The sequence below is a fragment of the Staurois parvus genome, unplaced genomic scaffold (genome assembly GCF_062004578.1).
Source record: "Staurois parvus isolate SC_StPar_1 unplaced genomic scaffold, SC_StPar_1.0 ptg000177l, whole genome shotgun sequence".
Classification (NCBI taxonomy): Eukaryota; Metazoa; Chordata; class Amphibia; order Anura; family Ranidae; genus Staurois; species Staurois parvus.
The window spans coordinates 1,825,149-1,945,000 of NW_028317973.1; the positions used below are offsets into that span (position 1 = coordinate 1,825,149).

Here is a 119,852-nt window from a genome sequence, read left to right on the forward strand (position 1 = left end):
CATCCTAAATACTCTGTGTTTGGTATCCCTGGACAAGAAATATAATGATGAACAATAATCTACCAGTTTCCATAACGCAACCTATACATAGCGGAAGATATTAATATTAGTATAAAACTGTGTGTAAGAGAGGGCTACGATACAATCATAAAATGTTGCGACCTCCCAGCCATGACCCCCCTTAAATCGGGTAATTGGTCAGATGCTCTCTGTCAACACCCCTTTGATATTACAGAAAAAGTAAGTGTCAGGACCCTCTGACAGCTCTTGTTTTAACATCAACCATGGAATGCCTAACCAGACTTGAAAGGGCCACTGCAACATTTTGCTTGGACAATTGGACTCTGCTAAAACCAAGGACTTTGCACATGTTCTTCTGTTTCAATTCATTTCTAATTCTCTGTTGCTTTATGGTTTCTTTATTTCTTTGTAACACCTTTTTTTCTGTAAATATTTTATTTGCACCATTTTGACCTTTTTATTAGTAAACCATATTTTGAAAAGTGTTAAAACTGTCTCTTAGGCTTTTAATGCAAACTAAAAGAATCCCTGTCTCTTAAAGAGTGCTACTGTATAATATTATTATTATTATTATTATTATGGGGGGCACAGTCTCTGATGGGGGTGCTGCTTATGATGGAGTGCGGCTTTGAATGAGTGCAGAGCAGTTAAACACAGCAGTTGAACTAAAGCAGGAGAACTTAAGCAGCAGGAAGACACAACAACAGCAAGAAACTCTACTGCATGCTGGACAGACTGCAAGGAAACAGCCTGGGAAACATCTCTTACATACCTGAGTCCCACTCCGTGTACCTTTTTATATAATACACCCCTCTTCTGCTCTTCATATTACTAGCCTCTGTTCCCAAATCTCATTTCTTTACCCCTCTGCTCCACCCCAAAACTTGTACATCTACCCCTCATTGCTATCATCTCCCTACTATTGCTTTCATCACCTCCCCAAAATGCCTCTTCCACTCCTCCTTCTCATTTTCCTCTCCTCTGTTCCCAAAATCCATTCACTATATCCCTCTACTCCTCCCAAACATTTGTATATTGTGCCCTCACTGCTTCCTTCACCCCTCTATGGCACCTACCACCTCCTCCTATTACTCCACTCTCCCACTGACCCCAACACCTCCACTAGTAGTTTCTCACGCTCCTGCACATCCCGCTCCCATGCCACCTTTCTCACCCTTCTCCTCCTCATAACCGCGGGGGACATCTCCCCGAATCCTGGCCCTCCACCACCTCCCTCACCCGCACAAAACCCTCCCGCCTCCACGTCCTGCCGCAACCCCCGCAACTTAGTATCTGTCCCCCTGCTCCCTAAAATCTCCCCCCCGTTTTCATGTGCACTCCTGAACGCCCGATCGGTGTGCAACAAGCTTACCGCCATCCACGACCTCTTTGTTTCCCGCTCCCTCAACCTCCTGGCGATTACGGAAACCTGGATCCAGCCCACTGACTCTACCTCCCCTGCTGCACTCTCCTACGGCGGTCTCACCTGGACCCACTCACCCAGGCCCAACGGTCGTAAAGGTGGTGGGGTTGGCCTGCTCCTGTCACCGCTGAGCACCTTCCGAATCCTCCCAAACCCCCCCTCCCTATCCTTCTCCTCCTTCGAGGCCCACTGCGTCCGACTATTCTCCCCAACCCCCCTGAAGATTGCTGTGATATACCGGCCTCCTGGATCCATACCCCGCTTCCTGGAAGACTTCTCCTCCTGGCTACCCTTCTTCCTCTCCTCTGAGCTACCCACTATCATCCTTGGGGATTTCAACATCCCTGTCAACCTCGTCAACCCGGACACAGCCCGTCTCCTCCACTTAACCTCCTCCTTTGCACTTGCACAGTGCATACAATCCACCACCCACTCCGACGGTAATATCCTTGATCTTGTCTTCTCCAACCGCTGCGCTCCCCACAACCTCACTAACACCCCCTTCCCTCTCTCTGACCACAACCTGATTACCTTCTCTATCTCCTCATCCTCCAACGCCTACCCCTCCAAATGTCACACTACTACCAGCCGTAACCTCCGCAACCTTAACCCTGCCTCCCTCCATTCCGCAGTTGATCAACTCCATGACCGCATCCTCCCCCTGTCCTGCCCCGACTTGGCTATGACCGCCTACAACAATGCGCTGTCAACAGCCCTTGACTCACTAGCGCCTTTAACCACACGCAACATCAGACCCCGACCGCTCCAGCCCTGGCAGACTGATCACACCAAAACCCTCAAACGACACAGTCGTGCCCTGGAGCGACTATGGCGCAAAACCAAATCCCAACAAGCCTTCACCCGATACAAATCTGCCTTCCACACCTACACCTCCTCCCTCCATACTGCCAAACAAGCCTACTTCCTGACCCTCATCAAGGCCCTCTCCTCCAATCCTCGCCGACTCTTCTCCACCTTCAACTCTCTACTCTCACCACCCCCACCTCCACCCAGCACCTCACTCACTGCCCTTGAGATTGCCAATCACTTCAAAAACAAGATTGACACAATTCGCAAGGACATTACCGCAACTCGCACGCCTTCTCAACCCGTCCCCTCTCACACAGCTACCCCCTCATCCCCCCTCCCCCTCGACATAACCCACAGGGACTTCGTCGCTGCTCAAACTCCCTCCAACCCCCTTCCCCCTCACTCAGCTACCCCCTCTACACCCCTCTCCCACGGCCCCACCACTGCTCTGACCTCCTCTCCCACCCCACCCTACATTCCTCATACTGAAGCTCCCCCAACACTCCGCACCTTTGACCTTACTACCATCGAAGAAGTCTCCAAAATCCTCTCTGATGCCCGCCTCACCACCTGCCCCCTTGACCCTATCCCCTCACAACTCCTACAACCTCCCTCCCCCTCCATCCTACGCTCCCTCACCCACATCTTCAATCTCTCCCTCTCCTCCGGCACTTTCCCTTCCCCTCTGAAACATGCACACATCACCCCCATACTTAAAAAGCCCTCCCTGGACCCCAATGACCCGAACAACCTCAGACCCATCTCCCTACTCCCATTTACATCTAAACTCCTCGAGCGCCTAGTCTACGCCCGCCTATGCTCTCACCTCAACGACAACAACCTCCTCGATCCCCTACAGTCCGGCTTCCGTCCCCTACACTCCACCGAAACTGCCTTACTCAAACTCTCCAACGACCTGCTAACCGCCAAAGCTAATGGCCACTATTCAGTGCTCCTACTCCTTGACCTCTCTGCGGCCTTCGACACAGTCGACCACCCCCTCCTCCTCAAAAAACTACACTCCCTCGGCCTCAGAGATTCTGCTCTCTCCTGGCTCTCATCCTACCTGTCACAACGCTCTTTCAGCGTTACCTATAATGCCACCACCTCCCTCTCACTCCCCCTCTCTGTTGGGGTCCCTCAAGGCTCTGTCCTCGGGCCCCTTCTCTTCTCCATCTACACCTCCTCCCTTGGCCAACTCATACACTCTCACGGCTTCAACTACCACCTCTATGCCGACGACACACAAATCTATCTCTCAACCCCCCACCTCACCCCCTCGGTCTCCGCCCGAATCACACACCTGTTGAGCGACATATCAGACTGGATGTCGCTCCACTTCCTTAAATTGAACCTCTCCAAAACCGAGTTTCTTGTCTTCCCTCCAGCCCGGACACCACCCCCCATTGACTTCTCCATCATGTCCAACAACGCCACCATCAAACCCGCCCCGCAGGCCAGAGTACTTGGTGTCATTTTGGACTCCAACCTATCCTTCCAGCCCCAAGTCCACTCTTTAACAAACTCGTGCAGACTCCACCTCCGCAACATCGCCAAAATCCGCACGTTCCTAACTCCAGAAACCACTAAACAGCTCATCCACTCCCTCATCATATCACGACTCGACTACTGCAACTCCCTCCTCACTGGCCTGCCTCGCCGCTGGCTATCCCCGCTTCAGTCCATCCTGAATACGGCTGCCAGACTCATTCACCTTTCCAACCGCTCCGTTTCCGCCACCCCCCTCTGCCAATCCCTCCACTGGCTTCCGATTGCGCAACGGATCAAATTCAAAATCCTAACGCTGACGTACAAAGCTGTCCACCATACTGCCCCGAACTACATCACTGACCTAATATCCAAGTACCGCCCAGCACGCACACTCCGCTCCTCACAAGACCTCCTTCTCTCTAGTTCCCTGGTCTCCTCCTCCCATGCCCGCCTCCAGGACTTCTCCAGGGTGTCACCCATCCTCTGGAACTCCCTGCCCCAACCCATCAGATTATCACCTACTCTCCTCTCCTTTAGGCGCACCCTGAAAACCCATCTCTTCAGGGAAGCCTACCCCGCCCCCTGCTAACTTGCCGACCTCCTCCACTCTTCCTACCACTCCATCCCCCACAGCTATCTCCTCCTGTGCCACCATCCCCTCCCTCCTAGATTGTAAGCTTGAAAGAGCAGGGCCCTCGATCCCCTCATGTTTTGCATTGTATTGGTATTGTTCTGTCACATGTTCTGTCCCCCTTTGTAATGTACAGCGCTGAGCGAACTATTGGCGCTTTATAAATACTGTATAATAATAATAATAATAATTATTATTATACAGTGTTTATATAGCGCCAAAAGGTTTGCTCAGTGCTGTACATTAAAGTGGGGGGACAGAACATGAGATAATACAGTAACAATACAATACACGAGGGGTTCGAGGGCCCTGCTCTTTCGAGCTTACAATCTAGGAGGGAGGGGGTAGAGGTACAGGAGGAAGTGGCTGTGGGGGATGGCATGGTGGAGAAGTGGAGGAGAACGGCAGTTAGGTGAGGGTGGGGTAGGCTTCCCTGAAGAGATGGGTGAGGAGGGTAGGTGACAGTCTGATGGATTGGGGTAGGGAGTTCCAGAGGATTGGAGAAGTCCTGAAGAAGTCCTGCAGTCGGGCGTGGGAGGAGGAGACCAGGGAACTAGAGAGTACGAGGTCTTGTGAGGAGCGAAGAGCACAGGTAGGGTGGTATTTGGGTATCAGGTCAGTGAGGTAGTTTGGGGCAGCGTTATGAATGGCTTTGTATGTCACAGTTAGTCATTTGAATTTAATGTGTTGGGCAATCGGGAGCCAGTGAAGGGATTGGCAGAGGGGGGTGGCAGAAGTGGAGAGGTTTGTGAGGTGGATGAGTCTAGCCGCTGAGTTCAGGATAGACTGGAGCGGGGATAGCATGTGTTGGGGTAGGCCGGTGAGCAGGGAGTTGCAGTAGTCTAGGCGTGAGATAATAAGGGAGTGTACGAGTTGTTTAGTGGTCTCTGGGGTGAGGAACATACGTAATCTTGGAGATGTTGCGGAGGTGGAGCCTGCATGAATTTGATAGTGATTGGACACGAAGTTGGAAGGAAAGGTTGAGTCCAGGGTAACACCTAGGACTTTGGCGTGTGGGGTGAGATTGATGGTGGCGTTGTTAGTCGTGATGGAGAGGATGGGGGGGGGGCGCGGACTGGGGGGAAAACTGGGAGCTCGGTTTTGGAAAGGTTTAACTTGAGGAAATGGAGCGACATCCAGTCTGATATGTCGTTTAGGAGGTGGGTGATGCGGGTGGAGAGTGAGGGGGTGAGGTGAGGGGTGGAGAGGTAAATTTGTGTGTCATCGGCATAGAGGTGATAGTTGAAGCTGTGGGAGTGTATCAGTTTGCCTAGGGATATGACAAATCTCTGAATATACCTGTCTGTGGTGACAGTGTGTGTACAGACGTTTATTGTTCACATTTGTTCTTGCTATTATTGTGAAGGGTTGATAAGCTCAAAGCTATCTGGTGGCAGTTTGAAGTTTAAAGGGTTAATGGGTTAGGTAACAATCCAGTGACAATCGCTCTCAGTCTGTTGGCACTTAATATGTGGTTCTGCAAGCTGGAAAATCTGTGTGCAGGGTGCGGTTGAGAGTGGCATTGTTACACAAGTGACAGCACGGTGTGAGATTGGCTGGTCCTTTGTCATAAGTTGGTGAGAAGGGCAGTGGTTGGGCACTGCGTTTTTCACAGCATTAAGTTTCCGATAGTCCACACAGAACTGCAACCCACCAACTTTCTTGACACACTAGTACAACAGGGGTAGCCCAAGTGTGTCCAAGGGCTGAAACTCTCCCGGATCACTCCCCCTTTGCAAAATGCTGCAGAGCAAGTCCTTGACCTCTTGACATAGAACTAGGGAATATGGTACCGTTTTCAGATGGACGGTGTATCTCTGGTGTGAATTGGGTAGTCAGTGGCCTCAGTGAACCAGTAATCTTCCACACTAGAGGAAACACCTGGAGATGTTTCTCCAGTAGTTGGTGGAGTAGTCTGTTGGGGTAGGGGAAAATCTTTTAATGGGATGTCCAGTTGTTCTAGCAGTGACTTGTATTGGGCTTCGTCACAAGATGCCATAGTTGCCTGTAGGTAAGCACACATGGCCTCCACCCCATTTGGGCCTCAGAAATGCAGTACTGGGGGACTGCGTATAAATCAGCGAGGATGGCGTGCCTGGGTAATGTGATGGGCGTATCACCCAAGTTAATGAGCTGCACTAAGACTCATCCCCAGTGGGCCATGGATAAGGTTTGGCCTACCAGCTACTTTCGCCAGCATAGTTGAATCCTTGCAGGGTGCAACCATGCTGTGGCTCCCTGCAGTTTCCAGTGAGCTCCGATAGGGAAGGACCGCACTACCTCTTGTATGGTTGCTAGCAATAACTTCTGTTTAGGGGGTGTGCGTACCACCCCTACCTGTTTCCATTGTTTCGTTGCTGCCTTCCGTTGGGCCTCAGAATCCTGGAGCACTCTTAGCCACACTCTTTGTTTCTGTCAAAGGGACAAATTCCTCAATCAGTATGTAGGCATGTTCCACCATCAGAATGCAATGTCCCAACAGTTGGATTCATCCATCCACCTCATTTTTGGTCATGGAGGAATTTATGCACAATTTCAGGGCACACCAGTCAACAATGCAAAATAAATGTAAATGTTACTGAACATCAATGGAAGACCTGAGCCTGGAACGATACACACAACCACTCTATTCTGGTAGGAATGGATGAAGAAAGGCACTGAGCTCCTGGTCCACAGACCTAAGTTACTGCCAGTACTTACTCTTATTTATTTATTTTTTATTTCAGGTACTTATATAGCACCATCAATTTATGCAGCACTTTACATATATATTGTACATTCACATCAGTTTTACACTTGCTCTTGATGTAGGTTAGGCTTGAAAAGCTCAGGTCACACAAATATGTTAGAGTACAATATCTCCAGCATCAGTGTCAGTGGATGCAATTATAGTCACCAGCAATGGTGTCAATGGACGCAATAATAATCCCTAGCATTGGTGTCAGTAGACAAAATAATAACCCTCAGCATTGGTGTAAGGAGATACAATAATAACCCCCAGCATTGGTGCCAGTGGACACAATAATAACCCTCAGCATTGGTGTAAGGGGATACAATAATAACCCCCAGTATTGGTGCCAGTGGGCACAATAATAATCCTCAGCATTTGTGTCAGTGAATGCAAAGAGAACCTCCAGCAACGGTGTCAGTGGACACAGCAGTAACCTCCAGCATTGCTGTCAGTACTATTAACCTCCTCCACCCCGACATCGGACAGTGGCAGTGAAATTTAACACTCTCTCCCAGCCCCCCCCCCACATTGTCAGTCAGTCAGTATTAGTTATGTAGTCAGTCAGTCTCAGTCAGACAGTCAGTTAGCATCAGTCAGTGAGGTGACTGGCATTATTGTGGTGGTGACCTCACTTGCTGAACATCCAATTGACCTGCCCAGGCTTTGTGTGTAAAATTAAAAGAGAGACCTTCCGCTGTGGCTTCCTCTTGACCTCCTTCCTTCTTTTTTTGTGCCCAGATGCCATGCACCACCACTCCTCTTTACTGGTGCACAGTGCAGAGCCACATCATTTCAATCTGCCTCAAGCGGGGCGCACAACCCTGACCCCCTGCTGGCACTAAGAACTCAGCAATGGGATGTGTGGCCTGACTTACTGTATTCTTCCACACAGCCAAAAATAGTCCCTTTCCTGAAATCTCCCACAATCTTTCTATTACAGGTAAATTATTGAAAAAAAAATAAAGGCTTCCTCTATCTGCCCGCCTTAGTTGGGGCAGTTTTAATTGCTTTCGTCATGACAGCCCCAAGGACTCTCTGAGGCACCGTGGTTGAGAAAGGCTGCTTTACACTAACAGTGTATAGGCAGCTTAAGTATGAAAAGTTTACTCTACTAGCCATGTGGCATTTAACAGCTCCTGATTGAATAATCAAAAATTAGTACCCCCATCACATCGAAGTGTAAATTTTTCATTATCTTTATGGGGCCAGGCACAAGCTGAGGTGGCACAGGCTGGTGTTGGTGCTGGTATATGCCTTCATATCTAAGTACCATTCACTAACAAGGGCACTTTAGCACTGTACTTTAGACAAGGCACAAAAATAAAATCAGCAATATACAACTCTTCATTACACCAAGTAGACTGCAGATGACCCCGATGGTGGTACAATAGTGGAACAGGTGTGCGCTGGGGGTACAGTGGTAGAACAGGTGTGCAATGGGGTACAGTGGTGGAACAGGTGTGCAATGGGGGTACACTAGTGGAACAGGTATGAAGTGGGGGTACAGTGGTGGAAGAGATGTGAGTACAGTGGTGGAACAGATGTGAGATGGGGGTACAGTGGTGGAACAGGTGTGCAATGGGATACAGTGGTGGAACAGGTGTGCAATGGGGGTACACTAGTGGAACAAGTGTGAAGTGGGGGTACAGTGGTGGAACAGATGTGAGATGGGGGTACAGTGGTGGAGCAAATGTGTGGTGGGGGTGTAGTGGTGGAATGTATATGCAGAGGGGGCAGTCGTGGGAAAACATGTATGGGGGCTACAGTGGTGGAAGAGTTGCACTGGGGGTACAGTACTGGAAGGAATGTGTTAGAGTTGGATTGGTAGAACTGGGGTTTGGGAAGGTCAGAAATGAGCAGTGGCGGATGCGGAATGGAGATATGACCCAAGGCCAGGGGGTGCAGAGGTGACACTCTTCCAGCATGGCACTTCTGAAGTATACTTCTGAAACGTGGTTGCTGTGAGTAGAATCATTACTTGCGCATTTTAGGCCAAATTCATATTTGTGTGGGTGGTTGCCGCTATGGGACCCACACATATTCACACAGCGGCAACCACCCACAAAGTGAAACGCAGGGCATGTGGACGGGTGCATTAATTCTAATGGCACACCATCCGCACTGGAAAGCCACACCTTACTCGTGGTTCCCGTGCGGGCTGTAATTTCAGAAGGAGTGCGGGACTTCTTTCCTGCGCTCCATGAGGCACGGCAGCCCATTCAAATACATGCAAAACTGCCAACATCCTAATACATCAGTTTGAAAACAGAGAAAAGTGACCATGGGACTTTTTTCGCAGAATCAAGTGTACAACTGTATAAAAACATATCAATCTTTATTCCAACAAGTAATAAAAAACCTTCCCCAGTATAATATACACCCCTGGCCAGTCTGTACTTATTTTTTGAATATGTTTGATTGATACGATTGATGCTTTTATTGTACACTTGTTTCTCTGGAAAAGTCCTGTGGCAGTCACCTTTCTCTGTTTTCAAAATGGATGAATAGGATATAAGAGTATATAAGAGAGGTACATTGATGAATAGGATGCTTTATAAGAGAGGTACATACAGTCAGGTCCATAAATATTGGGACATCGACACAATTCTAACATTTTTGGCTCTATACACCACCACAATGGATTTGAAATGAAACGAACAAGATGTGCTTTAACTGCAGACTGTCAGCTTTAATTTGAGGGTATTTACATCCAAATCAGGTGAACGGTGTAGGAATTACAACAGTTTGCATATGTGCCTCCCACTTGTTAAGGGACCAAAAGTAATGGGACAGAATAATAATCATAAATCAAACTTTCACTTTTTAATACTTGGTTGCAAATCCTTTGCAGTCAATTACAGCCTGAAGTCTGGAACGCATAGACATCACCAGACACTGGGTTTCATCCATGGTGATGCTCTGCCAGGCCTCTACTGCAACTGTCTTCAGTTCCTGCTTGTTCTTGGGGCATTTTCCCTTCAGTTTTGTCTTCAGCAAGTGAAATGCATGCTCAATCGGATTCAGGTCAGGTGATTGACTTGGCCATTGCATAACATTCGACTTCTTTCCCTTAAAAAACTCTTTGGTTGCTTTTGCAGTATGCTTTGGGTCATTGTCCATCTGCACTGTGCAGCGGCATCCAATGAGTTCTGAAGCATCTGGCTGAATATGAGCAGATAATATTCCCGAAACACTTCAGAATTCATCCTGCTGCTTTTGTCAGCAGTCACATCATCAATAAATACAAGACAACCAGTTCCATTGGCAGCCATACATGCCCACGCCATGACACTACCACCACCATGCTTCACTGATGAGGTGGTATGCGACGGATCATGAGCAGTTCCTTTCCTTCTCCATACTCTTCTCTTCCCATCACTCTGGTACAAGTTGATCTTGGTCTCATCTGTCCATAGGATGTTGTTCCAGAACTGTGAAGGCTTTTTTAGATGTCGTTTGGCAAACTCTAATCTGGCCTTCCTGTTTTTGAGGCTCACCAATGGTTTACATCTTGTGGTGAACCCTCTGTATTCACTCTGGTGAAGTCTTCTCTTGATTGTTGACTTTGACACACATACACCTACCTCCTGGAGAGTGTTCTTGATCTGGCCAACTGTTGTGAAGGGTGTTTTCTTCACCAGGGAAAGAGTTCTTCGGTCATCCACCACAGTTGTTTTCCGTGGTCTTCCGGGTCTTTTGGTGTTGCTGAGCTCACCGGTGCATTCCTTCTTTTTAAGAATGTTCCAAACAGTTGTTTTGGCCACGCCTAATGTTTTTGCTATCTCTCTGATGGGTTTGTTTTGTTTTTTCAGCCTAATGATGGCTTGCTTCACTGATAGTGACAGCTCTTTGGATCTCATCTTGAGAATTGACAGCAACAGATTCCAAATGCAAATAGCACACTTGAAATGAACTCTGGACCTTTTATCTGCTCATTGTAATTGGGATAATGAGGGAATAACACACACCTGGCTATGGAACAGCTGAGAAGCCAATTGTCCCATTACTTTTGGTCCCTTAACAAGTGGGAGGCACATATGCAAACTGTTGTAATTCCTACACCGTTCACCTAATTTGGATGTAAATACCCTCAAATTAAAGCTGACAGTCTGCAGTTAAAGCACATCTTGTTCGTTTCATTTCAAATCCAATGTGGTGGTGTATAGAGCCAAAAATGTTAGAATTGTGTCGGTGTCCCAATATTTATGGACCTGACTGTAGATACAGTTCCTTAATGCCATAGATCTGAAAGTAGATAAATAATTGTATAATGTCAAATTGCAGAATTACATCTGCCCTTGTGAGTTACAAGCTACCTTGTTTCCCGTACAGAAATTCTGAAGATTTTACCGTTCTTCTGACTACATTGCACAAGTGAAACACCCCTCGCCAATCCTGTTAATTGTTTTCCTGTGCCCATCAGTGCTGCCACCTGTACCCATCAGTGCCACCCACCTGTGACCATCAGTGCCACCCACCTGTGCCCTGCAATGCAACCCACCTGTGCCTAGAAGTGCCACCCACCTGTGCCCAGCAGTGCCCCCATCAGTGCCACCCATCAGTGCTTCCCATCATTGCCGCCAAGCAGTGCCATTAATCATTGCCACCCATCAGTGCCCCTCAGTGCTGCCCACCAGTGCTGCCTATTAGTGCAAATCAGTGCCACCCATCAGTGCCACCCATCAATGCTGCCCATCAGTGCCGCCTATCAGTGCAGCATCAGTGCCAGCTCATCAGTGCCGCCTATCAATGCTGCCTATCAGTGCCTCCTATCAGTGCCCATCAGTGCAGTCTATCCATGACACCCCATCAGTGCCACCCACCTGTGCCCTGCAATGCCACCCACCTGGGCCCAGCAGTGCCTAGAAGTGCCACCCACCTGTGCCCAGCACTGCCCCCCAACAGTGCTGCCCATTAGTATCCAGCAGTGTCGAATCCAGTCAGTGCCATCAGTCAGTGCAACCCATCAGTGCCCATCAGTGCTGCCCATCAGTGCCACCCATCAGTGCTGCCCATCAGTGTCCATCAGTGCCTCCTATCAGTGCAGCATCATCAGTGCCCATCAGTGCTGTCTATCCATGCCACCTTATCAGTGCTCATTAGTGCCGCCTATCTGTGCCACCTCATCAGTGCCCATCAGTGCTGCCTATCAGTGCCCATCAGTGCTGCCAATCAGTGCAACATCATCAACGCACATCAGTGAAGCAGAAAAATTACCTGTTTGCAATATTTTGTAATGGAAATAAAGAAAAACTTTTTTTTTTTTGCCTTTTTTTTGTTTATAGCGCAAAATATGAAACACCCGGCGCTGATTAAATACAACCAAAAGAAAGCTCTATTTGTGTGAAAAAAATGATAAAAATTTCATATGGGTACAGTGTTGCATGACCGCGCTGAAAGCTGAAAATTGGCCTGGGCAAGAAGGGGGTGAAGTGCCCGGTAGGCAAGTGGTTAAGGATAAGTTCACCTTTTTACAAAAAATAATAAATGCACATTTTTTTCAGGTAAAAAAATATGCATTTATTATTTTTGTTTCTGGAGCCTCTAAAGATCGCTGATGCCATGCGGGTCTCCTGTACATCTGCTTGCCCATACGGGATGTATGCGCAAGCAGATATACTGACAGGAATACTCAGTGAACTACCATGGCGCTCCACAGTGCCGTGATATTTCATTGAGAACACCTAAGCATATGAAATCACCCCCTAAAAAATGTTTGAGGCCCCTCACCCCCACATATATGCGTGTGCAAACATAAATGTACATGTTAGGGGTGCCTATGCATGCAGATGTTGACTGCGATGCACGTTACATACTGTATGGCCTTGTATGCCAGAGTGATAATAATATAGCACTAGACCTCCTCGATAAGGTAAACCAATGGGGGGCTTATAAAGTGTCCCCTATAGAAAATATAGGGTATTGAAGTTTGTCGTCATTCCACGAGCACATGAAAATTTAAGGTTTGACATGTTGGGTATCTGTTTACTCGGTGCAAACTCGTCTTTTATATTTTACCAAAACTGGGTAGTTTATTTGTGTGTATTAATTGGGATTACCACTATTACACTATTATATTCTCAAGGGTGTCTGCTTTCAGAAGATAAATAATGTTTTGGGGGTTTATGGAATCTTGATACCTAAAATTTTTTAAACATGTGTGCAAAAACCCGCAAAAACAGCTCTGGCAGCAAAAGGGTTAAAACACCCATGTTTTAAATATGGTCTATTCACACCACATTGCTGGTCTGTCGCATGGTAAAATGCAGGCATGATGCATCCTAGTTGCACCCTGAGCCTTCAGTGCACCGTGTTGCTGTGCAGAAACCTGAATGGAGTGTACTCTTTCTACATTTAAAGTAAAACAAAATCAAGTTAAACAAAAAAAAAATGATACAGTGTGATTTGCTGAACTGAGAGCAAACGATCAGCACCCTGTATGCCACTATACACTTTACAATCTGTTCATACAATCTTTGCACGATCACCTTTAGATTAACCAAAATATGAAGAACTACCTAATCTGTCTAGATCTAAAAGGGTAGATCTAAAGGGGATTGTACAATCAGATTGTAATGTGGGAGGTGAGCCTAAATAATCCTTTCAAGTAGTATCCAATCAGGCAGGTCCTTGCACTACATAGTTGATTGGAAATCTTAGAGAGATTGTACAGTCAGATTGTATAGTGTATGGCCATCTTAAAACAAAGCTTTTAAGCATGTGGGTAGTGAACGAGCCCAACAATTAATCTGAGTGTATTTTTACTGAACATATAGATTTAAAAACAGTTGTGCTCATATTGTGTGACAAAAAAATTGAAATTACCATGATTATAATCTGCTTTCAGAAAATAACGTTTAGGCCTCATGCGCACTGGACGTTTTTGACGCTGCTCTTAGGGGTGTCTGGCAATTTTTTGTCTGCCTCTAAACACCCCTGCATGTTAGCCTATGGGTTTATGCACACAGGCATTTAGAAGTAGGGGTGTTTAGAGGCAGAAAAAACCCCACTGCCAGGGTGTCCAGGAGCAGCGGCAGCAGAAAATATGCGCGTTCGGCACTTAGGCATTTTTTTATTTTTCATTTCATTGGCTAGAATAAATTATTATTGTGGCCTACGAAATGAATGAATGCCCAAGTGTTTGATGTGCCAAAACATATTTCACGCGTTTACAAGCGTCAAGCGTTTTTTCTACCAAAACACTTTAGCCAAGAGGAAAGGCATCTAGGAGAGATAGTAAAAACATCCAGTGTGCAGGAGGCCTTAGACTTGGTTCACACTAGCCCACAGGCTACAGGCTGGTTGTGGGAGCAGGAATGGCACCTGTTCCCGCACCCGCAGCCAAATTGTGCTGCTCTTGCGAGACGCACAGGGCTGCCATTCTTTCTGAATGGCACCCCCACGCATCTCTGCCCATAGCGCGATCGCGAGTGTGCGAACTTCAGGGAAACTGAGGGGTCAAAAAGACCATGTGGTTTCCATACGGATGTGTTTTGGAAAAGATATGCACTGTTTTGTTTGTGTGAAATGAGGGCACAGCAGCCCATTCAAATGAAGAGTGAACCTAGCCTTAAAGTGACGCTACAGGTTTTTTTTTTTAAAATAAAAAAGAGGTTAATACTTACCTGCTCTGTGCAATGATATAGCACAGAGTGGTCTTTCACCTCTTCTTTAGCGGTCCCCAACAGGAGCTGTCCACTCTGCCTCTTTTTTCGTGGTCTCCTGCTAGGACTGTCCTCTCCTTCTCCCTGCTAGTGCCCTTTTAGCAGGCTATGGGGGGAACACAGGAGAGCACGCTCCTGAGCCGGGCTGTGTGCATCCACAGTGATGTCGCTAAGTTTCCCTCATCATGCAGGAATTTATCCCCAGCCCCCGGTTCACATATATGCGGCTGCGCGGGCCACGTTTTGCACGGGCACGAGAGTCCATTCATTTGAATGGACGCACGTGCCCGTGACACGCAGGGGAGAAGTCCCTACACTTCTTTTGAACACACAGCCCACACAGGAACCTCGGTTCCCAGTACGGTTGCGTTTTCCAGTGCGGGCAGCATGCCATTAGAACTAATGGCACCGGCCCGCGGGTCCGCATTTCTCTGTACGGGTGGTGCGGCTGCACGGATTTCTGTGCGGATCCACAGCAGCACCACCCGCACAGATGTGAACCTAGGGTGAGGCTAAATTACTGTCCCTGACAAGCGTGATTGCTCTCCCTAACCTATCCACTCACAGAACGGGCAGCACAATGGCTAAATGGTTAGCATTTACACCTGGCAGTATTAGGGTCGTTGGTTCAAATCCCAACCATGGCACCACCTGCCTGGAGTTTGCATGTTCTCCCTGTGCCTGCATGGGTTTCCTCCGGGTACTCCGGTTTCCTCCCACACTCCAAAGACATGCTGGTAGGTAAATTGGATCCTGTCTAAATTGGCCCTAGTATGTATGAATGAATGTAAATTAGGGACCTTAGATTGTACACCCCTTGAGGGTTAGGGACTGATGTGAATGTGCAATATATATGTAAAACGCTGCGCAAATTGATGGTGCTATATAAGTAACTGAAATAAATAAATAATAATGCTTGCCAACCTCAGCAGGACATTAGCATTTATTAGCACCGGCCATACTGTAGATGGCCACAGAGGTCTTTCAGGGCAGCGGTGTCCAGTCGGACCACAGCTCCTATTATGACACCTTTGGAGTCTGCAGAGGAACTACAGTCCTCCCAACCTCCACTCCCGCCTGCCCAGGCGCACAACTGACAGCATAGAGAATATACTACGAAAACATGGCAAACTCTGTACTCCTGCGCTTTGGGGTGGACTTGGCTAGGGTTATGGTACCATCACAGATGGTGGCTCTGAGGAAGAGGTTGAGACCTCAAAACGCGTTAGCATGTTGGAAGTCCAGGGTTCCATTTTTTGGACTTATATACTATGAGGACTGGACACCGCTGTTTAGTATTATGTGCCTTTGACCTGTTTGCCTATTGTGAGTACAATACTTACTTTTTATCCTTCCAATAACATTTTGTTACGATAATGCACTAGGCCGGTGCACCCTCTGTTTGTTTTTCCGTGTATCCAGGATATACTGCACCTGCCTACAAATGTTTAGACTTTAGAACCTCTTAAGGGCTTATTTACACTAGTGGTGCTTTCTGAAGAGTAATCCCCTTTTGGATCACTCCTCAGAGAGCATTTGAAAGGAGGTGTTTTATTGTCTCCATACTGCCTGTTTCACCCCATGAATGTTGGACTACTGTGCCACCACCATGTGCATTGCATGTCTGTGGGGTGGTTGGAGCATGCCCTGTTCACTTGAACGGGCCATTTTCAGAAGTCAGTAATCTAGCCCTATGTTATCTACTCTGTAAAGGAAATGTGTGTACACTTACCTATAGTCTTCTGAAGGTATTCCAGTCTGGTTACATGATTCCCCCAGAAGCTGGCTTTATTGTAGAGGAGAGATCACCAACAATGGCTGCAGAGCCTGCGCGATGACTTCACCTATAGGTTTACTATGGGGCATCTGTTGTCGGCTGTCCCTCCTCTACACTGAAGCCAGCGCTCGGAGCCAATCATGTCACTGGACTAGAGGTCAAAGCGCCCTCAGGATAGGTAAGTATACACATCTTTCTTTTACAGGGTAATTAGAATAGATTTAGAATGGGGTGGGAGCAGGTTAAAGTTTAGAAAGTATTCGACTGGATTTCTACTTTAATGGCTTCCCATCCTCCCTATAGCAGAAATACTGCTACAGGGTGGCACGGGTGCGCAAAATCATGTATATAGATCACGGCGGAGCAATCAGGAAAGTAAAAGTTATTCCTGTCCCCTAGACAGAAAGAAGCAGTTCAACTTTGCAGTGTGGATACAAGCCCACTGCAAGGAAGGAGTTTTCCTTTCTTAGGAGTTGGGCTTTAACTGCTTCCCAACCCTCCCTATAGCAGATATACTGCTACAGGGCAGCACGGGTGCGCAAAATCACATATATATATGTGATTTTGCATCTCCGGGTAGGGGGCGCACGTCCTACCCACGCCGCCATTTGCGGCCGCGGCTGTCAATTACCAGGTCCTGGCCAGTAATTACTCGCTGGCAACCGGTGATTTCTGACGGGGAAGAGGACTGTTTTGTTTACTAACAATCCTCCTCCCTGTCATCTCGGGCACACGGCTCTGGATGGCTGTGCACAGCACAGCCATTCAGAGCAGTGTGATTACAGTGAAGCACACTGACACTCCCTGCACACAGTTAACCCTTTGATCACCCCTCATGTTAACCACATCCTCCCCAGTGCCCTTAATACAGTGTCAGTGGGTTTTTTTTAGCACTGATCACTGTATTGGTGTCACTGGGGATGTCAGTGACATCAAATCAGTTCCCCCCAATGTCAGAATGCCCGCCGCAGTCCTGCAGTCCCACTATAAGTCGCTGATAGCGACCATTACTAGTAAAAATAAAAAAATAAAAAATTCCCGTATCTATACCTGCATTTGTAAATGCTATAACTTTCAAGTAAACCAATTAATTTACACATATTGGGATTTTGTTTTAGCAAAGACCTGTAGCAGGATACATTTTGGCCTAAATTTATGAAGAAATTTGATCTTTTTAATTTTTTTGCCGGACATGTTTAAGAGCAAAAAGTCAAAAATATAGTTTTTTTTTGTTTTTTGATTGTTGCAAAAAATAAAAAAACGCACAGGCAATCAAATACCACCCAAAGAAAGCTCTATTTGTGGTAAAAAAGGACGTAAATTTATTTTGGGTGCAGCGTTGCATGACCGCGCAATTGTCAAAGTAACGCAGTGCTGTAACGCACAAAATGGCCTGGTAAGGAAGAGGGGGGGGGGGTAAGTCCTCAGGAGGGCAAGTGGTTAGAGTAGAACTAAACCCTCCTATCCCTTACAGCCAAGGAAGCTGCCATCTTGGCCGCTGTTTGATCTGAAGTTGTCATGGTGCTGCCCTATGTGATCAGCTATGATATCAGCCATATATGGATTGAGGCTGGGTTCACACTGATGCAGTGCGGAATTCACAGCATTTTCTGTGCAAATTCCACACCGCATCAGAATCACACCCCGCTCATGCAAACCACTGCGGATGTGTATGTTAAGTTAAGTTGGCCCGAAAACATGGAGCGATGTGCAGAATCGGATCGCATAGGTGTGAATACCCATGCGATCCAATTCTACTGCGGTCCTGCACCTTTTTAGTGCAGGTGCAGTGCGATTTCAACTATACATAATATATGGCTCCAATAGCAAAGCACACAAATGGCATGTGATTTGCACAGAAATACGGTGCGGTTCCTGTGCGATTCACATGCGATGTACCGCACCACATGAGTATGAACCTAGCCTGAAAGTTCAATTCAGAACACGAGCAACTGTGGCAGTTAAAATTCATGGCATGCCTTTAATGTAACCATTTTGGGAAACAATGAAATTGATGGGTTTAGTTCCTCTTTGAAGCAGGAAAAAAAATCCCCTATTATTTCTGGGGGGCGTGGGAGATTTCCATCATAATGTACCAGTATGTACAGTGTTCATTATGGCACCCTTACATCATGGACACTGATATCTTCTACCAGTCTTCTTTCAGGTTCTCTTTGACAACTTGATTGGCTGGGCCACAATTACGTCCCTCCTGAACAGGGGCGGACTGACAACTCATGGGGCCCCTGGGCGATAGGGTATCATGGGGCCCCCGTGTCCTTACCGAAACTCGAAAAAGCCTATGAAAAAGGTACCAGGGGCATCTCATGGGGCCCCCTACTGACCCCGGGCCCTCGGACAGTGCCCGAGTTTCCAAATGGTCAGTCCACCCCTGTTCCTGAACATGGGAGTCACATCAGCATAAGTAATGCCATCAATGTACCCAGAGCTGCGTATGCACTGCCCTGTGTACATACATGTTGCCAGACAAGGAGAAGAGTTTATGACAAAAGAGACCAATAGAATCTGTCATAAAAATCCTACCTGACAGTGTTTTTTTTTTATAGGTTTACTTCCATTTCCTGCATAATCTGAGATCTGTGTACTTACCTGTTTTATAATCCAGTCTGGTCGCATGATCCCACAGCTCTGGCTCCAATGTGTCAGTGAGTGGCTGCTGCAGGGGAGAGGAGAGAGCACCTATGGACAACGTCATGGCTCCCAGAACTCAGAGCCATAGTTGACAGAGGGGAGCAGGAGAATCACATGACCAAACCGGATTAAAAAAAGGTCTAATGTTTTTTATATTTAGGCCAGGGGTAGGCAACCGTAAAGAGGTGGAGATCTACCTGAACAACCTGGGAGAAGTCAAAGATCACCGGGCACAGTGTTGCCTCCTCACACCTGATTTAAACCTTTAATTGCCGTACTACTGTGTTACAATCACATGCATTGCACGCCAATTGTGGGTTTAAATCAGGTGATGAGGGGGCAATATATCGCCTCCTCACCACCTGTCAAACGCACTTGGATCGCTTTGCAGAGGAGCAGCAGTGCCTTCTGCACTTGTGAATGAGCCCTTAGTTGTAATTGGCAACGGCACCCTAAGGGCTTGTTCACATGTAAAGTTGGGGGGGGGGGTAAAACCCTGCAGTTGAATCACAGTTTTACCACCCTCAAATCCCTACCCCCTTTAGCTGCTGAGGCAGCAGCCAAAGGAGTACACATGCCGCAGCAGGAATAACACCCCGTTGCTTTTTGTGGGTGCTACCGCCTGTCATCCGAGACGCATTCAAGTAAATGGGGCCACTCTGCAAGTGTCCTGCAACTGCATGCTTCTGCAAGTGCTACACCCACCAACCATGACAGGGCGTAGGAGCCAAGACTACAGAGGAGACCTCGGATTATGCAGCTCTTGCTCCCTACTACAGCTCCAACTTTACAAGTAGTCCCTCTGCATTGCCTTCTGATGCTCTGGGATGGTGGGTCAGCAAGCCCTGACCGTGATCTACCAGTCACCTGGCTGAGATCTACTGGTAGGTCACAATCTACTGGTTGCTGACCCCCGATTCAGGCTATGCTGGATAAGTAGGAGGAGGGGGGGGGCATTGAGAATAGTTACATGTGATCTTTACAACGGCTCTAAGGCCCCATTCACAAGGGCGTTCCTTTTTTTTCATCAGTTCAGTCACGTTTTTCCCAAGAAAAAACAGATCAGTTCACATCAGTTTTTCATCAGCTTACATCTGTTTTTTCATCCGTTTACATATGGTTTTTGTCCATTTACATCCGTTTTTCATCCGTTTTCTTGTCCGTTTACATCTTTTTTTGTCCGTTTTTGTCCGTTTACATCCATTTTTTGTCCATTTACATCCATTTTTCATCAGTTTACATCCATTTTTTGTCCGTTCCGTTTTTTTAACAGAAGAAAATTTGGGTTTTCTTCCGTTCAAAAAAAAATGTATGTTGACAGATACGGACATTAACGGATGTAAACAGGTGATTATCTGTTTACATTCGCTAGTCCGTAGAAATATATGAGTGTCCGTTTTTCATCAGTAAACGGGCAGATAAAAAATGGACTTATGGAACGCCCGTGTGAAAGGGGCCTAAGGCTAGATTCACGCCTGTGTGTTTTTTTTAATGTATTTTCAGAAGTGCAGGAATGCATGACAATCAATTGAACATGTTTAAATGGTTCACATCTATGCCATTTCTTGCAGTGGGTTTTTGGAAGAGACGCAGGGACTTTTTTACATGCAGAATGGTGCATTTTTGGGTCCATAGACTTCAAAGGAAGCACATCAAAACCCTACAAACGACACATGTACATGCGTTTTTGGTATGGTTTTGTGTTTAACAACCAGTTTCCTCCTACAAAAAAAAATTGGCAGGAGTCATCAAAATGCATCAAAGAGGCTCTGCAATAATGCACCAAAAAACGCATCAGAAACACATGCACGAGTGTGATCCTAGCATAAAGCCTGATTCGCACATCTGCAGAGGGCCATCCACCATCAGGAATCAGCATGCTTATGTGTCCGGGACTGACAGGTGTATGTGCCAGGAACCCGTATATAATTCATAAATAACAAGAAGCTGATGGATGCTGACGCTGTACGCATGTAACCACGCATCTGAGCGTTTACCTGTAATTAGGGACCACAGACAGTTTGACCACAAACACCTGCGAATCCTGGCCACACGTATACACTAGCAGTGTACAGCCCTCTGAATGAGGGTCGGTTCACAGCAAGCCCACATCTGAATCACAATGCGTTCCTGTGTGATTCAAACCATGTGCAAAACACACTACATTTGCGATCTGCAGCGGGTGTCAATAAAACGTTAACGCCCAAAACGCAGGTCATAAATGCAGTGCCCGCACTTTTGTACCATGCGAACCGGGTGCAGTGTGTCTTAAAACGTAGTGCATGCACTAACTTTGGTGCGGTGCAGTGCGATTTCAGCCCATTCAAAATGAAAACGCATGTGAATCGCACAGGAACGCACAGCACGATTCAGATGCAGGCATGGTGTAAACCAGCCCTAAGGCCTAAAAACATGTTGCTAAAGGAGCATGTTTTTGTTTTGTTTTGTGCCCCTGGTGCCAGTATAGGGTTAGGCTACGTTCACACTAGCTTTGTCAGCAGGCGTCAGACATGCCTTTGGCGCTTCTCAAACACCTATGAAAATTCTGCACATGGCAGCACACAGTGCTGTTCACACTGAAGCGTTAGAGTTGCGTCGTGACAAAACTGACACCTCATGTCAAGTCAGGAACAGGTGAAGCCTCCCATTCAAGTCTATGGTGCCACTCCTCAAACGCCTGGCAGGCATTTGCGACGCATTTCCAACGTAGTTGCGGAGCGGTAATACCATTTAACTTCATTATATGCGTCTGTGGTGCGGAAAACGCCTATCAACATCTCAAAACCGCGCATAGGGCGTTTGTGGAGCATTAAAAACACTTCCCAAACACCTAATGCCTGTCAAACGCTATAGGGGCATTTGGCAAGAGTTAGAAATAAAGTCAAGTGTGAATGAGCCCTTAATATCTTCACGTATTCCTTTTAGGGCCAGTTCACACTACATGCGTTTCAGTTGCTTTTTTTCTGTATCCAAGAAATGCACAGAAAGAAATGTTGCATGAATGTCGCATGAAAGTCGCAAGCAGGTTGCACTAGAATTCACATGAGAATGGGGTTTCAGCAATGTGAACTGAGGTTTATGCTGAACTCCTGGAAAAGCAACTACTGGGGTTATTTACTAAAACTGCATGGTGCAAAATCTGGTGCAGCTCTGCATAGAATGGCTAAAGTGGGCACAAACCTTTGGGAACACTTTCTTGGGATTGCAGCCACCCCGTCAGTTAGGGCCAGTTCACACTACTTGCGTTTTAGTATGCTTTTTTCTGCATTGAAAATGCACAGAAAGTAGGTTATATTTATTTCAGGTACTTATATAGCGCCATCAATTTACACAGCGCTTTCCATATATTGTACATTCACATCACTCCCTAACCCTCAAAGGGTGTACAATATAATGTCCCTAACTTACATTCATATACTAGGGCCAATTTAGACAGGGAACCAATTAACCTACCAGCATGTCTTTGGTGTGGGAGGAAACCCATGCAGGCACAGGGAGAACATGCAAACTCCAGGCAGGTGGTGCCATGGCTGGGATTTAAACCAACGACCCTAGCACTGCCAGGCAAAATGGCTAATCATTTAGCCACTGTGCAGGTTATATGGTTGTCACTGTCATAGTTCACATCAGTGCTTGAAGTTCCAGTGCGTTCCGGTTGCAGAAAAAAAACAGAACAGGCTGCATTTTTTTCTGCACAGTACTGTACTGGTAAAACGCATCAAATGCATCAAAACGGTAAAACGCATAAAAAACGCACCAAAACCGCACTGGAACGCACATGTCCCTATTTAAATTGTAGAAACAGAGAGGGGAGAAAATTAACTGTGTTGCATAAAAAACGCACATGTGGAAACGCATCTGAACTGCGTTTCTATAGTGGTTATATGGTTGTCACTGTCATAGTTCACATCAGTGCTTGAAGTTCCAGTGCGTTCCGGTTGCAGGAAAAAAAAGAACAGGCTGCATTTTTTTCTGCACAGTACTGTACTGGTAAAACGCATCAAATACATCAAAACGGTAAAACGCATAAAAAAACGCACCAAAACCGCACTGGAACGCACATGTCCCTATTTAAATTGTAGAAAAAGAGAGGGGAGAAAATGAACTGTGTTGCATAAAAAACGCACATACGGAAACGCATCTGGACTGTGTTTCTATAGTGTAAACCGACCCTTAGGTTCCCCGCTCGGCCTACGTTTGTGCGGCTCATGTATCCGGCTGTGTACACACGCTGCATAGCATGTCACTGTCCTCGGCATATATAAACACACAGAAAAGAGGAAGCAACTTTCCTCCTACATAAAAAAAAAAAGCACGCAAAAGCTAAAAACGTTCACTTTTATCGGTTTCCAAACGTTCGGTTTCAGGCGTGGCGACATCAAAAAACTTTTGTGCGTCTAAGTGATCTTTCCCCGTCTATGGCCTGTATGCCTTTAAGGCCAAACTTTGTGCTTTCCTGGCCTACACCAGCACAAGGCTGCTGCTCTCCCAGCCGCTGAAAACCCCACCTAGGGGTGGTGATAGATTTGAATGTGTACTGGGAGCAGGGCCCTCTCCCCGCCTCCCTCCCTCCATCCCTTCTCTCTCTTCTGTGCCCTGTGTCCCACCTCCTGGTTTTACTATCAGCTTTCAGAGCTTCCATTTACACACTGGAAGGGGGGAGGGAAGAAAATAAAATAATACAAAAGGAATCCAAAAGACAAAACAATAACAATAGGAACAATAAAAAAAAGAAGAGGCCAGCCTTCTCCAACTTGCATCCTGGCATCTCCGGGAAGGAACAGACAGGAGGGATAGGAGTAGTCTATAGAGGAAGGTAAGCCTGGTGTGCAGATCTCTTTCAATGAATGGCTGCTGCTGCTGCTCTGCAAATTAATAGGCACAAACAGCGAGGATCAAACAGAAAAATAAAATGCATTTAAAGGGGAACCACCCCCCCACCCTTCCCCTTATCCTAGCTGTGCGATGACTGTGATTAGAAATGACCCCGGTGTGGATTATGATTTAGACCCAGGAAAAAATCAGCACCCAGCGCCGAAGGGGAGGAGACACAAATATAGACTTGTCACCCCCCTTCTCGCCATGCAAGATATTTCCACTTTAATATCCCTTTATTAGGCTCCATCTCTTGTCTTGTTTACATGTGCCTGGGGTAAGAGGATGAAATCTAGCCGTCACATCATTCCTCTGAAGATCGCACGCCAAATTTGACGGCGAAAGAATTCAACGCAGGGATCACTTATTGTTACCCACGTCCCCCACTTCCTGGGCCTGCGTACCGTAGCTGTGCCTGCCAATCGTTCAATTATTTAAAATGTTTTTTTTTCCTTTTTCGGTTAATGCATTTTTATTACTATGTTTTATTATTTCCGTTGCATCTGTTTTTTCATGCTTTTATTTTCTTAAGGTCTTGCTATCAATTTATGTATTTTTTTTTTTATGTTTTGTTTTTACCTATTTTATTCCCCGGCATTTCTCTGGAAGTAACAATAAATGCAATCTGCTAAGAATGGATGAGAGCACCTAGGTAACCCTTCCTGCTCTTTTCATTCCAGCTGTCATTTTAATTCCTAGACGCCGGTTTGTTTTCAGATTCTGAGGATCAGTCTGGTCCTTCAGCTTCGCTGCCCCCCCCCCCCTCTTCCCCTGAGGGCTAATTTCCCCCCCCCCCCCCCAGGGAAAAGATTCTTGCTCTAAGTGTTCCTCATCTTGCTTACCTTTCTGTTTATGTTTGAATTACATATTATTTGTCTCTAAGCATTTGTGCCTTTTTTGTTTTTTGTTGTTTTTATTTTTGGACAGGATTTCTGATCTAACAATTGCAAAACGCCCTTTGCCTTAAACCGTAAAGAAGGTGTTGTTGTATGTGGATTTCTTGTCATATTTTTGCGGATAATCCGGATCTCCAGGCTTTGCTGCCTGTGGTTTTACAACTAGGCCTCTTAAAGAGGCAGACACCGAGCGTTGGGAGTCTTGGAGGAGCAATCCCACATTCTTCCTCCATTTACAGACGCTTTTCTGGCTCCATTTTCCTGCAGCAACAAGACATGTTCCGTGAGGTTTACCCGGTCAGACGGGCGGTCTGTGTGTGCAAACGCTGGGCCGCCTCCATTCATTGTATGCAGCTTGGCTGCAGATGCGATAAAGTGAAAGTTCTGACATCACCTTGGCGTGAAGGATTTATTCCACCTTGTCAGGGATGTTTTGTTACTGTAACAAAGCGCGTACTTCAGCTCTTCAATAAATCCCATTATGCTGCGTCTTTGAACTAATCCTCGCCACTTCAGCTGTCTTCATCATTTCTCCTCATCACATAAAAATAAACCGATTTGATTGGAAGACAGATTTATGCCGCAGACGTTAAATGAAATGATTATTAGAAATATTTGATATATGCCCATCATATAATATATTTGGTGTTTTACAATAAGTGTGATGTATAAATTGGGGGTCTGGACATAAATTCATTCATTATTTTCAGGTTTGTTTTTTTTTTTGTGAGCTATAAATACATTTAGTAATATTTTTTTTTTCTGTGAAATAAACCCGCGCCTGAACCTAACCAGATAATAATTAGTGCTGCTGTTCATCGATGAAAAACATCAAACCTTAAAACCAATATAAACACAGCACAAAAATTAATATGAATAAAAAATAGTATCAATTAAAAATTAATAAAAATGTTAAATCATCAGTGAAAAATTGATAAAATAAAATCATCTGTTTTTTTTCTGTATACACACAGATGAGCGGATCTCAGTACAGGGCATTGTGTACAGCACCTTAACCAATAGCTACCAATCAAAACTGATCTGACATCATTAAACCAGCTCCTATTCTGTGCTCTGTCCAGTCACAAAACCTTTCACTTAAATATATCCGTCAATAACCACATTTATATAAATTGACATTGTGTGCAACAAATACCTTTGCAAACTCAGATATTACCTTGTAAAAGTAGCAGTGACATCATCGCAGTGCTATACAAAGCCTGTTTAGAGAATAGAGATGTAGGAGGGGCCCAGTAGGCTCCAACCACTACAGGCTACCTGCAGAAAACTATAGGGGGGTGGCGATAAGACCAGTCGCCCTGCACAAGGAGAGAGAACAGCAGGGACTGGTCTTTATTACAGGAAGAGGCAAGTAGTTGTTTCATGCTAGATTACTGCACATATATGAAGGAAATACACAAAGGACACCATGATTTAAAGTGAAGTCCTGCCCCCCCTCCCAAAAATTAAAAGTCAGCAGCTACAAATACTGTAGCTGCTATTTTATTATTAGGGCACTTACCTGTCCAGGGATCCAGCGGTGGCTTAACCCCGAGCCGATTCTTCAATTGGCTATCGGATGCTGGCGCTGCCATCTTGACTAAGGGAAACCGGCAGTGAAGCCTTGCGGCTTCACAGACGGTCTTTTATTGCACATGCGCTATGGGCCACAGTCTTCTGGGACCTGTGAAGTGTCCCAGAGGACAGCATGGGGGTGGGGGCAAACTTCAGAGTCGTTAGTGGGAGCGGGGACCTGTCAAAATCAGGTACCTGTCCCCCCCCTATAAAAAAAAAACAGTGGCAAGGGGTGGGGGAGAGGCCTTTTGTATTGAGACAGTGGGGGAGAGTCACCCTAGGTTCACACCCAAGCGTTTTCTGCAGCGTTTTGCAGAAATGCAGTACAGTCCATTTATCATGATTTCCTACGAGGCACGTTCACATCTCTACGTTTTCACCCGGTGCGTTTTTTGGAAGGGGTTAGGGACGACTTTTTTTGAATGCAAAAAAGTTGCATTTTTGATTCTATAGACTTCAAAGGAAATGCTGCAGAAAAGCATGTACTGCGTTTTTTGCTGGGTTTTTGCAGCATTTTTGATGCGTTTTGCATTTTAAATCTGCCTAGCAACAAGAAAAATAAAAAAAACGCAGGTGTAAAAACGCAACGCAGAAACAGCTTAAATCAAACTGCAAAGGTGTGAACCTAGCCTTACTAAAACTGGTGCACTCTGGTGCAGAATGCATGGTAGCCAATCAGCGTGTTCAATTAATTTCAGCTTGTTCAGTAAAACCTGGAAGCTGATTGGTTGGGGCTGAAGTACCCCCCGCCACCATATTCCCCAAACACAACCAATTAAAGAAAGACCATTAAGAAAAATGCAGCAAGAAATGGCTGCGGCACTTTATTGGTGTTAAACAATAAATCAATATCAATAAATGCGTTTTCAACATGCAATATAACAGATGGTGTTTTCTGGCTCAATTATTAGAACTCGAGCCATCTTAGACCTCATATGACACCCCCCCCCCCTGACTCCAGGGTGACAGCACCACACAAAGTGCATGTGACGGGAGGGAGACTGCAGACTGGCCACTGCGATTCCAGAGAGTCCAGGTGCCCTTTATCCCAGCTGATGCTGCAGACTTTTCCATGAATCCTGATTGGATCCTTTCCATCCTTTTTTGTATAATTAAGGGATCAAACATAACAACTTCATACCTAAATATACTTGAGGGCCGGTTCCCACTATAGAAATGCTGTCCAGATGTGTGCCTGATGCGTTTCCGCATGCGTGTTTTTTGCATGTTTTGATGTGTTCCAGTTCATTTTTCCCCTTCTCTTCTTCTTCAATTCAAATAGGGACATGTGTGCTCCAGTGCATTTTTGGTGCATTCCAGTGCATTTTTTATGCATTCCAGTTAATTTTTTCCCCTCTTTTTTTCTTTAATTTAAATGGGGACATGTGCGTTTTTGATGCATTGTACCACATTCCAGTACAGTTCTATGCAGGAAAAATGCAGCCTGTTCTTTTTTTTTGCATCCAGAACGCACTGGAACTGCAAGCACTGATGTGAACTATGACATTGACAACCATATAACCTACTTTCTGTGCATTTTGAAAGCAGAAAAAAAACATACTAAATGCATGTAGTGTGAACTGGCCCTAACTATGACAGGGGGTGGCTGCAATCCCAAGAAAGTGTTCCCAAAAGTTTGTGTCCACTTTAGCCAGATTTTGCACCATGCAGTTTTAGTAAATAGCCCCCAATATTTTTTTTTCCTGGAGTTCAGCCTAAACCTCGGTTCGCATTGCTGCAACCCCATTGTCATGTGAATTCTATTGCAACTTGCTTGCGACATTCATGCAACATTAGAGTCTACGGGACCCTAAGTCGCCTCAAATTTGTGCAGGAACCTTTTTAAAAGTCGCAGCAACTTGAGTCACATTGGTTGAAATGGCCGCCATTGAAATAAAAGTATTTTCTCTTGTCTTGGGACTTTATGGGGTTTATTTACTAAAGCTGGAGAGTCCAAAATCAGACTCCCTTCTGCATAGAAACCAATCAGCTTCTAACCTCAGCTTGTTCAATGAAGCTTTGGCAATGAAACCTGGAAGCTGATTGGTTTCTATGCAGAAGGGAGTCTGATTTTGCACTCTCCAGTTTTAGTAAATAAACCCCTATGTGTCTCATATTGCATGGTCGCAGCATTGTGAACAGGGGCTTATGGTAAACGTAGGTTTACAAATATACAGCATATTCTTTTCAAGGATACATTCTGAGGATCCATGCACACTAGCGTTTTTTTAACGCTGCTAGAAGCCAAATGGTGTTTTCCTATGTGTCTGCTACTTTAGGCTATTGGCATTTTTTGAGTTTCAGCATCTTGTAGCAGAAAAAAAATTGTTTTTGTAGAGCAGCAGGGAAAAACGCTAAACGCTCCAAATAGCTTTTTTCTAGCTTTTTAATTTTTTTTTCCCTCTACACGTACTGTAAAAACACTAATAAAATGCTAACACTCCTAAACACTTCTAAAACGCTATTACCAGCATTTTTTATGCAGCGTTTTTTTTTAGCTTGAAAAGCTAGTGTGCATGGAGCCTTAAAGTGGTTCTAAAGGTTATTTTTTGTCACAGTTACCTGATCTGTGTAATGGTTTTGCACAGAGCAGCACAGATCCTCCTCTTCTTTGGTCCTCCGCTGGCGCTTGTGGCCCGTCCCCCTTATCAAATGCCCCCAGCGCAAGCTACTTGCACTGGGGGCACTCGTGCATGCTTGCTCCCGAGCCACCTCTCTGTGTTTGTAGGACACGCAGAGCGTGGCTCAGTACTGCCCCCGCTCCCTCCACACTGGCTGTGATTGACAGCAGCAGGAATCAATGGCTTCTGCTGCTGTGTCTCAGGCAATGAGGAGAGAGAGACCCAGGAGAGCTGAGACTCCCATGCACAGCGCTGGATTGGGCTTGGGCTCAGTTACGTAATAGGGGGGCTGAGGGGGGAGCTGCACACTGAAGGTTTTTTACCTTCATGCAAAGAATGATTTCCTATTAGGCTCCATGCACACTAGCGTTTTTTAAGTCTACATGCAATAAGAATTTGACCAATCGTATAGGCCTGTTTTTTCTGGCACAACATTTCTGCAATGATGATCAATAAAATGCTTGTGTCTAGATGTGTGCAAATGCCTAAACTTCTGTTTCTATATCCTCTTATTTTCAATCCCAGAATACACTCTTTGCCTTTATGATATGTGTATACATGCCTTTACATGTGTATGCACATAGGATGCATGTCCTCCGATGCAGCTTTTTGGATGTGTGGTTACGGATGTGAATGTAGTACATATTTACGCACCTTTGCGCATGTCTCCATTGAAAGCAATACACCTGCATTCAGATCTGTAAACAAAAAACCCTTTGAATTGTATTTTTTTTTTTTTACAGCCATGTTCATATACCATAAAACTGTGTCAGCTGTCAAGCTACTAGACCCAATAATAGAAAATATAGTATGACTTTTATCCACAGCTAACACAATTTCCTTTCCTGTGTTGTTTTTAAGAGGCCCCTTGTGCATACTTCCTAGTTAGATATGAGAGCAGCCTGACTGTTAAGGATTTAACCTGTTAGTGACCACTTTTCTATAAAGATCATTTATTGCAAGAATAATATATTAAAACAAACTGTGGCCATACATGCTTCAATGAATAATAGATTTCTTCTCTGATCGACCTTTTCCATTAGGTATAATCGATCTGTAGTCGACAATCCATTCAGTCGATTTGCCACACGCAGGGAAGTGGATTTGGATTGATAGCTAAAATACGATCATAACCTTTGATGGTAAATTACCGTGCACATCTGTATTTCCACCATGTAATCTCATAATCTGATTGATCAAAACACAATCGTATTCTTGAACAATGTATCACAGTGCTACTGCATAATGCAACATGGTCGCTAAGATTCTGCCATAGCCGATTGACCCTGTACAGGTTTACCCCAGATGCAGTTGGTTTTTTCAGCCGATTGACCCTATACAGGTTTACCCAAGATGCAGTTGGTTTTTTTAGCTGATTGACCCTATACAGGTTTACCCAAGATGCAGTAGGTTTTTTTTAGCCGATTGACCCTATACAGGTTTACCCAAGACGCAGTTGTTCTTTTATTTTTTTTTAAATGCACCCTGAACGCACGCACGTGAAGCCTGCCATAGATGAATCAAATCTCCGCCAGTTCAGCAGGGACCGGACAAGATTCAGTCCGTCTATCGGCAGGCTGCTTTTACTGAAGTTGATCCATCAATGAACTTCAGTACAACCAACGTTTTGGATTTTTTGCATGTGATCACTGCTGGCGGCTTTAACCTCCAGATGTGATTTATTTATTTATTACAGGTACTTATTTAGCGCCATCAATTTACACAGTGCTTTACAAATATAGTACATTCACATCAGCCCCTGCCCTCAAGGAGTTTACAATCTGAGGTCACTAACTCACATCCATACACATACTAGGGCTAGTTTACCTACCAGCATGTCTTTGAAGTGATCATTGTGTTCTGTGGGCAGGGAAGGCTCCCTGCTGGCAGAACACAGTAGCACAGCAGGAGGGATTCCCCCATCAACACTGACTGTGTTGATAGGGGAATTGATTGATTATCTTTTTCTTCTACCCATGGTGTTGATAGGGGAATTGATTGATTATCTTTTTCTTCTACCCATGGTGGAAGCAAAGAAAATTGCATAATCTATGGCTTGCCTAAGGGCTGGCTTACATCAGATGCAGTCCAATGCATTTTCAATGGCCCTAGTTCACACCATTTCAACCAATAAAAGTAGATTGTGCTGCATTATTTCTGTATGGAACACAGCAAATGCATGCAAACGCATCGAAAACACAGCAGAACAGAAATTGTACAAAGATTTTTTTAAGGGATAAAAAAATAAATAAATAGAAAAAAAATAAAAGAAGGTAAAAGATACTCAAAACAAAAGTGTGTAAATGCATCAGGAATGCAGGAATTGTGGTGTGAACAGCCCTAAAATCAATAGTTTCTAATCATCCTATTTCACACTATTGCCTTCAGTTCCAGTGCCTCAAAAAAAAGAAAAGAGCAGCATGAATTTTTTTTTTGCATGGGAACAACAAATGCAAATAGACCAGGCAGATCCTAAAATGCAGGTTTTAGTAGTGACGAAAAATAAATTATGCCAAAAAATGCGCTGTATGCCACACTGTACACAGAACACAGAGATTGGGGTGTAAATGAGACCTAACAGTGGCCATACACACTTCCATTTTATTATCCAATCAATGTGTGATTCGTTCAAAACGATCAAATTGGCAAAGAATTGAAAGCCATAATTTCCCTACAATCAATGAAAGCTCAATTTAGACCGGACTCGATCAAACTGTATCAATCATCCAGGGCAGAAAATTATTGATTGTTTTGCATTGAAAGGCAAACAAGGTTAAAATACTTTATTCTTGAATACAGTCCTATTTGGAACGATCAGATTATGAGATTACACGGTGGAAACAAAGATCTGGTCGAATTTGGGATTTTAACTTATAATCGTATTTTATCCATAAGGCCTCTTTCACATTGATGGTCCAATCGGGTTCGCTTGTCAGTTTGTCAGGCAGACCCGATCGGACCTTCTATAGACCTTTATGGAGTGGTGGGTGTCAGCGGACATGTATCTGCTGACACTCGCCGGCATCCGATCCTGTACGCTAAAAAGAGACAGATGGGGATCCATTCCCCATCCGTCCGACAGTCGGGTGGAAACTGACAGGCAGTCCAGGCGGAACAGCGGGCTGTGTCTGTACCGCTCTGCAGCAGACCTGTCATCCACTTGCTCAGCGGGGATCAGTGGAGAGATCCCCTGCTGAGCAAGTGGATCCACCGACGGGTCTTCCCCATCTGAAAGGGGCCTTAATCAAAACCCACTTTGTCATACAGTATATGGCACATTGATCAAATAGGTAGTGGGCTATATATATTATTATTATACAGGATTTATATGGCGCCAACAGTTTGCTCAGCACTTTACAATATAACGGGAGACAATACAAGCGGGTTAGGAGGGCCCTACTCCTTGGAGCTTATATATTGATTATACCTAATGGAAGAAATCGAATCCAAAGGAAATTGATTGTTTATCAATATACGTATAGCCAGTATAAGACTCTTCTTTTTTAACCGATGCAATACACTCAGTGTTATATTATATATTTCTGGTACTTGTATAGCACAGTCAATTTACGCAGTGCTTTACATATGTATTGTACATTCACATCAGTCCATAATCCTCAAGGGGCGTACAATCTAGGGTCCCTAATTTACATTCATACATACACATACTAGGGCCAATTTAGACAGGAGCCAATTAACCTACCAGCATGTCTTTGGAGTGTAGGAGGAAACCAGAGTACCCAGAGGAAACCCACGCAGGCACAAGAACATGCAAACTCCAGGCAGGAGGTGCCGTGGTTGGGACTCGAACCAGCGACCCTAGTACTGCCAGGTGGAAATGCTAACCACTGATGCATTGTGCTGCCCATTTAGCCACTGTGCTACCCATTTAGCCACTGTGCTGCCCTTTTAGCCACTGTGCTGCCCTTTTAGCCACTGTGCTGCTCTGTCCGCTCTGTTATAAGCTATACGTTATTCCATCTGATTGTACAATTTCTGTACAATTTGTACAATTTCTGTACAATCCTGTTTAGCTTTACCAAAGCTATGCAATATGAAGACAAACCTAAACAATCCATTCGTATAAAATAATTACTACACAGTAGATGGTGGATTTAAAGGAGATTGCACTATCATATTGTATAGTGTATGATCAGCCTTAGCCTGGGTTCACACATGTGTGGTGTGGTTTATCGCATGTGATTCGCACAGGAACGGCACTGCATTCCTGTGCAAATCACATGCGAATCCTGTGCGGTGCACCACATCCGCACCAAAAAGTGCAGGATCCTTTTTTTGGTCCGCACTAGAATCAGATCGCATGAGTATTCACACCTATGTGATCCGATTCTGCACATCGCACTGCGTTTTGCGGACCGATTTTGGGGTATTGTTAACTTATAGACACCCGCAGCGCTTCGCATGAACGCGGTGTGATTGTGATGCGGTGTGGAATTCGCACAGAAACCGCTGCGAATTCCGCACCCTATCAGTGTGAACCAGGGCTGAAACTAAAGAAATTTAGTCATGTCAATTGGAAATATTTTGCACATTGGTGTCGAGAGTTGAAGCACTTTTTGAAAGGAGCTTCAAATTACTGTGAGTGAATGGGGGCTAATAAAGCTAGACTGTTCCCAGACTGTTGTGACTTTTGATGCCCCCCACCCCCATCCCACAATGTATGTGTAGGTTAAAGTGTTTATAAATGTTTGAGTTTCCTTTTGTATATGAAAAGCATTAAAAAATAAGGATACATAAGAATCACAAATGTCAGTTGTAAATATTTCCCAGTATGCTGGCAATACTTCTGGAGTTTTTTGTTTCAATAAGTTTCACAGTATATATACGGAATATAGCAACTGCTGTGACAGATGTGGTAAAAAAAAAAAGAATCAGCATCTGTGTAACATAAATTGAAGTAAGGTGGCCATTTTGATTTGGATCAGTCTTGGACAGGGGTGGACTGATAACTCATGGGGCCCCTGGGAAATAGGGGATCATGGGACCCCTGTGTCCTTGCCCACACTCAAAGCACACCCAAAAAAGCCTATAAAAAGGTACCAGGGGCATTTCATGGGGCCCCCTACTGACCCGGGCCTTCGGCAGTGCCCGAGTGCTCGAATGGTCAGTCCGCCCCTGGTCTTGGATAATTCAGTCTTGAAGAGATGCAAAGCACTTTTACTATATGCAAGGTATCATAGTACACAGAAACCAGATTTCATGTTATTGTTGTGAAATGAAGAAACTATTGGATGCTGTAGATCAGATTACATCATTAAACTGAATTTACATTATAGGGTTATAAAAACACGTGTTTAATGTGTATTTTCCTGGAATTTAATACACTTTGGTGTCCATTTTACTGTAATTTTGGTGTGTTGTTCATTTTTTTTGTCACTTGAACAATACACAAAAACACAGTAAACTGCAGCAATATTATTATATTTATTTATTTCAGGTACTTCTATAGCACTATCAAATTACGCAGCGCTTTACATATATTGTATATTCACATCAGTCCCTAACCCACAAGGGGAGTACAGTCTTAGATCCCTAACTCACATTCATACATACACATACTAGGGACAATTTAGACAGGATCCAGTTAACCTACTAGCATGTCTTTGGAGTGTGGAAGGAAACCGGAGTACCTGGAGGAAACCCATGCAGGCACAGGGAGAATATGCAAACTCCAGGCAGCTGGTGCATATGGTCCAATGTGCATTTAAAAATGCATGCTATAACAGATTGTTTTTATAACATTATAATGTAAATACAGCATTGGGCCCCTTTCATATGGGTGGACCAATCCACCTGTCCATTTTTCAGGCAGACCCTATTGGACCATCCATTGCCCTCTTTGGAGCTGCAGATATAATCAAATATGTGACCATTTATACCTGCCTGCATGCAATCCGCTGAAAACAGACTGATGGCGGTCAGATGTAAACGGACAGGCGGTCCATTTACATCCGACTGCCCATAGAGGAGTGCGGGTTGAATCTGTGTCGGGTCTGAATGAGCAGAGCAGACACGGACCTGTCATCCGCCTGCTCAGCGGGGATCAGCGGAAAGATCCACTGGCGTTGTTTGCCCATGTAAAAGGGGCCGTAGTGCCTAGTCATTTCTATTTGCTCATTCGTGCCTTTAGTTTTTACATTCTCTTGTCTGCAGGGGGGAAAGTGCTGCAAGTATGATGTGTGGGCAAATAGAGATGAAAATACCTGCAGCAGCCTCCCAAACCTCCTTGTCATGGTCAAATCCCAGACTATTATGACAGGCAAAACTTCTGGATACTGTCTGCACTTGCCACTTAGCCCCAGCTTCAGGCATTCATGTTGGTCTGTCACTATGATAGGCAGTGGAAACATTCAGGGGGTAGGATAAGGTGTGTAGATGTATACCAAATACATAACAGATTGTTAAAGTCAGGCCTCCCCCAAGTGATTGGGATACATCAGAGTTGCAATCGCCCCTCCATATTACTCTAAGCTTCAGAATCCTGCAAGAGCTTTCTAAAATGTTCTAATGTAGGAAAGTTGGTAACCCAGGCCTTATCTATGGCTCACTATTACACAGTTTAACATGGGGAACTCCTTGACTCAAGAGTCCTCTATGTTCCCAGTAGCTCCAACACTGTTTGAGGGGTCCACACCGCACCAGGCCGCTGAGATGCTGCAGCCCCAAATGCTCAGTCCACTTTAACAGTGGTAAGTGGTTAGAACTTCCGCCTGGCAGTACTAGGATCATTGGTTGGAATCCCAACCATGACACCATCTGCCTGGAGCTTGCATGTTCTCCCTGTGCCTGTGTGGGTTTCCTCCGGGTACTCTGGTTTCCTTACACACTCCAAAGACATGCTGGTAAGTTAACTGTATCATATCTAAATTGTATGTGTATGTATGAATGTGAGTTAGGGACCTTACATTGTACGCCCCTTGAGGGTTAGGGACTGATGTGAATACACAATATATGTAGAGCACTGCATAAATTGGGCGCACTATATAAGTATCTGTAATAGTAATAATAATAACAAATAGACTCAAGAGCTTTACTGCATCCCAACCTCCCTTGTACAGTCTAACTAATCCTTCCCTGCGAGCTCATTAGCAGTTTCACTCAATCTTCTTCCCAGCACAATAATGTCCAGGGGGTTTGGATTGTATTTTAACAGTATTATTTTATCATAATTTGTCAGCAAACAATCTTGTTGTCATAAGGAGGCATTTCCAACATGGTGGCCTAAGGCAAATCTCAATAAAATAAACATCCGCCATAACTTTAGTTCTAGGTGCTCACAGTGAAATAGGTACCGTAGTATTATTATTATACAGTATTTATATAGCGCTCAGCGCTGTACAATAGCAAGGGGGACAGAACATGAGACAAGACAGAAACAATACAATACACAAGGGGTTCGAGGGCCCTGCTCTTTCGAGCTTACAGTCTAGGAGGGAGGGTACTCAGTTAGTCTCTTAAAAGTTGAAAATCCCAAACTCTGCCAGGATGGATGTTCACAGAGCCTTGTAGTTCTATTCTGGTTCACTTAGGGGTTCTCCAGCCTCCCTCAAAAGGGAAAGCCCTCATGTAAAATGCATCTGCGTGTCATATGATTGCAGCCTGGTCTCACTCTACTTCTTTGAAGGATCCTTGCTTCATTGAGAAGCAACCCTGCTCTGTAGAAGAGGCAGCCATGTGGACCAAGCTCACAGTTGCACATGATGGTGGCTGTCCTCTGTGCTTTCCATCAAGGACCACCCTGTTATGCTGTAAGTGATATTTATAATATTTATAAATCTGATCACCAAAAATGGCCACCACATTTTGATGGAATCCTGTCTCTTTAAACATGGCTTCTCCAAGATGGTTGTCTGGAGCCCACTACAGAGGACAAGTCAGTCCTCTACTGGGTTCTTTCTAGAGCACAGAACACTGCAGTAGTCATGTGATCTCTCAAATCTCCACACTCCAGGTGATCACAGGGACACAATCCTGCCTGATGTCACTCTACAGAAACATGAAAGGGTGCACCCAACCCTCCCTTCCAAATACCGCTACAGGCGGATGAGCTTTTGACAGGAAGTGCAGACATTTTGCCTGTCAATGCATCCTGAGATTTAACCATGACAAGAAGGTTTGGGTACCTTCTGCGGGTATGTGCATCTCTAGGTCCTTGTGCTTTATGACCAAAGAAGTGCCCCTTGGTGACAGAGTCACTATAAAAAAAAAAAAAGTGTTTTCTTAGTATATATGGAGTATAAGTAACCAATACCAATTTCCTAAAACTCTTATGGGCAGCACAGTGGCTAAATGGTTAGCCCTTCTGCTTGTCAATACTAGGGTTGTTGGTTTGAATCCCAGCCAGGGCACCACCTGCCTGGAGTTTGCATGTTCTCCCTGTGCCTGCATGGACTTCCTTTGGGTACTCGGGCTTTCTCTGGGTACTCCGGTTTCCTCCCACACTCCAAAGACATGCTGGTAGGTTAATTGGATCCTGTCTAAATTGGCCCTAGTATGTGTATGTATGAATGTAAGTTAGGGACCTTAGATTGTACACTCCTTGAGGGTTAGGGACTGATGTAAATATACAATATATATGTAAAGCGCTGTGTAAATTGACGGCGCTATATATATGTTTCTGGCGTTTACACAGACTGAATTTAGATATTCAAGTTATTAAATGATATCCTAGGAAGACTCCATAAGGCCCTATTCACACTTGCGAATGGGGCTGTTGGCAGTTACACATGAGAGACCACGTGGTGGTTCCTCGTGATTAGTTGTAGGTGGAAGCCCCATTGAAATAAATGGGAGGCTGACAGCTCCCGCAGTTAAATGCAGAAACTCGCATTAATTGATGAGTGTGCGTACAGGGCCAATCGTACGCAGGAAATCGCTGCTTGGGCCTAGGTCATTTATTCTGTAATATCAATAAAGCCATGTGCCATACTATCTTTATATATTGGGTATCTAATGGCCCAGGCTCTCAGTAATTGGAGAGAATTATATGAAATGTAGAAATGAACTATAAAGGGCTTCCTTGTACCAGTTCTCTACAACACCAGCAGACCTGGGAACAAGCTCATCTTCAAAACCAGTTGCACGAACAAATCTGGTGGATGAATAGTGGAGTGAATGTACAAAGATTATGACATTGCCTTTATCATAAATCACATTTTTACATCATTCTCCAACACTATCTAAATGGGTAGAAGGTCAGGGGCAGTCGAGACCAAGTGCTAGTAGTTGACAAATTAGGTCTTTAGTAGCAATGAAAAAGATTGATGGAAAGGAAGAGAGAAACAAATAGAATTAAATAGATAATAAACTCATAGGATGTCATAAATCCGCCATTTTGTTTGTTGCCTGGACCAATAAGCTAGGCATAGCAATAAGCAGCCATAGTTTGTAAGGTTTTCTCTTATTAGACTCTGCAGCCGTTATGGTGACATTTTGGTGAAAGAGTTAGACAGCAGTCAACCTTGTAGAGGTTAAAGTTAGCCTGCAATGAACAGCACAGTACTTAAAAGTGTACATGTACTAGTTAGCATACTCAGCAGCTATTATTGTCACCGTCACCAAGTCTCTGCCCACTGGTTCCCCACAGGCCCAAAGTACCCATGTGTTAACCCCAGATCATGCACACATAATTGTAAATATTATTTTGCATATAATTTTTTTTAATTTTTTTTTTTGTAGAGTTTGCATATTCAGGTGAATCATGCTCAATGCCACCATAATATACTATGTATTCAATTGTAACATTTTAAAATCCTTCTATTTTATGTAGTCCAGAGCGCTTAAGTGCCAGTTCTCACTGATGCAGTGCAAAATTTGCACAGGTTTCTGTGTGATTCCCACACCGCATCAAAATCGCACCTCGTTCATGCGATGTGATTTACAGAATCGGATTGCGTGGGTGATCAGGTGCAGAAAAAAAAAGGGTCCTGAACGATTTTGGTGCGAAATAAACCTATTGATGGTCATATGTGGACATAAATGATCAATCTGTTTTCTGACTGATCTTTTCCAATTGGAATAATCAATTTACAGTCAACAACCCATTTGACTGATATGCTACACACAGGGAGGTGGATTTTGATTAATTGTTAAAATGCAATCGTAATTTATGCTTGTAAATTATCTATCACGTATCAGCTGCCACCATGCAGTTTCATAATCTGATTAATCGAAATGCAATCATATTCACATATTTCAGTACCGTTGATCAATACAAAATCATTGATAATTTTCCATCCTGGATAATTAACTCAGTTTGATTTAATCTGATTTAGTTGGGCAGCTCAGTGGCTAACTGGTTTGCACTTTTGCAACCAGCACTGTGGTTGTTGGTTCAAATCTCAACCATGGCACTACCTGCATAGAGTTTTCATGTTCTCCAGTACCTATGTGGGATTCCACAGACATGCTAGTAGGTGAATTGGCCCTAGTATGTGTATGAATGTGAGTAAGGCAACTTAGATTTGCAAGCTCCTTGAAGGCCAGGACTCATGCAGACGTACAATGTATACAGTCATGGCCGAAATTGTTGGCACCCTTGATATTTCTCCAGGAAATCATGTATTTCTCACGAAACGTATTGCATTAACACATGTTTTGCTATACACATGTTTATTCCCTTTGTGTGTATTGGGACAAAACAAAAAAAGGGAGGAAAGAAAGCAAATTCGACATAATGTCACACAAACCTCCAAAAATGGGCTGGACAAAAGTATTGGCACCCTTTCACAACTGCGGATAAATAAGAATGTTACAAGCATGTGATGCTCCTGTAAACTCACCTGGGGCAAGTAACAGGTGTGGGCAATATAGAAATCACACCTGAAAGCAGATAAAAAAGAGAGACGTTCACTTAACCTTTGCATTGTGTGTCTGTCTGTGCCACACTAAGCATGGACAACAGAAAGAGGAGACGAGAACTGTCTGAGGACCTGAGAACCAAAATTGTGGCAAAATATCAACAATCTCAAGGTTACAAGTCCATCTCCAGAGAACTAGATTTGCCTTTGTCCACAGTGCGCAACATTATCAAGAAGTTTGCAACCCATGGCACTGTAGCTAATCTCCCTGGTCGTGGACGGATGAGGAAAATTGATGAAAGATTGCAACGCAGAATAGTCCGGATGGTGGATAAGCAGCCCCAAACATGTTCCAAAGACATTCAAGCTGTCCTGCAGGCTCAGGGAGCATCAGTGTCAGCGCGAACTATCCGTCGACATTTAAATGAAATGAAACGCTATGGCAGGAGACCCAGGAGGACCCCACTGCTGACACAGAGACATAAAAAAGCAAGACTTCAGTTTGCCAAAATGTACTTGAGTAAGCCAAAAGCCTTCTGGGAAAACGTCTTGTGGACAGATGAGACCAAGATAGAGCTTTTCGGTAAAGCACATCATTCTACTGTTTACCGAAAACGGAATGAGGCCTACAAAGAACAAAACACAGTACCTACGGTAAAATATGGTGGAGGTTCAATGATGTTTTGGGGTTGTTTTGCTGCCTCTGGCACTGGGTGCCTTGACTGTGTGCAAGGCATCATGAAATCTGAGGATTACCAAAGGATTTTGGGTCGCACTGTAGGGCCCAGTGTCAGAAAGCTGGGTTTGCGTCCAAGATCCTGGGTCTTCCAGCAGGACAATGACCCCAAACATACGTCAAAAAGCACTCAGAAATGGATGGCAAAGAAGCGCTGGAGAGTTCTGAAGTGGCCAGCAATGAGCCCAGATCTAAATCCCATTGAACACCTGTGGAGAGATCTTAAAATTGCTGTTGGGAAAAGGTGTCCTTCCAATAAGAGAGACCTGGAGCTGTTTGCAAAGGAAGAGTGGTCCAAAATTCCGGGTGAGAGGTGTCAGAAGCTTATTGATGGTTATAGGAAGCGACTGATTTCAGTTATGTTTTCCAAAGGGTGTGCAACCAAATATTAAGTTAAGGGTGCCAATACTTTTGTCCAGCCCATTTTTGGGGTTTTGTGTGACATTATGTCATATTTGCTTTTCTGCCTCTGTTTTATATTTGTTCCAATACATACAAAGGGAATAAACATGTGTATAGCAAAACATGTGTTAATGCAATACCTTTTTTGTGTGAAATACTTGATTTTCAGGAAAAATATCAAGGGTGCCAACAATTTCGGCCATGACTGTATATGTAAATTGGCAGTGACAGGACTGTCTTTAATAGCATTGGCCCCTGGGCAAAATAATCCCCCAGGGACCCTACCAGCCTGCCCCAATTGACACACCTACTTTCAAGAATGAAAGTATAAATAGCTGATAAAATTAAACTTATATTTTCTAGTACTCTCAATAAAATTAATTTTAAACAATAAGAAGACATGCAATAAATGAAAGACTAATCAACACAAAGGGCACAGTACATAGGGGGAGGCAGAAGGACTCAGTAATTAGAGGGCCCAGATCAGGAGGGAACAATATTGGTTATGCGACGCTACCTGGGCCATCCCTGTAAAAAGTGTGACTGTCCCAGAAAATCCGGGACAGTTGGCAAATATGATGTAATGCAAGATTATCATCAGTGCCCAGGGGTGCCCATGCATTAAAATGGCCCTGGGCAGTGATATATAAGTACCTGTAATAAATAAATAATTGATACTAAACCAAAGGGAAGGTATGTCTATTTGATTGTTTGGGAATTGATCAGTTCTATTTTTCATTTCCAAGAACAGAAAATCCACAGAACTGTCGCTAAAAATGTGGATAAACCAGCAGCTACAAAGACTTCACCCATTCAGATGTGCTGGTGGAAGATTTCTTCTGCTTACTCCCTGTGCAATGAAAGTGTAGGAGAACCCTTTCTCTTAAGCCGGCCATACATTATACAATTTTCTTGTACAATTTTCCTTTAGATTTACCAAAACCATATATTGTGAGGTCAAACCTAAACACTTTCAACTTGTAAGCAGTCAGGCAGGCCCTTGCAGTACATTGTTGAAGGTAAATCTAATGGAAATTGAATGCGAAAACTGTATAATGTATGGCCAGCTTTAGATTTGTTCGAACATTCCAAGAAAAATTGTTCAGAGCATTCTGTCTTGCTATCGTTCAAAAATCTTAAAATTTTCATCCAGACCTTGTATTTGAACTTCCCAGACATATATAACGGGTTTCAATACAATATTTTTCCTAGATGAAAACCACATTCACAGTTCGAAACTTGTAACTGTTCGAGAACTGTTTGAGAAGCCATTTTCCACCCTTGCTCCTTTTAATTTTCTCACTGTATGTAATGAATTTTCATTCATTGCTGAAACTGAAAATCAATTTAATCCCACTAACCTTTGGAGGAAATTGAGTGGTTGAAAACTTATGAACAAAATCCGATAGAGCATGGCCAGATTTAGTGCCAGTCCTGCAGAGCATGAAATATGTGTTGACCTCATTATCTATAACTCAGCAGGAGAACATTAGGACTATAAGAATTGGTATAATTTGATTATATGCGTAGCGCTACCCCTTCAGGGGCCACTAAATTTAATAGTCCCTTCCCAAACAGTGCAAAGGTCCCCAGTCACACAAGCAACAATCCATTCACTCTGACTTCAATAAACAATCTCGGGTTTGTCTTTTTTTGTAATTTATTGCTAGTAGAACTGGAAACGGTAGGAATTGGGATATGGGATACCCCAAAATGCTCAGTACTTTAAGCAGAGGACACTCTTCTTTCCCTAAAGGTAGCACAGTGTAGCTTTCACAGCCGGAAACCATGAGCTTGCTTCAGAATAGTTTATAGTCTCACAGCTGGGGACCATGAGGTTAATCCCTGTGCTATCTCAAGGTAGTAAGTTGGGTTAAGGGTGCTGTACTGTTGTGGTGCATCAGTCAAAAATTTCGACTCACAAGTCCCAAACCAACTGTGTCACCATACTGTCCCCTGGTAGAGAGGTCCAACACAGTTCAATAGTGCCTCAGGAGCAGGCAGTCCCCTGAAGCTCACAGATCATCCCTGACGGGGAAAAGACAGTCTTCTCAAGGCTATTTACCACCTCCCAGACCACCTTTGGGGCACACCTTCCCAGGGATTGGTCAGTGCACAATAAATATTCAGGACAGTTATTTGAATTTCCTATCCTAACCTCTGAAAGTTTCTTCTAGGGGAAACTATCAAACTCCATCCCTGCCTGTGAAACCCTGAGAAGAGAAAAACAAATATAGTAAATTTATCTTGCATTCTATACTAGGAGGGTGCTACATCTGTTTGTATAGACAAGTGTGTGTAAATATATTTACAGTTCCCATGCTTCTATAAAATGATCATATAGCAGGTCCAGGGATTTGAACGAAAAAAATCTATGTGTATGGCCATCTTAAAGCGGAATTAAACCTTTGCATAAAAACAAAATAAAAAATGTCCTCCTGGAGTTTTATGCCATAATGTACTAGCATGCACAGTTTATTAGCACATTATGGAAGACTCGCCTAGGAAGCGATCCCCTCCAGTGGTGCAGTGTTGGCTCTCTCAGCTGTCACAGGTACTTCCATCTTTTCCCGGTCTTCCTGCCAGGTTTGGCTGCTTGATTGGTCACACCATGGTGACATGCATGCACACGAGAGTCACATTGTCATTGTACAGTGCTGTATCATAACTGTATGCCAAGCTGCACATGTGCAGTTCCGTGTACACAAATACTGACATGCAGGGAGAAAGTTTCAAATCCTACATGTCAACATTTTAAAATAATTTTTTTAAATTTAATCCCACCTAATGGCTGAATGTGATTGAAACGTTCAAGTTAGTTTAAATAAATAGTAGAGCATTAGGACATTAAGGATGTCGCCTTCTACAATCCTCCTCTGCCCGACCCACATCTCTTAAAAGTGGGCCCTAAAGTCGACCATCATCGCTGGGCAAGCTGGTTATACTGAAGTGGATCTATCGATGAACTTCAGTACAACCAGCCTGTGGGGTTTTTGTCACATGGTCAGTGACAGCAGCTGTAGCCAGCGATCACTGTATTCTGACAGCCGCTGTCAAATACTGCAACGGCAGAGATTCCCCCATCGACACTGATTGTGTTGATGAGGGAATGGCTTGATTGAAGGAAAGAAAAATTGCATGATCTATGGCCAGCCTAAATCTCAGAGGGTCCCTGTAACATAAATAGCATGGACTCATTAGCCTATATTTATTTATTTCAGGTACTTATACAGCACCATCAATTTCCGCAGCACTTTGCGTACATATTGTACATTAACATCAGTCCCTAAACCTCAAGGGGCGTACAATCTAAGGTCGCTAACTTACAATTATACATACACATACTAGGGCCAATTTAGACAGGAGCCAATTAACCTCCTTGGCGGTATGATTCTTTCCGATTTTTGGTGCTGAAAGCGGTACCATTTTTTTGCATGGAAATATGTAGTTTTTTTATTGTAGGCCTGTAATTCTTAGGTATAACTCACTGAAATCTGTCCGAACAAGAGTCTAGTAAACATTCCGGATATGATAAAATTTGAAACACGTAATCATAAATTATAATTTAATAAATAAACATAAAAAATAATATAATAATAATACATTTAATTCAATAATATAATCAAACCAAAAACACTGAAATGTGAAATATAGCGCCAAGTTAGCACATTGCTGAGCAAAGTCGCAAAATCGTTTTCAGTGTCTGATGACGAATTTCCCCACGAATCATTATCACTCAATTCTGTAAGTGGTTCTGATTTACTATCGCTGTTCTCCTAGCTGATCTAAACCGCTTTTGACCTAAAGGGACACTTTTTGGATGCCATGGACATTTCTCAGTTTCCAGGCAGAAAGAACAGACAAAATGCAGGCAGGGCGCAGGACAAAGCATTAGGGACAAGATGTATGTGAAATTGGTTGAGACAGCAATGTTTTACTATGTAAAATGTAAAAAAAAAAAAAGACATTTTTTAAAATTTTTAAATTTCCCGCCGCCAGCGGCGCCCGTACGTCCCGACGTCACAGGGACAGGACACAGAAGCCGGATGCCCGTAGAGATGGCCGGGGATGCTGCAGGGGACACATCGCGGGAGCGCAGGGTAAGGTAAGTGAAGAACAAATGCCGAAGCAGTGCCACATGGTATTCCCAAGTGTAGCTCGGGGTTACCGTTTGTGGTGCTGAAATTTTACCCCGAGCTACACTCAGGAATACCACCAGGTTAACCTACTAGCATGTCTTTGGAGTGTGGAAGGAAACCTGAGTACCTGAAGGAAACCCACGCAGGGACGGGGAGAACATGCAAACTCCAGGCAGGTAATGCCGTGGGTGGGATTTGAACCAACAACCCTAGTACTGCCAAGTGGAAGTGCTAACCATTTAGCCACTGTGCTGCCATCTTCATCCATTCAATATACAATATATATATATATATATACACACACACACACACATACATTATATATATATATATATACAGGTGAAACTAGAAAAATTTGAATATTGTGCAAAAGTTCATTTATTTCAGTAATGCAACTTAAAAGGTGAAACTAATATATGAGATAGACTCATTACATGCAAAGCAAGATAGTTCAAGCCGTGATTTGTCATAATTGTGATGATTATGGCTTACAGCTCATGAAAACCCCAAATCCACAAACTCAGAAAATTAGAATATTGTGAAAAGGTGCAATATTCTCGGCTCAAAGTGTCCCACTCTAATCAGGTAATTAAGCCATAACACCTGCAAAGGGTTCCTGAGCCTTTAAATGGTCTCTCAGTCTGGTTCAGTAGGAATCACAATCATGGGAAAGACTGCTGACCTGACAGTTGTGCAGAAAACCATCATTGACACCCTCCATGAGGAGGGAAAGGCTCAAAAGGTAATTGCAAAAAGAAGTTGGATGTTCCCAGAGTGCTGTATCAAAGCACATTAATAGAAAGTTATGTGGAAGGGAAAAGTGTGGAAGAAAAAGGTGCACAAGCAGGAGGGATGACCGCAGCCTGGAGAGGATTGTCAGGAATAGGCCATTCAAAAGTGTTGGGGACTTTCACAAGGAGTGGACTGAGGCTGGAGTCAGTGCATCAAGAGCCACCACACACAGACGGATCCTGGACATGGGCTTCAAATGTTGTATTCCTCTTGTCAAGCCGCTCCTGAACAACAAACAACGTCAGAAGCGTCTTACCTGGGCTAAAGAAAAACAGACCTGGTCTGTTGCTCAGTGGTCCAAAGTCCTCTTTTCTGATGAGAGCAACTTTTGCATCTCATTTGGAAACCAAGGACCCAGAGTATGGAGGAAGAATGGAGAGGCACACACTGCAAGATGCTTGAAGTCCAGTGTGAAGTTTCCACAGTCTGTGTTGATTTGGGGAGCCATGTCATCTGCTGGTGTTGGTCCAATGTGCTTCATTAAGTCCAGGGTCAACGCAGCCATCTACCAGGAGATTTTGGAGCACTTCATGCTTCCTTCCGCAGACGAGCTTTATGGGGATGCTGACTTCATTTTCCAGCAGGACGTAGCACCTGCCCACACTGCCAAAAGCACCAAAACCTGGTTCAATGACCGTGGGACTACTGTGCTTGATTGGCCAGCAAACTCACCTGACCTGAACCCCATAGAGAATCTATGGGGCATTGCCAAGAGAAAGATGAGACATGAGACCGAACAATGCAGAAGAGCTGAAGGCCGCTATTGAAGCATCCTGGTCTTCCATAACACCACAGCAGTGCCACAGGCTGATAGCTTCCATGCCATGCCGCATTGAGGCAGTAATTGCTGCAAAAGGGGCCCAAACCAAGTACTGAGTACATATGCATGCTTATACTTTTCAGAGGTCCGATATTGTTCTATGTACAATCCTTGTTTTATTGATTGCATGTAATATTCTAATTTTCTGAGATTGTGCATTTGGGGTTTTCATGAGCTGTAAGCCATAATCATCACAATTATGACAAATCACGGCTTGAACTATCTTGCTTTGCATGTAATGAGTCTATCTCATATATTAGTTTCACCTTTTAAGTTGCATTACTGAAATAAATGAACTTTTGCACAATATTCAAATTTTTCAAGTTTCACCTGTATGTATGTGTATATATATATATTATATATATATATATATCTTCATCCATTCAATATTATACAATAGATACACAAATCCTTCATCCATTCAAAATATATACAGATCCTTCATCCATTCAAGTGCTGCCTATCACTGACCTCTTATGTGGTGATCTTTATATAATGATACCCAGTGGGAGGAGGTGACAGATTTCTATTCTATAGCACAATGAAGACATATTTTTTGTTCTTTCTTTTTTTCTTTTTTTTTTCTTCCCCATACACCCCGGTACATAACCATTATACACAGAGCACAATTCCGGTTCCGTAGATCTTACTGCAGTATATCTAGCAGGCATGCTCAGCTGGAAGAGGGATTATATATAAGTGGCATGTATAAACCATGACAATCAAGAGTCCTCCCGGGTGCACGTGTGAAAGGATTCATATCCCCAGTGTGTTAAGGGTTGTTGATTCAGCGGCGGTTGTTACAGAATTATTTTGCATCCATCTGTGTTTTGTCTTCAGATCTGAAACCATATTATGTTCGACAAGAGTTTTCAATGTCAAGCTATTTGCTCTAGTTTCCCTACCGCTAAATCCCAGATTTATTTGTGTTAATATTTATTATGCTGTGTTTGTCTTCGCACCCCCTAATGCTCCAATCCAGACTGCCTAGGTCTGTGACAACAAAGCCTGTTCAGTTATGTGCGCACAGAGGAGGGCTGATCATATACAAGCCAAAAGGCTCTCCGTTCAATCCTATGGAGACTTCTTCCTGAGCATGGATTATATACTGTCTGTAGGATGAGAACTGCAGACAGGGCTCTGAGGTCGTGTCAGATTTACAGACGAACATTCTGACCAAAACTCATTGTGTATTTGACAGCTGGGCGAATATTGTTTTGTTTGTACAACATTCAGCCCTCATGCACACTGACTGTTTTTACAGTGGCTGTTTTTGGCGTTTGATTTTTTTTTCTACAGTCAATAAACTCCCCAGCATGTTTTCCTATGTAATCAATGGTTTTTGTCAGGAAAAAAAAAACAAAACTGGGTTTCTAGAAGAGTTTTTTAGCTGAAAAAAGCGGTAAAACGCCGCAAACTGGCATTTTTTGACTTTTTTTTGCGCCTCAAATTTTTTTGGGGGTAAAAAAAAATCGTGAAAATACAATGAAAATCGCAAACTTGAGAAAATGCTGCTAATCGCAGCAAAACGCTAAAAAAAGCTGAAAAACTCACATTATTAATGTGACTTTACACCACTAACATTACCAGCGTTATGAAACGTCCAGTGCTCATGAGGGCTTTGTTTGCTTTTAACATTTGATTTTGGAATGGATGTCATTTCCCAAATGCAAACCACATATACTGTTAGAAATTTGTTCGTTTGACAAAAAATTTCCATCCTGCTCTTTCAAATTTTCTCTTCACTGTGGTCAGCGAACATTAATTTGACCTAATGATTAACAATTTGAACAAGTGTTTTAACCACATGCCACCCAGCCACTGTAGAAATACGGTGGCAGGGCGGCACGGCTGGGCAAAACTACATTTTAAAACGTGTGTTTTTAAAACAGGTAGGGGGCGCGCGCGAGGCGCGCCGCCGCCCTACCTGTCCCGCCGATCACGGCCGCGGATGTGAGTCGCCGGGTCACAGCCGGTCGTTACCGGCTATGTCCCGGCGATTAGCGGCAATCAGTGACAGAGAGCACAGCTGCAGTAGCTGTGCTTTCTGTCAGTTCCCTGACAGCTCCTGACACGCTGATCGGGACAGAAGAGTTTATCTGTCCCGATCAGCAGTGTTCCCTGCAGTACACACCCCCGCCCCCTAGTAAAACACTCCCCTCACACAGTTAACCCTTTCACTGAATAATAAAGTTAACCCCTTCCTCCCCAGTGCCATTAGTACAGTGTCAGTGTTTTTTTTTTTTGCACTGATCACTGTATTGGTGTCACTGGGGATGTCAGTGACCCCAAGTCAGTTCCCCCCAGTGTCAGAATGTCCGCCGCAGTCCCGCCATAAGTCGCTAATTGCCGCCATAAGTCGCTGATTGCCGCCATTATTAGTATAAAAAAAAATTTAAAATCCCAGTATCTTTCCCGCCATTTGTAAATGCTATAGCTTTCACGTAAACCAATTAATTTACACGTATTGGGTTTTTTGTAGCAAAGACATGTCGCAGAATGCATTTTGTCAGAAATTTATAACTAACTTTGAGTTTACTATATATGTTTTATAGCTGAAAGTAAAAAATATCGTTTTTCTTCAAAATTTGTGGTCTTTTTGTGTTTATAAATAAAAAGCGCACAGGTGATCAAATACCACCGAAAGAAAGCTCTATTTGTGTGAAAAAAAGAACGTAAATTTCGTTTGGGTGCAGCATTGCATGACCGCGCAATTATCAGTTGAATTAGTGCAGCGCCGAGTAGCAAAAAGAGGCCTGGTCATTAAGGGGGGTAAATCCTCAGGAGAGCAGGTGGTTAACGTGTTACTAAACCCAGAACAGTAAAATCTGTCTGTATATATGCAGTAAAGCATGCTTGTTATACTCACTGTAGAACCTAAGGGGTTAATCCTCTGCATTGTGTAAAAAGGCTGTTTGATCTGGTTTTCTCTGCCCCTCCTTTTGTTCAAATGTCCACCTGATAAGACAGACTGAACTCGTAGCCACATGCACATGCTCAGTTTAGTGTGTATTGCTAGAGAGGTTTTTTTTTCTTGGGAAAGTGCGTGTGATCAGCACAAGGCCAATCAGCACTATTCAGACAGAGGTCAGGGGTTTTGCATCCTCCTAGAAAGAAAACTCCTCCTACAAGCTTTAACCAGTGCTCTGCTGGACACTGATAGTAGTCACAAGACTTCTCTAACTGCTGATGAGAAAAGGTATTTAGCAGTTTATATTTACTAAAATTATTATTATTATTATTATTATTATTATACAGTATTTATATATATATAAATAATTGCATTTCCATGTGTGTACTGTGGGAGACCAGACATAGTGAATGCAAGGTCCTGGGTTTAAAACAAAACATTTGGAACACATTTTTACTAGTCTATGAAAAGCTTTAGTCATGTAATAGTTTGCGCCAATATTTGTGACTGTAAATTACTACAAGCTGAAATCATGAAGCTACAACACGTGTGTCATTGGCAGAACAGACATAATTTACAGCCATGTCACTGCTATTTGCAGGTCCCAGTGCCCTGATTGCAGAAAATAGCTGTCGTTGTGTGAAATAACTAACATTAGAGCTTTGTGAATTGATCCTAAAGTGAAGCAGTGTGGCAGCTCAAGACAGCCAGCCCAAATTCAGCTTCCAAACCAATAATCAGATTTTTATTCTCAATCTGCACGTCATGTCCGCGGAAAAACAAACTAAGGGCCAGTTCACACCAGAACATGGTTCTGCGTGTTTTCTACTCCGAATTCAAAACGCACTGCACCTGCCATCTGCAGCAGATATCAGTGTTAACTTAATGACTCCCCAAACACAGGTCGCAAACATAGTGCGTTTGCCTGTTCCGGATCGCATGGTACAGTAGTACCATTTGCTGTGCATTTTTTAAAGTACCGCATGCACTACTTTTTGTGTGGTTTGGAGCGATTTCAGCTCGCTGAAATGAACAGGCTGGAATCGCACTGCACCCGGATCGCATGAGAATTTCAAAGGAACATACAGTGCGATTCATGGTGTGAAGTGAAAACAAACAAGAAGCGCACCAACCTTGCGCATTACCTCAGTAGACCAAAATTTTATTGAATACAGAATAATACAAACAACAAAGTATTTCAAGCATGTAAGTCCTCTTAGGAACTATGGAATAGTAAAGTCTGCGCGAGTCCCATCATAGGGGTGGACACTCAGGGTACAGCTGACGCGTTTCGAAGGGCGTCCCTTCTTCATCAGACTAAAATTTTGGTCTACTGAGGTAATGCGCATGGTTGGTGCGCTTCTTGTTTGTTTTTGCTTCACAGTATTGGTCGGGCTTCCCCTGCCTTGTTTGGAGCTGCACAACCCCATATGCACTGGTGGTCGAATTTTTCAAGTTCTGGTTTCATTTATCCACCCCTGTTGGGTCTCAGAGCGCAGGAGAGGTTGTTTCTAATTAGATTCATGGTGTGAACCAGCTCTTACAGGATATCTTCTAACCTCCTTAATAAAGAATCATTTTCATTATGTGCTGTGGGCCTCATTATGTGTTTTCCAGCAAAAAAATACCTGCGCCAAGGGGTAGATGTGTTTGTTTTGGTCATGTATGCACATTGGGGTGCCATTGAAAATCAATGGCAATACACATAGACTGATGTGCAGTTAAACATAAGTTTAGCTAAAACATTTTTTGTAATCGGTATAAAGAAAGATACTTACATTTTAAGGCTCCATGTACACTGCAACTGATAAACTCACGTTTTAGGAGCTTTTCTGCGTTTTTTTCAGCAGCCCCTGAACTCTCCCTAATGTTTTCCTATGTGTCCATGTACACTATGTCGTTTACAGGCAGTTGGGTTTACAGTCGTTTTTTTTTAACGCACCAAACTTGCGTTCAGGAGTAGATTTTATCAGGGTTTCAAACGCCAAACCCTTGTAAACGCGACTAACCGTGCTTATAAGCGTTTGCGTTTGGAAACATTTTTTAACTGTCCCATTTCCAGATGCTGTCCAGAGCCTTTTTTCATATTGAAAAATGCATGCAAAGTGTTTTCCCGGTACTCAAATGGACCTGGTACACCATACTTTGAGGTTTCGCATGAAAGAAAATATGTTAGACACTGCTGCAATAATTTCTGCACAGAAATGAGCTGGAACACATCTAAACACCACAAAAAAAAAGACAGCTAATCTCCACAAATACTGCTCTCTCTGCTTCTGCTCTCTCTATTTCTCTCAAAATGTCTGAAATAGTCAACTTTTTTTACTGTTTTTCAGTGCATTCTGGGCATTTTGAAAGGTCTCCTGAGGTTATCTTTAAAAAATGCTACTAAACGCAAATGCTCATAAATGCAGTATGCAAACGCGGCTAAACAGAAGTTTTTTAACCTACGTTTTCCAGCAGTCAGTTTCCATCGTTCAGAAGTGTCCCGTGTACATGGAGCCTAATGCAAAGTGTCCCTTGTGCTGGTACCAGCCTTCATAGTGGAAACCCAACATCCCCTGCCCTACTCCCATACCCCACAGTGGTAATCTTTCAGTGCTGGGGGGGATTAATACCAGTGCTTGACCTGTGACAGGTATTCATCAAGACTGGTGACTATGCCCACCCTTTTCACACCCCTGTTTCATTCATAAAAGCCTTACTATAGCTTTATAAATTAAAATCTATCTATGAATGGAGGACAGGCAAATGAATGAAAAGATCCACCTCCTTCAATCGTAGATCACTTTTCATTCATAGAAGCTATAGTATGGCTTTTATGAATGGAGGAGGGCTTTTTGTTTCTGCATCCAGAACGCCCTGGAACTGCAAGCACTGATGTGAACTATGATGCTGACAACCAGGGGCGGACTGACAACTCATGGGGCCCCTGGGCAGTAGGGGATCATGGGGCCCCTGTGTCCTTGCCCACACTCCAAACCACACCCAAAAAAGCCTATGAAAGGTACCAGGGGCATCTCATGGGGCCCCCTTCTGACCTCGGGCCCTCGGGCAGTGCCCGAGTTCCTAAATGGTCAGTCCACCCTTGGTGACAACTATATAACCTACTTTCTGTGCATTTTGAATGCAGAAAAAAAGCAACTGAAACGCATGCAGTGTGAACGGGCCCTAAAGGTAAACAGTGTTCCTTCTGCTGTTTGTTTCATTTTTTTAACCCCCACCTAGGCATTAATGCACACAAAAACGAATGTGGCCTTATACATTATTGATTTCCTCGTATGATTTGATTAATTACACCACAATAATAGTCCTGAAGTGAGAAGGAGAGAGAAAATCTTGCAAAGATCACCGCACAGCTTTTCTTCTGAGTGATGTTAATTGTCTGTGAGACGTCTGTGGAGGAGAATCGTTAGACCTGTGTAGAATCACAAAAAATAGATGCCAGAGTTTAGAGATAAAAGCTGAGTTTTCTGCACATGTAGCTTCAGAAGTTTTCTTTTTATATGTCAGGAAACTCCAAAGGTGAAGCAATAATAAAGACATTTACTTCTTCCAATCTTTATAAATAGGTCCCAAAGGCTTTCAATAATGAAATACCAATTTAATATGAAGAATTCATGATCTCACAATTATGAATTATTTATATAGATAAATTCATTGTTTTGATGAGAAAAATATAGGGAGATATAATTATAAAGAGATAAAAAAAATACATGTACAGTTTAGCAAATTAACCCTTAGGCTTTATTCACATGGACACTGAAGCCCGTAAGTTGTGAATGGGCTGTTAATATGGCTTGATGCTGAGGGGGGTAAGTGGGTGTATGCAGCTTGGTGCAATGTTGGTCAGGGGTCATGTGGATGCTCTGCATGCGGCTTGGCACAGTGTTGGTCCAGGGTCACGTGGATAGTCTGCATGCGGCTCGGTGCAGTGTTGGTCCAGTGTCACGTGCGTTGCCTGCATGCGGCTTGGTGCAGTGTTGGTCCAGTGTCACGTGGGTTGCCTGCATGCGGCTTGGTGCAGTGTTGGTCCAGTGTCACGTGCGTTGCCTGCATGCGGCTTGGTGCAGTGTTGGTCCAGTGTCACGTGGGTTGTCTGCATGCGACTTGGTGCAGTGTTGGTCCAGTGTCACGTGGGTTGTCTGCATGCGACTTGGTGCAGTGTTGGTCCAGTGTCACGTGGGTTGCCTGCATGTGGCTCGGTGCAGTGTTGGTCCAGTGTCACGTGGGTTGCCTGCATGCGACTTGGTGCAGTGTTGGTCTTGGGTCACATGGGTAGCCTGCATGCCGCTTGGTGCAGTGTTGGTCGGAGGATCACATGGATAGTCTGCATGCGGCTAGGTGCTGTGCAGTGTTGGTCAGAGGGTCACATGGGTTGCCTGCATGCGGCTTGGCGCAGTGTTGGTCGGAGGATCACATGGATAGTCTGCATGCGGCTAGGTGCTGTGCAGTGTTGGTCAGAGGGTCACGTGGGTTGCCTGCATGCGGCTTGGCGCAGTGTTGGTCAGAGGGTCACGTGGGTTGCCTGCATGCGGCTTGGCGCAGTGTTGGTCGGAGGGTCACGTGGGTTGCCTGCATGCGGCTTGGCGCAGTGTTGGTCTGAGGATCACATGGGTAGCCTGCATGCAGCTTGGTGCAGTGTTGGTCCAGTGTCAGGTGGGTTGCCTGCATGCGGCTCGGTGCAGTGTTGGTCCAGTGTAACGTGGGTTGTCTGCATGCGGCTTGTCGCAGTGTTGGTCCAGGGTCACATGGGTAGCCTGCATGCGGCTTGGTGCAGTGTTGGTCAGAGGATCACATGGATAGTCTGCATGCGGCTAGGTGCTGTGCAGTGTTGGTCAGAGGGTCATGTGGGTTGCCTGCATGCGGCTTGGTGCAGTCTTGGTCGGAGGGTCACGTGGGTTGCCTGCATGCGGCTTGGTGCAGTGTTGGTCGGTGGATCACATGGATAGTCTGCATGCGGCTTAGCGCAGTGTTGGTCGGAGGGTCACGTGGGTTGCCTGCATGCGGCTTGGTGTTGCATGCAGACAACCCCTATAATTGTATAACATTGACTGTGTGTGTTCAGGGCTGCTCACCCGCACTTGCACACCAGTCAAATTAGGACGAATGGCTGTGTCTATGCAGCTGTTGTGTCCTGATACACTTGCATTGATTGCCATGCACTCAGATCTTATAAACACATGGCCCATTCATGGTCAATGGCCCTCAGCACCTGTGTGAATGAGGCCTAACTCTCTCATACAGGTTCTCTGCAAGTTTTGCGTTGTCTCCTTCACTTTTGTTTTCATTTACCTCCTATTAATCACTTCCCGCCAGCCGTGCACATGTATACGGCCTCTCAGTGGGTGGGCCCTAATGCTGTATATGTGGCCCTGGTAAACAACTTACCTGCACGCTCCCAGCATGGTATCTGGCGGGATCAGTAAGCTTCCGATGCGTACTTGCAATCCTTGTACTTTGCACTACTTTTCTGAATAAATCCAATCATGTTTGATTTGCTTTGATTGAAAAATCAGTTAAACTTTACCTATACATGATGCTACTTTTCTAAGTAGAGAATATGAATCAAAAAATCAGAACACCTTCCAAAAAACAAAAGATAAAATTTGCCAGCTTTTGCTGGAATATTCACCTTCAATCTAGGCATTTCCCCTGCAGTACATTTATCTGCTGCTAGATGACCTCAGTCTGATGGCCAGGATCATTTCAGCCACTTCCTCTGAGCTCAGGTCATCCTGGACCTGCCCCAGATTGTGTCTGGATAGGGAAAGGAGAAGAAGCACAGTGATGAACTAATCTCTGTCACTCTGTCTCCCCTCCACTTGAAACCCAAATACTGATGTATCCATTTTACTTCAGTGCTGAAAAACCAGGATATCTGCTGGTTAATGAAGTAGACCTTTGGCTGCAATGAAATGGATGAGAAACCTATTAGAACAATATGCTATGTCCAGTCCGATTCAGGCATAATTTTTCTTCCAGTGACACAACATATGCAGGGACATATTTTCCTACCAGTGACACCACAGACACAAGGCCAATGTTCCTTCCAGTGACACCACTGATGCAGGGACACCACAGACACAAGGACAATGTTCCTTCCAGTGACACCACTGATGCAGGGACATTTATTTTCTTCCAGTGACATTACCAAGGCAGGAACATTTTACCTTCCAGTTACACTACTGATGCTGAGACATACAGTATTTCACAATACTGTTGTCCCCATATTTCTGCATCGATTTTAAACTCTTTCATTTCAGCATGGTGGGGGGGGGGGGGGGGTCGGCCACAGCTTGTCATCTTCACACTGGATAACCTTGTCTCAGCACTGAATATAGTATGGCAATTTTTTTTTTGTTGATTGATATTTATTTAGTAAATACTCATTGTCTCTGTTGGATTAAGGTGACAACATTTACACCAAGTGCCCAACGCTTTGGTAGAATTGTCACCCTCTCCTACATGGTCATGTTCTGGAACTACATAATACTGTGTGAACCCACAGCATGCCTACAATGTCCCACTGTTGGGTCCTAACTGCACAGGCAGCCCAGACTGCCCCACAATGCTTAACTAAGGCTACGTTCACACTAGCCTTGTTTGTTAGCGGCAGAAAAGCGTTTTGGGAAGCGTTTTTACCGCTTCCCAAACGTCTCCAACAATTCTGCCCATTGCAGCACATGGTGCTGTTCTAATGGGAACGGTAGCGTCACGGCACGGCGCGGCAAAACGGACGCCTCTGGTCGAGTCAGGAGGCGTTGAAGCCTCCTACTCTAGTCTATGGTGCCGCTCCGCAAATGCCTGGCCGGCGTTTGCAGTGTGGTTGCGGGGCGTTTGCAGAGTGGTAACAACATTCAAACGCTGGACCAACGCTTGCCAAACGCTATAGGGACGTTTGGCAAGCGTTGGTAAAACAGTCAAGTGTGAACGAGCCCTTACAGCAGCTCATGTAGGAAGGCTCGCGTAAACACTTTTTAATGCAGCTGACTGGCCTGGTGTTTGAGCCGTGGGAAATCCTGCAAGGGTGCCTGGGACTTTAGTTTCTGAAGCTAGTAAGGTTTTATTGCAAGTGACAAGCCACTGTGACTTCCCCAAATGCCACAGTCCTGGCTATGATGACCTCAAGTTAGTAATACACATGACTGCTGAATAGTTCAGGCGCAATACCTTAAGCCTCAATCAACTATATGGTCCTGAAACTCATATTTGAACCCTTTTACGCGTGTCATTTACAGCAGGGGAACGTCACTCATATGTTATTATTATACAGGATTTATATAGCGCCAAAAAGGTTTGCTCAGCGCTGTACATTATAGTGGGGGACAGAACATGAGACAATACAGCAACAAACAATACACGAGGGGTTCGAGGGTAATGCTCTTTTGAGCTTACAATCTAGGAGGCAGGGGATAGTGGCACAGGAGGAAGTGGCTGTGGGGGATGGAGTGGTAGGAGGAGTGGAGGAGATCGGCAGTTAGGTGAGGGTGGGGTAGGCTTCCCTGAAGAGTTGGGTTTTCAGGGTGCGCCTAAAGGTGAGGAGGGAAGGTGACAGTCTGATGGATTGGGATAGTGAGTTCCAGAGGATGTGGGAGGTCCTGGAGAAGTCCTGCAGTCGGGCATTGGAGGTGGAGACCAGGGAGCTAGAAAGTAGGAGGTCTTGTGAGGAGCGAAGATTACGGGTTGGGTGGTATTTGGGTATCAGGTCGGTGAGGTAGTTTGGGGCAGCGTTATGAATGGCTTTGTATGTCAGTGTTAGTAGTTTGAATTTGATGCGTTGGGCAATCGGGAGCCAATGGAGGGAATGGCAGAGGGGGGTACCAGAAGAGGAGCGGTTGGTAAGGTGGATGAGTCTGGCCGCTGAGTTCAGGATAGACTGAAGCGGGGATAGTCTGTGATGAGGTAGGCCGGTGAGGAGGGAGTTGCAGTAGTCCAGACGTGAGATAATAAGGGAGTGAACGAGTTGTTTAGTAGTGTCTGGGGTTAGGAACGTACGTATTTTGTTGATGTTGCGGAGGTGGAGCCTGCATGAGCTTGCTAACGATTGGACATGGGGTTGGAAGGACAGGTTTGAATCTAGAGTTACACCTAGGACTTTGGCTTGCGGGGTGGGACTGATGGTGGCGTTGTTGGTCGTGATGGAGAAGGTTGGGCACGGGCTGGGGGGAAAATTAGGAGCTCGGTTTTGGAAAGGTTCAGTTTGAGGAAGTGGAGCGACATCCAGTCTGATATGTGGTTCAGCAGGTGGGTGATACGGATGGAGACTGAAGGGGTGAGTTGAGGGGTGGAGAGGTAAATTTGCGTGCCATCGGCGTAAAGGTGGTAGTTGAAGCCGTAGGAGTGTATCAGTTTGTCGAGGGAGAAGGTGTAGATGGAGAAGAGAAGGGGCCCAAGGACAGAGCCTTGGGGGACCCCAACAGAGAAGGGGAGAGGAGGGGGAGGTGGTTGCGTTATAGGTAATGCTGAAGAAGCAAACAACTAAAGTTACATACCTGCTGTTTGTTCCAAATTTCATTTTCTAGAAACTATGTTCTACTCAGACCCTTAAACAGTGTAAGCAATTTCTTTTCTAATGCTACAATCGCACCTCAGCCTTCCTATGAACCTCAGTATTGAACAGAAGTCAGTAATTTCCATGTATGGCCTAAAAACCTATCATAAAAGGTTGTGCTGTGATTAGGAACCAGACTGCACATTCCTGAAGACAACTCTGTCCAGTCTTGTGGTTACTTGTAAAATTGAAAATTCTTGGCAAGCCATTTAGGGCCTGCCTTATAAAGGCTAAAATTGAGCTTTTGTCTGGTAGAAGGAATCTTTGAAAGGACTTCTTCCAGGAAAAATGTCCAATTAATATAACATTTCCTTCTTATGGACTTTTACTTACTTGTACTGAAAGCCAAAAATTAGTTCCTAGTTGATGTGTAGGAGCATGCATTCAACAAAATACAGAAACGCGGAAAGCCAGAAGTTGTATCTTACTGCTCTGTCTGTGAAGTGAACTGAAGTGCCGCTAAGCAACATGCAACAATGCCTGATTTACTAAAGTGTAACGCCAGCTGAATGCAATAATGAAACTCTGAAATGCTTTGGCACTTTCTGCAATTTTTTTAAATATGGCCTAAAAAAAGGTGGGGATAAGCAGTACATCTGTGGAGGTGTTGGCTGTGTATATTGACATTAATCATAATAGAGCTGCTTCTTTATCCTTCTTGTTTGGATGTTTGACACCAGTTTACTGTGCACTTTAGTATATCTGGCCCAGTTTCACCTTATTTTGTAATGGGAATTGAATTGAAGCGCCACACCACTGCTAATAGGTCCAGATACAACTTTATTCCATTAAAAGTCAGGGGTACAACCCAAAAAAAATCCAACGTATTTTGGGGGTCCAAGTGTCCCCTTCATCAGGGCTTGACTGGCAACAATGTGAATAAACCAGAATAAACCTACAATTGTATTTTTTTCAGTGTGAATTACAAGCATAAGCCTTATCAGCAGCTTGTTTGGCAGATGCTGGTTTGTTCACTTTGTTGCCAGTCAAACCCTGATAAAAGGGGAGCTTGGACCCTCAAAACATTTTGGCTTCTTTTTTGGATTGTACCCCTGACTTTTAATGGAATAAAGTTTTATCCTGACCTATAGCAGTGGTGTGGCGCTTTAAATTCAATTCTCATTACAGTACATTTCAAGTCAAGGAGACTGTGGAGATCCTTTGGGGTGTAGATGCTACCTACCCAGGAACCAGATCATTTAAACCAACAGCAATACCTTAGGATAACATTACTAGTAAGATAACCCGACGGGTCTAATCGCTATCCCCAACCCCATCAATACCTTAGGATAACATAAGATAACCCGATGGGTCTAATCGCTTTCCCCAACCCTATCAATACCTTAGGATAATATTACCAGTAAGATAACCCGATGGGTTTAATCACTATCCCCAACCCCATCAATACCTTAGGATAGCATTACCAGTAAAATAACCAGACGGGTCTAGCGCTATCCCCAACCCCATCAATACCTTAGGATAACATAAGATAACCCGATGGGTCTAATCGCTTTCCCCAACCCTATCAATACCTTAGGATAATATTACCAGTAAGATAACCCGATGGGTTTAATCACTATCCCCAACCCCATCAATACCTTAGGATAGCATTACCAGTAAAATAACCAGACGGGTCTAGCGCTATCCCCAACCCCATCAATACCTTGGGATAATATTACCAGTAAGATAACCCAACGGGTCTAATCGCTATCCCCAACCCCATCAATACCTTAGGATAATATTACCAGTAAGATAACCCGATGGGTCTAATCGCTATCCCCAACCCCATCAATACCTTAGGATAGCATTACCAGTAAAATAACCAGACGGGTCTAGCGCTATCCCCAACCCCATCAATACCTTAGGATAATATTACCAGTAAGATAACCCAACGGGTCTAATCGCTATCCCCAACCCCATCAATACCTTAGGATAATATTACCAGTAAGATAACCCAACGGGTCTAATCGCTATCCCCAACCCCATCAATACCTTAGGATAATATTACCAGTAAGATAACCCAACGGGTCTAATCGCTATCCCCAACCCCATCAATACCTTAGGATAGCATTACCAGTAAGATAACCCAACGGGTTTAATCGCTATCCCCAACCCCATCAATACCTTAGGATAGCATTACCAGTAAAATAACCCGACGGGTCTAGTGCTATCCCCAACCCCATCAATACCTTAGGATAATATTACCAGTAAGATAACCCAACGGGTCTAATCGCTATCCCCAACTCCATCAATACCTTAGGATAACATTACCAGTAAGATAACCCGACAGGTCCAGCGCTATCTCTCCACTTTCCTCACCTTATTTTGTGGCAATTTAGCTCACTTCACAATTACATAAGTCAGGCCCATGGAAAGGCTACTTGCATCAAAACCTAATCATGGAAATGTTTTGCTCCAAGTCAAAGTCTCTTTAAAAGACAAGGGTATTGTTTACTGAACATTTTTTTCAACCCACCTCTTAACCCCTAAGCTAAGCTGCACTAACCCCTTCCCCTGTTTAGCTGCTTACTTGCCTTAGTTCCAGAACAACAGCCCTCTCCTCTATCAGTAGGTTTTAATGAAACCATATACTGGATCTTCAGATAAACATCTATTTAGGCCAATTAGGTCTCTAAAGACAGAAAAAAGTAGTTGAGAATGCAAAATTTAGAAGAGGTAAGTAAGCAACTAGGGTTGGGGGGCTAGTTCATTTTAGCATTGAGGGAAAGTTTAGTGAAATGTACAGCTGTCCCGGATTTAATTGGGCACTAGAAATGAACACTAGTGAGGCAAAATTAATCCTTTTTATAAATAAATTCCATAGGTAAGGTTTTAGGATCCCAAAAAAACCTTTAGATTGGTGATTAGTTTTTTTTCTGGTTCAAAGGCCAGGCATGCTGAAATGTTCCAATATGCTCTTCAGAATTGGGTGTATGCTTCACGCAGGGAAACAAAAATTACCCCTTCCCCCCTTTAAAGAAAAAGTGCAATGGCTACTGTACCTCTCTCCGATAAAATAACAAGCACATTTTAAATTGTAGCAAATGCTGTAATGTTTATTACCGCGTAATCCTCCAGCATATTTTCATATGTCCATGCCAGCAGACTACATGCTTTACACATAGCATCTTGGCAGGCAATTTCATGAACAATTGCAAGCTTTGTGGTCTTAAAGAAACACTTGTTAATCTGATATGGTAGGGCCATAGAATCTATGGTCGTAGTACACTATAGAAATTTTTTATGTGTCAGACTGACACTACTCAACTGTCTGGCAGAGCTTTTAATTAGAAAGTGTCTCTGTTGAACTTTCATAAGCTATAATGACTCATAACTGGTTTGATAACTAAGATCTGGGATCACAGGACTCTGTATAATGTTGTAGTAGAAAGATTGCATAGATATGTATATGTTCTATTACCTTAATTTTCTTGAAATAGCTCTGTGAACCAACAAACACATTTTCCAGATATTCACTCTCCACTTTAGTTAAAGGAGAAGTACAGCCAAAGCTCTTTTGGCTGTACTTCTCCTGTGGATCACAGGAGAGCAGTTTGTTCTGCACTCCTCTGACCCGATTTCAGCTGACAGCGGGCTGAAGTCACTCAGCCAGCCCAGGCTAGGGAAAGATCCCGACTTTGAAGTCAGGATCCACCCCAGAGTCTGGAGCGGCACCTGGCTCAGCCTCTCACCGATCCGCCGAGAGTCTGAGCCAGCTGCTCCTTCCCCCTCCACAGCCCAGCACTCCAGTGAGTGCTGGGGGGTGGGCAGAGCAGAGAGTGGTGACTGACAGTCACCGCTCTCTGCTCAAAGTGGCTGTGAGAACTCAGCGATCAGCAGTCATGTGATCACTGAGTTCTCACATTTAGAACTGGCATGGGACAGATGCAGCATCAGACCAATGCTGCATCCTCCTAGGTAAATATAATTTGGGGAAAAAAAACACAACCCCATACTTCTCTTTTAAGCAGCACAGTCTGGTCACCTTCTCTGACCCCACTCCACCTGTTATTGGACCGTGAAGGAACAGCAGAATTCCGATAAGTCATCCATCTGCTCCCTCCTGTCAGCGTGTTCTATGTGGAATTCCTAATTGACTTCTAGTGCCTCTCACCCTCTTTGAGAGCTTCTGTACAGGTAATACAAAGAGGCTGATATTGAGCCAGATATAGGTACATATACTACCCACATTTAAAAATAAATTTCATAATGTTTTAAAGTTGAACTCCAGGCAGATATTTATGCCATTTTTTTAATAAAGTTATTTATTACCTTTGAGCAATCTATTCTTGTATTTCTGTGCAGTTCGCCACCTGCAGAGTAGGCCCAACTTGAAGGATTCAGAATCAAGGCCCAGTCTACTTTATGTACATTAAGTATGACAAGATCCACTGTGCCCGCTATTTCCCTAGTCATTAAGTGTTCCCATTGTAGTTCCTAGAACAGTAAGTGTCAATATAATTACATTATAGGTTGCTGTAGTGGAAGCACTTTCCACTAATCGAGTGGCGATTAATTGACAGGCCAGGAGACTCTTGGTCTTTACCACCAACCTTGACCTAACATTTTGACTGAAAGGAGTCTCCTGGTCTGTCACAACCATCCACACTAGCTGGAAGCGATTGACATATTCCACAATCCTGCCAACATGCCCAATGAATACACTAATATGCATTGCATCATGGGGATTGTAGTCTGAAAGATCAGCAATGAACACTAACGGGAAGTGACGTCGGAGCTGTGGTGGTCCCTCCTTAGGGTTCCTGGGCATAGCTACTGATGCCTGTATACGATGATGACCTCATGGACACATAAAAACTATGAAATTGTTGAAAAATAACAAATTTTAGGGAAAGGTGAAGAAGTATTGTTAGAATGTTATCCTATTCTAGGGTTTAGTTTTAATTCTAGTTTGGTCTTCTAGTTTTTTTTCTTCTTGTTCCTGTAGGCTACACAGAGGCACAACACTTTGAGAGTTCTTCTCTTTCCAGATTAGAAGGACATTAGATTTGTTATCTGCTCTGTTGTCATTCAATAGGGGTGATTTAAAATATTTAGGTGCTGAAGATCATTTTAGGCCTTTTGCACATGGCAGTAAAAAATGCCACGTTTTTTACTGATCTGGATATAGATGCATTGTTTTCTATGGAACCCTACAGACAGTTGTGCAAAGATCAGTAATGGAGTGATGATACAGAGTCGTAAAACAAAAATAGAAAATTTTACATTTGAGTGCAGTAATTTTAACACGTACTTGTGTTTACACGCCTAAACACGTTTGTTCTGTGCGTGTTTTTCTGCTCTTTTCTGCGTGTTTATGCGAGTTCTTTACAGAACATTTTACTCAGTATAGTTTTTCATCAAGAACCTGAATATAAACATCAGTAAATTCTTACGTCCGTGTACAACTGGCCTTATATTGGACTGAAGCTATTATCTTGTTTATATCCTAAAGTCTTTGCACCTTTGCAAAGTCATTAACCTCTTCCCACCGCCACCTCTTGGTCCTTTAACAGGTTCTAAATGTCGGGAAGTGGGCATTCCGATCATATGGCCACTGTGATTGGCAGTCACAGTGGTCATGTGACTGGAAAGCTTCACATTGGGAGCTTACGAAGACCTGCCGTTTACTGTGCTGGGAGTGCTCAGGCACAGTAAAGTGTTTACTTGGACACATATATGTGGCCACTTGGCATTAAAGCCCACCTGCCGAAAAGCCACATACATGCGGTGGGAAATGGTTAAACAATTATATCTCTCACATCAGCTGTGGAGAATCTTCAGATGACTCCTTGGGTGACTTTCGACACTAAATACAAGAACAGTCGGTCACATATTGATGACTTGTATTCCTATTTTTAGCTACAAACTGTATGAATCTCAATCTTCTCTTCATCCTACTTGTTTGGAAGATGTTCCTCAAGGTTGTTTTTAATTAAAGCAGTGTGAAGTACAGACTTCTTGACTAGCATCTTTTTGTTTTATAAACCCATAGACTTTTAATCTTTAAACTTCACCATAGTTCCATGAATTTTCTGAAGTAGTATTGGCCTAGGGTGATAACTTAGAAGCCTTATTTCTTTGTACTCTACAGTTCTTTTAACTTTTGTCCTAAGATTCCCTGGCAAACTTTGAAGCCATTTCTGTATTTCATCCCTGATCAGATTGAAATAATCCTGTAAGATCTCCACATAGCCTTCTAAAATGTCAAACTCTTTTTAGATTTCAAAAATCCTTTGATAAACTGTACGCGAATGCCACCATCACTTCCAATCCTGACCTAAGATTCAGCACCATTGTCATAAAGTTGTAACTGATAACTTTCAGTAATTTGCCCAACATCACCTGGAGAGGAAGTGCTTGTAAACCTCCCTAATGGGGACACAGACAGCAATAACATCCTAACCAAGCTTTGAAACCTTCCTGACAAATCTCATACTATTAGGATATGTGCTTTATCACTCTCTGTGTGCTCCTTGGAGAGATTTTCCACACCAATCAAATATGAAATAGGAAGATTTTTCTTCACTTACAGCCCTTTAAAATGTTGTGATGCTGGAGGCATTACATGGGCTTCTCAGTCTTGTGATTGGATGTCACACAGTGGGACACAGTCTGCACCCTGATCCTGGGTGGACGCCATATGAGGTCCACCCTGGAAAACAGTGCTCCTGCCCAGCTTATTATAATAGATTATAATAGACTGGGCAGGAAGCAGTTAAAGCCCATGGCCGTGCTGCCATATATATGCACACAACAATTTATTACAGGTAATTATATAGCGCCAATAATTTGCACAGCATTTTACATCTATATTGTACATTCACATTAGTCCCTGCCCTTGAAGAGCTTAAAATGTAAGGTCCCTAACTCACATTCATGCATACACACACACTACGGTCAATTTTAGACCGGAGCCATTTAGCCTACCTTAGACATTAGCATGTCTTTGGAATTGGGAGGAAACCCACCCAGGCACAGGGAGAACATGCAAATTCCAAGCAGGTATGATTGGTATTTGAACCAATGATTTTACTTCTGCCAGGCAGAAGTACTAAACACTTAGCCACTATACTGCCCATTAGGAGAAATCTACCCCCACTGTACCTAAGACAAACACAAAAGTTTTGACTGGCGTTGTGCTGTAGTATTTGGACTGTAAAGGGGTTTCTTCCTTCTCTATGACAAAAAAAAAATTGTTCAAGAGAAAAACATTGGTTGGTCTTTTTAAATCATCAACATTTGGACTATTTTGCTCAGGAATTGTTAATATTTTCTTGAACATCTCAAGCACCAAGATTCATAATGCAGATATTGTGATCTCTTTTTCTGTCTGTTGTTTCTCCTCTTCTATTTACGGGCCTGTTCACCCAGAAATGTGCATTAAAATTCATTAAAATGCATGAAAAGCTGATGTGCATTGCCTTCTATTGGTGCGCATTTTTATGTGTGTTGATGATATGTTTTTATGCACATTAAATTGCTATGGGTCCTTGTAAGGTACAAAATAATAAAAAGTTTATTTTCAATAGATTTGCATTCTGTTGATGTGCGTTGTGTTAAAATGCATACATGTAGCATTTTAACGCAACGCACCACACTGCACACGACACCAGCTCCCCTGCAGGAGCAAATTGGGTCATGCTTTGCTGGGTTTTTTTGCCTTCCTCTGGATCAACTGTGGGTATAGGATTGGAACTTTTTTTTTTTTTTTTTTAATGGTTGAACTGGATGGACTTTTGTCTTTTTTCAGCCAAACTAACTATGTACAGTCAGCCACCAATTGTGCAAGTTCTCCCACTTAAAAAGATGAGAGAGGCCTGTAATTGGCATCATAGGTAGACCTCAACTATGAGAGACAAAATGAGAAAACAAATCCAGACAATCACATTGGCTGATTTGGAAAGAATTTATTTGCAAATTATGGGGAAAATAAGTATTTGTTCAGCTACAAACAAGCAAGATTTCTGGCTCTCACAGACCTGTACCTTCTTCTTTAAGAGGCTCCTCTGTCCTGCACTCATTACCTGTATCAATGGCACCTGTTTGAACTTGTTATCAGTATAAAAGACACCTGTCCACAACCTCAGACAGTCACACTCCAAACTCCACTATGGTGAAGACCAAACAGCTGTCGAAGGACACCAGAAACAAAATTGTAGGCTGGGAAGACTGAATCTGCAATAGGCAAGCAGCTTGGTGTGAACAAATCAACTGTGGGAGCAATAATTAGAAAATGGAAGACATACAAGACCACTGATAATCTCCCTCGATCTGGGGCTCCACGCAAGATCTCACCCTGTGGGGTCAAAATGATCACAAGAACGGTGAGCAAAAATCCCAGGACCACACGGGGGAACCTAGTGAATGACCTGCAGAGAGCTGGGACCAATGTAACAAAGGCTACCATCAGTAACACACTACACTGCCAGGGACTCAGATCCTGCAGTGCCAGACGTGTCCCCCTGCTTAAGCCAGTACATGTCCGGGCCCATCCGAAGTTTGCTAGAGAGCATTTGGATGATCCAGAAGAGGATTGGGAGAATGTCATATGGTAAGATGAAACCAAAATAGAACTGTTTGGTAGAAACACAACTCGTGTTTGGAGGAGAGAGAATGCTGAGTTGCATCCAAAGAACACCATACCTACTGTGAAGCATGGGGGTGGCAACATCATGCTTTGGGGCTGTTTCTCCGCAAAGGGACCAGGACGACTGATCCATGTACAGGACAGAATGAATGGGGCCATGTATCGTGAGATTTTGAGTGCAAACCTCCTTCCATCAGCAAGGGCATTGAAGATCAAACGTGGCTGGGTCTTCCAACATGACAATGATCCCAAACATACCGCCCGGGCAACAAAGGAGTGGCTTCGTAAGAAGCATTTCAAGGTCCTGGAGTGGCCTAGCCAGTCCCCAGATCTCAACCCCATAGAAAACCTTTAGAGGGAGTTGAAAGTCCGTGTTGCCCAGCGACAGCCCCAAAACATCACTGCTCTAGAGGAGATCTGCATGGAGGAATGGGCCAACATACCAGCAACAGTGTGTGCCAACCTTGTGAAGACTTACAGGAAACGTCTGACCTCTGTCATTGCCAACAAAGGATATATAACAAAGTATTGAGATGAACTTTTCATATTGACCAAATACTTATTTTCCACCATAATTTGCAAATAAATTCTTTCCAAATCAGCCAATGTGATTGTCTGGATTTTTTTACTCATTTTGTCTCTCATAGTTGAGGTCTACCTATGATGCCAATTACAGGCCTCTCTCGTCTTTTTAAGTGGGAGAACTTGCACAATTGGTGGCTGACTAAATACTCTTTTGCCCCACTGTAACTATGAACAGGACACACACAAATCAGTTGTTTTCTATGTGTCCCTGCAGTGACCTGCGTTCTTCCAGTGAGGTAAAACACAGGTCACTGCAGCATGTGTGAATAGAGCCTTAGACCTAAAGTGGAACTAAACCCTCCTATCCTTTACAGCCAAGGAAGCTGCATCCTTAGCCCCTGTTTGATTTGTAGTTGCCATGGTTCTGCACATGTGATTATTTATGACACCAGCCATTTGATGGATTTACAGTGTGGTTAAACGCACAAGCAACTGTGACAATTATTATTCACAGCATGCCTTGTAACCATTTTGGGAAACCTGTGGGTTTAGTTCCACTTTTATTCAGGAAGAGAACTGTAGCTGTAAATGGGTGCAGGGAGTATTAATAGTAGCTGGTAGGCTATTTTTATAGCTCAAAAGTCCTCTGTCTGTTCTCTTATTTAGTGGTCAGTACATCTAAAAAAACAAAAAACAAAAAAAAAAAGATTCTGCATATAAAGCAGATGCACACCGTGTCCAATAGTGCACTCCAGAAGTATTTTCTTTTCTGAAATAAACACGTGACACAAGAGGAGGAGCCTGGAAAAAAAGTCACCATCATTCAGGTTATTGTGTTGGGCTGTTTTTAATGGTCCAATTGTTAAGTTCACCTGGCCTCATGTTTTATATTCCAGTGTGTATTGTGTTGGTTTACATGGTTAGGTATCACCCATAATATACGTATATATATTACTTCAGTTCCCTATCCTCCTCTGTGTCTGGTAAGATACAACTGAGAGGCATTATGGTCATCATGGTGAATTATTTAGAGATGATACAATTGTGTATATAACTATTGGGCTCAACTGATGCGGACAGTGCGGGCAGCTCCTTTACGTAATTGTTACGTGATTTATTTGTATGCTTCCCTTTTCTTCCCTCCCTGATCCATTTCTCTTTTCCAACCTTCCTTGTATATGTGGATGACAGGTGTTAGATGGAAGGAGAGATATCTTTAACTGACTTGAGGGTGGATACCTCTGATGATATAGAAGTATTGATTGACAACCTGTCTAACCAATTGCTCTGAAGAAGTCCCGGAAGTAGGCAGGACAAAACGCGTCAGCATGGTCACATGCCCCCTCCTTCCATTCCCCCCATGCTACCCACACACCGCATGGTGTCTTCATAGGACTTTACACACATGGCCAGCAGCTATAGCTGGATCCCTAGCAGAACCCCTACAGGACATGGCCGCGGCTTGATTCACAGGACCTTGCTGGTCCCATCATACAGTGAGTACTGGCGACCCGGTGTTGTTATCTAGGCCGTATCAGCTGTGCAGGCTTGCACAGGCTGGACTGGCTACACACATCGAGGTTGCTGTGGCAGGTACTCGCATTACATCTTTGCATCTAGTTCCGCTGGCTGTGTCACCATCCATACCCTTACAATCTATACATTGGATTATACCTTGGAGGCTCACCATTGCAGAATACTGTGGTCTGTCAATGCCTGGTCATCAGCCTGTTTCCACATAGCAGGCTGTATGTGGATTATTTGACACCTTGCATACTTGTAGACTGTATCATAGTGGACACATCATGCTGGATATTATTGTAGAACTCCACCCCCCCCTTCTTTTTTGTCTTTGAATTGGCCATACCAGGCTCATTATCATTTTGTTGGTGCACTATTGACCTGACTGTTCAGGTTGGACTTCAGAGGCTATAGCCCTTTATACTTGGTATTCGCTTTCAGGTCCTGATCAGTTTACTTCACACACACACACACACACACACATATATATATATATAAAATCATCTGGTATTTAGGTTGGCCCTTTGACTGCAATCAATCATTATCCATAGGATTATTACATTATTCTTGCTCATGTAGTGTGTTGGTACTGCAGATGGGATATTAGATCTAACAGGGTCTGGGGGGTAGGGGGGCTTTAGTGGGCGAGTGCTACACCTCAGCTCCCTTCTTTCTGAGGATGGGGGTGGTTGGACGGGTGGGTTTAGGAGGGTCCTTGTGGGAGGAGTGTTGGGGTACCTTGGGAGGCATATTGGGGGATTTTCCTGGGGGATTGTTTAGGGATGGTTGTGGTATTGGGGGAGGGGGGTTGTTCTTCAGGGGAGATGTGGGTGCTGTGGACATACTGGGGCACATTGGACACTTTCTTTTGTACCATCTATATAGTGCCCATTGTGGGAGGTTCCCCCCCATGTGAGTGGTGAGGGGTTTTATGGTCAGGAGTGGTTTCTAGATCCCCGATGCAATGTGTTTTTACTTTGTATGGCTTCATGAGATAATAAACATGTTTTTGAGGTTAGCCTTTTAGGTGTGTAGCTTATTTTCTTTGGGTTTTCAATTTGTATGTCTTAGTCAATATCCTGCCAGGTATTTCTGGAGGCACCTAACTCTACATTCAATTTTGGTGGAGTCCCCGGCTTTCCCCCTGTCCCCCTTTTTTCATCATTCATGTTAGCAGAAACTGATGTCTATATAAGACTCCATTCACACTTGTAAGACTCCAAAGATGCATAACTTTGGAGTGCAACTTTGACGCAGTTTTGACACAACTTTGGATGGATGCGACTTGGATGTGACTTGTCCCTCTGCAAAGTCTGACTCGCTGTTGCACCACTGTTGCATGTAAAATATTTAGGTATGACTTGAGGGTCATAGACTTCAATGTTTACCCTCAAAAGTTGCATGAAAGTCGGACTAAATTAGTGCATGAACTACTTTGAAGTCGCTGCAACTTTAAGTCACACATATATAAATGGTTATCATTGGAAAACACGGGGTACAACTTGTCATGTGACTTTAATGTCCGAAGTCAAATGACAAGTCGTACAAGTGTGAATAGGGTCTTAATCGCTGAGTCAATTAGTTCATTGTTGCTATGGATTGGTGGAGAGCATTTCTAGCTCAACTGTCCATTTCAATTAATGGTCACCGCCTGACAATGAACTAGTTCATGAATTGAATACGGGCTTATAAGCTAGCCTGCTACACTCATAACTACATATGGATGCAATACCGTGGAGGTCTGTTATTTCAGCACATATGAAATTATCACTTTCCTTTTTAGCGGTTTAATAAATTATTAGGCCAGAACAAATAAAAATGAAAATGGGACAGTTTTTTTTTCTTTTTTACTAAGAAGTGTATGGAGTTTGCAGTAACCTTGCAGCCTGATGTTCCATGAATGCCACCCACACCCACACCAAAGGAGCCAACTGCTCTACAGCATAAATTTTTGTGTTGATCAAAATGACCGTTAAAGGAGTTAGAGTATTGAAGTTAACAGAAGTGTTACCTTTTGAGTTTGCATTGCAAGGAAATATAACTGGTGACAATGCAATTTATGTCACCCAGACCTAACCGCACCCACATCCTGTGCTCCTGCACCCTGCATAGCTAACAACGGTGAAGGAAATCGCTCACATATGAATACTTCCTCAGTTACATATTTCTCTTTCTTTCTCATTTTTCTCAGCACAGTACTTTTCACACATGACTGTACTATGTGGAGTGAAGGTAGTAAAAAATACATTATATTGCCAGAAGTATTAGGACGCCTGCCTTTACACACATGAGAACTTTAATGGAATCCCAGTCTTAGTCTGTAGGGTTCAATATTGAGTTGGCCCACCCTTTGCAGCTATAACAGTTTCAACTCTTCTGGAAAACTCATACAAATGAGCGCAGAGAGGCCACTCCAGGTGGAAACATGTGAACAGTTAATCATGAGCTCACCACTGCTGCCTTGTTAATCATATGCATGATAAAGAGAACTGGAAAAAAAGGCGCTGTGGAAAATGCTCTCAGACAAGCACCTTAGTGGAGGTGCATCTTTATTGGGTGAGATAAAGTAGCAAGTATAATAAAATTAACCAGCCTGAAGTGGACAGTGTGATTCCAATGGACGGCCCGTCCGCTCTGAGGGGAGCTGAGATCAAAGAATGCTCCTGTCGACTTCAAATCACGTGGTGTCAGCGTACCAGCGTCCTGGGTGGTGTCACCATGGCAAACGAAGGCAGTGTCCGGCGTTGGCTTCAGCTGGGAGCATATGTGGGGTTACCAAGACGACATGTGACTTGACAAAGCGCAACTGCGCGAAACATGTCGTCTTGGTAACCCCACATATGCTCCCAGCTGAAGCCAACGCCGGACACTGCCTTCGTTTGCCATGGTGACACCACCCAGGACGCTGGTACGCTGACACCACGTGATTTGAAGTCGACAGGAGCATTCTTTGATCTCAGCTCCCCTCAGAGCGGACGGGCCGTCCATTGGAATCACACTGTCCACTTCAGGCTGGTTAATTTTATTATACTTGCTACTTTATCTCACCCAATAAAGATGCACCTCCACTAAGGTGCTTGTCTGAGAGCATTTTCCACAGCGCCTTTTTTTCCAGTTCTCAACTCTTCTGGGAAGGCCGTCCACAAGGTTTAGGAGTGTGTCTATGGGAATGTTTGACCATTCTTCCAGAAGTGCATTTGTGAGGTCAGGCATTGATGTCAGACGAGAAGGCCTGGCTCGCAGTCTCCGCTCTAATTCATCCTAAGGGTGTTCTAACGGGTTGAAGTCAGGACTCTGTGCAGGCCAGCCAAGTTCCTCCATCCCAAACTCGCTCATCTATGTCTTTATGGACCTTGTTTGCGCACTGGTGTGCAGTCATGTTGGAACGGTAAGGGGCCATCTGTTCCCACAAAGCTGGGAGCACAAAATTGTCCAAAATGTCTTGGTATGCTGATGCCTTAAGAGTTCCCTTCTCTGGAACTAAGGGGCCAAACCCAACCCCTGAAATACAACCCCACACCATAATCCCCCCTCCACCAAACTTTACACTTGGTACAAAGCAGTCAGGCAAGTACCGTTCTCCTGGCAACCACCACGTCTCCACTGCTCTAGAGTCCAGTGGCGGCATGCTTTACACCACTGCATCCGACGCTTTGCATTGCACTTGGTGATGTAAGGTTGGATGCAGCTGCTCAGCCATGGAAACCCATTCCATGAAGCTCTCTGCATACTGTTCTGCTAATCTGAAGGCCACATGAAGTTTGGAGGTCTTTAGCTATTGACTCTGCAGACAGTTGGCGACTTCTACGCGCTGTGCGCTTCAGCATGCGCTGACCCCACTCTGCCATTTTACATGGCCTACCACTTGGTGGCTGAGTTGCTGTTACCAGTTGCTTTCACTTTGTTATAATACCACTAACAGTTGACCGTGGAATATTTAGTAGCAAGGAAATTTCACGGATGGACTTAATGCACAGGTGGCAACCTATCATGGTACCACGCTTGAATTCACTGAGCTCCTGAGAGTGACCCATTCTTTCGCAAATGTTTGTAGAAGCAGTCTGCATGCCTAGGTGCTTGATTTTATACACCTGTGGCCATGGAGGTGATTGGAACACCTGAGTACAATGATTTGGAGGGGTGTCCCAATACTTTTAACAATATAATGTATCTATGGGATGCCTGGAGCCTTCTGCAGTTCATACATTAAATCCGTAGTAGTAAGCTGTTTCATTTTGGTCACTTTGGGCCACAATCACAGGTACTGTTAAGGCCAGACATCTGATTTCTACAGCAAGAATTCCAGGTCAACGCGAACAGCTATGCCTGGCAAACTTCTACAAAGCAATGGCAGGCTGACAGGAGCTATTCACATGTATCTGCACATCTAGTGGTTAACTTGCAGTTAGGGACAGATGATCGGCCCAAACATAGTGTGTCTGCATCCAGGCCAATCATCTGTCCCTAACCTCAGCTAACCACTGGATGTGCAGACACATGTGAACAGCTCCTGTCAGCCTGCCATTGCTTTATACAGGCTTCCTGGCTGCAGCTGTTAACATGTACCTGCGAGTCTTGCTGCAGGAATCAGCTGTCCGACCTTTATCGCAGGCATGAACGAGGCCTAAAACTGTATCTAAAGTCAATCTTTTTTCCTGTTAGCCTGGACACATTGGAAAAGGGCCACCTCTATCTTCTCTTTTTTTCTTGCCATCTGTGACCTCTTTGGGGAGATTTGTCCTCTCTGTTTGTCCTGGTAACAGTATACAGCAGGCCTGAAAGTCAGGGACACTTCTTGTGACAAAGAGGGGATTCCCTTTTGTGGAGATCTTCCTGGTTGTACAAGGGAAAGAAAGTGAAGGTAATTCTTCCAAATAGGACACAGAGAGCAAAGAACTCTTCGCTCAGGTTCAGACATGTGTGTTGCAATTTTGCTCCATTTTTTAGTGCAATATGGGGATGCAAATCAGCTGCGATTCAACAGTTATAGCAATGCAGTTTTCATGCGATTTTGATACACCTGCGTTTGCATCTTTCTATCTCCTAATAGCGGAAATAATAACAAAAACGCATTGGATTTGCAGTGCATCTGAACACACATCCATTTTCCAGCAAACACAAATGCTCCTGCGCTGCGGGATGGACTCGATGCAGGCTACAACCACATTAAGAATGTCCTGGAACATGCACACCTTGCTGCCCTCAAATGGACCGGGGAAATCCAAATATACTGAATGAGGAAACAACAAACAGAGGGCCCACAGGCCTAGTTCATTACCATAAAAAATGTTTAATAAGAAATAAAGTAGGTGCTGTACTCACAAATGACAATAAAGTCAAGGCACGTCATAAAAGAACAGCTTAATCAACACCGCGCTGAGTAACAGTCCGCAGTAGGGAGTGTAGACATCCAATAGGCTGACGCGTTTCGAGGACTTGCCTCTTCCTCAGAGCCTCAGTGGATCGCACTAGTCCAAACTTGCAAAGGATCCTTTCTTTAAAACGTAGTGTGGCTGAACCACATATATCTACATACCCTACATGGAAACACGTTATTCCTAATCTCATCTGATTCTGACACATCAACATGCGTTTAAACAAAGCCAATCCTTTTTTTCCTCTGAAATGAGTCAAGTTTTTTTTTTGGCTTTACTATCTGTCTCCTATTGTGGAGATTTATGTTTACATTTTGTCCTAGAGACTCACCACCTTTCCTTTCCACCTCATCCAATCAGACAATGGTATACATTCATGGTGCCCATTCTGAGTGTCTGACCTCCTTTTGTTCACGAAGTATCAGGCCGGAGAATCTGCATTGAATCCAAGAGCAAGTGAAGATCACTGAAGTAAGGGTGTCGGCCAGTTATAATATATACATAGTTACATTGGTCCAAGAAGGACCAATATACGGTATATTATACCTGGAAATAATCTGTAAATGGAGTTTATGTGAGAAAAATGGAGACTGCTATTGCTGAATATTCTTTTGGAGAGTGCTGGTTCCCTGACTCTCATGCTAATGCTTTGGTTTTAATGTTATCGAGTTGCTATCCTTGATAAAGATAGAGAAATCTTCAGACTTTCTAAAACTAATTTAATCATGCATTTTCAGAGTCTGTAATTCAAAGTTACTTTAGGGCTCATGAACATGAACCCGTGAGATGTGCAGGGTAACTCTAGTGTAAAAATATGCTAGTTTACAATCTACATACAATCTGCCACAGTACAACTGTCTGACCAGATCACATTGATCACCTAGTTAGAGAGATCAAAGATGATAAATCATTTGGAAAGCCCCCTCCTCCGGTTAATAATAACCATCATAATCACAACCAGGGTACATCAAGGATTAAAAGCACATCACACTGGATGAACCCATCCTCAGAAAAAAACAAAAGCAGTTGACTTTGTGTAATACTGCCAGATGAATCACTTTATTACACACAGGAGAGGTACTTACAAGCAGAAACCGAGAAACACAAGTAGAGAGCACCGCACTTCTGGGAGTCCAAGGGTGTGAAGATGTGACCAGCTTGGCCAGTGACAAGGATATGAGGATCTTATTGGCACCTAGGTGTCAATTCTGGTCTACAGGCCTGCTCATTTGTTTCAAATTCTAATTTGGGAACACCTGTCTACTGCTGATTCCTGTATCATTAATACCACCAAATTAAAATGTATCTGCAGCTGTACCCGTACTACTTCTACATGTTGTGTTACAGCTCAACTATCGGTAAAATTACAAATATGAAATGGTGTGACTGGAGATCATTCAATGCCCATCCCAGAAGGAATGTAAATCAATAAATAAAGGGTGGCAGGGATGTTGAAGGGCAAAAATACACACATGGTCTCTGTTGGCATTGCCTGACCCTGCCTGCTGGCCCGTCCTTGCTGTTGGCTTGGTTGAGCACATGCGTATCACACAATATGTGTTTTTAAGAATTTTTCACAGGATTTATCCTCATATGTGATTCTTGACAATACTCATGAGTGTTGTAAGTGGTGAATATAATGTTTCATGTTGATATCTGTATTATTAATTGGTATTGATGAGGGTCCATTTTTGAAAGTCAAGGTTTCGGGACTGTGCCTGTGGAAGAGCTTCAGTCTTGAAATGGGCTGGACATTGGAACAACGCTCTCTATAATTAATTCTCCAGCCTATTCTATATTAGGAGGTTCTGTATTACATCATTTGATCAACTGGCTCCTTTTGAACTTTTTGTTATTGTTCACATTTTAATTCTGAGCCTTTGTTTTTTGTGTGTTTTAGCTTAATACAGTGCCTTGAAAAAGTATTCATACCCCTTGAAACGTTTTACATTTTGTCATGTTACAATCAAAAACGTGAATGCATTTTATTGGGATTTTGTGACAAACCAACACTAAGTGGCACATAATTATGAAGTGGAAGGAAAATGATAAATGGTTTTCAAAATTTGTTACAAATAAATATCTGAAAAGTGTGGCGTGCATTTGTATTCAGCCCCCTGAGTCAATACTTTATACTGATGACGAAGTGTAGAGGCTGTCCTAGGATGGTACAAGCGTACTGATAAATCTTTCTATGCAAAAGCTTTAAAGGCATTAGTTAAACGTTGCGATAAGTGTATAAATGTAGCAGGGGAGTATGCTGAAAAATAAATGCAGCATCCACTCCTTGAAATGTATTCTTTTATTATATAAACTCAAAAATCCTGGTTTGACTTGAACTCCCATCGTATGTTACAATGTACATTTAAAGAAGTACAACCAAAGCTCTTTTGGCTGTACTTCTCCTGTGGATCACAGGAGTGCAGTTCATTCTGCACTCCTGTGACCCCGTTTTCAGCTGACAGCGGGCTGACATCACTCAGCCGGTCCAATCTAGGCAAAGATCCTGATTTTAAAGTTGGGATCCACCCCAGAGTCTGGAGCAGCATCCGGCTCAGCCTCTCAGAGAGCCGCTGAGAGCCTGAGCCAGCTGCTCCCTCCCCCTCCACAGCCCAGCGCACCAGTGAGGGGAGGAAATTTCTTAAAATTAAGAAAATTTTATTTTCATGGTGCAAATTATATTAGCAAAAATAGGAAAATAAGTAGAGCAATAAAATATACCTTACACAAATGCTGTACAATCTACTGAAAGGTTGTATTCTTTTTTTTGTTCCTTTATGTTAAATCCCTCGTGTACATAAGTCATTTTACGAACTACAATCTTTCGTTCAGCTAGATTCATCCAATGAATAAAATGTGAAAAGAACTGTATAAAACATTAACTATTTAAAAAGTCTGTCTCTCCTTTCCACTAGGAAACCATTGCTTCAAGTTTAATTATCCCTGACTATTATAAAGAAACTTTCCATTATATAAGGCAGAAAGAATCATTAAACCGTGACAGGTGACCGTACACTGAAATTGATTTTTAGCGAAGATTCATTTTTCATTAATAACAGACACTCAAAAATGTGCTCAAAACTCCATAAGTATATTTAACCGCTTGATTAATTATCCTTCTCTTTTATCACCCTGTGCTGCAGGTATAACAATTAGGTTATGTGTAATTTCTAGAATATCTCTGGCAGTAGGAACATTATATAAAACTAATTTATTGATCTTTCTGTATAAGACAATTATCTTAATTGCCTGTTTCATTAATCAGCTTCGTGGAGAAGCACTGCCTGTTCAGATCAGAGATCGGCTCTGTGCACCAAAAGGTCCTTAATGTTTACATTGATTGTTATGCATTACCCTGAGGCTAACATACTAGACCTAGAACAATTCTTTCCAGATTGAGAAACCATAAGTAATCAATAATTATAACAGCTGCACAAACTGTATTAACTATATAAATCCTGTATTATAATGATACTGTAATAACATTTACATTATAACATGCATATACGGTATATGAATTTGTAAGTGATAATATAGAAATTAAAAAAACATCCACCAGTCTCGCTTCCCGACCACCCTATAGCAGAAGTACTGCTACGGGGTAACAGGGATGTGCAAAATCACATAAATATACATGATTTTGTTTTTCCGGGTAGGGGGCACATGCGTGTGCTCCCTATCCATGCCGCTATTGGCTCCTTGGCATGTCAATCACCGAGTTCCTCCAAACTCACTCATCCATGTCTTTATGGACCTTGCTTTGTGCACTGGTGTGCAGTCATGTTGGAACAGGAAGGGGTCGTCCCCAAACTGTTCCCACTAATTTGGGAGCATGAAATTGTCCAAAATGCCTTGGTATGCTGACACCTTAAGAGTTCACTTCACTGGAACTAAGGCAGCGTTTTTCAACCACTGTGCCGCGGCACACTAGTGTGCCGTGAGATATTGTCTGGTGTGCCGTGGGAAAAATTGCAATTTCATCCGTAACATGTGGCCTCGGCTCACAAATAGACCAATCATTAGAACAGCAATGGGCAAACTACGGCCCGGCGGACCTTTTAATCCGACCCGCGGAGCGTGATACTGTCAGGATGATCTGTCCCCCTCGACGTATCTGCGCATGTGCCGGAGATCGCCGATCGGCTGCTAATGCCTGAAACTGGCACATGCGCAGATACGTCGAGGGGGACAGATCCTCATAGGAGACAGATTTTCATGCTACACCGGAACGGCGAGAGGAACGCGCGGAGCAAAGGTAAGTGAATTGACACAGGGGGGGCTTGGGGACTTAATATGGGGATGAATTAATATGGAGGATGAATTACTATGGGGGATGAATTACTATGGGGGATGAATTACTATATGGGGGATGAATTACTATAGGGGGGATGAATTACTATATGGGGGATGATTTACTATGGGGGATGAATTACTATGGGGGATGAATTACTATATGGGGGATTAATTACTATGGGGGATGAATTACTATATGGGGGATTAATTACTATGGGGGATGAATTACTATGGGGGATGAATTACTATATGGGGGATGAATTACTATGGGGGATGAATTCCTATATGGGGGATGAATTACTATATGGGGGATTAATTACTATGGGGGATGAATTACTATGGGGGATGAATTACTATATGGGGGATGAATTACTATGGGGGATGAATTACTATATGGGGGATTAATTACTATGGGGGATGAATTACTATGGGGGATGAATTCCTATATGGGGGATGAATTACTATATGGGGGATTAATTACTATGGGGGATGAATTACTATGGGGGATGAATTACTATATGGGGGATTAATTACTATGGGGGATGAATTACTATATGGGGGATTAATTACTATGGGGGATTAATTACTATATGGGGGATTAATTACTATGCTTACTATGGGGGAATATTACTATACTTACTATGGATGACACATACACATCATTCATCTACTCTTGGTCCGGCCCCCGGGTCCAATTATAAAATACTTTATTATTTCATAATAAAGTAATTATAAAATAATTTCTTTGTGTTTGATTCCTATTCAAGAGAATTACTTTATATATAGTCAATATAGGCACAGAGGTAAATTTTTTTAACATTTTCTAATGGTGGTGTGCCTCGTGATTTTTTTCATGAAAAAAGTGTGCCTTTGCACAAAAAAGGTTGAAAAACACTGAACTAAGGGACCAAGCCCAACTCCTGAAAAACAACCCTGCGCCATAAACCCCCCCTCCACCAAACTATACACTTGGCACAATGCAGTCAAGCAAGTACCGTTCTCCTGGCAACCTCCAAACTCAGATACATCCATCGGATTGACAAACAGAAAAGCATGATTCACCATTCCAGAGAACACGACTCCACTGCTCTAGAGTCCAATGGTGGCGTACTTTACATCACAGCATCCGACGCTTTGCATTGCACTTGATGATGTTAGGCTTGGATGCAGCTGCTCTGCCATGGGAACCCATTCCATGAAGCTCTCTAAGCACTGTTGTTCTGCTAATCTGAAGGCCACATGAAGTTTGGAGGTCTTTAGATATTGATTCTGTATACAGTTGGTGACATCTGTGCACTTCAGCATGCGCTGACCCCGCTCTGTCATTTTACGTGGCCTACCACTTCGTTGCTGAGTTGCTGTTGTTCTCTTTTGCTTCCACTTTGTTATAATACCACTAACAGTTGGCCGTGGAATATTTAGTAGCAAGGAAATGTCATGGATGGACTTATTGCACAGGTGACAACCTATCACGGTACCAAGCTGGAGTTCACTTAGCTCCTGAGAGCGACCCATTCTTTCACAAATGTTTGTAGAAGCAGTCTGCATGCCTAGGTGCTTGGTCATTTTTTTCCCCTCTCTTTTTCTGCAATTTAGGGACATGTGTGTCTAGTACATTTTTGATGCGTTCCAGTGCGGTTTTGATGCATTTTGCCGCGTTCCAGCACAGGTCTGTGCAGGAAAAATACAGCTTGTTCTACTTTTTTTTTCTGCAACCAGAATGCACTTTAACTGCAAGTACTGATGTGAACTATGACATTGAAAACCATATAACCTACTGTAAGTGCGTTTTGGATGCAAAAAAACCACACTGAAACACATGTAGTGTGAACTGGCCCTTAAGTCTCATTCCAGGTTATTGCCAAACAACCCCCATGCCGCCGTCTGCACATTTTTATCTTTTCATTTACATATTAGCATACATGTCTAGGCTCTAAACAAAATTTCTGGTGTGTCCTGGCTGGTCAACTGACATCTCAGGGCCGTTCTTCTCCTCTGGTGTCAGTGATGAGAGGGCATTATTCTGTGAGTCCATGGGGTGTGTCCATGATAGTTTAATGACACTGGAAGTCATTCAACCCAGGAGAAGAGCAGCCATCAGGAGCAGAGGACGAGGAGGCCAGCGCTGGAATATGGATAGGGTCAGTAGTGTATTGAAAACATATTTTATTTATGTTTCAATATTTTTATTGAGTTTTTCAAGGATAAACAGGGAAAAGAGATAAGGTTCAATCATACAAAATTACAGTAGACAAATATGGTTGATTAATTTATTGTATATCTGCCCTCTGGACAGATGGGGTATTGGTCTTGTTTAGCAATATCATCAGAGGTATTCGTGTGCCTTTGAAGGGCCTTGGTGAGGGAGGAATATAACTGGGGAATTGAGTAGATACCAGTCTCGGTGTGGGGTGTGAGTTCATTTCCTGAGATGTCATCAAGGTTGTATATTACATTTTGGGTGGTTTAGCCATCGGGTCCACTGGAGATTGAATTTGTGGTAGGAGGAAGTGTTGATTGCGGATAGTTTTTCCATTTGACATTGGGTGTTAAGGTCTATAATTAATGAGGTGATTGAGGGGGTATTGTTTGTGTTCCATAGTCTAGTAATATTAATTTTTGCCACAAAGAGTATGTGGGTAATAATTGTTCGGGAGCATGGAGGGAGTTTCTTGATTCCAATGTGTAGAAGTGCTAATGAGGGGTTCGGGACTAATGGAAATTTGTGTATTTCAGAGATTAACTGGAATGTAATATTCCAGAAGGAGCGAAGTGATTTGCATGACCACAAAATGTGGATTGTTGAGCCTGGCTCACCACAGAGTCTCCAGCATGTAGAGGACTGTTTCGGGTAGTATTGGAAAGTTTAACCGGGGTCAGGTACCATTGGTGGAGTATTTTTAAGTATGATTCCCAGTGGGAGCTACATCGTGTACCTTTATAGGTTTTAAATGATGCTGAAGGTATTTTCCCAACACTTTAAAGTTATTTGGGCTGAAAGGATTTTTTCCCAATTGGTTAGGGAGGTTGTTTGTAGAGTAAATTGTGAGTTTGTGAGGTGCGTGTAGAAAGTGGATATACCTTTACCCGGATACTGGGGTTTGGTGAAGAAGGTGTAGGCTGTAGTTGGTATTATAGTATTGTGGGGTAAGTTAGTTGTTCGTATACAGTGAGCAATTCTGAGGTATGTAAAATTTTCAGAAAACATTTTATTTAAAGAGGCAAAGAAAACATTTAAAAAGTATGAGAGTTGGAATTTAGTTGCAGAACTGTGCAGTTGGGATTGACAAAATACTGCTCTTTTAAACAAAATGGGGCCAACTGTCCTCCTCATCCTATAGATATGCTCCACTACTTGCTTCAGATGAAGTGGCTACCTCCTGCAGTGGCCGTGGCCTCTCCAGCTTGGACAGTTTAAGTTCTTGTAACTAGGAATGTGAGGACATTACTCCACAGGGCCTATTATAGAAGCCTTCTACTGGCCTGGTTCACACTAGTGCCATTTCAGATGTGACTTGAGTCACACAGGACTGCATGACAAGGGGAATTGCATGGTTTCAATGGTGTACATTCACATCAACGTGACTCAGAATGAAGCGATTTTGAAAAATGTTACTGTACTTTGGTGCGATTCCAGTGCGATTTTGGCTTCATAGAATATATAAACCTTATCAAAGTTGCATCTAAGTGGCACTACATAATCGCACTTAAAGTAGGGTCAAATTTGTATTGCAGAAATGTGAACCTAGCCTAAATGCTGCATCAGAGGCAGCTGGTCCCAAAATGTTACAAGGGTAGATTTGTATTGCAAAATAAAGCTACTGGTCACATGAGGTTAGGATTGCAAAACCGTATTTTTATCTTGGTATATAGGCGAGTGTTGGAAGATAATATGAAGCAGCTAGCACAAAGGTAAAGGTAACAACTCCTAATAAATATTTGGTATAAAGTGGGCGTACCCCTGAAGATGTGCATGCGCACAAAACGCATCGGGTGGAGCCACACTTGCTGACGTCACGCCGCTGCTGCCAAAGGTCGGAGCGGCGGCCAGTCTTTGTAAAGTGATTTTACCCTATTTATCTTTATTCCACGTGGATTGTTTTATCTATTTCTGCAATAAAATACTGCACTATTTACCACTTCCGGGCTCCTGCGCTGAGCTGTTTTTCATAGGAGAGGGTGCAGTCCATGTTAGAGCCTTCTGGCTGTTTCCTATTTCCTGATGTGGTGTGCATACATGCTATTTACCAGTAGCTTTCTGGTGAGTTTACATCTGGCAGAGGTGGTGGATTCCCTCACTGGATCATTATCACAGTTTTATCCTTCGCCGTGATTGCTGTGCCTTGTAGTCGCATGGACAATATACATTGTTTTATATATGGACTATATTTATTTCACTTTATACGTTGCAATTGACTGTTTCACAATATTTTATTAATTATTTATTTAGCGCTGCACTTTATGCCATATATTTTTATCTTAGCCTGAACAAATAATATTTTGTCATTTAGTACTGTATACATTTATATTTTGCATCTATTATCTCTGATGTATATGCCGTTCGTGCTATTTGATTTTCTGCAAAAGTTTAAGAAAGGTTTATCCATCCACACTTCTGCTATTTGGCTCTGTATTCTGCATTATAGCGTGCTGGCATCATTTAAGAATGCTATATAAACCTCTGTCCTAGAAGCAACAGTTAAAATGGAAATACCATTCCATTCTTGTATAACATCCATGGAAACATTCATCTTTAGAGCACTTCATATGCAGCTGCTCTCCGGGGAATCAGGATGGTGGTGGCATTATTGGAAAAGTCTGCTTTTTCTTCTTTGTTCTGCCAATTACACTCATTAGACAAGCAAACATGGATTACTGTTTTGAAGAATTCCCCAGTCAGCTATTCTCATTAGATCCTGTGTTTTAACAGTTCTAATTATGTTAGTCTTTGTGCTGTGAAAAAAAGAAATGTTCTATTCTTCAGATAGATATTGAAAAGAAATCATTGAATGGAGATATTACACAGAATTTGTTGTCAAGCTATAGGGATAATGTCATTTGTGGATGGCTGACTCATCTCCATAGTTACTCTCTATGTGTAAGCGTGTGCGATAAGGTATCATTCAATCAGTATTTTCTGATATAAAGATTTACTGTCTGCTGAACTTGTTATAACAAAGTTACATTCAATGTTTTTGCTCAAGATACATACAACTTTCACCCAAGATTTACACATTTTCTAACTGAATCTTCGGTAACAATGTGTGAATCTTCCCATTACATACTAGTCACCACATTGATTGCTTTTCATTCTAGAGCATCCTTGCAGCTGCACAATTTGGGTCACTCTATTCTGATCTAGTCTTCAGATAACCAGCTTCTGTGGTTCTAATCTCACTCTGCCCAATTTGACTCCTAACCATTGACCCCATCACGGTGATAGGTGTGAGTTCTGTAGTGCTACTTAATAAATGTTCAGTCTCGTTGGGAGTCAACATTTTTGACGTGCTAAGACATTATAACCACAACTAATAAAATACAAAATTCTAAAAAATATTGCAACTTTATTTACACATTTAAAAACATAATCTCAGAAATTGAGTATATAGTCAGACTCCAGTGCAATCGATATTTTAGCATACAGATAGTGGAAGAACATAAATGTAAAATCCTCACAGATGGTCTACACTTTTCGTGGGATGATCCACTTCCTCAGGACCTATAAAATACAGATTGTCTCCTATAAGTTCTGAAATATGTTGGCCATACCGATCCAAGAATGAGAAAGAAGTGGAGAAAAAAAAAAGGGACACTGATGGTGGTCCCTTTTTTTTTTTTCCTCCACTCCTTCCTCGTTCTTGGATATGGCCAATGTATTTGAGAACCTATAGGAGACACTCTTCCTTACGGCTTCAAACTCTCAAGAGATAGGAATACAGTACTTGGACTGTAGGAAACTCTGATTTGAAGATAGCTTTGGACATGGTCGGGTTCCTAAAGCAGCTTTCTTTTCTCTATATTTCATCACTGTGATATGGCAGCCTAATGACCAACTATGAGGTTCATATGAGGATCTAAAGCTCTCAACCACAGAAACTGGTTCCTATTTTAATAATTGAACACCTGGGGTTGCCATAAGGATTGGGAGCCAACTGGGAACCATGCCTTCAGCCACCTGGAGGTGTATAAATGTATAAAATTATTAGGACATCAGGTTTGCGTTAAAGTGATGTTTCCTATACTTGTCCTTCAAATGTGTGCTTTGTGGACATCCACACAAGTAGGTAGATTGCTACAACATTGTATATTCCATCATTGCAAAGGCAATATCCCCTGCAAAACATGCACTTTATTGAAGCTTCCGGACATATTTGGGAAACTCTGAATAAATAAAATGGTGGGAAGAATATGTATACCAAAGCCTCCCATATGTATTTTTCACTCATATTCTTCTTTGTCCAGATTACTATTATGTTTATATACTGGCGGGTATGTTGTATTGATCTGGGTTATTTACATGTTTTGTTGGAACGATTCACAGTAAAGATTCAATATCTATATTTTATTTTGCAGTCATTGGTTCCTTTAACTAAGCCTCACAACTTCACAGTTTATAGAAACGGATACCAGACAGAACAAAGATGTCTGCCAGAGGGGGGAAAAAGAAAACAACCAAGCTGTCTCGCTCGTCAAGGGCTGGAGTCATCTTTCCCGTTGGTAGAATGATGCGTTACTTGAGAAGAGGAACACACAAATACAGGATAGGCATGGGGGCCCCTGTGTACATGGCAGCTGTCATAGAATACTTAGCAGGTAACTATTATTTTCATTATGTAAATGCTCAGCCAAGACTGTAGGCACACGAGTCAGATTGTTCATGGATACCTAGAAAGCTTCTAATCTTACCAGCATTTTTTAGTACTTGTTAAAAATTAGGTAATAAAAATGTACATATATTTATTGACCTCTTAATTAAAGCCCAATTAAACCTTTAATTTTATTTCATGTGCCTCAAAACAAAAAGGTGCTCAATTTCTTACAAATTATTTTTTTTCTAGGAAAACAGCTAGGGTGGGATCTTTGCTTTCTGTGGGGAAGCAGTGGTCTCCCTGGAGAGGTCCGACACACCCTACTGAGTGAAACCTAGCTCTGAAATGCGCACAGCTCATGCTTCCCACTGATTGCTCTAGGTACAAGTCAGACCTCTGCAGAGAGATTACTGCTTCTACACAAACAGCAAGCGTCCTTTCCAGCTTCTCAGGCTGTAGCTGCTTTAGAAAGAAAACAAACTAGAATGTTGAGCACCTTTTTGTTTTGATACGCTTAGCTGATTTAAACTAAATTTGGATTTTAAAGCTGAACTCCAGACAAAAAGCTAAATACACAGATAAACTACATACGTGAAAGCTGCTTTACCTCTCAGATGATTATTTTTTTTTTTCTATCCATTCAGCCCTGGGATTTTCGCAGCCGTGAGAAACTATAGAACGAGCCTGGATACCTGACTTTTTTTTTACTGCACTTAGGCTCCATTTACACCTATGCAGTCTGCTTTTTGTTAGTTTTGCAGTACTTTTCGCAGTTTGTTTTGCGTTTTTCTACACACGATTTTGTCGCGTAATGCATTTTGTTCAGCTCTTTTTTTTAAGTGGAATTTTTTTTGTGGGCAGAACAAAAATGTAAAACGTGGCAAAAACGCACTACCATGCATTTCACAAGGTTCTCAATTGAACTCCATTGTAGCAAAAACACTGCTTTTTGCTTTTAAAAAGTCCCTGACCCTTTCCAAAAACACAGCAGCTCAAAAAAGCATAGATGTGAACATGTTCCATAGGAAATCATGTTGAATGGACTGTAGTGCGTTTCTTCAAAAAGCACTAACAATACGCATTGGTGTGAACGAAGCCTTAAGTAATACAACTAGGTCTTGCGGACCCGTGGGCGGGTGCTATTAATTCTAATGGCACGCTGCCCGCACTGGAAATCGCAACCGTACTGGGAACTGAGGTTTCTGTGCGGGCTGCATTTTCAGAAGTGCAGGGACTTCTTCCCTACGTGTCCAGGGGCATGGGAGTCCATTCAAATGAATGGGCTTTCGTGCTCGCGCAAAACGTATATGCGGTTCAGTACATCGCATGTGATTCGCACAGGGACCGCACTGCATTCCTGTGCAAATCACATGCGAATTGTGTGCGGTGCGTTTGGAGTCATACATTTTGTATGGCTCTAATCACACCGCACCCGCACCAAAAAGGTGCAGGACCCATTTTTTGGTCCGCACTAGAATCGGATCGCATGAGTATTCACACCTATGCGATCCAATTCTGCACATCGCACCGCATTATACGGACCGATTTTGGGGTGTTGTTAACTTAACATACACACCCGCAGCGGTTCGCATGAACGGGGTGCGATTCTGACGTGGTGCGGAATTTGCACAGAAAACGCTGCGAATTCCACACCACATCAGTTTGAACCCAGGCTGAGTGTGAAAATTGAAGCACCGTGCCCAGGTTTAGAAAATGGAATGAGGTTTTATTCCAGGAATATGACAAGTGCTACAGTCAATGGGTTTAAGGGAATGCACATTGTTCCCATCATCGGGGCTTTAAAAGAACAGTATCCATTGGCAAGAACTCATATTGAAAGTTTAAACTCTGTGCTGTGAACAATCCGCACTAGTTCAGCAGTTGATAAGAAAAACCTCCTAAAAATTGCGACCCGTGCAGGTGCTGTGTCCCAATAGACATGAATGGGGATACACAGGACACCTGTGCATCCCATGTGGGGGAAGACACCCTTCGCACGGGTCTATGGATAATTACATCCAAGTGAATGAGGCCTAAATGATCTCAGAAGTATCTCAGACTAATTTCAAATCCACGTTGCATTTACCCAACAAAGCCGTCCACACAGATTGTAAATATTTTTCAGTATGCCTAATTCTGGTAAACCTTACAAAAAAAAAAAAGTTTTTATTTTTGTGAACATAAATCATAAAGTGACAGAATAAAAATATCCACTGTAACATAAAACACTGCTTCATTTTGTTTGACTATTAGTGCTGATTTTGGATTTGCTGGTAACGCTGTTCTGTTGACTCACAGCTGAAATCTTGGAACTTGCGGGGAATGCAGCTCGAGATAACAAGAAAGGCAGAATCACTCCAAGACACATCCTTTTAGCAGTCGCTAATGATGAGGAACTCAATCAGGTACTGGTGTGCAGTCTTTAGCCTTTTATGTTGTACATGTGTCTAATTTTTATTTTTACAGCGTAACAGCATATTTGTTCAGTTAATATAAAAAACTTGTAAAACACAAGGCCTGCGGTACGAATCCGGCCCACCAGGCCTTTTCATGTTGCCCTCGCACCCAGGGCTTTTTTTTAGCAGGAACATGGTAGAACTCTGTTCCGCCACCTCTGGCTCTCGCCCTCTGCTCCCTGCTTACAACTGTCACTTGTAAACAGAGAGGCTTTCTGTGTTTACAAGGACAGGTTTCCTCTCGGCAGCTCTCACAGATCCCTGTCTGCCCTGCACTCACAACCCGGAGGTACTAGAGGTGGGCTGGGTAGGTGAGATGTAAAGAAGCTTTTCGGGATGGAAGGGAAAGATGAGGGCTGTGGAGGGAGATGTGTGCAGAGATAGGGGATAGTAGAGAATGGTGCAGAGGTCAGGGCTGTAAAGAGGTGGAAGTGAGATGCAGACAGCCTATGAAAGAGAGCTGAACCCTACATACTATGCATACCACACCTCTAAAACCCTGCACTCTCTATGCAGCACACTCCTGTACTCTGTACACAGTGCACTCCTGAACTCTGTACGTAGAACATCTCAGAACCCTGCATTCTGTACATAGTGCTCCCATGAACCCTGCACTCTGTACATAGTGCTCTCATGAACCCTGCACTCTGTACATAGCGGTCTCATGAAACTGCACTCTGTACATAGCGGTCCCATGAAACTGCACTCCGTATATAGGGCACCACTGAACCCTGCACTTTGTACATAGTGTGCCCATGAACCCTGCACTCTGTGCATAGGGAACCCCTGAACTCTTCAGTCTGTACATAGCACATCCCTGAACTCTGCACAGAACACACTCCTGGTATTTATTGCCCCTTAAAGACCCTCCGACTGCAATATGGTCACACCTACCATTCTGTGCAGTTCGGGGGGAGGAGGGGGGTGTATTGTTGAGCTCCTGCATCTATTTTGTGAGGGGAAAAAAAGCCCTGGATAATTTATATAGTCTTACAGATACTACCGGCCCTATGAGGACAACCATAATACTGATGCCGCCCCAGATGACATTGAGTGTGACACCCTGGTGTAGAAGATAAACTCTGTTGTCTATTTTACAGCATTTTTGTGTCAACAGGAAGCTTGCATAATAATTAATAACCTATAAAAGAAAACCAATAGTATAATTCAATTGGCTAGAGATATATTGCTTTCTGTGCAGTAACACTTGCATTGTAAATATAAAGATCATGCTAAAGTAGTATATACAGTAGCCATAGCTGTATTTCGTTACAGAAGGTACAAGTGGCTTCCTACTCCTGTATTGGTATTGCTGAATGTGCATTTGGGTGAACAAGTTCCAAAGCTTCTTTTGCCTTCCTTCCAGAAAGCCTATAATGCAGAAATGTGTGAGCCATTCAGATCCAAAAAAGACCTAGCTGCAGCTGAAAATCTCTCTACAGTATTTATCTTACTTTGTCCTTAATTCCAGTTACTCAGAGGAGTCACCATTGCAAGTGGAGGTGTCCTGCCAAGAATCCACCCGGAGCTTCTGGCTAAAAAGCGTGGCTCCCGTGGCAAGGAGACCATTCTCTCTCAACCAGTGGAGAAGAAAAAGAAGAAGAGTGGCAAATCACTGGATAAAATTGCAAAGAAACCAAAATCGGGAAAAAAGCTACTGAAAAAGGTTAGAACAAAAAAAATAAGTACTATCTGTTGAAAAAAAGTAATACTGTAGTTTTGCAGCACTGTTGTTCTCTAAATTCTGCAGTGTGTCATTTGTGCGTTAACAGTGAAGAATGTTATACTCCAATTAGTATTTAGTATTGGTAGTTACTTCTCTATGAGCTTGTCAAAAAATTGATTCTCAACAACTATAAAACTCACACTAAACAATGTACTTGTATATGTATGCTGCACCTTCTATTATACTGTATAGTCCTTTACTATTTCCTTAAAAACGTCTGATAAATTGTATTTATAGAGACACCTAACTGTGGTAAAGATCAGATTTTGTAAGCAAGCAGCTACATACATAAATACATGCGTGAATACCACCTTTTCTTTCCAAAGGATTTATTTGCTCCTGCCGCACAAATCAGCCAAATCCATGACCGCACTTTTCTCCACTACAGTTAAAGCATTAAAGCTTTGTCAAAAATCCTGACCCAACCTGTGACTAGATACTGTGCTCCTTCCTCCTGTCAGCAAGTTCCAGTGTTAGACTGACAGCATGGCGCAGTTCAGTAGAGCTTGATTGACTTAAACTGCTGTCCATACTTTTCCCAGAGTCTTGCTTTGAGGTTTTCTGAACATAAATGAAATATGCACGTAGGTATTATTGCAAAATGGATTTAAGCCCAACTCCAGGAATATCAGAATTCATCGTTGCAGTAGGACCAGTGAACTGCAAGGGTTAAATGGTCAATACTTCCAGGGTGGGGTACAGTTCAGGCTCTATCATTTATCTGTCTTCACACTCCTGCTGCCTTCAGTGCTCTCCTTCTCTGCCCAAAGCTCTGGTCTGTGAGTGGAGCATCTGTGTTGAGGAGGCTGAAGTACAGCCATGGCTGATCTCAGATTAGGCAGGCCATACCTTAACCAATTTTCTGTCCTTCAACCTATGGCTGAAGGAAAGAAAATTACTCAATTCTCCCATCAGCACATGTAGTGTTGATGGGGGAATCCCTCCCACGAACTATTACATTCAGACAGCTGGAGGTTTCCCAGCTGTCAAAATACAATGATCATTACTTGCAGCTATAGCCACCTGAAGTGATCAAACGAATAAACCCATCCGGCCTGTCGTACTGAAGTTGATCCATAGATTGACTACAGTACAACCAGCCTGCCCATACATGGATCGAAGTTCCTGGTTCAGCAGGAATGAGCTGAATTTCGATCTGTATATGGCTGCCTTTAAAGAAGCAGCTTCAGGGAACCAGTTGCAGTGCTGGAGGGACCCTGTTGGAGCGTGGAATTAGGTGTGTATTTCTTCTTGTTCCTCTACCCCTAAATGGAACAAACATTTAACCTTTGCAGTGTAGGGGGCGCCACTGCAAGGAGGATTTTTTTTTTCAGTTTTAAGAAATGTATTCAAATTTTTTGTAAGGATATATTAGAAACATAAGAAATTAGCAAACCATGACATTTACAGTGTGCAATCAATCAAATGGTATCTACCATTTCCTATAAAATACAGGTGAAGGACAGCAGCCCACCGATCACACAAATGTGGAGGGGTAGCCGTGAATTGCTCTCTTACCTCATTGCATACAATACATTGAGGTGAACTGATGTTCGTAAAAAAACTAATGAAATCCTCATAGCTTATCATAAAGGAACATTAACTAGAAACAACCATAAAGCATATACTCCCAGCCTGGAGTAGAAACCTGATAGATCAGATAACAGTGGATTATAGGTTTCTCTAGCGCATACTAGAGCAAAAGCATGGGGATGTACCTGACTCAAGGAGATAACGTGTCAGATGGTCAGGGAATAGGGTATAATGAATCTGTCACGTCTGCTGAATATGAACAGTGAAATCAGTAATTTGTGAAAAACAAAAAGAAAAAAAGAAAGCCATTAAAATTAGATAAAGGAGGAAGGAAAAAAAAGGTGGGGTTTAGGGTGGGTGGAGAGGAAAAATAGATTAGGGGAAGGTGAATAGAAAGGGAAGAAGAGGGAAAAGAAGGAAAGGGTGAAGTATAGGCAAGAGAAGAGCTCCTTTGCTGTTTTTTAGTTGTGTGATGAAAGGCAAGGGTGTATCATGAGTTGCACCTAGCTTGGTGGACCAGTTCTTCCAGTTGGGCAATAGCCAGTCTGTTATTGTTGCAGGGATTGTCTTATGCCAGTATACCAGTACACACATCTTTGCCACGTTTATCAGGTGTAAGGCTAGAGATCAGTGGTAAGATTTTCTAGCGAGGGTTGTGGTGTAAAAGGAATTATGCTGGGGAGTAGTCTAACGTGTATGATGTGATTAGATTGTTGAGGCAGTGAATTTCCTTCCAGTAGGGTTGTGTGAGTGGGCAGGACCACCAAATATGCAGGAGAGATCCCATGTCTCCATCGCATCACCAGCATTTGGGGGAGATAGCCGGTAAAATTTTATGAAGTTGTAGGGGGGTTTTATATCATCGAGAGACATTTTAAAACCATTCTCCTGTGCAGAGACATTGACTGAGTCCTTGTGGATCTGAAGGAAGACATGTTCCCATTGCGGGGGTATCTATGTTTAGTTCTTGTTCCCAACGTTGGCAAGTTTCGCTTGTTTTAGGTTGATAGTCTGCATACAACATGGCATATATGTCAGAAATAACATACCTTTGTGGTTCCGTCCGTGTGCATAATGCTTTAAAGGGTGTGTGTTGTCTGGACCAATCAGAAAGAAGCGTGGAGACCCAGGTAGTGCCGCAGTTGGATGTAAGGCCAGAAGGGGAATGATCGACCCTTCATGCGAGCTGCCAGTAATGGTTGGGTCATGAAAGCCCCCTTGTGGAAAAAGTGTTCTGCCCAGATATATGCACGTGGCCAGATGTCTGAAAGGAAGGCATTAGACATGCCAGGGGGGAAGTCCGGATTATTATGAACAGGCGTTAAGGGGCCAGGAGAGGAGGAGACTCTACATTTCCTTCAAGTCATGTGGCAGATCTGTAGGGTAGAGCTTTTTTTTTTTTTTTTTTTTTTTAAATATTCCTGGAGTTGGGCTTTAAAGATTTTGATAAATACATAATTTTTGTTTAAAGTGGCTGTATTATATCTTTATATACAGTAGTTCTGCTTTAATGATCTGATGTTACAATATCATTAAAGTGGAGTTCCAGCCATTTTTGTGTTTATTAAAAGTCAGTAGCTACAAAAACTGTAGTTGCTGACTTTTAATAAACACACACTTACCTGTCCCGGGGTCCAGCGATGTACTCACCCGCACAGTCCCTTCTCTCCTTCTGTCCTCCACGGCGCCGGCATCTCTACTGTGGGCACCAGGCTGTGAAAGCTTGCGGCTTCACAGCCTGGTGCACGAATCACGCCGCTCCTCCTGATTGGTCCGGCAGCCTCCTGGGACCTGTGAAAGTTCCCAAGAGACTGCGGGAGCAAGGAGGAGCTAAAATTCCAGCTCACGGGATGTTGGAGTGGGTACCTGTCAAAACCAGGTACCCGCTCCCACCCTCCCCCCAAAATGTGCCAAATATGGCAGTGGCGAGAGGGAGGAGGTAAATAAGCGGAACTTCTGCTTTTAAGTGGAACTCCGCTTTAAGTTACCAGCGGCTACTCTGATATAAATACTAACCTTTTGATGATAATGCCTTTATTACCTTCGCAACCTTACATGTATATCATATTTTTAGAAATATACTGTGTTTCCTATTCAATCAGATGAATGTGGATGGATAATTGTTTGATATTTTCCATACACAACTATCTCTTAATGGTATCACAGTAGATAAAACAATGCAACTTGATGAATTATGGATATTTCTTTGAAATAAAAGTGGCTCGTTTGTGCTTTTTACAAGGATAAACAAGCAGACGGAAAAGAAGGTGCATCAAGTTCAATGTCAGATGATGGACCTGGCGATGGCTTCACCATCCTCTCATCAAAGAGCCTGTTGCTGGGACAGAAGGTGATTATGATTATTATATCTGAAATAAGAAGAGACTACTAAACCTGTTCTGTTGTCACTGCTAATCTTGTCTAGATTTTTCTGTACATTCTGGTATTCAGCACACCTTTTTCCATTGCACATAAAGTGCTTTTGTGGCATTTCAAGCAGCTCTGTTGCTAAAATGAAAATGTAAGTAAAAAATGTCCTTGTAAAGACAAAAGTAAATACGTACCTCTTGTCTGGGCCTGACACTTCCAGGGTGGTAATCTTCAGGTCCCACATGGGGCTCAGTAGTTCTTCCTGCCAACCCCAAATCACTGGGGTGGAGCAATCCCCAAGTGCAGAGGGGTACCAGGAGATCAACAGTTCCCTAAATTGTGGATTCTGGATGGACGTCAGTAGATGATTCCTCGTGAGAGTGGTGCTTAGCTGTTCTGGCAGTAGACAGTCGGGGAGGTATTTTATTTAGACTTTGAGTTTAAAAACGTAGTCAAGCTAAATTCACCAATTAATTGACAGTCTTTGGGTAGGCTATTTGGATATTTATGGAGGATTACAACAAATACATTTCCTTGAAAAAGTATGTTTCTAAAAAACTATGAAGGTGTCCCTCTCTTGAAGCTGAATTCTGAAAGCAATTGCTTATATGATGTTGTTAAGAATCCTGCCATCATTTAGATTTGCAGCAGCTGTATGAAACTAGGGGATACCCCCACTGATGACATTCTGAATGCACCAAGCAATCCCTGTTGCAATCCTTACCCGTACTGTGATTGTAGCAGCACAATGGTTTAGCGACTAGCATTTCAGCCTTGCAGCGCTAGAGTCAGTGGTTTGAAACCTAAGCAGGATGCTACATAGAGTTTGCATGTTGTTCTTGGGTGTGTTTCCTCCAAGCACATGCTAATAGGTTACTCCTGTCTAAATTAGTCCTATTTTTAGATTACCTGTATATAAAGTAAATATATGAATAGCACAGACAATTTTACACAGCATTGTACATTAAAGCGAAGTTCCACTCACCCTGTCAAAAAATAAAAGTCAGCAGCTACAAAAACTGTAGCTGCTGACTTTTAAAAAAACAGCCACTTACCTGTCCCTCGGTCCCGTGGTGTGTCCCCCGCAGCCAGTTTCACCAGCCGTCCTGTATTCAAGGAGGCCGGCATCTTCAGTGTGGGCACCCGGCTGTGATAGCTTGCGGCTTCACAGTCGGGTACCCACGGCGCATGCGCGAGTAGCACTGCTGTTCATGAATGATCCTGTAGTCTTCTGGGACCTGTCCCAAACCAAAAGACTACAGTGAGGGAGGACACCTTCCATTTCTGATCGCCTAGGCGATCGGACCGGAAGTGGGAGCGGGCACCTGTCAAATTCGGGTACCTGCTCCACCCCCCAAAGGTACCAGTCCTTAATGGGGAGCAGTCCTTAAAGCGGAACTTCGCCTTTTGGGTGGAGCTCCACTTTAACTTCTTTCCAGCAACATGGCGCATATACACCGAGAGACTGCATATATGTGGCCTTATGTAAAAAAAAACTTTCTATGCTGAGAGCAAAGCACAGACATAACGGGACCGGAAAGCTCCTGATGCATACTAGTGAAGGGATGGATGCTGTTCAACCGACCCCAGGAGTCCAATGTAAAGGAATGGCCTCAGCTGCTGTTCTGGCCATGTCTTCTAATGCATTTCGATCCGCCCACTGGGACTTGGTCACAAAGGCTGAAGCATATTAGCAATACAGGAGCTTTGCAATCATGTGACGGCTGTGACAGCCAATTACAGCGGTCACATGACCCAAGTGCCCACCTCCAAGCATTTAAAAGCTCTTAAAGGAAATTGGAAAGGAGGGGGATAAACAACAATACAACAAAGGTTCAGAATTATTTAAAGAAACAACCCTCATGGTGGGGATTTGAATCACTGACACAAGTGCTGCAAGGCAGATGTGGTAGCCACTAATCCTCTCTACAGGCCTGGTATGTATATGTAGGCATGTGAGGTGGAGCCCTTAGAGTGTAAGCTCTTTGTGAACAGGGAAAGATGTGGATGTACAATATACATGTAAAGTGCTATGTAAATTGTCAGCACCATATTAATACCTGCATTAAATAAATCTGTGCTGAGATGGGCAGGGAGCGTAGACCCAATTACTACATCTATTGTAGCTAGCACCAGTGCTGTATTTATTTTATCATCCCCAGTCAATTACTTCCAGGAGGGCTGGACATCACTTTTTGTTTTTATTTCCAAAAACTCTGCACATTTGTTCATTTTTGCTTTCGCTATACTTTCTGCACTGTAACTATGAGAGCTGCGGCTCTCATACACAGAAGCCATACTGTTGTTTTATTCCTCCCTCCTTTCCTCTTGTCCATTCACAGAATGCTTTGTGTTCTGTCAAGCAGTCATAAAACAAATGAATGGAATCGTAAATAGTAAAGGAAAGCATTGTATGAATGGATCAGGTGGACATTTCATTCATCCATCTGTCCTCCATTCACAGTGCTTTTCATTCATGGAAGCTATAACACATCTTCTGTGAATGCAGGAGGAGGGCAAAAAGGGTGGGCATGGTAGGCAATGTTAAACAGTGTCTGTGACAGGTCCTCAGCTCTATTAACCCCCACAGCATCAAAAGATTATGGCTGCAGGGTAGGAGGGCAGAGGATAGAGTTTTCCAACATGACATCTGGTACCAGCACAAGGGACACTTCAGATTAAATCTAAGTGCCATCGCTTGTGCTGATTTTTTTAAAACTTAGGCTTTAAAAACAAGTCAGCAATGGCAGCTTTCATATTTCTGTGCTGTCAGTTTCCCTATACTCAGTTGCCTGCTTGATGAGTGCTGATGTCTACTCTTCTCAGAAACCCTGTAACAAATGTACACAGCAACCATCCTCAAATTTCCCCCATGAATTGGGCAGTATTTTGTGATGTGGACAGATTTTGAAGCACGATGTGCTTTTATACAAGTGTCATTGGGAATTTGTGACTCTTTCACAGTCACTAATAGATGAAGCCATGCTTAGACTTTGTCCTTTCTGCCTACTACTGATGTTCTCTAGCAATGTCTGTGACGGGAGATATTTATCAGAAAACAAAGATGAAAATATATGTTCAGAGACAAGAGCTACTAGATGGGATTAAATGACATTTATCTTCCTTTTCTATGTTTCTCATACAGCTGTCTTTGACTCAGAGTGATCTTAGTCATATAGGATCAATGAAAGTTGAAGGCATTATCCATCCAACTACAGCTGAAATTGACCTAAAGGAGGATATAGGTGAGTTTTCTACTGATGTGCATAGATTCGGTTACAGTGTCATTTTATTAGGTTACATCCAGTTCAAGAAGTGCCTGAAGATGCTAGGTATGGATAGGAAATCTTACTACAGGTTAAAAAACAGATTACATGTCTATGTGTCTGGATGTTCTGTTGACTCCCCATGAACCTCTGCATACTTAAGCCTATTGTTCCTTAAGGGGTGCCTTGGAAAAATGCCTACAATTTGTTCAAACATTGTATACAGTCCAGAAGGTGGATCAAGCTTACCTTTTAATTACATAAAGCCATAGGCTTTCATTGTGCACCATTACAACCTTCTAGCCGCTGGCACCCTAACAACCAATAGCATGGTTGGTTGATAAGGAGGATGTTGGGTGCTTACACAGCATCTTTGTTTGCCTCTACCCTGTCCCTCTATGTCAGCACTGGGGACACATTAGCTGAGTGAAGGAGAGAAACTGAGGGAGAAGAGAAACATTGGAATACTAGTCAGTGTCTATGTGTAAAGGTGTTTTTGCTTTGGAAGAATAAATCACCTCTAAATTTGGATGTCTTCCCTGTATGGATGTTGCTGCGATATGAAAAACTATTAGTTTCATTTTTTGCATTTTAGAGTGGGGTGCTTCCAGCCTGTGCATAATTTTAAAGGGTGCCTTGGCTGAAAAAGCTTGAGAAACACTGATGTAGACTGACACCCAGAACTACATCCCCTGAGAGACCTTTGCCTACACGTAGTGTGAGGGTGGGCCCTTAGTAGTCAAGATAGCAGCATTGTTTTGCTGTGAAAGAACTCAATGGATAAGTGTGTAGTGGGAGAGGGGTCGAGGATAGACCGAGTCCAACAGCCCAAACAGGAAGTTAGAAGCTCACTGGATATCTGGGAGATCAATAGGTATTTGTCTGTACTTTGAGCATTTTTAACCACTTGCCCTCCAAAGGATTTACCCCACTTCCCGACCAGGCCATTGTTTGCGATTCGGCACTGCGCTACTTTAACTAACAATTGCGCGGTCGTGCAAAGCTGCACCCAAATTAAATTTTTGTCATTTTTTTACCACAGATAGAGCTTTCTTTCAGTGGTAGTTCATCGCCTCAGCGGTTTTTAGTTTTTGTGCTATGAAGAAATAAAGACCGCCAATTTTGAGAAAAAAAACTATATTTTTTACTTTTTGCTATTAAACATGTCCAGTAAAAAAAATGTAAAAATCAAATTTCGTCATAAATTTAGGCCAATATGTATTCTGCTACATGTCTTTGCTAAAAAAAAATCCCAATACATGTAAATTAATTGGTTTCTGTAAAAGTTATAGCATTTACAAATGGCGGTATAGATACTGGAATTTTTTTTTTCTATACTAGTAATAGTGGAAATCAGCGACTTATAGCGGGACTGCGGTGGGCATTCTGACGCTGGGGGGGGGGACTGACTAACTGCCACTGACATCCCCAGTGATGCTAATACAGTGATCAGTGCTAATAAAAAGCACTGACATTGTACTGATGACATTAGGCAGGAAGGGGTTAACATCTGGGGCGATCACAGGGTTAACTGTGTGCTGTTTTACTGTGTGCTGTGTGTGTGCTTTACACTGTAAGCACTTTGCTTTGTATGGCTCTGCTGTGCAGAGTCATACAAAGCAGTGTGCAGGAGCTGCCATGGGAGAGATCTGTGCTGTTTACATGCAGGTCTCTCCCCCCCTCGGTGATACACGGTAATCGCCGGGTGCCGGCGGGGAATCAAAGGCCGGGACCCAGTGATCGACAGGTGAGGCCGCCAATGGTGGCGCAGGTAGGGCGCGCGCACCCTCTAACAGGTAAATGCAAAATCACGTATATATACGTGCTTTCGCACACCCCTGCTGTGCTGTAGCAGTATTTCTGCTGTAGGGTGGCAGGAAAGCAGTTAAAGGAATAAAATATGGGAAAGTGTGCAAATATTGTAGAGACCTACCAAAAATATTTTACTTATTTCACTAGACATTAGACATGCACTTTAAAGTACCTTAAATGTGATTGCTATCATTTTAGGATGTAATTCATCTTAGCTAAGAAGCACCAGCTCTGCTGGTCAAGAGCTTGGCCCAATCCCCAACCTCGTCCATTGCTGCTCTGTTGGGTCATCACTGTAATGCAGTCTTAGGCTGAGGAGGGTGAGCTAGTACATAGTGACATACCAGAGCCCCCTGTATTTAGGGCACCAGTGGTACTTAAAAGTGATATGAGTGCTGACTTGTTACCAGTGGGTTTATATGTTAAGAGTCCTGACATGGGACTATTGAGCTGCTATAGAGAGTACTGATGTTTCCCTATACTATTAACCAGGGTGGATAAAAATCAATGATTTTTTTACAGAAATCAAAAAAATCTGATTTTTTTTATTTAAATCGGATTTTTTTTATTTAAATCAGATTTTTTTAAATAAAATGCTTTTTGAGGAAAATATATTACCATCCAAAGGTTATTCCATCATGAAATAAAGATTAGTTTTTTAATTATGTAGAATAAGGCTGTATATGTTTATTTTTTTGGTAAATAAATTCCATTAATCCATTCACAATGTCATGCTCTTCCAGAGGTTTTTGTAAGATTATTGGGCAGTTTCTCTGCCTACAAGATATTATCACAGATGCTTGGTTTACTTTTGCAGTTCTCAAAACTGAATTTGACTCAGAGGAGATCACATGCCTCTTCTTCACAGCAAAAATGTTATAACATGAACAGAGTTAAGAAAAATACCTTAATCCTAACTTCTACAAACCTATGAATACAGAATCAACCCCTTCAGTGCTAAGTTTCAAGAATTTCAGTGAATAGAATAGAAACAATATTTTTCTGATTGTTTGGAGTGGAATAGATCTGCACAAGAAGAAAGTGAAACTAAGTGTGAGGAGGAAGGGGCTGACAGTCTAAGTTTCTTAAAATATACATATTTTGTTTAGCCAAATTAGTTAACAGACATGGATGTTTGTTTAAGCAAATACCATATGCTGTAATGTTATTGTTTCAGTTGAATAAATCTATTTAAATTGTTATTATGAAGGTAATGATTATTTTTCTCCTTCTTAAGTACAACAGAAAAGTTGTACGAATGATTAAAAAAAAATATGAATGATTAATCTATTAAACTGGGGATAAAAAAACTAATATGAAAAGTTATTCTAAAAATCTTCATCTACTTGCATATTAAAGGTATACCAGCAAGAATTAGTCTTTATGTAGAAAACTATGATTTAAATCAAGCCTTACTGACTAGTGATTTAAATCGTGATTTAAATTGTGATTTAAATCAGTTTGATTTAAATCAAATCCACCCTGCTATTAACAGAGGACAGGAATGTTAAATGAACTATAATACATCAAACCATACTGTACAGAAGGCCATAGGTAACACTTGTTAAGGGCGAGGGCACAACTTTATGATGGTACTATGTAAAGTCCAACAATGAAGAGAAAGCCAGCACACCAAGAAATAGATTCTGAAGGAGGATCTACTGAAGTCTCATAGTAGCAAAAAAGTCACACCAACACTTCATTAGCATGGTGACCCTCTGTTTTAAGGTGACAGACAGAGACTTTTTTAGTTGATATAGGATTACCATAACAGACGTCTTGCAGCATAACAGGAACCACTTAACCAATTTGGTATTCCCCTGACATACTGTATATTCCCATGGCACTAACCCCTGTTGATGTCATTAATTAGTTGAAAAAGAATGCAGTAATGTACATCCAAAAATAGAATATTCACTGAAGGCCTTGTTTTATTAGAAATTGTTGTGTATTTAAATGATGCAGTGAATAATAGAGTGATCTCTCCCCCATAAACACACACTTTAAAACAGTCATTTAGGCACTTGGCATGGTGACATAGCCGCTCATCAATGATACAACCCCTAACTTGACCCATGCATTATTTGGGGTCATTTAAGGACAAGAGGGAGGGCGTCCATGGTGGAGTTCAGACAGTGCTAGGCGGAAAAGGAACCCAGCGAGGTGGGGGAGTAGAACTACCAGTACTGCAATTTGCCACCTTAAGGCCTTAGTGGCGTCTACAGGTATGTGGGCATTATGCCCATCGAAAACAAGTAAATATATTCAGTGAATTTATTTCCTTATCAAGTTTTCCCGTGTTAAATTCAAGGCTAAATTTATCAATAGGTATGCTACATAGTCACCACTAATAACAATTAAAACTCTGAAAGAAAGCAGATTAGGGGCTCAATCACACCAGGTGAATTGATATGCATAGATCAGTGCAGACTCAATGTAATTGGAAAAAAAAATCAATTGTTCTCTGTGTCCTGTTCACACCATGTATGTGTGTTGCATAAAAATGGAACATGTCTGCAGTGCAACACACCACAGTGAATCACAAAGCTCTGCAGTGTGTAAAGTTCAATGAAGTGTTTATTTGTAATTTTAAATTCAGTTTAAATAAAAGAAAAGCGTGAGCAGAGTAATGTCATAAAGTTCATACCACAGAGCTTTTATATGTAAACGTATATATTAAAATGAATGAAAGTGACTGAGATGTAAATATAGAAACCAATTAATAATAAATCATATTTAGAATTATCACTCCATTTTGTCCTTTGAGGAACTAACCTATGGCAGTTCAATGAGAGGTGGGGTCTTCATGAATTATACATTTTACACTTCTATGTAATGATTGCACTGCCTGGAGCTCGCCTTTATGTTGAATCATTTCAGCTGATTCGTATTCTGAATGTGACATAGTGCAATCTCCATTAATTTGACTAAACTACAATCTTGTTCCCGAGATGTAATAAAAATCTATGGTTTACTTTATTGTAGGGAATGCCATGGAAAAGGCGGGAGGAAAAGAGTTCTTGGAAGCTGTGAAAGAACTCCGCAAATCTCATGGACCCTTGGAGCTGACTGGAGGTACAGTAATGTACTGCATAAGCCACAGTTACAAGCCTTGGGTAAAATAGTTGGATTACTGGGCACATCCCAACAGTTCAACTACCAGGGCTCCTTACAAAGCTTGTTTTTTATTTTTTGGATTTTGTGTATATAATCCTCTTGTGCATAGATTTTATTTAAACAACTTTTTGACCTAATTTGTTAGTGTATCTTAATCTGCTAATACTAGTCTGATACTCCCCCCTTACAATGCTGCTACCCAAAGGTGCTTCTGTTGCCACATCATCCAGAGTGGAGGCACTTTAATGCAGGAGGTGTGTTGCTGGCCAGATCACAAGGTGAACACAGGAGGGAAAAAAACCTAAAAAAAGAAAACTAATATAGCCACCACATCTAATGAGTGGTAAGCTGTAATATTTTTGGTTTTGGAATGAATACCTCTTTTAAGTTCTATATTATCTACAGTCTGTGTCTTCTCTTATCTCAGGCAACTAGGGGACCTGTCAAGGTGTAAGTTAAACCCTCACTCCAGGAAAAGTAAACACCCCTTCTTGCAGTGGGGCTGCCCCCACACTGCAAGGATAATGCTCATTTAGGTCTAGAGGACGGGAAATGCAGTTTTACTCTCAATCCTTCATTCTCCCAGCAGATGGTTCTCCACTCTGGTGGCCTGATCCTTGGATTGCTCTTGTCCAAAGCAGGGCTCTGTATCTGTCTTGATGACTTAAGAGGGCATCTGACCTCAAGAGCATAGGGAAGATAGGCTCCAGAGTCCAGACCTGCAGCCTGGAGGAGCCCACGGAATCGCAGGATCAGGGAACTAAATCTGTTTTTCCTGGTCCCCTAGACTTTAAAGACCATTTTACCTGGAGTTCAGTAATTCAGCTTTAAAGACAACCAGTCGTGGAAGAATTCTGTATAGAAATGCTCATTAGCTGGCTGTCATGCTGATGTTTTTGTCTCCGGACCTCTATACTGCTGACCTTGAACAAAAATAGAAATAAATAGCTTTATCTGTATAAATAGTTCTGAGTCACTGAAACATGCAATAAATGAAAATTCCGAATACCTTTCATTTACTGCATGTTTCATTGACTCAGAAATATCCCGTCCAAACACAGCCAAGCATTATCCTCAGAAAAAAGGCCAGCAATGGCAATATATGCATTTCTCCCATTGCAGTTGTACTTTAAAGCTAAAAACCAAGCACACAGCTACATGCACAGATGAAATACATATACATAGGAGCTGTTTTAACTTCCAAATGATTAGTATTTCCATCCATCCAGTTCTGAGCTTTACACAGCTCTGCCAGGGGAGAAGACTTGACCTTTCTCTACACGTATTCGGTAACATGTACAAATCCCTCCCCAACCTGTGCCTGGACAGTAAAAGGAGAAGAAGCTGTCTGGTGGGCTAATCTTTGCCAGCTCTCTCATCCTATCAGCATACTTCTTGCACTGCACTACAACACATTGACTCCCTGTGCTGCTTCCCCCAATCCCAGTTGAAGTTCTGCTGTACAGGGACTGCAAGAGGCTGAAACCAAGTTAAATTCAAATACTTACATTGCTTACAATTAAAAATACATTTAGGGATTCTTTAATAAATATTGTAAGCTCCCAGGATCAGGCCCTTCTAACCCTCTTGTATTGAACTGTATTGTTGCTGTATTGTCTCCCTTTGTATTGTAAAGCGCTGAGCAAACTGTTGGCGCTATATAAATCCTGCATTATAATAATAATAATAATAAATACAGAGCTGCATTAATTTGTGCATTTTATAGCTGCGCAGAGTTCAGCTTTAAGGACATACAGTATGTAATGGTGTAACTACAATGTATACCATAAGAAGCTCATGACCTGCACATACAGGGTCGAAGACCGGGTATAACCCAATGGCAGAGCTATACACATTTGCAGAAAATATGGTTTTGTGCTTGCCTGGAGCAGCTGTCATATGTTTTTTTCTTTTTCTTGTTAGCTGCTCTTAGTCAAGCAAATGGATTAGCAGCCAAATTTGTTATCCACTGCCACATTCCTCAGTGGGGATCAGACAAATGTGAAGAGCAGTTGGAAAAGACCATCAAAAACTGTTTATCTGTCGCAGAGGATAAGAAACTCAAGTCCGTGGCATTTCCATCTTTCCCTAGTGGCAGGTATGTTAACTACAAGCTTCAGTAAGAGAGCGCAGAGACCTTCATTATGTCAGACTGATGGCAATAGCATGACTGTAACAGCAGTTATTTCCTATATTGCTTTTCTACAAGAATTTAGTCGTTGTATAGGACACACACTTTTTATTTGTGAACGATCATAAACCTTATAGTGAAGGAAAATGGTGAATAAAATATTGGCTGAAAACGTGATCTGACAGATATGAGTTGAGTGTTACACTAGTCACCAGGAGCTGGACTATATACCTAGTAAGAAGAAATACACATTTTGGATAATGCCTGGGTCAAGTATCCCTGACATAAACCTGGGAAATTCAAACTGAACATATGATGAAAAAAATGCATAAGCTGATAAGCAAAACTATGTCAAAATGACCAGTGGATCCAAAAATACTGACTACTAAGGTTATGGGCAAATTTCTACTTTCCCTGTAAAAGTCAAACCTAAAATTCATATTCTTAAAGCGGAGTTCCACCTGAAGAAAAAAAAAGGTCAGCAGCTACAAAAACTGTAGCTGCTGACTTTTAAAATACAGCCGCTTACCTGTCCCTTGGTCCAGCGGTGTCCTCACCATGGCTGGTTTCACCGGGCGTCTTCTCTCTCCGGTGCCGGCATCTTCCATGTGGGCACCCGGCTGTGACAGCTTGCGGCTTCACAGCCAGGTGCCCATTGCGCATGCGTGAGAAGAGCTACGCTTCGTAAATGGCCCCGTAGTCTTCTGGGACCTGTCGCGTGCCCCAGAAGACTACGGGGAGGGAGGGAGGATGACATCCGCTTTTAGGCGATTGCAGCGGAAGTGGGTACCTGTCAAATTTGGCAAAGGTGCCAATCCTTAATAGGGAGCCGGGGACAAAGGCTTAAAATGAAACTTATCCTTTTGGGTGAAGCTCCGCTTTAACAAACCATGAAAGAGCTTTACCCCATAGCAACTTTTAATGTGACGTTATAAGCCTCATTCACACAGGTGCTGAAGCCCATAGACTGTGAATAGGCCTCTTTGTTTATATGGCTTGAGCCACCAGATGCTGCGTATAGGAAGGCAGAAGCTCCATGAATGCAACAGCCCCGTATGCAGACCGTGTACATTTTTTACAACTCAGCTGCACACCTGTCAAATTTGGATGAGCAGCTGTGCCCGTGTAGCCACTTTGCTCCCAAACGATTACATGGGCTGCCTACACACAGCAAGTTGCCCATTCAGGCCTACACATTCAGCGCCTATGTGATTGAGGGTATACACTCTCAAAATTAATATGGTATACTCTCAAGAAGGGTTTCAGTGTCCCTTTAGCTTAGAACCTTTGCATACGGGGCCATCTAGGAGCGGTGCAACCCTCCCAGTCTTCTATTGCTCCAGAGAGGGACATGTGAAGGGTCCAGCCCAACTGCAGGCAGCCTGTCAAGTCTATGTGGTTGGATGATGCTGAATGCTATATTGAGTGGTACATGTATCATGTATTTAGGGCTCTTTGTGTTCAGGTACAATATTATTTTAATTAAAAGGCGGATAACAGAATTGTAATAATTGCTCTGGTCCATTAAAGGTATACAGGGGAATGGGAAGAAGTATTAAAAGTGATTCTAAACCTCCACACCACTTGCTAAGGGGGGGTACTCATGTGGGCCCACTCCTGAACCCCGCTGTCTGCATCCATAGATACAGATAGCCGAGCCTTGCCCTGACCCCTCGTCACCGGATTTAATTTACTGCAGCAGGAGCCAATGGCTCCCGCTGCTATCAATCTGCCCTTTGAGGAGGGAGAGATTAGAGATTTAAAATAATAAATATGTGCCGCGCTCCACTCTATCAATACACATAATAAATCTAATAATTGAAAAACAGTCTATAACTCATGTGTCCAAAAATCAATCTAATAGTTGTAATGTTAAATAAAATACTGTATATATATCATCAGTACCAAGGGAAAATTAATTATAGTGAAAAATAATAAAAAAATGTCCACAAATGTGGATGATGGATGGATTTCTCTCACTCTCCTGCAGGGGTCTATGCCTTCCTTATCCTCTTCTCTTTATTACTCCATATTAATTTGCCAAAAAAGAGAAAAGAATATAGTGCCTTATCCTTTATATATCTTTATTATGGAATATATTGCCATACAACTCACATTTTATATATATTATATGTCAGCTCCTCTCTGTGTGCCCTGCACACTGCCTATACTCGCCGTGGATACGAGAATGTGTCGTGACTTCAGAGCCCCTCCCCTACACGTTACGCCACCGGGTCACGTGGCTTCATCGGGGGAGAGATTGGAGATAGCCGCTACGCTTGTGCACAGCACTGGGTTGAAATCAGGTTTAGGTAAGTATAATGGGGGCAGGGGGTCCTCACTGGAAAAGAGAATGTGTTATGGTAAAGAACCATTTTAATATTTTTTGTTACCTAGTTTTTGTTCGCCTTGTTGGGTTTTGAAGACAAGACAGAATAAAAATTATTGCTATATTTTAACTATTTATTCTGTTTTCTGTGCCCAGAAATGGTTTTCCAAAGCAGACAGCGGCTCAAGTCATTTTGCGAGCCATCTCCAGCCACTTTGGCTCCTCCAGCTCATCCACTGTGAAGAATATTTACTTCCTGTTGTTTGACAGTGAAAGTATTGGTATCTACGTACAGGAAATGGCCAAGCTTGATACAAAGTAGAAGGAAAGCCGACCTTGGCTGGAACAGCTTACAGACAGGGATGGTTGGAAACCCGTAACAAGAGGATCAGAAGACCAAGAGCTGATGTTTTATTGTTAAGAATTATAAGAAGGTGTGAACAATGTTTGAAGTTTTGTGGTTTAAGGACAGCTTTTGATTTTATTTTCCCATGGTTGAAGAGGTATGTTTGGGCTAAACAAGTCTCATTATGAATCCCTTCCCTTCATGTAACAAGCCAGCACCCCCTTTGCATTTTTATAGAATCTGAAAAATATATCCCTCTGTCGTCATCAGCCATGTTTTTCTTCAAGAATCTTGTTCCCAATGTTTTCTCTTTATTTTTTTCCTGTCTTATTATTTTAGACTTAGTGTTAAAAAAAACAGCTGAAAAAACTTGTTTTAGATTTGTAGTATTGGATTTTACAAGAGAAATAAGACCACAATATTATTTAAAAAAAAAAAAAGATCAACGTTCTTATATTGCTTGTCTCTTGTGTACTTCATTGGATTATGACTTTTTTCTTGCCAAATATATGGCTGTCAGACCAAATGCTTTTCACCTGATAGGGTCAAATGTAGTTTATTACTTATATTCATTGGTAGTGCAAGTCATGTAGAGTATTACCTTCTTACTACAAAAAGTGTTTACAAGCCATCACTTCTAGCACACATTTAAACCATAGTTTTCCTTTAACAAACATTAAAGTATATGTAAACCCTCTCCTTGTAAAACAACCTATTCAGTCAACAATAGAAATAAAAGGCAAAACATTTGTGTATAGATATAAAAGTCGTTATAAATATATTTTCCCCTTTTTTATAAGTGATCGCATGTACTCTGTTCTCAGCTGCATAAGAGGTGGAGGAGGAGAAACAGCAGAATACTGATCTTCCCAGTGAATAGTTGGGCAGGGGGTGTGTCAGCAAAAGTCTGATCATTGGATGAGAGCAGGCTGGGTTCTCAGCACAGCTAGAGAACGGACTATGCTGTGCTCTCCTGCCTAGTGTGGTCAGTTTTTAATAGGAAAACAAAAGGATTGGCAGGAACACCAGGTATTTCACACAAAGGAAGCAATACAAAGAGAACAGGATACTTTTTCCATAAATGTACATGGTACAGCAGGCACATATCAGTAATATGACATATTGGGTTTATGTATTCTTTAAAATAAAAATACAAATTCCTATTTAAAGTAAACCTGTTCTTTGCCCATGGAAGGCATCCAACACTACCACACCAACCCAATTAGCAGTACATTCACCTCATATTGCTCCCCTGCCTCTGTTAACTTGCTAAGAGTGAAGAAAAATGAATATTCCAGATATGGAGGATCATGCTCAGGCACCTAATCATGTTCCATGAGAAGTGGGAAGAGTCATTAGTCCCGTGTAAGCTCCAATTTGCTTCTTGAAACTTACCCTGGGCTTCCTCTCATTGCTCCCCGAGGATGAACAGAGGTGGTGGAAAGTAGGTGAGGTGTGTCTAGCTTGTAGGTCTGGAATTCAAGTGAACATTTTGTATTTCCTTGTATAGGAAAAGTGCATTGGTTCACTTGAAGCATAGCAGGTAGAACGTACAAATCAATACTTTAGACCTCAATGGTCAACTTCATCAATAAAAGCAGTTTCAGTCTTTTCCATCTTGTATACAGCTGTTCAGGCTTGCCAGACTTTGTTAATGTGACATATGAGCCACATGCTTCTAATAAAAAAAAAAAATAGAGCTATAAGCAGCAGGGTAAAGTAAAGAGTCTAAAGAGCTCTCCTCTATATATTGTGAAAAAAATATAATGTCCCCACATGCCTAAAACCAAATACATTTAGGGGTATGTTTAAAAAAAAACATTGCAATGCAGATGTCTCAGCATTAACACAAATTCACAACCAATACCTGTAATGTTTGGAACATGTTTGAAATGTCTGTTTCTACTAGTCGCCTTTCACAGGGCAAATGTAACATTCCTTAACATTTGACCCTATGCCAAAAATTCCTTATGAACAATTAACCAAAAGAGAAGACAGCCTAACACTACAGAGGTTATAAAAAGCCTACACACCCCTGTTAAAATGTCAGGTTTCTGTGAAGTAAAAAAATGAAACAAAGATAAATAATTTCAGAACTTTTTCCATCTTTAACGTAACCTATAAACTGTACAACTCACTTGAACAACAAACTGAAATCTTTTAGGTGGAGGGAAGTAAAAATAAAAAACTAAAATATGGTTGCATAAGTGTGCACACCCTTAAACTAATACTTTTGTTGAAGCACATTTTGATTTGATTCCAGCACTCAGTCTTTTTTGGTATGACTCTATCAGCATGGCACAACTTGACTTGGCATATTTGCCCACTCTTCTTTGTAAAAACACTCCAAATCTGTCAGATTGCGAGGGCATCTCCTGAGCACAGCCCTCTTCAGATCCCCTCACAGATTTTCGATCGGATTCAGGTCTGGGCTCTGGCTGGGCCATTCCAAAACTGTAATCTTCTAGTGAAGCCATCCCTTTGTTGATTTGGATGTATGCTTTGGGTCGTTGTCATGCTGAAAGATGAAGTTCCTCTTCATGTTCAGCTTTCTAGCAGAAGCCTGATGGCTTTGTGCCAATATCGACTGGTATTTGGAACTGTTCATAATTCCCTCTACCTTGACTAAGGCCCCAGTTCCAGCTGAAGAAAAACAGCCCCAAAGCATGATGCTGCCACCACCATGCTTCACTGTGGGTATGGTGTTATTTGGTGGTGTGCAGTGTGTGCGGTGTGTTGTTTTTGTGCCAAACATATCTCTTGGAATTATGGCCAAATAGTTCAACCTTGGTTTCATTAGACCAGAACACATTTTCCCACATGCTTTTGGAAGACTTCAGATGTGTTTTTGCAAAATGTAGCCAGGCTTGGATGTTTTTCTTTGTAAGAAAAAGCTTCCATCTTGCCACTCTACCCCATAGCACAGACATAGGAAGAATAAGGGAGATTTTTGTCAGATGTACCACACAGCCAGTACTTGCCAGATATTCCTGCAGCTCCTTTAATGTTGCTGTAGGCCTCTTGGCAGCCTCCCAGACCAGTTTTCTTCTCATCTTTTCATCAATTTTCTCCACTTGATGATGACTGTCTTCACTGTGTTCCATGGTATATCTAATGCCTTGGAAATTCTTTTGTTCCTTTCTCCTGATTGATACCTTTTAACAATGAGATCCCTCTGATGCTTTGGAAGCTCTCTGCGGACCATGGCTTTTGCTGTAGGATGTGACTAAAAAATGTCAGAAAAGACCTACTAGAACAGCTGAACTTTATTTGACCCCTATTTACCATGAGTTTGAATGTAATTGCCTAATTCTGAACACAGCTACATCCCCAGTTATAAGAGGGTGTGCACACTTATGCAACCATTTTATTTTAGTTTTTTCTTTACTTCCCACTCTAAAAGATTTCAGTTTGTTTTTCAATTGAGTTGTACAGTTTATTGGTCACATTAAAAGTAGAAAAAGTTCTGAAATGATTTACCTTTGTCTAATTTTTTTTACATCCAAGAAACCTAACATTTTAACGGGTGTGTAGACTTTTTAAATCCCCTATATATAGGCTTAGAATATCTGACCACAAAAAATATGAGGGAAACCTCTGGACTGTAAACTAAAGGGTGTATTTATAAAAATAATTGATGAGCTATAGTGAAGCTGCATGTACATTTGGGGCAAAAATGAATGTTATTAGGCTAATTTGTCTCCAGGTTAACATGTTTTTCATTTCTACGAATAGGGTGAATCAGGAAAATATTGCATTATGACCAAAAGATGGAGCTGATGGCCACAGTAAATAAGTGGATAAGCATTTAAAGTGATATTAAATCCACTTTTAAAAAAATGTGCTGACAGGCAGGGTGTTTATTACAGAAGAGACCCTAGCAGTGTCTTTTACAATAAAGGCTTCCTCCTGCCTGTCAGTTGTAATGTACACTGATCCGTACATGCACAGCTCCATGTACATTTACGGCCCTAGTCTGTGCCATGGTGATGTGTTGTGCTAAAAAAAGGTGGTTTGTACCACAAGCCAACCCACAGATGTACATGGGCCTTAAAGTGTTTGTAAAGGCTGAAGGTTTTTTACCCTAATGCATTCTCTGCATAAAGGTAAAAAACATTTTATTGTTAGCTCTTCCCTCCCCCAGCCCATGAGCCGAATCCCACTCCATCACTGTGCTCGAAAGCTGCAGCTCTGCTCTCTCTCTCCCTCCTCACTGGACTCAGTGAGAGCAGTTGGAGCCATTGGCTCCTGCTGCTGTCAATCAAATTCAGTGACAAAGGTAAGGCTGGATCTAGGGGGGAGTGCTGGGGTGGGATTTCCCCCCCCCAGATCTTAGTTGTGCCCCCCCAAAACCGACCGCTCCACTCCAGATGCTCTGTTTGCCCGCTGTACCATACTGTGCAGACAGCTACACTTTCCCTTGTCTTGAGGCTTTGTAAATGTACTACTAAATGTGCTGCCCAGCTACTTCACTGATCAGATCAGCAGAGGGCCTAGCAGGATGGGGGAGGCTGCCTGAACCACTCCCCTGTCCTCTAATTAGCATCGGAAACTTGAATCTCTTCCGAGGCAGCTGGAGTTGATGGGCGGAGCTGGGGGTGTGGCTGCCTCCTCCCACAGACTCCTTCACTCTGGCTGCTCCGAACTTGAAGAAGGGGAGGAGTGGACACAGCAGCCCCGGGAGTCTTCATTTCCAAGCATGTGGTAAGTGACTGATCACACTGTTGCTGTCAACCCTAAACTGTCACTGTACTGCCACTATACTACCCAGGGGCGGACTGACCATTTGATAACTTGGGCACTGCCCGAGGGCCCTGGGTCTGTAGGGGGCCCCATGAGATGCCCCTGGTACCTTTTTCATAGGCTTTTTTGAGTTTGGGCAAGGACACAGGGGCCCCATGATCCCCTATTGCCCGAGCCCCCATGAGTTGTCAGTCCGCCCCTCATACTACCCTAATCTGACACTATACTGCCCTAATCCAGGGTTTCTAACCAAAGTTCCATAGAACCCTAGGATTCCTCCATAGGTTGCTAGGAGTTCCTTGAGCAATAAACAATTTCTGCCTCTCAGATACGTTTCCACTGGCACCATTAATATTTTTAGCTATCTGTAAGGGGGTTATTTTTCCCAATGACCACATGTGTAAGGAGCATTCTTCCCACTGACCATCACACTAATATAGTTGTAGATATAGACATTTTTAGAAGGGGCTCCTGAAGACCGGAAAGTTATTTCAAGGGTTCCTCTGTATTGAAAAGGTTGAGAAAGTCTGCCCTAATCTGTCACTATGCTGCCCTAATATGATACTATTCTTTCCTAATCTGAGACTAGACCGCCCTAATCTGATACTTTATTGCCTTAGCCCAGTGGTACTCAACCTTCCTAATGCCGCGACCCTTTAATACAGTTCCTCATGTTGTGGTGACCCCCAACCATAAAATTATTTATCCAGTAATTATAATTCATGAAGTGTTGTTTTACCTCCAATACTGCTGCTTTCAACACAGTAGCTGCTTTTAACAGAGTTGCTGCTTTCAACACAGCAGCTGCTTTCTACACAGTAGCTGCTCTTTTCACATCAGAAATATGTGTTTTCCAATGGTCTTAGGCGACCCCTGTGAAAGGGTTGTTCGACCCCCAAAGGGGTCGTGACCACAGGTTGAGAACCACTGCCTTAGCCTGACACTATACTGATCTCAGATATCTGTATGATGATAGAGGAAGAGGACTTCTGCTGCTTGTGCCCAGGCTGTGAGCAGTGCAGGGATGGGAGAAGCAGTAATAACAAGAGGGCATGAGGCCATACATATTTATCACTATCGCTGAACGTATTTTATCTGTCAAGTAACCAAAAAACAAACAGCAAAAGAGGGGGGGATGTGAAAAGAAATTCACTAGAAAAAGCGGTTGCATAATGGACAGAAAGCGTATCAAAAATGTATCAAAAAATTATACTTTATTGCAAATTATGCATGTTTAGACATTTAGGTAAATAGTTCGCCATCACCACGAGATGAGACAATACCAAAGAATTGACCTAAAACAAAAAAAAATATTTAAAAGAAGGACGTCATGACCAGCCATGAGTATAGTTGTGCTGTAAAGACAATGACACTGGGTCTAGTGTATATGCAGAACAGGCACATAGAAGGAGCTCTGCTGAGTTCCCTGCCAGCAGTGACCCCTGTCCTTTGCCCTTCTTACCCCTGGACTCAGCTCTGCTGATCGCTGTACACTGCCCCCCTTACATTTTTTATTGCACCCGCACATCAGACAGGCTAGATCCAGCCTTGGACGGGGGGCAGATCTAATTGCATTGTGTGTGCCAATGGAAACAAAGAGCGCGGCTCAAGATCAAGCCTGCACATGTGCCACCATAGAAGACACAGAGAAGAGTAGGAGCCAAGAAAAGAAGGATCAGCAGCAGAAATTGTGTTTAGGTATCATCACCTGGTGGGAGACTGTAGCAGCTGATCATATCATTCCAGTACAGGAGTGGGTCAGTCATCCTTTATTGCATTGCAATCTTGTCAAACACTGGCAGCTTGATTGCAGGAGAGGAGAACTCACGGATGACCTCATCAATATGCTGCTTTTTCATTTTCTAACCAGCTTAAGAAGAGGTGAACATAGAAGTAAAAATTCAAAAGCCATTTTTTTCTGCAGGCACCCATATAATGGATGATTACCATGGGCCAACAGGTGGAGGGCATAACCAGCACCTTCAGATATCTTTTCTGATTTAGATCACCCTGGCAAACCCACAAAACCAAGGATTTGCCAGGGTGCTGTGGTCCTGTGGTTGCTGGGCTTTTACCTTCTGTGCCCGTCTCCCTAATCAGAGCCAACCTCAGAAGCTGCTTACAATTTCCATACCAATTAGGGTTTCTTTGCTATAAAAATAAAAAACATTCTGCAAGGACATGCAGGCAGAGGATCCTTTTATACATTCTAAGTTACCATTTAATCTTCAGTTTTAGCATTGGGGACAAAATCTCATGCTGGAGGTCTATACTGATATGGACTGGGTAATGTGTCAGGAACGTAAGGATGTCCCATCGTTTGATGGAAATTAAAATGATCAACCTACAGAGGACTGAATTCAAAGACACCCTGAAAATCAAAGTGAAAAAATGATGCTGCACACTAGTCCATTTTGCTGAAAAATTCATTGCAGCAACTCAAAATGGTATTCAGTAGTTTGTATGTCCCCCCACGTGCTTGTATGCATGTCTGACAACATCGGGGCATGCTCCTAATGAGACGACGGATGGTGTCCTGGAGTATTTTCTCCCAGATCTGGACCAGGGTATCTCTGAGCTCCTGGACAGTGTGAGGTGGAACTTGATGGCGTCGGATGGACCAAAACATGATATCCCAGCGGTGTTCTATTGGATTTAGATCAGACGAGTTTGGAGGCCATTCAATGGTATCAATTCCTTTATCCTCCAGGAACTGCCTGCATACTCTCGCCACATGAGGCGTGCACCAGGAGGAACACAGAATAGGCTCCGACAATGGGTCCAGTCAGGTTGCCATTGCCATTGTCTAGCCTATACAGGACTGTGCATCCCTCCATGGATATGCCTCCCCGTACCATCATTAACCCACCACCAAACGGTCATGCTGAATGATGTTACAGGAAGCAGAATGATGTTACAGGAAGCAGAACATTCTCCGTGCTTCTCCAGACCCTTTCACATCTGTCACATGTGCTCAGGGTGAACCTGCTCTCATCTGTGAAAAGCACAGGGCTCCAGTGGTGGACCTGCCAATTCTGGTGTTCAATGGCAAACACCAATCGAGTTCTATGGTGCCGGGCAGTGAGCACAGGGCCCACTAGAGGACATCAGGCCCTCAGGCAAACCTCATGAAGTCTGTTTACACCAGTGGCCTGCTGGAGATCATATTGTAGGGCTCTGGCAGTGCTCATCTTGTTCCTCCTTGCACAAAGGAGCAGATACCGGTCCTGCTGATGGGTTAAGGACCTTATATGGCCCTGTCCAGCTCTTCTAGAGTAATTGCCTGTCTCCTGGAATCTCCTCCATGCTCTTGAGACTGTGCTTGGAGACACTGTAAACCTTCTGGCAATGGCACATTTTTGATGTGCCATCCTGGAGCAGTTGGACTGTCTGTGCAACCTCTTTAGGGTCCAGGTATCGCATCATGCTACCAGCAGTGACATTGAACCTAGCCAAATGCAAATCTATTGAAAAGCAGTCAGAAAAGATGAGTAGCAAAAAAAATGTCAGCGGCCTCCACCTGGAAAACCACTCCTGTTCTGTTGCCCATCTAGTACACCTGTTGTTTCATTAACACCAAATCAACTGAAACTGATTAACAACCCCCTCTGCTACTTAACTGATCAGATTAATATCCCAGGAGTTTAACTGACTTGATGCTATACTCTGATTGACCCCCGGTTCACATATATGCAGCTGTGCGGGCCGCGTTTTGAACGGGCACGAGAGCCCATTCATTTGAATGGACTCCTGTGCCCGTGACACGTAGGGAAGAAGTCCCTGCACTTCTTTGGAAAACGCAGCCTGCCTTGGTTCCCAGTACGGTTGCGTTTTCCAGTGCGGGCGGCGCCTAGGACGGCACCCGCCCGCGGGTCCGCATTTCTCTGTGTGGGTGGTGCAGCTGCATGGATTTTCATGCGGATCTGCAGCGGCACCACCAGCACAGATGTGAACCTAGGGTAAAAAGTGTTTCTTTAATTTTTTTGGAAAAGTGTATTTATTTATTTCTATTTTTTCCAACAAAAGTGGAGTTACCCTTTAATTTTCATTTATTTGTTTCAACTAGGCTTAGTGTAGTTATATTCCTTGTTGCTTGTTCGCTTTACATTGTAATTATGGGCTCACATGTTATGGCTGCAGTTTGACAGGCAATCTATTGTTTCGGGTTATACAGTGTCCAATCTACGCCTTGCCATTTCCTCTGTGTTGCATCAAAAATGTGGAAGTGCGAATATGATGAAAGACATCTCTTCCAGTACGGTGATCACTCTGTTAATTGCTCTGCCCGCTTGTGTCTATTTCATATCTAATCACTCTTTATCTCTCACCTCCATCAGTGCTGCACCAAGAGACCCAGGGGGTGTGGAATCTGTAGTGTCTTCTCTTCACAGGAAGTGTCAGTTCTTAGACTACAGAAACCATGAAGCTACATAACGACTGCACATCTCATATACAAGCTGCAGGTAGAAAGGCTTATCATCCTGTAAAATTTCTATTTACAACACTGCAGACTGGTCAAGAAAGGTCAATGTAGACATGAAATACCTCTTTTTTTTTAGCTGATTTAGTTGGCAGGCTTTCAGGTACATCAGTGGGATCTTCTACTCTACACCTAAGAATAAAATTACTGAGAAACGTTTCTAATGCCATAGTCACATTTCTGGCAGGAGCAGATATTCTCTACATACCTGTAGTATGAACACCAAGCCAATGTCAAAAGCACTTTTTATTTTTATGTGAGGTTGCTACTGTAGAATACAATAGCAATAAAAATGAGCGCTCTTGTGAAGTAAGCAGCTGGACATCCAAGGAAACCAAACAAAAGCCTTGTCACAATCGTATAGAAATATATATGTGCAGCGCTAATCAATAAATAATGGTATCATATAATATAAATGTCCCCAATTATAAAAACAAAAACCCGTGACAGTTTTTATGATGAATATAAAGTGATATACAGCTTCCAATCCAGTGATGGTGCTCCTTGTAGTAAGGTAAAAATTGCGCACTAATCAGAAGCGTAATTGAATTATGCAGTGTATAAATCATGCGGGTCCACTTCACCGAGCTAGGTCCGGACTGGAACTTAGGGTGGGTTCTCCTTCAAGCTGGTATGGATAAATAGCCCTCAGTGGGTAAAGGTAGATCCAGTAGGCCAGAGGTCCCCTTTAAGGGATAGGTGGGTGAAGATTCCTGAATTACAGGTGCTTTCCTCTCTGGGTCTGGTGGGCTGGTACCTGGATCACAGCAGGACTCTGAAAATAGCAAAGCTCCTCAAGGGAGACCAAGGAAAGTGCCCATAGTGTAGTAATTATGTACTATTTTATTATATGACAGAAACAATTCCATAAAAACAAAGTATGACAATATAACAGCATCAGGTATGTATAAACGACTGACCATCCAAAAACTAAGATGGCCGCCACTTGGCACCGGCGGCGTGACGTCACGCCTTCCTAGGCTCCTCCTGACGTGTTTCGTGCGCACGCACTTCTTCAGAGGCGGAGGCTAAGTGACGCCATGATCGTGAAGCCGGCTTTTTATACGGAAAATGGTTCATGCGCACTTAGTCAGCGCCATTTTGCCGGAGTCCAAAACGACAATCGTAGTCAATGCGTCTGTGCAACGCCACTTTACCATGGCTAAAGATAGGATAAACACTTTATAGCTAAATCCTCGTAATGCAAATGTAAAGGTGTGTTAATATATATATACAATGGTAAGTATACTAAGGTGGTAAGCTGCTTATTAAGAAGCAGAAACGGCAGCAAAGTAGGAGATTATCCTGATTGTAAGTAATGTGCATATATTAATATAATACGAAACCTGGCATAAGCCACAAAAAATAATGCATAATATATCATTAGATGAATAAAAATTGGAATATTAATGAGTCATTATAACAAATGAATATTAAAGCACCTGATAATAAATATAAGTTTATTAGAAAAATAAATAAATATATACTCTAATATGGATTAAAAGACTGCACTGGATAAAATGAAAAAATTATCAACTCACTACAAAATAACCCCATGGTAAAACAGACTGAAATAAATATATTCAGTAAAAAATCAACCTTAAAATTATAAAGTAAATATGTAGTGCCACAATTGATATGTATAAAAAGGCAGCGAATGTAAAAACGACTATACTAAAAGTCAGGCCAAACTAACACGAATGTTCATGAATTAATAAGTTAAAAATGATCATCAATAGTAAGTAAAAATGGTTTTAAACAAATTAGATCATAATGGTAGGATAAAAAGGGGGCATTAATAAATAATGATATATAAATAATGTATATAAAAAGCTATTAAAGGAAAAGGCATAAATGTGAAAGAGATCAACTGTTGTCGATTAAACAGTTTACATCGATCTCAATGTTTAGTCCCACTGGGTGTAGGGTATCTAATTCATAAATGAGCTTAGTCTCCAATTGGGAGACTGCCCTAGTTTTGAATGTCCCTCTCCAATGAGAAGTTACCATGTCTATACCGATAAATTTCAAACTTGATGGATCTCTATTGTGGTGTTGCCTATAATCTAAAGATAAGGAGTGTTCTTTGTATCCTTTCTTTATATTATTGATGTGCTCAAGGAGGCGATCCCTCAATCTCCTGGTTGTCCTTCCCACGTACTGTTTAGAGCACGGACATTCTAGTAGATAAGCCACGTATTTGCTGTTGCAGCAAATGAACTTATCTATATTATATGACCTGTTAGTCTGATTAGATGTAAAGGTGTTGATTTTCTTTTTTCTCGTATTATTACATCTACAGGCAATGCATTTGTTACAAGGGAAGAAACCAGTGAGGTTAAACAGTGATGGTGATTGGGCAGGTGTGTGACCACATTGGGTGCTATCTTATCTCTTAGAGTAGTAGATCTTTGGAAGATAACTTCTGGTACATCAGGAAGTATTTTGGCTAGTGAGGAATTGGCCCTTAAAATACCCAATTCTTTTTAATAATATGTCGGATAGACCTATGTTGGACTGAATAGGTAGTTATGAAGGGACATACCATATTTTTCAAAGGTTTAGTATTAGTACTAAGTAAGTCCTCCCTGTTCATATTTGCTACAGCTTCAACAGTGTTGGTTAAGATCTCGTTATTGTAACCTTTTTCAAGGAATTTGTCTTTTAAAATAACAGCCTGTGAGTAGTAGGTATTAACCTCTGTGCAATTCCTCCTGAGTCTGAGGAACTGCCCTTTGGGAATGTTGGCAAGCCAACTGGGATGATGGCAACTTCCCAGAGGGATATAGCTGTTACAGTCTGTTGATTTGAAATAAGATTTAGTGGTTATTCGTCCATTTGAATTCATCAAGGTGAGGTCTAGGAAGTCAATCTCAATGGTACTATAATTAAAGGACAATTTAATATTGATCTTTTTATTATTTAGTGAATTAAAGAAGTTTATGAGAGACTATTCAGTACCGTTCCAAAGTAAAAGCACGTCATTTATATAGCGTTTATAAAAAGACAATTCTGGCCATTCCATTGTATAAATATTGTCCTCTTCCCAGTAGGACATAAAAAGGTTTGCTAAGCTGGGGCAAATTTTGCCTCCATAGCAACACCTCTAACCTGTAGGAAGTAGTTGTTATCGAACCACATGTAGTTCTTCAGCATAGCAAAATTCAATAGGTCCAATATGAAATCTATATGCAGCGGTGTCAGTGAACTCTCATGTCTAAGGTAATATTCATCCCTTTCATCCCTTCTATGTGATCAATATTGCTATAGAGCGCTGCCACATTGGCAGTTACCAAAAATGTGGATGGGGAGGTGGTGATGTCTTTGACAGCATTGAGGGCCTGCTTGGTGTCTTTTAGGTAAGATGGAGTTTGCATCACAAGCGGTTGAAGGTAATGATCAATATAGGCACCTATTCTTGAACACAGCGAATTTATGCCGCTGAATATAGGCCTACCGGGAGGTTTTACTGGGTATTTGTGTATTTTAGGCAGAATGTATAATATAGGTAGCCTTGGAGCTTTGGGACACAGGTATTCTTTTTCCTTTTTATTAATGATTTTCATCTCATAGCCTGAGTTAATGATAGTTTTGAGGGACCGTTTATATTCAAGAAGGGGATTCCTTGGCAGTTGTTGTAAACCTCATCCATATAATCCTATTTAATACAACACCCCCACCTTTGTCCGCTGGTCTGACTACAAAGTCTTTATTTTCTAAAGTGATTTGATAGCTTTGTCAGTATTAGGGTCCATATAAGTTTTCAGAATGGGGCGATTCTTTAAGTCTCTAAGTACCTGTTCTTTAAACAAAGCCACTGCGGAATTGGCTTGTGGAGGGGGGTTAAACATGGAGGCATTACTCAAAAGCGTGTGATGGCTAGAGATGTCTCGGGTGATGGGATTATTGAGAAAATATCTCTTAATGGATCATTTTCTGGCAAATTTCTGAACATCTATAAAGGCCTGGAATTTGTTCATAGGCCTAGCAGGGGAAAATTTGAGGCCTTTGTCTAAAAGTTTTAATTCATTAGTGGTGAGGTTGGTATTACGGGGGTTGAATATGCCTTATCCTGTTAAAATTTCCTTT

The 119,852-nt window shown here is 42.9% G+C and overlaps 1 protein-coding gene across 1 annotated transcript; it reads left to right on the forward strand.

Annotated features, from left to right (window-relative positions):
* Window positions 1–23,771: 23,771 nt before the first annotated feature.
* Window positions 23,772–106,996, forward strand: MACROH2A2 (macroH2A.2 histone). Its single transcript, XM_089677090.1, has 9 exons — window positions 23,772–24,016; window positions 85,219–85,458; window positions 87,753–87,859; window positions 89,382–89,576; window positions 93,412–93,519; window positions 96,685–96,784; window positions 101,603–101,692; window positions 103,658–103,832; window positions 106,351–106,996. The coding sequence occupies exons 2-9, from the start codon at window positions 85,287–85,289 to the stop codon at window positions 106,514–106,516; spliced, it is 1,113 nt and encodes a 370-aa protein (XP_089533216.1). The 5' UTR covers window positions 23,772–24,016; window positions 85,219–85,286; the 3' UTR covers window positions 106,517–106,996.
* Window positions 106,997–119,852: the final 12,856 nt, after the last annotated feature.

Bases quoted from the DNA above. Each gene is read 5' to 3' on its own strand.
- MACROH2A2 (XM_089677090.1), top strand. From the start codon at position 85,287: ATGTCTGCCAGAGGGGGGAAAAAGAAAACAACCAAGCTGTCTCGCTCG. The intron at 85,459-87,752 runs GTAACTATTATT...GTTGACTCACAG, and splicing joins TGTCATAGAATACTTAGCAG to CTGAAATCTTGGAACTTGCG. The intron at 89,577-93,411 runs GTTAGAACAAAA...GCTTTTTACAAG, and splicing joins GAAAAAAGCTACTGAAAAAG to GATAAACAAGCAGACGGAAA.